At 39.7% G+C, this 143590-nt stretch overlaps 6 protein-coding genes, 1 long non-coding RNA gene and 1 pseudogene across 21 annotated transcripts; 4 read left to right on the top strand and 4 right to left on the bottom strand.

Moving 5' to 3' along the window:
• Positions 1-12269: 12269 nt before the first annotated feature.
• LOC105875373 (prostate and testis expressed protein 2) lies at positions 12270-14280 on the bottom strand. Its single transcript, XM_012772384.2, has 4 exons — positions 14164-14280; positions 13996-14019; positions 13402-13530; positions 12270-13047 (listed from the first exon to the last, which is right to left on the bottom strand). Exons 1-4 carry the CDS (start codon positions 14213-14215, stop codon positions 12911-12913), a joined length of 342 nt encoding a protein of 113 aa, XP_012627838.1. The 5' UTR covers positions 14216-14280; the 3' UTR covers positions 12270-12910.
• An 11139-nt stretch (positions 14281-25419) lies between these two features.
• Positions 25420-27818, top strand: PATE3 (prostate and testis expressed 3). The gene is made up of 3 exons (XM_012772383.2): positions 25420-25468; positions 26695-26817; positions 27694-27818. The coding sequence occupies exons 1-3, from the start codon at positions 25420-25422 to the stop codon at positions 27816-27818; spliced, it is 297 nt and encodes a 98-aa protein (XP_012627837.1).
• Positions 27819-42248: 14430 nt separating this feature from the next.
• Positions 42249-45465, bottom strand: LOC142870513 (prostate and testis expressed protein 13-like). The gene is made up of 4 exons (XM_076001344.1): positions 45414-45465; positions 45261-45284; positions 44758-44898; positions 42249-44439 (listed from the first exon to the last, which is right to left on the bottom strand). The coding sequence occupies exons 1-4, from the start codon at positions 45463-45465 to the stop codon at positions 44228-44230; spliced, it is 429 nt and encodes a 142-aa protein (XP_075857459.1). The 3' UTR covers positions 42249-44227.
• A 5685-nt stretch (positions 45466-51150) lies between these two features.
• On the bottom strand, positions 51151-97056 carry LOC142870651 (uncharacterized). Of its 2 annotated transcripts, XR_012919025.1 has the most exons (4): positions 96351-97056; positions 90118-90157; positions 89558-89652; positions 51151-51367 (listed from the first exon to the last, which is right to left on the bottom strand). It is a non-coding gene; the product is annotated as an uncharacterized LOC142870651 (long non-coding RNA). The 2 variants fall into 2 exon arrangements; XR_012919024.1 differs by lacking the exon at positions 51151-51367 and having other exon boundaries at positions 88499-89652.
• Positions 92815-95238, top strand: LOC105875376 (zinc finger CCHC domain-containing protein 9 pseudogene; annotated as a pseudogene).
• A 113-nt stretch (positions 97057-97169) lies between the features above and the next one.
• On the top strand, positions 97170-108579 carry HYLS1 (HYLS1 centriolar and ciliogenesis associated). 4 transcript variants are annotated; one of them, XM_076002709.1, is made up of 5 exons: positions 97170-97300; positions 99834-99885; positions 104754-104858; positions 105927-106021; positions 107283-108579. In XM_076002709.1, exon 5 carries the CDS (start codon positions 107302-107304, stop codon positions 108202-108204), a length of 903 nt encoding a protein of 300 aa, XP_075858824.1. In that variant the 5' UTR covers positions 97170-97300; positions 99834-99885; positions 104754-104858; positions 105927-106021; positions 107283-107301; the 3' UTR covers positions 108205-108579. The 4 variants fall into 4 exon arrangements, with proteins under 4 accessions (XP_075858824.1, XP_075858823.1, XP_075858822.1 ...); XM_076002708.1 differs by having other exon boundaries at positions 104741-104858; XM_076002707.1 differs by lacking the exon at positions 105927-106021.
• On the bottom strand, positions 101380-111451 carry PUS3 (pseudouridine synthase 3). 3 transcript variants are annotated; one of them, XM_012772370.3, is made up of 4 exons: positions 111137-111451; positions 103944-104364; positions 103256-103821; positions 101380-102480 (listed from the first exon to the last, which is right to left on the bottom strand). In XM_012772370.3, exons 2-4 carry the CDS (start codon positions 104316-104318, stop codon positions 101979-101981), a joined length of 1443 nt encoding a protein of 480 aa, XP_012627824.2. In that variant the 5' UTR covers positions 104319-104364; positions 111137-111451; the 3' UTR covers positions 101380-101978. The 3 variants fall into 3 exon arrangements, with proteins under 3 accessions (XP_012627824.2, XP_012627823.2, XP_075858821.1); XM_012772369.3 differs by lacking the exon at positions 111137-111451 and adding an exon at positions 110316-110452; XM_076002706.1 differs by lacking the exons at positions 103944-104364; positions 111137-111451 and adding an exon at positions 110316-110410.
• On the top strand, positions 110420-140589 carry DDX25 (DEAD-box helicase 25). 9 transcript variants are annotated; one of them, XM_012772355.3, is made up of 12 exons: positions 111452-111655; positions 112279-112345; positions 112600-112641; positions 113159-113294; positions 117163-117255; positions 117369-117471; positions 118979-119156; positions 120186-120303; positions 135569-135806; positions 136884-137046; positions 139043-139231; positions 140289-140589. In XM_012772355.3, the coding sequence occupies exons 1-12, from the start codon at positions 111593-111595 to the stop codon at positions 140348-140350; spliced, it is 1452 nt and encodes a 483-aa protein (XP_012627809.1). In that variant the 5' UTR covers positions 111452-111592; the 3' UTR covers positions 140351-140589. The 9 variants fall into 9 exon arrangements, with proteins under 9 accessions (XP_012627814.1, XP_012627820.1, XP_012627809.1 ...); XM_012772354.3 differs by having other exon boundaries at positions 120126-120303; XM_012772356.3 differs by having other exon boundaries at positions 111454-111655; positions 119042-119156; positions 120126-120303.
• The last annotated feature ends 3001 nt before the right edge of the window (positions 140590-143590 follow it).

Below are 143590 nucleotides of genomic sequence, written 5' to 3'. Positions count from 1 at the left end.
TGATTTCAATCTTTCCCCATTCAGTATGATGTTGGCTATGGGTCTGTCATATATGGCTTGTATCATTTTTAGGTATGTCCCTTCTATGCCTATTTTCTTAAGTGTTCGTATCATGAAAGGGTGTTGAATTTTGTCAAAAGCTTTTTCTGCATGTATTGAAAGAATCATGTGGTCTTTGTTTTTGCTTCTGTTTATGTGGTGAATTGCATTTATAGATTTACGTATGTTGAACCATCCCTGCATCCCTGGGATGAAGCCCACTTGGTCGTGGTGGATTATTTTTTTGATAAGTGTCTGGATTCGGTTAGCTAAGATTTTGTTGAAAATTTTTGCATCTATATTCATTAGGGATATTGGTCTGTAGTTTTCTTTTTTTGTTGCATCCTTTCCTGGTTTTGGTATCACAGTAATATTCGCTTCATAAAAGGTGTCGGGGAGGTTTCCGTTCTTCTCGATGTTGTGGAATAGTTTCTGCAAGATAGGTACTAGTTCTTCTTTGTAAGTATGGTAAAATTCAGGTGTGAAGACATCTGGACCGGGATTTTTCTTTTTAGGGAGATTTTTAATTGCTGTTTCTATTTCAGCTGTTGAGATTGGTCTGTTCAGGGAATCTATTTCTTCCTGGTTGAGCCTAGGGAGGCTGTGTGTTTCTAGAAATTTGTCCATTTCCTCCACATTTTCCAGTTTGTGTGCATAAAGATTTTTGTAGTATTCATAAATTGTATCTTGTATCTCTTTGGGATCAGTTCTGATATCTCCTTTTTTATTCCTGATGGAGCTTATTAGAGATTTCTCTTTTCTGCTTTTCGTTAGCTTAGCCAATGGTGTGTCAATTTTGTTTATTTTTTCAAAGAACCAACTTTTTGTTTTATTAATCTCCTGAATAGCTTTCCTGTTTTCAATTTCATTTAGTTCTGATTTGATCTTCTTGATTTCACTTCTTCTGCTGGGTTTGGGGTTGGTCTGTTCTTCTTTTTCCAGCTCTTTGAGTCGTTTCATTAGATTGTCTATTTGTGATCTTCTTGTCTTTTGGTTATAGGCATTTATGGAGATAAACTATCCTCTCAGAACTGCTTTAGCTGTGTCCCAGAGGAGTTGATAACTTGTCTCTCCATTGTCGTTTTCTTTTTTTTTTTTTTTTTTTTTTTTTTATTTTGGCATATTATGGGGGTACAGATTTTAAGGTTTCAATAAATGCCCATTCCCCCCCTCCCCCCAGAAGTCTGAGTCTCCATCATGACCATCCCCCAGATGGTGCACATCTCACTCACTATGTATGTATATACCCGCCCCCCTCCCCCCTCCCACCTGCCCAATACCCTATTACTGTAGCACCTATGTGTCTACTTAGGTGCTACTCAGTTAATACCAGTTTGCTGGAGAATATATCTGGTGCTTGTTTTTCCATTCTTGGGATACTTAACTTAGTAGTATGGGTTCCAGCTCTAACCAGGAAAATATAAGGTGTGCTATATCACCATTGTTTCTTAGAGCTGAATAGTACTCCATGGTGTACATATACCACATTTTATTAATCCATTCTTTGATTGATGGGCACTTGGGCTGTTTCCACAGCCTTGCAATTATGAATTGTGCTGCTATAAACATTCGAGTGCAGGTGTCTTTTTTGTAGAGTGTCACTGGATCATTTGGGTAGATGCCCAGCAATGGGATTGCTGGATCAAATGGTAGATTCACTTGGATCGCTTTAAGGTATCTCCATATTGCTTTCCACAGAGGTTGAACTAGTGTGCAGTCCCACCAGCAGTGTAGGAGTGTTCCTCTCTCTCCGCAACCACGCCAGCATTTATTGTTTGGAGATTTTTTGATAAAGGCCATTCTCACTGGGGTTAAGTGATATAGAAGTTTTTTATTTCTGTCTTGATTTCTTCATTTACGAAGTAATCATTTAGTAGGAGGTTGTTTAATTTCCACGTTTCTGTGTAGAAATGTGAGTTTCTGTTAGGGTTGATTTCTAGTTTTATTCCACTGTGATCTGAGAAGGTACATGGTATGATTTCTTTTTTTTTTTTTTTTTTTTATTTCTATTTTTTTAAATTTCTTGAGATTTTCTTTGTGTCCTAGGATATGGTCAATCTTAGAGAATGTCCCGTGAGCTGATGAGAAGAACGTATATTCAGTGGATTTGGGATAGAATGTTCTGTAGATGTCTGTCAGACCCAATTGTTCTAGAGTTTTGTTTAAGTCCATTATTTCTTTATTAATTTTCTGTTTGGAGGATCTGTCTCGTGCCAACAGTGGGGTGTTGAAATCTCTGGCGATTATGGAGTTGCTATTAATCCATTTGCTTAGCTCCAGTAAGGTTTGCTTTATGAATCTGGGTGCACCTAAGCTGGGTGCATATATATTTAAAATTGTTATCTCTTCTTGTTGGACTGTGCCCTTCACCATTATATAATGACCCTCTTTGTCTTTTACTACTTTTGTTGGTTTAAAAACTAAATCGTCTGAAATTAGAACTGCCACACCAGCCTTCTTTTGGCTTCTATTTGCTTGGAATATTGATCTCTACCCTTTGATTTTTAGTCTATATGCATCCTTGCACGTTAGATGTGTTTCCTGAAGACAGCATATACTTGGCCTGTATTTTCTTATCCATTCAGCCAGCCTATGTCTCTTGAGTGGAGAGTTTAAGCCATTCACATTTATTGAGAGAACTGATAGGTAAGGTAGATTACTGATCATTCTGTTGGGTTGGATGTTGTTGCTATGATTTCTGTCTTGAGCCATTGTAATATCTGGCCTTTAATATCTTTGGGTTTTGGTTGTTTTTATATTCGTGGGTTATTTTTATGATGTTCCGTGCAAGACGCTGTTTTAAGTACTTCTTGTAGAGCTGGTCTTGTCTTGGTGAATTCTCTGAGCCTCTGCTTGTCTGAGAATGTTTTTATTTCTCCTTCATATACGAAGCTTAGTTTTGCAGGGAATAATATTCTAGGCTGGGCATTGTTTTGTTTCAAAAGAGTGAGAATCGGGCCCCAGTCTCTCCTTGCTTGTAAAGTCTCATTAGAGAAGTCTGATGTTATTCGAATTGGCTTTCCCTTGTATGTTACTTGCTTCTTTTGTCTTACAGCTCTTAGAAGGGCCTCTTTAGTTGATACTTTGGTCAGTCTGATGACTGCACGTCATGACGTCTTCCTGTTTGCCTTGAATCTCCCAGGGGTCCTCTGAGCTTCTTGAACTTGTATATCAAGATTTTGAGCAAGGCCTGGGAAATTTTCCTCTATTATATCTTCAAACAGCTTGTCCAACCCTAGAGTGTTGTCTTCTTCCCCTTCCTGTAACCCTATGACCCTCACATTAGGTTTCTTCACATAATCCCACAGCTCTTGTAGACTTTGCTCTTTTCTCTTGTTTCTCTGCTCTATTTCTGTGACTGATTTATTTAATTGGAGGGTGTTATCTTCAAGCTCTGAGATTCTTTCTTCTGCTTCATCTACCCTGTTCTTGAGACTTTCCACTGTATTTTGTAGTTCCTTGAATTGATTCTTCATTTCCAGGAGTTCGGTTACACTTTTCTTCAATGTGTCTATTTCTTTTCTCATATCCTGGAGACTTTTTGTGGTTTCTTGGTGTTGGTTGTTGAGTTGTTGTTGCAGCTGGGTGAGTGTTCTTATGTTCCACATACGAAATTCCTCTTCTGTCATATTGGTTGCCTGATTTTGGTCGGTGTCCGTTTCTAGGGGGCTGGTGTTCCTCTTTGGGGGTGAGTTTTCCGTTTGGTTCTTCATATTTCCTGAGTTCTTTCGCTGATTTCTTCCCATGTCAATCAGTTGTTGTTTCTTTCCTTAGGTTATTGTTTGGGTATTCACACACCTTGTTTAGTTTCTGAGGCGTTAGGTGGTGCCTGTGGGTGAAATTGGACCACTCCCTGTATATTGAGTCAGTGAGTGCCGTGGAAAGGCTGTGCAAGATGCCGTCCCTGTCAGTAGGTGGTTTTGCTTGGAGGAACAGGCTATGGTGTTGATTTTGAGTCCTGTTATCAGCTCTCGTTCTGGGCGGAGCTGGGTTGGGTAAGCCTGCCCTCAGGCCGTTAGCAGGGGTCAAAGTTCTGTTCTCTGCTGTCAGGGCGGGGCTGGAATGGTCCCGCTCAGCCAGAAAGTCTGGGTGTGGGTGTGGGGCTGTCTGAGACCCACAGTCTGCAGCAGGCCTCGCTTCTTTCCACCCTCCCCAACTCTGCAGCTACTCCTGGGCCTCTGCCAGCAGGCCAGACCACAAGCCACCAGGCCTCCCCGGACTGTGATGCTGGTGGGGAGGTTCCCTGCACAGGAACGCCACCTGGGTTGGGCGCACGGCCTCCTCCTGGGAGGAGGGTTGCCCTCTAGGACGCCGATCCGCCCCTGGAGGCACACAGACCTCAGTAGGCTGTTCACGTATAACCCTTCTGTGCCCCGGGCAATGCTAGCCCTCGGTGCAGGGGATCTGGTCTGCAGGTCCGACCTCTGGGTCCCAGAGTTCAAACTGTATTCCCACCAGGGAGAGGATTTCCGGTCCTAATTCACCCACAGGGAGCCCAAGCTGGGTCTATGTCTCTCAGCTTCTGAGTCGGCACTGTTTTCCTGGGAACACGGTGCCAGCAGCACCTGGGAGGGCGGGCGGGGTCCCAAACGGGAAGGTCCGGTTCCCTGGAGGTGCCTCCGGCTGGTGGCTGTATTGTCTCTCTGGGCAGCCGCGGGTAGGGTCGGCGGAGGGAGGGAGGAGGCAATATGGCGCCTGCCGCGCTGCTCGGGTCTGTGCACACGGAGGTGCCCGGAGGAAGTTGGGAACCTGGTGCCACGTCTGCTACAGGCTCACCGTTGGCAGGCAGCGGCACTCTCTGGGCTGGTGTCCGCAGGTCTCTCCACCCGCTGGGGAGCCCACCAGCAGTCCCGAATGCAGGGGAGGGGAAACAGCAGATCCACCTACCCTTGCCGCTGGTCTCAGAGCTGCTCCGGTGGTCTCAGCCTCCAGTTCTCCTCCGCAGCCTCCTCCCGTGGAGTCCTCCGGGGTCTCAGGTACCCCTCCTTCCGGCCCTTGTCCGCTGTATGCTCGTCTTCTTGCTTCTTTCCTCTAGTTTCTGCTAGAATCTGTCTTTTCTGCAGAGACCCTCTGTCTGGTGGTGTTATTCGTCCGCCATCTTCAATATTGACATTTTAATGATATTGATTCTATCAATCCATGAACAAGGTAGATTTTTCCATCTGTTTACATATTCTATAATTTCTTTTTTTAGCATTGAAATTCTCCTTGTATAAGTCTTTGGTGTCTTTTGTTAAATATACTCCTAGATATTTAATTTTATTTGGGGCTATAGTAAATTGTATTTCGTTTTTGGTTTGAGTTTCAGTTTGACTGTTATTTGTGTATATTAATGCCTCTGATTTATGTGTATTGATTTTGTAACCTGAGACTTTACTGAATTAATTTATCAAATCTAGGAGTCTCTTGGATAAATCCATGAGGTTTTCTAGATATAATATCATATCATCAGCAATCAGTGAGAGTCTGATCTCATCTGCTCCAATTTGGATGCTCTTAATACCCTTCTCTTGCCTGATTGCTATAGCTAGGACTTCAAGCACTATGTTGAATAGAAGTAGAGATAGTGGACATCCTTGTCTAGTTCCAGTTTGAAGTGGGAATGGTTTCAATTTTTCCCCATTCAGTATGATATTGGCTTTGTATTTGTCTTAAATGGACTTGATAATTTTAAGGTATGAGCCATCTATGCCTATTTTGTTAAGAGTTTTTATCATAAAGTGTGTTGGACTTTGTCAAATGCTTTTCCTGCATCTATTATGAGAATAATATGGTCTTTGTTCTTGCTTTTATTTATGAGGCAAATTGCATTTATAGATTTGCATATGTTGAACCAGGCTTGCATCCCTGGAATAAAGCCCACCTGGTCATGGTGAATTGTTGTTTATTTGTTGTTGTTGTTGTTGTTGTTGTGTTTGATGTGCTGATGAATTCTATTTGCTAAAAATTTTGTTGAAGGTTTTTGCATCTATATTCATGAGGGATATTGGTCTGCAACTTTCTTTTTTTGTTGTGTCCTTTTCTGGCTTTGGTTTCAAAGTGATAAGTGGCTTCATAGAATGAGTTAGGAAGGATACCATCCTTCTCAATGTTGTGGAATAATTTCTGCAGTATAGCTATGAGTTCTTCTTTGTATGTTTGGTAAAACTCTGAAGTGAAGCCATCTGGTCCAGGACTTTTCCGTTTTGGGAGTTTTTTAATTGCTGCTCCAATTTCTGAACTTGAGATTGGTCTATTAAGAAATTCTGTTACCTCCTGCGTGAACTTATGGAGGTTGTATGTTTCCAGGAATTTGTCCATTTACTACTCGTTATGTAGTTTTTGGGCATATAATTTTTTATAGTAATCAAAAATTTTTGTATTTCTGTGGTGTGTGTTGTGACCTCTATTTTTCATTTATAATTGAGTTTATGAAAGTCCTTTCCCTTTGAGTTCTTGTCAATCTAGCAAGAGGGCTATCAATTTTGTTTATCTTTTCAAAAAAACCAGCTTCTGGTTTTGTTGATCTTCTGTATAATTCTCTTGTTCTCAATTTCATTTTCTGCTTTGATATTAGTTATTTCTTTTCTACTACTAGGATTGAAATTGATTTGCTCTTTTTCAATTCCTTGAGTCTATTCATTAGGTTGTCAGTATCTAAGCTTTCTTTTTTTTGGATGTGAGCATTTAATTGCTACTAATTTTTCTCTCATGTGTGCTTTTGTTCTATCCCACAGGTTTTGATAACTTGTGTCTCTGTTATCATTTAGTTCGAAGAAACTCTTAATTTCTCTCTGAATTTCTTCCTTGACCCAATACATATTCAATAATAGATTGTTTAGTTTCCATGACTTTGTGAAACAGTGAGTGTTTCTGTAGGAATTGAACTCAATTTTATGCTACTACGGTCAGGAAGACACATGGCATAATTTCTATTTTTTTTTTTTTTAATTTGTTGAGATCTTATTTGTGGCCTAGTATGTGATCAGTTTTGGAGAAGGTTCCAGGGCTGTTGAGAAGAATATAAATTCAACTTTATTTGGGTGGAATGTTGTGTAGAGATCTATCAGAACTTTTTGTTCAAGAGCTCTGTTTAAGTCCATTATTTCTTTGCTTATTTTCTGTTTGGAGGATCTATCCAATTCATTCAGTGGAGTGTTGAAATCCCCTGCTACTATGACATTATTGTTTAAAATGCTATTTAGATCAGACAAGGTTTGCTTTATGTAATTGGGTTCTCCTACATTGAGTGCATAAATGTTAAGAATTGTTAAATCTTCTTATTGGATCTCCACTTTCACCATTATAGTGGCCATCTTTATCCTTTTTTACTTTTGTTATTTTAAAGTTTATGTTATCTGCATAGCTACCCTTGCTTTTATTTGACTTCCCTTTGCCTAGAGGATCGTTTTCCACCCATTGACCTTGAGCTGGAAGGTATCTTTGTGGTCAGATGTGATTCCTGTAGACAGCAGATACTAGGCTTGTGGATTTTTATCCACTCTGCCAGTCTGTGTCTCCTCAGAAGACAGTTTAAGCCATTCACATTTATTGAGAGGATTGACATTTGAGGAAGATTTCCATTTGTATTGTTGGGTGAAGTCCTGTAGTTTTGTTTTACTCCTTGAGCCATTTTGCAGTTCAAGTCCTAGCCTTTAACTCTTTAATGATTTTACTTTGAGGAGTGCCTATTGCCCTGTTCAGTGTATAAGGCAGGTCTGAGTACTTCCTGTACGTCTGGTCTGGTCTTTGCAAATTCCTTCAGTGATTGCTTGTCTAAGAAGGACTTTATTTCTCCCTCATAGATGAAACTTAATTTTGCCACATAAATAATTCTAGGTTTGGCTTTATTCTGTTTTAGAAGATTAAGGAAAGGCACCCATTTCCTTCTGGCTTACAAGGTTTCAATTGAGAAGTCTGCAGTTAGTCTGATAGGCTTTCCTTTGTAGTTTATTTGTTGCTTTCATCTCGCTGCATGGAGTATTGCTTCTTTCATGTTTACATTGGTCAGCTTAACATCCATGTGATGAGGTGATTGCCTTTTCACATGGAGTCTCCTAGGATTTATGTGTGTTTCTTGTATCTAGATATCAAGATTTCTAGCCAGGCCCGGCATATTTTCCTCCAGTATTCCATGAAATAAGTTTTCCAGCCCTTGTGAATATTCTTCCTCCCCCCCCCTTTTGGGATTCCAATCAATCTGATATTTGGCTTTTTTACATAATCCCACACTTCCTGTAAACTTTGGTCTTGTCTCTTGTTTCTGTGTTCCCTTTCTTCCTCTGATTTGTTTAGCATATAGGCATAATCTTCAAGCTCTGAGATTGTTGCCTTTGCATGATCCACTCTGTTCTTGAGGATTTCCACTGTATTTTGGAGTTACTTGAATGTTTACTTCATTGCCAGGATTTCTGTTTGGTTTTTCTATATTATTTCCATTTCTTTGGAGAATTTTTCATTCCTTTCCTGAATTGTTCTTGTGGTTTCTCTATGTTGGGATTCTATTTTGTCTTCAATTCCATTGAGTTTTCTAACAACCCTTATTCAGAATTCTTCCTCTGTCAGTTTAATCATATCATGTAAGTTGATGTCAGTTGGAAGAGATCACGTATTTACTTTTGGAGGTGACTTTTCTCTCTGATCCTTCATGTTTCCTATGATCTTTCACTGGTTCTTTCTCATCTGACTACTTTGTCAAGGACCAGAAGTGCTGGGACTGGTTTATGGACTAAATTCTGGAGTCCAAAGGGATGATCCTTGGCAGAGCTTCGGAGATGTGCTCTGGTCCTGTTTTCTCTTAGAGGAGTTTGAGCTTGTTGGGTTATCTTTGACCTGATGTCTTCACCTTCTGCTTTCAGAGTTTAGTGAGTTTGAACCCCTTGCTTAGACACCCAGGAGTTAAATCACTCCTGTGAGCATGAGTCCTCTATCAACCACTAGATTGAGTTGGGAGGAACTGTGTTAGGGTATGAGTTTACTCTCTCTTTTGTTGCTTGTGGTTTGTGTGGAGGAGTCAATTATCAAGGTATTCCAAAACCTTTGTACTGTGCTCTAAGCCTCCAAATACTATATACAGGTATCTCAATTTGGGGGGAATGTCCTGTCACTCTCAAGTGTTCCCAGAGCCCTGATACTACTTTAGGCAGGGTGAGAAGAGCAACAGGTATCAGTAAGCCTAAGAGAGAATACTTCAGAGGTTGCTTGATCTGTAGCTAGGGGGAGCTGCTAATATGTTATTCAGAGTTCTTTCATTACTCTTGCAGAGCAGTTCCTGGTGGGGGGAGTCAATTGGTGCAATTGCTAAGGACTGTGATCTAGAATTACCTTCCCGAACCACAAGCCCCTAAGCTGGCAACAGTCTGGGTGCCAAGAGCAAGCCCTTGTGTTCGGATCTTATTAGACAATCAAAACCAACCCATGTATGTAGACATCACTCTGCCCCCTTTTGCTTAGTTCCAAGGTCCCACTTATTCAAGCTAGTCATACAGGGAAAGTGACTTTTCTCCTTTCTCCCTTCCTTCTTGAGCTGAGTCTGTCTTGGTGGGCTGGGTGGAAGGTGATGGATGAGACTGCCACAAGTCTCAGTCTGGGAAAGATCTTTTCTCATTTTCCCCCCTCCTGCAAGGGTGGAGTCTGCCCTGCCACAGGGAAAGATAACCCACCAGACTGGGGGAAAGGCACTTCCTAGGGCTACCTGGCATCTCAGCCCAGGAAGAACTCTTGTTCTTCCACCCCTCCAAGGGTGGGGATTTATCTAGTTTGTATGTAGCCTAAACCTCAGGGCTGTTGGAGAAGCCCTGCCCGAGGCCACTGAGGATCCCAGACCAGAGAATTACCTGCTGCGCCACTCCGCCCCTGCAGAGGTGTGGTCAGTTCCTTCCGCATGAAACCCCAGTGATCTAGTCGCAGCCAAGGGCCATCTGAAACCCCAACAGATCTCAGCCCAGAAAGCAGACTCTCTCACCCCTTTGCAATTCCCAGGAATGAGACTATCCCTTTGGCTGCAGGCACCAGCTATCAAGCCACAGTAAAGAGGTGGATATGGGTCTCAGCTTGAAAGGCTGTCCTGATGAGCACTAGTACTGCCTTTCAGCCACCAGTGGGGAAGATGAAGCAAAGTTGAGGTAGCAGACTCATGCCACGAGTTGAAGAACAGCCTCCTTCTCAACTCCACCCAGAGGTGGAGTCTGTCCCTTTGGCATGAAGCACCCAGCTCGAGTAGCAGGAGAGTGCAGGTAGCAATGTCTCCCCAAGTAGCATCTGGAAAAGCAGACTCCTTCTCAACTCTACTAGGTCAAGGCAGGCTCTGTTCTCTTGGTATGAAATGCAGGCAGCTGGGTGGGGCAGGTGGCTGGGTGGGGCAGGAGACCACCCAAGTCCAATCTGGCAAGTTAGCCACGCAAGCAACCACTCTCCCATTTCTGCCCTTTCAAACGTAGAGCCTGAGCCACCAGAATGGGAAGACCCTGGGCAGGGTTGGAGGAGTAGAAGCTTCTCTTGTTATTTCCCTCTTCCAAATGCCAGACCTGCTCAGCCAGGGTACGGCAAGGGGGAGGTCTGAGACCACTTCCACAGAAACCTGCAACAGTGTTTCCAGGCTACAGGACTCTCAGAGTGGCAGCTGCCTGCCCATGTAGAACCAGTGCAGAAGGCACCTGCAGGGTGGAAAGCTGGGCTGAATTTGGAGGTCTGTCTCCAATCCACCTGCTGAGCCCATTGCTCATTGCAGCCCATTGCAGGGGGAGCCCATTGCTTCCCCAACACGCTGAGTCACAACCATTTAGGTGCAGAAATCTGCACTCTGATCACCCTGCGCCAGCCAACTCCTTAGCAATTTCCAAAGGCAGATCCTCCTTTAAGGTATACACCCCCACCCCCCGGCCTGGTCCTGGAAGCCTCCTGAAGTGAGATGCCTGTCACCAAGCTCTCTCCTGCGGTACTGGGAAGTGTCCACTGGGTCCAGACCCTCCCACACCCAAAGCTGCCTTGGCAGAGCATACAGGAGAGTTCAAATTGTTCCCCACTCCAGTCTCTACTCCACACAGCCTATCCATGTGTGCCACCACTTCCCACCGACTTCAGGCACTTCTCTGCCTGTGTAGAAGTGGAGGTCGGTGGGGGAAGAAACTCCCCCCCCCCCTACAGCTTGCACTTCCTCAGCCCGCCAGCCAATTGGCAGGGCGGTCCCACACTCCCTCCCTATTGTATATTTCAGACTTTCTGGGCTTTGCTGTAGATTCTCCGATTCACCTTAGTTTTTCCCCAGTGTTGTCCCCAGTGTGTTCTTCTCTGCAGCTTTACAAAGCTGATCCTGTAGTAGTGCAATTAACTCACATGTAGTTATCCACTTTCTTCACTTCTCACTCTGAGAGCAGAGAGCCAGGAGATCACCCCTAATCCACCATTTTTTCTCCCTCCTGAGTCAAATATATTTTTAAGGTCTATTTTGAAACCCAAAGTTATACAATGTTCTCTTTTTCTTTTCCTAGACTGACTTTGACCATCCACATGATTCAAAGGAGGAGACAATCCATATAAAACTAGAGCTCATAACTCAAACTGAAAATACCCACGTTGCATTGGCTTTTTCAATCTGCTTATCTGTTTTGAAAAAGTTGTCTTCAAATCTGTCTCCATTCTTACTCTGTAAAACATAAATTGAGAATGCCTCAGAAGGGATTGCATTATTAGACACAAAGACAGAGTTCACCAAACTACCCAAGTAAAGGGTTGGTTGGTTCATTGTAAAAATTTTATATGTCATAATGTAAGAGGAAAAAAGTTCGTGGAAGTCCAGGACCAAGAACTGCAGTAGGCCTCACAAGGAGAAAAATGCTAGGACTAGTCTGTATCCAAGGAAGCTTCGCTATCTTGGCTGCCATGTGCCACTCCCACATTGATGCTACTCAGTCTCTCTCTGCTTATTTGTCTCATTCAGTATCTGCCAGCTTCTCTTCCCACCACTATCACCATTCTATTATCTCAGAACTACTTCTGAGGTAGTTCTATCTTAGAACCCTATCTCACACAAGGCACCCTGTTACTTGAACACTACCTCACAGTATTCCTGCACATTCTATCATCTTCAATTACTGGGCCTCATCAGCATCTTTTTCTCATTCCCATGAGAAGGAACAGAGTAGCCATCCTCCAACAACACCCCCATTCCCAGTCCAATAACCTAGTTCAATCATGTGCCCAAGGTTACCTGGCCAGCCAAAGCCATGACAATTCAAACCAACTCTGCCCACAACAAATTGCCTCTCAAATCTTGGTTTTTACAAACTGAAATGCCCCTAAAATTTTTTCAATGCTTCATCCTGATCGCTGTCATTTTTTGTTTTTTGTGTGTTTTTGTGGGTTTTTTTGGCCCAAGATTCCTCTGAGAGCTCTACCAGAGAAAGATTTGGTTCTTGTTTCCAGAAAATTGAAAAGGCAGGGTCAGCCCTCTCCAGAACCCAAAGGCAAAAGGACAGTGCCAGAAAGTATTAGGGCCCACCCTAGGAAAACCCCAGCCCAGAGGAGTATGTGCAAATGAGGATAGTAGGGTCACAGAATTCTTAGGACAAGTTTGGGATTATTTTGGCCCAAGTCTTCACATTTTTCATATAGCAGATAATAAATGACCAAGTCTGAGCTTATTCATAGCAGCATCACCATGAGGAAATTAAACTAAGTCTTGCAAAGATTCAGTCCAGTGCTTCACCATTCATAAGACGCAGCTGCCCTCCCTGCTTCTCTTTTCACTGCCAGCCACCTTCTTCCTCTCTACTATTGGTTAGAAGAGAAGAGTAAAATTTCTTTCATTTCTTCATTTAATTCCTTTCTCCTGATGAGTATTATTCCATTACATGGGTTAAAAAATGATCCAAAATCCAGGAAAGTTCTAGAACTAGAGTCCCTCAGGGAGGTTGCAATAGTTACTATGATTGCAACAGATAAGCTCAGTCCTCTTTTCAAAACCCAAGAAGTTGATGTCTTCACAGTTGGTCATACATGACAGTTTTGAATAATGATACATACTCTTCCCTGAGGAGTGAAAAGAGAGGGAATACAACTATAATGACTTCACTTCTTCCTACCATATTCTGAAGAATAACCTGTCTTCAGATGCTTACTAACTTTGCTCTAGCCACAAATGAACTTCTAGGCTGAGTCTAGTAATTGCTGACCCAGAGAGTAGATTTTGTTCCCTAACAGGTAAGAGACATCAGCCTCCCCTTCACCCCACGTTGTCTTAAAGAAAAGTCCATCTTTGCCATCCCTTCTACCTAACTACTCCATCCTCACCTATCTGTTCACCCACTCACTCTGAGGACAAAAGGACACCACTGTTCTCCAAGAAGGAGGTTTGTTTCTCAGTCACTCTATACCCCACATTACCTTTTCTTGTAAGTATATAGATGTTCTCAACAGCACAGGACTGCTTGTGCTTCAGAGTGCAGGATTTCATGACATCATAGCACAACCCAAGATGATATTTTCTACATTTATAACACATTATTTCAGTCTCTGCCAGACACAAAAAGAAGTGCTTAGGGGATGCAGTCTGGAGAAGGTTCTCTGGGCCTGGAGGCTCTGCTATAGGAACTCACTCCTGCCTAGTGGTCCCTAACCTTTCTCAGGCCATGGAATCCTTTGATAACCTTGTGATGATAAGGTGTACAAAAACAAATCAAATGCTGTGTATGATTTCAGGAGGTCAGTGTTCTTGTGAAATTTATCCATCGACTCCAGTAAAGAATTCCTTATCTAGCCTGATGATTTTCTCCAATAATGGGTAAAAGGCAGCAAAGAAGGGAATCTTAGTCTCCCTGCTCCGAGAAATGGACTAAACAGGTTTTCAAAAGATGAAACTTCTTGGATTCTATAGTAAGAATAGATTACAGTCCTCTCTGAAGATGGAGGGGAGATTTACTCCTAAACATGTCACAAATAATGTTTTTACCCAGGACTTCAGATAAGCCATGGTTATACCTTTTAGAGTGTCTTGAAGATTACCTGTGAGGAGAAGAAAAATCTTCCTTGTTATAATCTCACATACATCTGTACCAGTCCTAAGAGCCTATTTTGAAACTTCTCCTTCCCCAGCATCTGCCTATCTCTTAACCAACCACCAGCTGCCCTTCTATCTCCAGGACTTACCCCAATATGGGCAGAGCAGAAAGACTGTGCCCAGCAGAAACAGAACAAACATCTTAGATCTTTTGTCATGTGCAGCTTTCTGTGGAAGGTGCTGGTTGTTCTCCTACTGTGATCTGTCCTTGGGCTAGTCATCTAAATCATATAATCATAAAAGTTCCGGGACACACAGTACCTCCATGTTCCCAGAGCCAAGCCACCATATCCAATTTCCTCATGGCATTCCAAAGAGGGTGCTCACTCTGATTTTGCACAAATCCTCTAATGAAAATAAAATTGTGACCTTCCTGATTCACCAAACCTGCTCCTACTTCAGTGCTGTAGGTCTTAACAAATCTGGAAGGTATTTCTTATAGCTACCCATGTCCCATTCTCAAGTAAGACTCTAACAGCAAGTCTTATCCATTCTACCTACTAATTTCTCCCCACATAGGTTTATTAGTCTCTGAATCCACTGCTATTACCATAATTCAATACATCATCACCTCTTGCCTAGACCAACATTCGTTGGCCTCCCTGCTTCTACTCTGCTCCTTTACAATAGTTTCTCCATAAAGCAGTCAGAGAACCCTTTTATAGATCAGAGACATCACACTCCTGCTCAAAACCTTCCAACTACTTCTCATTACCTTTAAAAGAAAATCCAAAGTTCTTATCATAGCCTGCAAAGTCTTCCTCAATCTGAGCAATGACCCACTTTCCCACCAAATTCCCCCTTTTCACTCAGGTCTTTGCTCAAATATCACCCCCTCAGACAGAGCAGCATTTCCTGATCAATCTCTAGAAATGGCAACCTTTGTTCCCCACCCTGTCTCCTGCTTTGCTTTTATATGTTGTAGTAATTCTGACTACCTGAACTTATGTATTTATTTGTTCACTTTTTGATTCCTCCGCTAGAACAAAGGGCTTTATTTTATTTACCACAGTATACTCAATATCTGGAGGCTTATAACATAGGAAACACCCAATAAATATCTGTGGGATGAATTAATGGTCTTCCCACACCCAATCTCGCATCTCTGCAATCCATTCTCCAGAGCAACCAGACTGATCATATTGGTTTTTAGAACTATAATAAGAATGTGAAAATGAGACTCTCTACACTCCAGCAAGACAGTAGGTGGCAAGTATTTTTACATTTCAAAGGGAAATGTAAATTCCATTTTGTTATACTACTTAGGCAGATTTACAAAAAAAAATAAATAATGACCTGTTTTAGTACCCTGGACCTTTTGCCTATCTGGATGGTATAAATAAACAGTAAAGTGTCAGAAAATAAAATGGAAAGAGTTTTTAGTCTAGGCTGAAATATTCTGTTCTATAATGTATATGCTTCAAAATACAGAACCTTTTAAAAACAAAAAAAGATATGTTTGGCTATATTAAAAAAAATTCTACATGAGGGAAAAGCAAATCACTAATCTATAAGCAAAGTCCAAATAACAAATAAACAACCAGTAAATATATATATATATATATTTGCAACTCATATGACAGACTAAGGGCTATTCTCCCTATTATAAAAAGAAATTCCAGATACTGATTTTTAAAAGGCTAACAATTCAAAAGGAAGGTAGACAGTCAATAATAACATACAGTTCACAGAAAAAAGAAACAAGCATGATTCTTAAACATGTGAAATATGCTGAGCCTTACTTCTATTTGAGTAATGCAAATTGAAACTAAATTCAGGTGCTTATTTTACTTAAGAGATTCACAATAATCTGAATTTGATAACACATCTGTGTTAGCAAGATTTGAGTGAAAGAAGCACTGTCATACAGTGATGATAGGAGTGTAAGGAGGAAAATTAGACAACAGCTCTCAAAATTATAAAGATATTGCAATCTTAACCCAGTAATTCTCTGGGATGATCTTTTCACATCGTTTCTAAGATTCTTAAGGGAATAAATAGATAGGTAAATAGATAAAAAAAAACAAACCTTGAGAGTTCTTATTGATATTTCCAATTGAAATATAGGACTACAAAGCTTTTACTTAACTTTATACTATAAATCTTTTATATTACAACTCTTTTGTTCTACACTGAGAATTCTAGTTCTCAAAGACACAGAATTAGAATAGAATAAAATTAGAATGATGTATAGTACATAATATGTATAACAGAATATCATATGCATGTGAATTATAATACAACATGTAAAGGATAGAATAAAATTAGAATTGAATAGTGTTAAAATATCCTATAATCAATCATTTACATTATCCCACATTAAACACTTAATAGTTTCAGTATAACAGTACAATTGCTACCAATTATGATTACTAAAATAGTTTTAAATTTTTGTTTATGCCCTTTGCTTTCTCAGCCACTAGCACCTGCACTTTTTATGGTTTTACTACATCTACACTGTCCAATAATAGAGTCATTGCACAGTTTACTCTCTGTCTTTTAATCTCCACTTAGTCTTTGTTCTTCTGGTAAATTCGTGTATAAGCTTTGCCACCACCCCAGAGAGAATTGGGGGCTTTCTAGCTGTTTTGTTTATCTGAAGCACATTTTCAACTCATTCTTTGGAAGAGCTTATGGAAACAATAATTCTGAAATTCTGAGATGTTGAAACACTGTATGTTCTTTTTTCTCCCCCAAATTCTGTGGGTACAAATATTGTTAGGGTTACATATCTTGCCCCTGCTCCCTCCCCACCCCGCTCTGCCAGAGCTTCAAGCACTGTATGTTCTTTACATTCAAAAGTGGCTTCTGCTGAATACAAAGTCCTTTCTTTCTTTATGTATCATAAATATATTACTCCATTTACAAGAGTCTGATAAATAACCAGTTTTCTGTCCCTTATAAATTGTATGGCCTTTAGGCTTAAAAACTTTAGGCTTAAAAACTCAAGATTTTTTTTTTTTGAAGCTCAGTAACAGTACAAAATTATGTCTTGGTTTTGATCATCCTAAGTTGATATCCTCAGGTACATAATGTGCTGTTTCAATTCTTTTAAAATCATTTCAGAAAAATTTTTATTATGACTTTCAATCTTTACTATTTGGTCTGTTCTTTTTCTTTGTTTTCTAAGAGCTTCCAATATCTGTATATTGAATCTTTTTTATCAAAAGTTATTTTTTAAGTCTTTAAATCTCATTCTTCATTTATTTTGAATTTTAAATGTTTCTTCTTTTTCACTTTCTATTTCTCTTAAGTCAGTATTTTAGTATTTACTCTATGTTCCTTCTATTTTTGTTGGGAGGGGCAGCCCACCATAGACCCTAGCATCATTCACATTCTTGCTGGGGATGCCAAGAACACAAAGCCCTGGCTAGTCTTTGCTCAGGCTGTCTCCTGGGATTGTGTTTTCAGTGAGAAACCTCTAAGAATGAGGTAACATCACCCCAAGGACAAAGAGCAGGCTTGCTTCCACTTAGTATACAAGTGGTACATTCCTCAATCACAATGTTCCCCTGCTTCAACACAAACCTACAGTGTGATAGCATCAACCTGTCCTCACCTGTCTCCCATAATGGCACTCAGGGAACCTGAGGCATTGACATGAAGCTCCGGCTTCTGCTTTTGCTATGAGTAATGAAGACTTTTGTTTTTGACTCAGGAATTTTGTTTCTTCCACCAGCATCCATAAAATAATAATAAGCTAGCTTGGTAGCTTGTAAGTAGGGTAAAATCACAGACCCCTTGTAGTTCTTGATAGCTTGGGAGATGAGGATGAGATGGTAACAGAGACTATCTCTCTGGAAGATAAAGGACAAAGGCTCCCACAAGGTAGGAATAAGAGAAGACTTCCTGGGATCCAGTAGCAAATGCTCTCACCCAAATTGAGGGAAGGTAAGGAAACCCCCACCATCCTATCCATTTGCGTTAGTTTTCTACTGCTGCATAACAAATTACCATAAACTTTGTGGCTTAAAACAACAAAAATTTATTATCTCACAGTTTCTATAAGTCAGAAGTTTGGACATGGTGTAACTGGATTCTTTGCTCAGGGTCTCACCAGGCTTAGATCAAGGTATCACCTAAGACTATGGTTCTCATCTGGAGCCCAGGATCTAATAATCCCTGAGGAGCTGAATCCTGCCAACCACCATATGAATGAGCTTGGAAGCAGATTCTTCCCCAATCAAGCCATAGGAGGACCACATCCTGGCCAACACCTTTATTACAGTCTGTGAGAGACTCGGAACCAAAGGACCCAGCTAAACCACACCCAGATTCCTGACCAACAGAAAATAATAGATTTTATTGTTTCAAGCCATTAAGTTCTGGAAAATTAGTTACACAATTCATGCCTAAAAATGGGTTGAAATCACCAAAGACTACAGGGAAAACTATACTAGCTCATGTGGGAACAAAAAAAAATGAAAAAAAGAGCCCCAGATGATGGGAGGTGCGTGGGGGTGAAAAGGATGATACCAATGGAAAGGCAATGTATAAAGGTGGAAAAGTCTCGTGTGTTTCCAGCTGTCCCTTGAGTGTTCACCTCCCCTGCACAGTCCAATTCCTGACCTGAGAGTAATGAACTCCTAGCAGCTATTGTAACCAAGAAGTGTGTGCATTAAACAACTTGGTCTTTTCCCTACAGAAAAAATAAATAAATTCAAATGGTGGAATTTGGGGAAAACTTGTAGTGGAACCCAAACAACAGGCTGTGTTGGAAGCCGTGGCCCACTCTCTGCTCATAGAGCCCCACAACTCTAATGACCTTTTTGAATAGCAAACCTCTGTTACTGCTGATTTTGTCATTTGGAACCTCTCACAACAAAGAAGTAACCCCCACCTGGAGACATCCATTGGGTATTTAGAGTTGTCACCTACTGGATATAACTACACCTCTTTTGAAAAGCATCCATTGATATGCTACTAAGATCTCATGAAAATTGAATGCCTCACCTAATAAAGGTTTGTGATATTCTGACCTGATATTCCCATTTTAGGGTGGGAATTCAGTTTCCTGATAATCAATCCCCCTTTGATACTATTTTATAGTATCAGATTTTCCATACAATTTGCATTGCAGTGTTAATTTCTCTTGAAGCCATTCTTTTTCTGTATATCCAACGTATTCAAAATAATATAGATAATGAAAAATTGATTGATAATATAATATAATGAATTTAAAATTGTTTTAACCATATTAGCTTTGGGTAAATGGCATTGGAAAATATTATACCAGTTTGTAGGGTGCAAACAGAGTACCGACTAGCTAGCTACATGTAAGAATTCATCATGTAATATAAAATATATCCTTAATCACATAACAGCTTTACAAACTGTTGATTAATTTTTTTTAGTGTAGCCAGAAATTGATTTTTTTCCATTTATTTCATCATATTATAGGGGTACAAATATTGTTAGAGTTACATGTATTGCCCTGCCATTCCTCCCCCCGCCCCCCACGTCCTCCCCCTTACCAAAACATCAAGTGTGTCCAACCCCCAGGTGGTGCTCACCTCACCCATTATGTAAGTATGTATCCTTTTCCTCCTTCGCCCTCCCATCTGTCCACCACCCAATAAAAGGTTTTTGTTTTCTTTTTTTACATTTTGGTTACATTGTATATCTTTGCCTCTCCCTAAGAAGGGTTAGAGGTATTCCCTCCCCCCCACAATGCTCACCACAACCCTAAGATGTGTATCTCCCCCTCCCCCCAGAATCCCTGGCGAACACTATCACCATTTAAGCACCATAGTTTTAATCGGTCAGTACCAATTTGATGGCAAGTAGATGTGGAGCCCATTTTCTTGATTTTCTTGTGTTGCCTCACTTTGGATAATGGGCTTAAGCTTAATCCAGGATAGCATGAACAGTGCTAGCTCACTGTCATTTCTTAGAATTGAGTAATATTTCATTGTGAGCCAGATTTTAATTATCTGCTCATGAATTGATGGGCACTTGGGTTGTTGACATGATCTTGCAACAGTGAATTGTGCTGCCATAAACATTCAGGTGCAGATGTCTTTATAATAGAATGTCTTATGCTCTTTTGGGTAGATGCCCAACAATGCTACTGCTGGGTCTAATGGTATTTCTATTTCTAGCTGTTTGAGGTATCTCCAAATTCTTTTCCACAGAGGTTGCACTAATTTTTAGTCCCACAGCAGTGTAAGAGTGTTCCTGTCTCTCCACATCCTCACCATCATTTGTTGTTTTGGGACTTCTTGAAATAAGCGATTCTCACTGAGGTTAGATGGTATCTCATTGTGGTTTTAATTTGCATTTCTCTGATGATTAGTGATGTTGAGCATTTTTTCATTTGTTTGTTGGCCATTTGACTACCTTATTTTGAGAAGATGATTCATATCTTCTGCCCTTTTTCTAATGGGTTATTTGGGTTGGGTTTTTTTTCTTTTTTTTTTTTTTTTTTTTGTTTTTTACTGATTTCTTTGAGTTCTTTGTAGATTCTGGATATTAGTCGTTTGTCAGATAGTTTGTGAATATTTTCTCCCATTTTATATGTTGTCTATTTACCATATTGATTATTTCCCTTGCTGTGCAGAAACTTTTTAATTTAATTAAGTCCCATTTATTTATTTTGGTTGTTGCTGTATTTGCCTTTTTAGTCTTAGTCATAAATTGGTTGCCTAGGCCAATGTCTAGAAGAGTTCTTCCTACATTTTATTCTATAATTTTTATGCTTTCAGGTCTTACATTTCAGTCTTTAATCTATCTTGAGATAATTTTGCATACTGAGTTAATTTTTATGTGGTTTCACTCTTTTGCATATGGCTGTCCAATTTTCTCAGCACCATTTACTGAATAGTGTGTCCTTTCCCCAGTGTGTGTTCTGGTCTGCTTTGTTGAAAATCAGTTGATTGTAGCTAATATGGTTTTATTTCTGGATTCTTTATTCTGTTTCATTGGCTTGTGACTCTACCTTTATGCCAGTACCATGATGTTTTAGTTACTACAGACTTGTATAATTTGAAGTCAGGTAATGTGATGCCTCCAGATTTGTTCCTTTTGTATAATATTGCTTTGGCTATTGAGGCATTTTGGGGGGGAGTCCATAGGAAATTTATGATTAATTTACATAGATATGTGAAAAGTGATGTTGGTATTATGATGGGAATTGCAGTGAATCTGTCAATCATTTTGGGTAGTATGGACATTTTAACAATGTTAATCCTTCCAGTCCAGAAATGGGATGTTTTCCCATATGCTTGTGTCATCTATGATTTCTTTCATCAGTGCTTTGTAGTTCTCCTTGTAGAGATCTTTCACTTTCTTGGTTAAGTATTAATATATTCTTAGGTATTTAACTTTTATAGTGCTCAAATCTGTACCATTGGTTTTAACTTTTTTGGGTTTATAATAAGCCATGATATCTGATCATGTCTTTCAGCTTTGTTCACCTTCTTCAAGTTTCCTTTACCATTCTTGGCACTAGCATTTCTAAATGATTTTTAGAATAAATTTCACAATTTTTACTTGTAGTTAACCTACAGCTGAATTGAGTAAAAACAGATTTCTTTAAAATATTGAGTCTTCCAATGCATGGACATAGTTTATTGTTTGTTTAAGTCAGTCTTTTTAAGTACAAAATAATTAAAATTAGAAATTTAATAAGTAGATTATACATAAGTTTTGAGACAGTAGAAAAGAGAGTAATTTCTAGATACATTTCTTTTCTTAATTTTTTAAGAAGGTTTGTAAAAGCAGAACATATGCCTATACTGCAGAAATTATTCCACAACATTGAGAAGGGTGGTTAGAGATATTGAGTATTTTTTCATATGTTTCTTGGCCATTAGTCTATCTTCTCTTGGAAAGTTTCAGTTCATATCCTTTGCCCACTTTTTGATAGGGTTGTTTGATTTTTTTCTTGCTCATTTTCCTGAGTTCTATACAGATTCTAGTTATCATCCCTTTATTGGATGTGTAACATGTGAATATTTTCCCCATTCTGTCAGTTGTCTGTTTGCTCTCATGATAGTTTCCTTGGCTGTGCAGAAACTTTTTAATTTGACCATGTCCCATTTATGTATTTTTGTTATTGCTGTGATTGCTTTTGGAGTCTTCTTCATAAATTCTTTGCCTTGTCCAATGTCTATAAGAGTTTTTACGACATTTTCTTCTAGAATTCTAAGAGTTCCATGCCTTAAGTTTAAATCTGTTATCCACCATGAGTTTATTTTTGTGAGAGGTGAGAGGTGAGAGGTGTGGATCCTGTTTCAGTCTTCTATGTGTGGTTATTTTCCCAGCACCATTTACTGAATAAGGATTCTTTTCCCCAGTGTGTGTTTTTGTTTGCTTTTTCAAAGATTAGATGTCTATATGAGGATGGTTTTATAGCTGGGTTCTCAGTTCTGTTCCATTGGTATATGTCTCTGTTCTTGTGCAAACCATGCTGTTTTAGTGACTATTGCCTTGTAGTATATAGTTTAAATTCTGGCAAACTGATGTCTCCCAATTTGTTCTTTTTGCTTAAGATTGCTTTTGCTATACAAGGTCTTCTCTGGTTCCATACAAAGTGATTAGGAATGCAAATCAAAATGAGATATCACTTATCTCCAGTGAGAATGGTTTTTATCAAAAAGTCTCAAAACAATAAATGTTGGCATGGATGTGTAGATATAGGAACACTCATACATTGCTGGTGTGTCTGCAAACTAGTACAATCTCTATGGAAAGTAATATGGAGATACCTAAAAGAACTACAAGTAGAACTACCCATTGATCCAGCAATCCCATTACTGGGCAACTATCCAAAGGAACAAAAGACAGTCTCTTAAAAAATCATCTGTACTTGAATGTTTATAGTAGCACAATTCACAATTGCAAAGATGTGGAAACAACCTAAGTGCCTATCAATACATGAGTGCATTAATAAAATGTGGTATATGTATACCATGGAGTTCTTTTTTTTTTTTTTTTTTTTTTTGAGTCAGAGTCTCACTCTGTTGCCCAGGCTAGAGTGCTGTGGTGTTAGCCTAGCTCACAGCAACCTCAAACTCCTGGGCTCAAGCAATCCTAATGCCTCAGCCTCCCAAGTAGTTGGGACTACAGGCATGTGCCACCATGCCCAGCTAATTTTTTCTATATATTCCTAGTTGGACGATTAATTTCTTTATATTTTTAGTAGAGACAGAGTCTCACTCTTGCTCAGGCTGGTTTTGAACTCCTGACCTTGAGCAATCCGCCTGCCTCAGCCTGTCTCGGCCTCCTAGAGTGCTAGAATTACAGGCGTTAGCCACTGTGCCCAGCCCATGGAGTTCTATTCAACCACAAAAAGACAATAGTGATATAGCACTTCTTGTATTATCCTGGATAGAGCTGGAACCCATTCTACTATGTGAAGTATCCCAAGAATGGAAAAATAAGCACCACATGTATTCACCATCAAATTGGTATTAACTAATCAACACTTAAGTGCATATATAGTAATAACATTCATTGGGGGTCAGACAGATGAGAAGGGGGTGAGGATGGGTATATACACACCTAATGGGTGCAGTGTGCACTGTCTAGGGGATGGACACACTTGAAGCTCTGACTCGGGTTGGGCAAGGACAATATACATAACCGAAACACTTGTACCCCCTTAATATACTGAAATAAAACATTTTTAAAATCTCAAAAATATTATCTAGATGATAGATTTTGTAGAAAATATGTAAGTATCATAATGTAAAGCCCCTAATAAAAAGAAACTTAAGGGAGAAAAATATTAGTGGATTATATACAGTAAAAAAAAGAGAAAGAAAATGTGATGAATGAGGTACTGTGGGAGAATGAGGATTAGATCAGAGGATCCCAATTTGGGTGGAGTTACAAAATTCTACAATAACTAGAAATAATCTGGTAAACTAGAGATTCAAAACTCAACTGGCCTTTCAGGAAGCATCTGCCAAGGAGAATCTTGAAGAAGGAAGACTACACACTGTGCAAATCCACTGCAGTTTAACTCAGAATGTTTGCTTCATTTGCTTTAATACTATTATTGTTCTCTACCTTTAAACAGAGGATAAAGCAAAGAAAATAAGTGATAAATGAAATGCCCTGACAGCCTGGTAAACCCAAGCTCCAAAGGGTCAGGGTTTTGCCTTCTTGATAAACCTGGGAATGTTCTGAAAAATGTCATCAGTTTCTAATATGCTATCCAGAAATATAGCAGATTTTAAAACTAGATTCAAAGCCTTCACAACCTTACACTCCATTCTAGAATCAGTTCTTTTCAAAGAAATCAATTCCCTCACATCTAAGTCTCTAAGACTTCTGGCTCTCTTCTTAGGCAGAGAAGGGCTCCACATTCTGACTGGTTGTAGAAAAGTAACATTGTAAAAAAGTAACATTTGACCTACGATCATATTTCACCCAATCTTCATCTGATGTCTAAAAATATCAGACTCAGTATGTTTTAATAATCGTATTGCTCCTACAGCTAAAGAACAAGGGATTAAGTCAGTTCCATGGGTAATATTTCTATTATCTCCAGCCAAAGTACTGTCAGCTGTTGGACTGATGATCTAGGAGACTTAGAATGCCAGGACTGTTCTCCGGCACTTTACGTATGATAAACTTTAACTTAGATAGCTTTCATAGAGATAGACACATAAATCATGAACAAAACTGTGAGACTCAAAATATAAATCTAAGGAGATAATTCTAGAGAAGATTTCAGGATCCCACAAGTAAGCAGTCTCTAGCCTTGAGGGGCAGATTTCTTGTAAAGTGAAAGAGTAGGCTAAAGGTCCGGCTTGGTCACAGACTATATATCTGTTCTTCCTTTTCACTCTCCTGTTCTCACCTATAAAGTGAGTAGTGAAGTGAGCTTGTCTGCTTCATCCACTGCTCTGTCCTCACTCATGAAACTTTCTGGCATATAAAAGATCTCAATAGATGTTTGTTGAATGTACAAATAAATCTCAAAAAGGCATTGAATCATGGTGGTGAACTCTGGAATCGGAAAGGCTTACTTTGAGTAACAGTCACTAGATACGCAGCCATGGATAAGCTTCGAGACCTCACCTGTTCCATTTTCCTCCTCTGAAATTGGGGTAAGAATAATAATGTCATACTGTAATAATAATAATTACTAAGATGAAGATTATATGTTTAAAAAGAGTTAGTGTAATGCAAACCCAAACATGTTAATTATTGTTTTTCCCTGGTGTGGGGAAGACAGCCAATGAACTTGAACTTCAAGAGAAAACTCCATGTGACTGGCTCCCCTTAGGCTTAAAGTATCACTAGCCTATGATGAGAGAGCAAGTTTCTGCCCTGGAGCCTGAAGACCTGTGCTTGCAGCTGCCTTCTCTTGCACAGGAGACTCCTGGGCTGGGATGAATAAACACTTCCTGTTGCTCTTCCCCCTGTGCTGCTTCATTGTGGGTGAGTCTCAGACCTGAAGAGGGGGCTCCTGTACAGGATCTGAGGAACTGGGGAAACTCTACATGTGTAGTGTGTGTCCATGAAGGGCTGAGCTTTGACCACATTTATAATGGAGGGAAATCAGTGGCCTATAGAAGCTTCCTCTGCCTTTTCTGCCAGCTCTCATGTCCTTCCAACATTCTGCTATTCCCTTTCAGGAGTGTAAGCCTGTACTGCTGCCCTTTTGTCCTGCTCCCCCTGACTCTGTCCCTACTAGTCCCCATGATTCAAAATCCTGGAAAGATTTTTCTTCAGACATCCTTTTCATTTGTAAGTCTATATCCCATTTACTGAGGGAACTGGCCAGTCTGGAATGAATAATTTTGTAGTTTGTTTTAGTGCCTGACAGGCTTTTGATACCCTTGTCAGAGACTTTACAACAAGTAATTCTTGGAGAAGTAATACTGAGTGCCCTGGAATAAAAGATATTTTTTAAAAATGTTTTTCAATCACTGTTTTAAATTGTACCGTTGGTTGCTAATTTGAGAAATGGGATCAATAATGCCCTCTTGCAAGGCTTTTGTGAAGATTAAATCAGATACAATTTGAGAGAGCATGGACCAAATGAGATTCTCAATAATTGCTAATTTCTTTTCTAATTTAGATACACCAGGTAGGATTTTTTTAAAAAAAGAATTAAACCTGTATTTTGAATAGCTACTCCACAGAACCTCATAAAGGTGTCACTGACTGTACTGTGTGATTCATGAGGCTTAACATAGATTTAATTTAGTCTGAAGCTCAAAATAACAGAATGTATCACCTAATAATATCCAAGCAGCAATATTCAACACAAGACAAAGCCAAATGTCAGAAGTCCCATAATAGTAACACTAGCTTGGGTAAAATATTTTAAAGTACTCACCCACTCTTCTTATCACATTCATGTCTCTCTACAACCCTGCCAGGTAGGTCAGGCCAGCAGCATTCACAGCACCATTTTTAAGCTAGAGAAACCAACAATATGGAGGCAAAGTTTTTGCTCAAAGTTATCCATGTTAAAAAGGCTGAAGTTGAGAACAGAATCCTTTCATTTACAAGGTGGCATTTTATTCTCATTGCTCTGGAATTGAGAGCTCCATCACAAGCTCTCCATGCACCCCACCACCACCCCAGTCTGGATATTTCCAGCTCTACCCCAACTTTCTGCCTCTGTCTAGCCTGACACTGCCTTGTTCTCTCTCTAGCAGTGACATCACTTAGGTGCATAACATGTCACCTTCGCACACGGACAGACCACTGCAGAAGAGGCTTTGGTGTCTGTATTGCTCAGAAGCACGAGACATGCATGGTATTAAAAATCTTTCAGGGTAAGTTAGAGGGTCAGGGGAGATAGTGTGAAATTTTAAGAATTCTTAGGAGCATGTTTCAATAAACTTACATCTCAGGAGAAAAAGTGGAGAACGCCCCTCAGCACAGGTAGTACAGGTCCCTGAACATGCAGACAGAAGAGGATCTGGGACAATGAGACAGAAGGAAAAAGGTGTGAATTCTATATTTCCAAGAAAACTAACCAAATACATTTTTATCGACACATAATAATTATATGTATTTATGGGATATGTATATTTTAATACATGCATACAATGTGTAATGATCAAATCAGGTAATTAGAATATCCATCACTTCAAAATCATTTATCATTTCTTTGTGTTTAGAACATTTTATATCTTCTAGCTATTTTGAAATATACAATAAAGAAAATGTGATATATATATACACAATGGAATATTATTCAGCCATAAAAAGAAGGAAATCCTGTCATTTGCAAAAATATGGATGGACATCATGTTAAATAAAATAAGCCAGGCACAGAAAGATAAATGTCACATGCTCCCACAGTTATGTGGGAGTTAAAATAACAGTTGAAGTAGATAGTAGAATGGCTATTACCAAAGGCTAGAGGAGGGGAGGATGAAGAGAGGTTGGTTAATGACCAGACTTTGCTTTGACTTTGAAGACATGCATGCAAGCAGTAGTTTCCAATCTTCTGCACAAAGAGTTAAGGGTTGTTGGGGACCTCAGGCCAACAACCCCTACACCTGGCCAGCAAGTTCTGCATTTCCCTGCCTAGGTATACCTATCCTGATGCCTGATTACATTTTCATTGACAGAATTAGTGCCAGGTTTGATTCATCTTGGAGAACTTAGATAATGGCTTATTTTCTATGGTTCTTTTATTTCAGATGATGCTCTCCAGATATCATATATGGTGTGTCAGAAATTCTGCAGAGACTTGACATTAGATCTCAATAATCGAATTTATGTTCATCAATGCTGCAACTACGATTATTGTAACTTCAAACTCTAAGCTATTTGCCCTCCTGAGGTCTCACTTGGAAATGTCACTGATGTTTCTCACCCTTCACACTCTGCCTACCCTTGCTTTCTTCCTCTGTCTGTCCTGACAATATCCCTGCTCTCTCCTTAATTGTCATCCTTCCTTCTGCCTTCAGCTTGGCTCCTCCCTTGGTCAGGGAATAATGGTTCTGAACAGTGAATTTCTTCTATTACAGGGATTATTAGCATTTCCATACTTCAAGAAGCCTGGCTGAAGAGGCTTTATATAGTAAAATTTAAAACAGGGCCATGCTAGAACCTTATAGTTAGAAGATTAAGGTGGACTAGAAAGACTTCAGCTAAAAGTTCACAAATATTTTTATCTAAAATCCCCATGTATCACTACAATGACTTAGCAGAAATAACAACAAAGTGAATGGTGAATACTGAAGATTTTCCTCTATAGACACAAAGTTATTTATACCAGCAGACAGTGCCCACTTAAGACTCAGTCATTGTGATTTTCTGGACACTTACATAGTACTTCCTTACACATGCTAGGAGATAGGCCCCTGTGACATTCTTAGCTCACACACAGCCACTGCTATTCCTGTCAAGACACATTCAAGGTGCATCACAGCTCTCCTTTCTTCCCCTTCCTTTCCTAAGGCTTCTATCTTGCTTTAATCCTTTGCCATTCATCCCCTCTATTTCCTCCTCACCTCCACTGTCACCTCCCCATTGCCACACAGACTCTCCTCTAGAAGCAGGATGCCCTTCAATGCCCTGCCCCATATATCACAGGGCCCCCGAGGTATATTACCCAGGCCAGACAGCCTTTCAGGATCCCTCAGCTGTAGTGAAAAGTGGGACATGCACAGTCAACATTTCATCTGCCGTGGGCAGCTTTTTTGGGTCTTGGGGAACCACCTTACAATAGATCCAAGACTCCTCCTATTCTTTGCTGCCCATCTGCAAATAATAAAGCCATGTTCCATAACTTGTGTGTGTGTACTCTGCCTCACTGGACTCAGACAGCTAGGTAACCAGTGCATAGCAGACCTAAACAGGAGCCCAGGATACTATGGGCAGAAGTATGTGAACTCCTGTTCCTGGTGGTGGCAGGTGATGATCTTTGCTGTTTTCCATGCAGAAGACGTTCTCACTTGGGATTGGTGATTAGCATCACACTCTATCTCCATAGACTAACTTTGCCTGTTCTTCAACTAATTATAAATGAAACCGCACAGAAGGTATTCTCTTGAATCCAGCTTCTTTCACTCGCCATAATATTTTTAAGAGTTATGCATGTTGTCGCTAATATCAAAGTTTATTCTTTTTTATTTCATTGTATGCATATACTACAATTTATTAAACCCCGTCTCTTAGTCTGGTATTATTGTATTTCTCCTTTCACTTCAGTTGATATTTTTAAAATATATTTATGTACTCCATTGTTGAGTACATATATATTTACAACTGTTATATTTACAATTATTATATCCTCTTGATGAATTTGCCCCTTTATTATTATATAGTGAACTTTTTTGTCTCTTATGATAGTCTTTGATTTAAAGTCTACTTTTTCTGATGTATGCACCATGTTCTCTTTTAGTTACCATTTGCATAGTATATCTTTTTCCATCCCTTCACTACCAGGCTATGTGCGTCCTTAAAACTAAAGTGAATCTCTTATAGGCAGCATACAGTTGTATCTTAGTGGTTTTAAATCCCTTCAGGTACTGTCTTTTGATTAAATCAGAAGATTTAGTCAATTTACACTTAAAGTGATAACAGGCAAAGAGTTACTTCTGTCATTTTCTTCATTGTTTTCTAACTGTTTTTAGATCCATTGTTCCTTTCTTACTCTTTTGTTTTCTTCCTTCATGATGTGATGATTTTTTTGTAGTGTTATGCCTTGATCCCCTTCTCTTTATATTTTGTGTTTCTATATAGGTTTTTTTCTTTCTGGTTACCGTGAGACTTATATAAAACATCTTATAGTTATAACAGTATATTTTAAGCAGATAAGTTAAATTGCATACCATAGCTCTACATTTTAACTTTTTCTTTCTCCACATTGTACTTTATTGATGTCACAATTTACATCTTTTATATATTGTTTATTCCTTACAAATTCTTGTAGCTATCATTATTTTTAATATTTTTGTCTTTTAACTTTTTATAAGAATTAAAACTGATTTACACACCACCAATACAGTGTTAAGGTATTCTGATTTTACTATATTCCTGCCTTTACAGTGAGTTTTTTTTATCATTTTTTTTTATTTTTTTTTTATTTTGGCATATTATGGGGGTACAGATTTTAAGGTTTCAATAAATGCCCATTTCCCCCCCTCCCCCCAAAAGTCTGAGTCTGCAGCACAATCCACCCCCAGATGGTGCACATATCACTCATTATATGTGTATACACCCACCCACCTCCCCCCACCCACCTGCCCAATAACCTATTACTGTAGTCCCTATGTGTCCACTTAGGTGCTGCTCAGTTAAAACCAATTTGCTGGTGAGTATATGTGGTGCTTGTTTTTCCATTCTTGGGAAACTTCACTTAATAGTATGGGTTCCAGCTCTAACCAGGAAAATATAAGATGTGCTATATCACTATTGTTTCTTAGAGCTGAATAGTACTCCACGGTATACATATACCACATTTAATTAATCCATTCTTGGATTGATGAGAACTTGGGCTGTGTCCACAGCCTTGCAATTATGAATTGTGCTGCTATAAACATTCGACAGCAGGTGTCTTTTTTGTAGAGTGTCATTGGATCTTTTGGGTAGATGCCCAGCATAGGGATTGCTGGATCATATGGTAGATTCACTTCTATCTCTTTAAGGTATCTACATATTACTTTCCACAGAGATTGAATTAATTTGCAGTCCCACCAGCAGTGTAGGAGTGTTCCTCTCTCTCCGCATTCATGCCAGCATTTATTGTTTTGAGACATTTTTATAAATGCCATTCTCACTGGAGTTAAGTGATATTTCATTGTGGTTTTGATTGACATTTCCCTGATGATTAGAGATGTTGAGCAGTTTTTCATGTTTGTTGGCCATTCTTGTGTCTTCTTTAGAAATGTTTCTGTTCAAATCCTTTGCCCACTTTTTAATACGGTTATTTGATTTTTTTCTTGCTGATTTTTGTGAGTTCTAAGTATATTCTAGTTATCAGTTCCTTATAGGATGCGAAGGACGCAAATATGTTCTCCCATTCTATAGGTTGTCTATTTACTTTCATGACTATTTCTTTGGTTGTGCAGAAGCTTTGTAGTTTGATCATGTCCCATATATTTATTTTTGTTGCTGCTGTGATTGCCTTTGGGGACTTCTTCATAAACTCTTTGCCTAGGCCAATGTCTAGGAGAGTGTTTCCAACTTTTTCCTCTAGAATTCTAATAGTTTTATACCTTAGGTGTAAGTTTGTTCTCCAGCATGAGTTGATTTTTGTGAGAGATGAAAGGTGTGGGTCCTGCTTTAGCCTTCTACAGGTGGCTATCCAGTTTTCTCAGCACGATTTATTAAAAAGGGATTCTTTTCCCGAGCATATGTTTCTGTCTGCTTTGTCAAACATTAGATGGCTATATGAGGATGGTTTTATATCAGGATTCTCACATCTGTTCCACTGGTCAATATTCCTCTTTTTGTGCCAATACCATATTGATTTAATTACTACAGCTTTGTAGTATAGTTTGATATCTGGCAAATTAATGCCTCCCATTTTGTTTTTGTTGCCTAGAATTGCTCTTGATATCCGGGGTCTTCTTTGGTTCCATACGAAGCATAAAATTATTTTTTCTATATCTGTGAAGAATGCTGATGGGATTTTAATAGGTATTGCATTGAATCTGTAGATCAGTTTGGGTAGTATAGACATTTTGATGATATTGAGTCTGCCGATCCACGAACATGGTATGGATTTCCATCTGTTTACATCCTCTGCTATTTCCTTCCTCAGTGTTTCATAGTTCTCCCTGTAGAGGTCTTTTACGTCCTTGGTTAAGTATATTCCTAGGTACTTTAATTTCTTTGTTGCTATTGAGAAGGGAATTGAGTCTTTAATTTGGTTCTCAATTATATTGTTGTTGGCATATATGAATGCCTCTGATTTCTGTGTATTGATTTTGTATCCTGAGACTTTACTAAATTCATTGATCAGTTCCAGGAGTTTCTTGGTTGAATCTTTGGTGTTTTCTAGATACAATATCATATCATCAGCAAACAGTGAAAGTTTGATCTCTTCTGCCCCTATTTGGATACCTTTGATTCCATTTTCCTGTTTGATTGCTGTAGCCAAGACTTCCAGCACTATGTTGAACAGAAGTGGAGATAGTGGGCAGCCTTGTCTGGTTCCAGTTCTAAGTGGGAATGATTTCAATTTTTCCCCATTCAGTATGATGTTAGCTATGGGTCTGTCATATATGTCTTGTATCATTTATAGGTATGTCCCTTCTATGCCTGTTTTCTTAAGTGTTCGTATCATGAAAGGGTGTTGAATTTTGTCAAAAGCTTTTTCTGCATGTATTGAAAGAATCATGTGGTCTTTGTTTTTGCTTCTGTTTATGTGGTGAATTGCATTTATAGATTTACGTATGTGGAACCATCCCTGCATCCCTGGGATGAAGCCCACTTGGTCGTGGTGGATTATTTTTTTGATAAGTGTCTGGATTCGGATAGCTAAGATTTTGTTGAAAATTTTTGCATCTATATTCATTAGGGATATTGGTCTGTAGTTTTCTTTTTTTGTTGCATCCTTTCCTGGTTTTGGTATCACAGTAATATTCGCTTCATAAAAGGTGTCGGGGAGGTTTCCGTTCTTCTCGATGTTGTGGAATAGTTTCTGCAAGATAGGTACTAGTTCTTCTTTGTAAGTGTGGTAAAATTCAGGTGTGAAGCCATCTGGACCGGGGCTTTTCTTTTTAGGGAGATTTTTAATTGCTGTTTCTATTTCAGCTGTTGAGATTGGTCTGTTCAGGGAATCTATTTCTTCCTGGTTGAGCCTAGGGAGGCTGTGTGTTTCTAGAAATTTGTCCATTTCCTCCACATTTTCCAGTTTGTGTGCATAAAGATTTTTGTATTATTCATAAATCGTATCTTGGCTCTCTTTGGGATCAGTTGTGATATCTCCTTTTTTGTTCCTGATGGAGCTTATTAGAGATTTCTCTTTTCTGCTTTTCGTTAGCTTAGCCAATGGTGTGTCAATTTTGTTTATTTTTTCAAAGAACCAACTTTTTGTTTTATTAATCTCCTGAATAGCTTCCCTGTTTTCAATTTCGTTTAGTTCTAATTTGATCTTGTTGATTTCACTTCTTCTGCTGGGTTTGGGGTTGGTCTGTTCTTCTTTTTCCAGCTCTTTGAGTCGTTTCATTAGATTGTCTATTTGTGATCTTTCTGTCTTTTGGTTGTAGGCAGTTATGGAGATAAACTTTCCTCTCAGAACTGCTTTATATGTGTCCCATAGGATTTGATAACTTGTCTCTCCATTGTCGTTTTCTTCATAGAATTTTTTATTTCCATCTTGATTTCTTCATTGATGAAGTAATCATTTACTAGGAGGTTGTTTAATTTCCACGTTTCTGTGTAGAAATTTGAGTTTCTGTTAGGATTGATTTCTACTTTTATTCCACTATGATAAAAGAAGGTACATGATGTGATTTCTACTTTTTTAAATTTCTTTAGATTTACTTTGTGTCCTAGGATATGGTCAATCTTAGAGAATGTCCCGTGAGCTGATGAGAAGAACATATATTCAGTGGATTTGGGGTAGAATGTCCTGTAAATGTCAGTCAGACCCAATTGTTCTAGAGTTTTGTTTAAGTTCAGTATTTCTTTATTAATTTTCTGTTTGGTGGATCTGTCTCGTGCCGACAGTGGGGTGTTGAAATCTCTGGTGATTATGGAGTTGCTACTAATCCATTTGCTTAGCTCCACTAAGATTTGCTTTATGAATCTGTGTGCACCTAGGTTAGGTGCATATATATTTAAAATTGTTATCTCTGCTTGTTGAACTGTGCCCTTCATCATTATATAATGACCCTCTTTGTCTTTCACTACTTTTGTTGCTTTGACAACTAAATCATCAGAAATTAGAACTGCCACGCCAGCCTTCTTTTGGCTTCCACTTGCCTGGAATACTGATCTTCACCCGTTTACTTTTAGTCTATATGCATCCTTGCAGGTTAGATGTGTTTCCTGAAGACAGCATATACTTGGCCTGTATTTTCTTATCCAATCAGCCAGCCTATGTCTCTTGAGTAGAGAGTTTAAGCCATTCACATTTATTGAGAGAACCTACAGGTAAGGTAGATTGTTGTTCATTCAGTTCGGTTGGATGTTATTGCTTTGATTTCTCTCTTGAGCCATTGTATTATCTGGCCTTTAATCTTTGGGTTTTGGTTATTTTTATATTCGTGAGTTTTTATTATGGTGTTCCATGCATAACACTGTTTTGAGTCCTTCTTGTAGGGCTGGTGTTGTCGTGGTGAATTCTCTGAGACTTTGCTTGTCTGAGAATGTCTTACTCTCCTTCATATATGAAGCTTAATTTACAGGGAATAAGATTCTAGGCTGGGGGGAGGATCAAGATCGCGGACGAGAAACACTGCCAGACAGAGTGTCTCTGCAGAAAAGACAGATTCTAGCAGAAATTAGAAAAGAAGATGAGCATACAGCAGACGAGGGCCAGATGGAGGGTTACCTGAGACCCTGGGAGAATCCACAGGAGGAGGCTGCGGAGGAGAACTGGAAGCTGAGACCGCCAGAGCAGCCCGGAGACCAGCGGCAAGGGTAGGTGGATAAGTCACCTTTCCCCTCACCTGCATCTCAGACTGCTGGTGGGCTCCTCAGCGGGTGGAGAGACCTGCGGACACCAGCCCAGAGACAGCCACCACCAGCTAGTGGTGAGCCTGTAGTGGACGCGGCACCAGGCTCCCAACTCCCTTCCGGCACCTCCGTGTGCACAGACCCAAGCGGCGCAACAGGCGCCATATAGCCTCCTCCTCCCCTCCGCCGACCCTACCTGTGGCTACCCAGAGAGACAATATAGCCACCAGCGGGAGGCACCTCCAGGGAACAGGACCTTCCCTTTTGGGACCCTACAGCTGACTAATGGGAACTCAGACTGTGAGCTCCCTACCGACCAGCCCTCCCAGGTACTGCTGGCATGGTGTTCCCAGGAGTACGGTGCCGACTCAGAAGCTCAGAGACACAGAAACAGCTTGGGCTCCCTGTGGGTGAATTGGGACCAGAACTCCTCTCCCTGGTGGGGATACAGTTTGAACTCTGGGACCCTGATGTCCGACCTACAGACCAGTCCCTTGCACCGAGGTCTAGCATTGCCCCGGGCACAGAAGGGAAATTTGTGAACAGCCTGCTGAGGTATGTGTGCCTCCAGGGGCAGATTGGCGTCCTAGAGGGCAACTCTCCCCCAAAAGGGAGGCCGTGCACCCAGCCGAGGTGGCTTTCCTGCACAGGGAACCTCCCTGCCGGCATCACAGTCCAGGGAGGCCTGGTGGCTTGTGGTCTGGCCTGCTGACAGCGACCGAGGAGTAGCTGCGGAGTTGGGGAGGGTGGAAAGAAGCGAGGCCCGCTCTAGACTGCGGGTCTCAGACAGCCCCACCCCCACACACAGACTTTCTGGCTGAGCAGGACCATTCCAGCCCCGCCCTGACAACTTTTCCTGGAAGCAGAGAAGAGAACTTTGACCCCTGCTAACAGCATTGGTGGTGTCCGACGGCAGGCTTTCCCAACCCAGCTCCGCCCAGAATAAGAGCTGATAACAGGACACAAAATCAACAGCATAGCCTGTTCCTCCAGGCAAGCGCCACCTACTGACAGGGAGGGCATCCTGCACAGCCTTTTCATGGCACCCACTCACTCATTATACAGGGAGTGGTTGAATCTCACCCACAGACACCACCTGACGCCTCAGAATCTAAACAAAGTGTGTGAATTCACAAACAAAAACCTAAAGGAAAGAAACAACAACTGATCAACATGGGAAGAAATCAGCAAAGGAACTCAGGAAATATGAAGAACCAAACGGAAAACACACCCCCAAAGAGGAGCACCAGCCCCATAGAAATGAACACCAACCCAAATCAGGCAACCAAAATGACAGAAGTGGAATTTCGTATGTGGATCATAAGAACACTCACCGACCTGCAACAACAACTCAATAACCAACACGAAGAAACCACAACAACTCAAAACCAGCCTCCACGACCTGGAAGAAAAGTTCACTAACGAAATAGACACAATGAAGAAAAGTTTAACCAAACTCCTGGAAATAAAGAATCAATTCAGCAACTACAAAATTAAGTGGAAAGTCTCAAGAATAGGGTAGATCAAACAGAAGAAAGAATCTCAGAGCTTAAAGATAACATCCTCCAACTAAATAAAACCATCACAGAGATACACCAGAGAAACAAGAGAAAAGAGCAAAGCCTACAAGAGATGTGGGATTATGTGAAGAAACCTAATGTGAGGGTCATAGGGTTACTAGACAATACCCAAGGGTTGGAAAAGCTATTTGAAGATATAATAGAGGAAAATTAACCAGGCCTTGCTCAAAATCTCGATATACAAGTTCAAGAAGCTCAGAGGACCCCTGAGAGATTCAATGCAAACAGGAAGACGTCACGATATGCAGTCATCAGACTGACCAAATTATCAACTAAAGAGGCCCTTCTAAGAGCTGTAAGACCAAAGAGGCAAGTGACATACAAGGGAAAGCCAATTCGCGTAACATGCAGACTTTATGAAGAAGTCCCCAAAGGCAATAACAGCAGCAACAAAAATAAATAAATGGGATTTGGAGCATGATGGCAGACGAATAACACCGCCGGACAGAGTATCTCTGCAGAAAAGCCAGATTCTAGCAGAAATTAGAGGAAAGAAGCAAGAAGACGAGCATACAGCGGACAAGGGCCGGAAGGAGGGGTACCTGAGACCCCAAGAGACTCCACGGGAGGAGGCTGCAGAGGAGAACTGGAGGCTGAGACCACCGGAGCAGCCTGGAGACCAGAGGCAAGGGTAGGTGGATTTGCTGTTTCCCCTCCCCTGCATTCGGGACTGCTGGTGGGCTCCCCAGCGGGTGGAGAGACCTGCAGACACCAGCCCAGAGACCGCCGCCGCCACCACCCAGCGGTGAGCCTGTAGCAGACGTGGCACCAGGTTCCCAACTTCCTCCGGGCACCTCCATGTGCACAGACCCCAGCCACGTGGCAGGCGCCATATCGCCTCCTCCCCCCCCTCCACCGACCCTACCCGCGGCTGCCCAGAGAGACAATACAGTCACCAGCCGGAGGCACCTCCAGGGAATGGGACCTTCCCATTTGGGACCCTACACCTGACTCAGGGAAACTCAGACGGTGAGCTCCCTACCAGCCCACCCTCCCAGGTGCTGCTGGCACCATGTTCCCAGGAGAGACGTAGACCCAGCTTGGGCTCCCTGTGGGTGAATTGGGACCAGAAATCCTCTCCCTGGTGGGGATACAGTTTGAACTCTGGGACCCAGAGGTAGGACCTACAGACCAGATCCCCTGCACCGAGGGCTAGCATTGCCCGGGGCACAGAAGGGTTATACGTGAACAGCCTACTGAGGTGTGTGTGCCTCCAGGGGTGGATCGGCGTCCTAGAGGGCAACCCTCCTCCCAGGAGGAGGCCATGCGCCCAACCCAGGTGGCATTCCTGTGCAGGGAACCTCCCCGTCGGCATCACAGTCCAGGGAGGCCTGGTGGCTTGTGGTCTGGCCTGCTGGCAGAGGCCCAGGAGTAGCTGCGGACTTGGGGAGGGTGGAAAGAAGCGAGGTCGGCTCCAGACTGCGGGTCTCAGACAGCCCCACCCCACACACAGACTTTCTGGCTGAGCGGGACCATTCCAGCCCCGCTCTGACAGCTTTCCCTGGAAGCAGAGGACAGAACTTTGACCCTTGCTAACGGCCTGAGGGCAGGCTTACCCAACCCAGCTCCGCCCAGAACAAGAGCTGTTAACAGATCACAAAATCAACAGTATAGCCTGTTCCTCCAAGCAAACGCCACCTACTGACAGGGACGGCATCTTGCACAGCCTTACCACGGCACCCACTGACTCAATATACAGGGAGTGGTCCAATTTCACCCACAGACACCACCTAACGCCTCAGAAACTAAACAAGGTGTGTGAATACCCAAACAATAACTTAAGGAAAGAAACAACAACTGATCTACATGAGAAGAAATCAGCGAAAGAACTCAGGAAATATGAAGAACCAAACGGAAAACTCACCCCCAAAGAGGAACACCAGCCCCCTAGAAACGGACACCAACCAAAATCAGGCAACCAATATGACAGAAGAGGAATTTCGTATGTGGATCATAAGAACACTCACCCAGCTACAACAACAACTCAATAACCAACACAAAGAAACCACAAAAAGCCTCCAGGATATGGGAAAAGAAATAGACACAATGAAGAAAAGTGTAACCGAACTCCTGGAAATGAAGAATCAATTCAAGGAACTACAAAATACAGTGCAAAGTCTCAAGAACAGGGTAGATCAAACAGAAGAAAGAATCTCAGAGCTTGAAGATAACACCCTCCAATTAAATAAATCAGTCACAGAAATAGAGCAGAGAAACAAGACAAAAGAGCAAAGCCTACAAGAGATGTGGGATTATGTGAAGAAACCTAATGTGAGGGTCATAGGGTTACAAGAAGGGGAAGAAGACAACACTCTAGGGTTGGACAAGCTGTTTGAAGATATAATAGAGGAAAATTTCCCAGGCCTTGCTCAAAATCTTGATATACAAGTTCAAGAAGCTCAGAGGACCCCTGGGAGATTCAACGCAAACAGGAAGACGTCACGACATGCAGTCATCAGACTGACCAAAGTATCAACTAAAGAGGCCCTTCTAAGAGCTGTAAGACAAAAGAAGCAAGTAACATACAAGGGAAAGCCAATTTGAATAACATCAGACTTCTCTAATGAGACTTTACAAGCAAGGAGAGACTGGGGCCCCATTCTTACTCTTTTGAAACAAAACAATGCCCAGCCTAGAATATTATTCCCTGCAAAACTAAGCTTCGTATATGAAGGAGAAATAAAAACATTCTCAGACAAGCAGAGGCTCAGAGAATTCACCAAGACAAGACCAGCCCTACAAGAAGTACTTAAAACAGCGTTACGCACGGAACATCATAATAATAACCCACGAATATAAAAACAACCAAAACCCAAAGATATTAAAGGCCAGATATTACAATGGCTCAAGACAGAAATCATAGCAACAACATCCAACCCAACAGAATGATCAGTAATCTACCTTACCTATCAGTTCTCTCAATAAATGTGAATGGCTTAAACTCTCCACTCAAGAGACATAGGCTGGCTGAATGGATAAGAAAATACAGGCCAAGTATATGCTGTCTTCAGGAAACACATCTAACCTGCAAGGATGCATATAGACTAAAAATAAAAGGGTGGAGATCAATATTCCAAGCAAATAGAAGCCAAAAGAAGGCTGGTGTGGCAGTTCTAATTTCAGACGATTTAGTTTTTAAACCAACAAAAGTAGTAAAAGATAAAAAGGGTCATTGTATAATGGTTAAGGGCACAGTCCAACAAGAAGAGATAACAATTTTAAATATATATTCTCCCAACTTAGGTGCACACAGATTCATAAAGCAAACCTTACTGGAGCTAAGCAAATGGATTAATAGCAACTCCATAATCGTCGGAGATTTCAACAGCCCACTGATGGCACGAGACAGATCCTCCAAACAGAAAATTAATAAAGAAATAATGGACTTTAACAAAACTCTAGAACAATTGGGTCTGACAAACATCTACAGAATATTCTACCCAAAATCCACTGAATATACGTTCTTCTCATCAGCTCACGGGACATTCTCTAAGATTGACCATATCCTAGGACACAAAGTAAACCTCAAGAAATTTAAAAAAATAGAAATCATACCATGTACCTTCTCAGATCACAGTGGAATAAAACTAGAAATCAACCCTAACAGAAACTCACATTTCTATACAAAAACGTAGAAATTAAACAACCTCCTACTAAATGATTACTTCGTAAATGAAGAAATCAAGACGGAAATAAAAAACTTCTATGAAGAAAACGACAATGGAGAGACAAGTTATCAACTCCTCTGGGACATAGATAAAGCAGTTCTGAGAGGAAAGTTTATCTCCGTAAATGCCTATAACCAAAAGACAGAAAGATCACAAATAGACAATCTAATGAAACGACTCAAAGAGCTGGAAAAAGAAGAACAGACCAACCCCAAACCCAGCAGAAGAAGTGAAATCAACAAGATCAAATCAGAACTAAATGAAATTGAAAACAGGGAAGCTATTCAGGAGATTAATAAAACAAAAAGTTGGTTCTTTGAAAAAATAAACAAAATTGACACACCATTGGCTAAGCTAACGAAAAGCAGAAAAGAGAAATCTCTAATAAACTCCATCAGGTATAAAAAAGGAGATATCACAACTGACCCCAAAGAGATCCAAGATACAATTTATGAATAATACAAAAATCTTTATGCACACAAACTAGAAAATTGGAGGAAATGGATTGCTCGAGGTCATGAGTTCGAAACCAGCCTGAGCAAGAACAAGACCCTGTCTCTACTATAAATAGAAAGAAATTAATTGACCAACTAATGTACATAGAAAAAAAAATTAGCCGGGCATGGTGGCAAATGCCTGTAGTCTCAGCTACTCGGGAGGCTGAGGCAGTAGGATTGCTTGAGCCCAGGAGATTGAGGTTGCTGTGAGCTAGGCTGACACCACGGCACTCACTCTAGCCTGGGCAACAAAGTGAGACTCTGTCTCAGATAAATAAATAAATAAATAGCTGTAATTTTGCCAAAGGAATTTTAGTGCTATATTTCTATATTTCTGAGATCTAGAAGGCTTAGGCCTAGGGGACTCTGATTTTGTCCATGGCACTTTTCTATCCTAGTTGTTCTGTCTTCTTATAAAAGGATTTATGGGGGTTCATAAACTACACTGCTGCCTCTAATGTGTCCCAACAGAAAGTCCACAGTACTGCCTTGATAGTGCCAGGCAAAACCTTAAAACCAAACCAAGAAGTCTAAGGCAGGCATCTTTTACCATCCTGGCTCAGTCTCTTTGCAGTTGCTGCTCACAATGCCCTTCCTGGGTATTGTTTCCCATGACTGAGGGCTAGTGGGTTTGTTACCCTGCCCCAGTAAATCTGTATTAAAACCACAATTAAATATATACCCAAATAGCTGAAAATAGTATAAGTAATTTTTTTTCTAGTTTTTCTTTGTCACCATCAGCAGCACTCTACCGGCTTAAAATCAGGCAATCCACAGATACATGTTTAACACTCTCAGAGAGCATTTTGAAACCTTCAGCAATTACTTTAGGGCTCAGTCTATAGAAAAAAATCAGGTCAAATTTTAAGCCCCAGATCATAGAATGCCTCTAGATAAATTCTACTGAGATTACAGAGCCTGACTCCTGATATTCCAATCCAACCACACTGTTTTTAAATTTAAAAACAGAACAAAACTTTTGAGATGTGGTTTTCAGATAATTTATCTATAAATGAACATTTTAATATTGGATTTCTATGATTTTACACATATTTATACAAATGAAACCCTATTCTTCCCAATGTTACAAACTCCCAGGTTGTTAGTTCCATATAGTAAGTTTGTCTTCCCTTGACAATGATCACTTTTGCCACTGTAGGTATACCACAAAGCAAGGGAAATTTATTGGTGGTGGACTCACAAGGGGCCTTCTAGTATTCTGGACCTGAATACAGAACTAATATACTTGTTCAGCTTCTAGTCTCCTTCCACCATCACCTTTACTTTGCATTTGTTTTTGTTTTTTAATATAAAAAACAGAGATTTACTCCAATTTAACCAAGAAAATGGGATGGGGATAAATGTAACATGGGGCAATATGGGAGTCAGAATCTCATGGAAATCCAAGACAGGAAACATAATATGTCCAGGTTCAGGAAAATTGGACCATTCTGGCTGAGGTGCAACTCTGGGGACTTTACTACAGTGGTTTATAAATCTGCACTTCAAATTTAGCTGTTAATGTGTGTCAATCAGTCTCCATCTATCTGTATTACTCAGTGTCTTAGTCTTCCTACTACCAGGTACCTTCTTCACCATCCACTTTGTATCTCTTCCCTAATTTGAACCTTCTTAGTTTCTGTTTCAACATAATTTTGACTGGCTTGGGACCATTCTAGATACTAACCACACATCACAGTGATTTCCCCATGAATCACTTCATTCTTAGAACCTGCTGCCAGTGTCTCCATTCTGTCCATTCAAACTAATTAACCAACCCCAAATGAAAGAATCTACCATATTTTCTACTTCTCAAGATGTTAAAATATAGTATTCTATCCTAACATTACACAATTTGGGAGAAATCCTATCATATATATTGAAAGTATTTTTAAATTAATTTGTAGATATATTTTATTCTACTTATGTAAATACAATATTGTAGAAACTAATACGCAGTTGTAATCATGCTATCAAGAGGGATATTACTAACCCTGGGATAATACTATATATGTGTGTGTAATTTTATAGCTAAAAATAAATATAATAGTGCTTGTAGATTCTAATACACAGGATGATTAACATGGTTATAAAAAATATATAAATCTAATGTCAGTCAATAATAATTCAGGGCTTAACTTTTGTCATTTCATGGCATTTTTTAACCACTTCAGTACAGCGCTCACCGACCGGGAAACCTTGCCCACAGCCGGTACTCATAGTCCACATGATAGTTTGTGCTGTGCATTGACAATGAATCCATTTTGCTCTTGTGTGATGAGGAAAGCTTTCAAGCACTGAAAGCTTGTTTTACTTTACAGGCAGCTTTACTTGTAATGTAAATCAGAATAGGTAACATATACATATATGTTTTTATTATGTTATTTTTAAATGTTCACAATTTTATTTTGATAAATGAAAAATTAGAAAAGTCATATCACAGCTGTCAGCTAAAGTTGACGCTCAGCTGTGCGCATTCATCTGTGGCTATCAATTATAGTTGACGCTTGGGTGTGCACGTTCATCTGTGGTTATTGACTATAGTCAACGCTCGTACCAAAGTGGTTAAAGAAAACCATAGTGATAATCTGAATCTTTTATCTCTCCTTAACATTTTCTGTTGCAGGGCTATGCCAATACATTAAAAAAAAAAAAACCTCAGCTTTTATCAATGAGTACACTGAATGAAAGGCAATATTTAAATGTTTTTGAGGACTGTGTATCTTGTGGTGTATTAGTCCATTTTCTATTGCTATAACAGAATACCTGAAACTGCATAATTGATAATACACAGAAATTTATTTAGTTTGTGGTTCTGGAGGCTGAAAAGTCCAAGAGCATGACGCCAGAGTCTGGCAAGGGCCTTCTTGCTGCATGATAACATGTGGAAGGACAAGCAAGTATGAAAGACAGAGCAAGAAGAAATTGGGCAGAACTCATCCTTTTTATGAGGAGCCCACTCCCAGCATGGCAACCTATGCCATTGATAATGGCATTAATCCATTCACCAACTAAGCAACTCTTAAATGCCTCACCTCCCAATACCATTATATTGGCAATTAAATTTCAACATGAGTTGTTTTTTTGGTGGGGGATACATTCAAATGATAGCATATGCTGAGAGAGAATAATTGGCCAACACTCAGCCAAGTGCCCATCCTGATATACTTGGCTTTAGCCATGAGATCAAGGTAAGATAATTAGAAACCTGGTGGCCTAGGGCTGTGTGGCCAGAAGTAGCTATGGTCAATATAGTTTCCCCAGAATGTTCGCAGGCACTACAATTCTCATGTCTAGTACATTGACTATTCCTTTCATGCAGGTTAGAGGATGCTTTCTAATTTCACATTGACTTTCCCAAACTCCTGCTTAATATAAGCCCTCCCCATATCCCCCTCCAAATACCTCTTCTACTCACCTTCCAAATATTTCTCCCACAATTTCCTATAATATATGGTCCCTATTTCTATCTAATCTGCTTTCTCCTGATCTTCCCCCAGAAACTCTACAGAAATACTTTTCTCCCTTTGCAAGAGACTTTAGAATTCTAACTTTAGCCCAGGTTTAGCATCAGAACTCAAGGACAAGTAGAGACTGCCAGGGAGTATCAGGTGCAAAGACTAAGGAATCCAACCAGAAGGCAGAGTTGGGGTTTTTATGGGCTATAGTTTCCCCTTCCCTGTTAATGGAAGCATGGGCATTGGAAAGACAGAGCTTCCATAGGTTAGATGTACTGGAATAGAGAAGAAAATAGGGTCTAGGTTTGGGGAAAATGTAATATGTTTGTTTTCATTGGGTGAAAACAAAAAGGCCAAGACTACTGCAAGAAGATATGGTTCAAAAATCTTATCCTTATTTTTCGTCCTTATTTTTTGCAAAATACTCTACTTCATCTTTATGGCTAATTCCAAGCATCCTTGTAATATCCAAATTATGGTAGCCGGTATTACACTTGTTTTTATCAGTGCAGCAAAATGTTTCTCTCAGGAGGTCATGGAATAACTGGAACATTCCCTCCTCACAGGGCTTACAAGTCAGTGTTGTGTAACGAAACAGGTATCTCCCTAAAGAGAAGGAAAGCACATGTGATCAGTTTGCCTCATTTCATCATCTTCCTAACAATGGCTTTTCTCCAGACCCTCATCAATTTTCTGTAGACTGGAATGAACCCCCAAACTGTGCCTGCATCTTGTCTCTGTCTCTCTAGCCATGACCAAGCAAAAGACACATGCCTCCCATACCACCTCCACACCCAGGTCTGTGTATGGGGAATCCCACTTTCCCACCCTCTCCTGTGATCCCCAGATACTTCCTGAACCTTGACTCTAGGGATTGTGGGCACCACGGGTGATATTTTGTGTCTCTCTGTAACCCCCACTTACCTGTAAGGCGATCACTAAAGTAATAGTTATTTGTGGTACAACTCCTGTTTTGCCTATATATATTAAACTTCCAGCAATGTTTCATGCCATTCCTGCATTTGATCCCATCAAAATGTTTACATTCATTGCAAAGTCGAATCCCTAACAAAAGAGAGGGGAGCTTTAAAAAACAGCTCTAGGGAAAATGATTCTGCTTTAAAAAGCCTATTTCTACCCATAAACATTTATATTGGGGCAGTGCAAACCTCACAAGAAGAAAGTTGATACTACTCCAAGCCTCAGTAAGGGGTCCTCACTCCCTCAATTGGATGACAGCTATGACCCCCAAAGAAGTCAAGGACCCCTCTCTCAAGTCTGAGGAAAGAAAGAAGACCCTAGAGTAGTGAGGGAGGAGAATAGAGTCGAGTCAGGGAAGGTAGAAAAGCAATGTGTTAAGAAATCAAGTATGTCCCCTCTCATTGTGGCATTATTCATTCAAGAACTACAAACCAACTACACCATACCTTTCGTTGTCAGGACTCTTTCTCCTGTGTAGACAAGAAGAAAAATTATCCTAAATTATTTTACGGCAGCCCCAAAAGCTAAGTGTAGAAACCTCTTTCTCCCTCCCTACACATTCTCTCAACAGAGAGAATGCCTCTCCCACCAGGCCTTACCCTCATCCATGAAGAGCACTAGGAACATGCCCAGCAGGAGCAACCGGAACATCCTGAGGCCTCGTCCTGAGAAGGTCCCAGTGGAAGGCTCCAGTTTTATTTATTCCCATCACTTGCCCTCAGGCATACCACTAGAATCACAGAATCATAAATTCCAGCTCAAACCACCTGAATCCTCTCTACAGCGTTCCCAGAAGAGGGTACATCCTGTCTGTGTTTCATTCCTACAGCTACTTGGAACTCAGCACACCCAGACACACCAGTTCATTTTAGTAGATCTGTAATAAGACATTCATGCTGGCATAGAATCTCTGTCCTCTTCACTTTGGTTGTTTCTATTTGTTGGTCTTCACAGAACATGTCTAACTCCACAGCTATATAACATCCTTTCAGAATGATTAGGGAGGGAGAAAGCTGGGATCACCAAGCCTCTATGACAGTTAAGTCCTTTTCAGGTACCATAACTATCCTGGACACTTGCCTCAGCATCACCTCCAGTGAGGCTGCATCCCTCACAGGGTGAAGCACCTGGAACAGAGCCCAATACTTTAGATATAGTCTGACTGCTCATTGTAGCACACATCTTGGATGGATGGATAGGACAACCCAGGAAAAACAGTTGAGGAGGTGAAGACCATCTTGGCTTCCCCTGAGATTTATTCATTCATTTTTTGCAAGGAAAACAAAGGCTACAAATGATTACAGTGGGAGATATTTGCACTGGTCTTATGAGAAGATAACAGGGGAGATCTAGGTGGATTGGTCAAATGGGTGCATGGAGGGGAAGTCAGGGAGGGTAGGAAATGAGTTTTCCCACTGGTCCTTGTCTTCCCCTTAATTCCTTAAGAAGATGTCACACGTTCCTGTCATCCCTTTCTGCCATCAGCTGCCACCTTCTCAGGGAGGTGTTTCCTGGCCACTGTATATCTAAGAGGTCAAGACTCCCTTACCACACTTCGTTGTCCCTTCCCTGCTGGATTTTGCTCCAAAGTACTTAACCCAATTTGTGATGCTGTAGCTGTTCTTTCTTAGTGTGCGTTTTGTTTCTGTCTTTCTACAAGATGAAAGGTCCATGAACACCAGAGTTCTAAGCATTGCACTTACTGCTTTCTCCTCTGGAATCATGCCCTGTACACGTCAGATCATCAGAAATATTTTCTGAGAACATAAATGGCATGATTGGATATGGGTAAGCCAGAAGCCACCAGGGAATGGTGTGAAAGTCTTTGTACTGACAGTCCCAAATGCTAAGCTGACCAGATGAAATTCCTGGCCTTAATCTTGTAGTTAGTAGTCACTATAGAGAAATCAGGCCATGGTAATGGCATATCCCTTGTGGTGAACACAGTGTGAGTGTGGGGCCTTCATTCTCAGAGCCTGGCACATGCTACAACCAAGTATGATCCCTCACACAATCTTGACTATAGAGGTCCTCACCACACAGCTCAGCAGAAGCACAATTATGCTACCCTACCCACCTGCTGTGTGACACTAAATAAGTTACTGAGCTCTTTTTGCTTCTGTGACCTAATTGGTAAAAACAAAGATGATCACAGGTGTATCAGAAGTAGTTGTTAGCACTTAATAAATTCACCCATGGGTAATGGGGAAAGGGAGGGAACAGACATGTATTCAGGCTCTACTTGGTGTCAGACATTCTTCTGGGCACGTTAGTCACTTGACATCTTTGAATTCTCTGAACAAGCTTGTGGGTTAGAGATAAATGACCTCATCTTACAGATGAAGATCAGGAGTTCTTAGAGTTGAAGTGTTTTTCCTAGAGCAACAAAGATATATCTATCTTATTCTGTGGTACATTGTCTTTCCACTGCACCAGGAGTTTTATAGTCTGGACAGGAGTTCCCAGGGCCGCTTCTCCAGGTAGGTCTACCCTGACATGACACTGGGGAGAGATGGAGAATGGGTAAGAAAAGGCTCTCTCAATCAAAGAAAAATGGGTCTCTCTCTGCCTGGCAGAGACAACATTCACCAGAAAAATCCCACTGTGGCTAGAAGGTCCCAAAAGCCTAGCTAGGACCATTGTCATGGAATGGTCCATAGGGACAATCTACATGAGCATTTGAAATACGTGAGACATAGGCAGCAATCCATGGACAAAACATCCAGAGAGTCTGAGCTAGAAGCATCATGCTTAGCCTCCAAGTTTCTTGTCCTGGCCTAGGAAGACACGCCTGCACACTGACTTAGATACTCAATGATTAAACATATGGGTGTAAATCCCAAACTCTACCCAACCCAAGTCTTTCTCTTGTAGTTTGTCCAAGCTACTTTGAACATTTTTCCAAGAATAAAAGTGACAGAAATTTTGGAAATATACCAAACTTATTAATACATAAATGAAAATACGTATTTCCCCCCAATTCTGAGAAAAACAATGTAACTATATCACCACATCTTCATCCAATATTATTTCTGGATGTATATCACAACTTCATGTTAATAAGCACCATCATAGTTCACATAATATATGTGATATTTTGATTTTTGTACCTAATATTTTACTGTGGAATTGGGCCCTTTAAATAACTGTCCCTCCTAGAATGTGAAGCAAGACACTCAGGAGCCAGTTACCTGGTAAACCCCTGTGAAAAAGCTGATGCCTTAGGCCTGCCTTCCAGACTCAACCACAGCTTTCAGCTAGCTGCTTCACCTAGCAACACCTCTCACTCTCATAGTAGCTTAGTGTGGGACACAGACAGGCTCTGGACACCTTGGGCCATCTCTTCCTCCCAGGGGGTTGGGGAGGATGTGCTGTCCAACCTGCCTTTTGTTCCCACCATATGCTCTGTCATCTGTTCTCTCCGAGGCCAAAGCATAAAGACAGGGCAGAGTTAATGTAATGCAAGACTTGGTATTTGGGATTCTCAGGAACCAAACACCCCCTCTAGCCAGAGAGTAGGTCTCAGATGCTTTAGTCAGCAGAGGCCACATTCAGAGGTGATCTGTCCAGGTAGGGCAGTGGGCCAGAGTCTGCAGGTGATGCTGTGGCGTGGGAAGGGAAAGAACTTGGCCATGGGGTTGGCTGCAGGATTAGCCTGAGAAAAGTCTACTGCCACCAAGGCTTAGATGTGGCTTGCATATTGCAGTGGGCAGGAGATCAAGAACAGTTCATTCTAGATGGCCTTTGAAGTCAGAGGCTCCGGTTCAGAACAGATTGGTTTCTCTCAGACGAGTGAGCAGCTAAGAAATTAGCTGAGCTCTGATGCACTCAGAGAGGGTGAGAGCTAGTCCTCTACAATTCAGAGTAGCCAAAGACATATTCAGAGGATCATGCAGCTCCCTAGAAGGAGCTCCGTTAAAGAGTCTGGGAATGCTCTCCTTCCATCTTCCTCCATCTGTAAACTTTCCTTCTCTTAGGGATTTTCTGGGAGTTTCCAAAACCCTTTGTATATGCCAAGTTCCTAGGCACAAGGAGTTTCTCTGGGAGAGTGCCTGTAGGGGATGGTACAGGAATATTAGAAGAGAACACATTCTCAGACAAAGCCAAGAGTCAGGCACAGTTTCCAAGATTTAGAATGCTGAGTCAGTTCTGCCAATCCCCCTTTGTTTTCACAAAGGACTTATCCTGAGCACTCTCATTTGTTGAACTCTTGAACCCTTGAACTCTTCCCGCAGCAAGTGATAGAAAGAAGGAATCAAAGCCAGAGAATGACCTTGATCACAAAGTGGCACAATTCTTAAGTGCTGTGATTATGACATCTGTCACCACATTCCCTATGCTGCTCACCCTCCTGGGCCTCAGTTAGTGATACTATTGCAACCTCTGGTTTTTCTCCCTGCCTCTACTTTCCTGATCTTTCTTTCTCAACAAGAGTTTTTTCTCTAATTAATATTGTACTACCTCCCACTGAAACCAGGGTGTAGCAAGTGTGGGGTTAAAAACAGTTCTCCTCTGCTCAACTATAGCCAGAGGGGAAGACTTCTAGATCACAAATTGTTCTTATTGTTACAAACAACATGTTCAACCTTAGGTCAAAGAGGCCATTTAAGTTTCAAAACCATTTACTATTTTGACATCCAAGTTTCGCAAATGTAAAGCAGCTGTATTGGAAATTTTTGGTTGGATAAGAAAGGTGGGATGATCTGATAATCATTATGTTGTGAGTCACAAATTTTTATGCACCTGAAACAGCAGTTCCTTGCACCTACCTTTCTGATTTGTGATGTGAAAATAAGTAACCATCTTGTTGCCTCCCTTCTCTCAAATAAAATGTTTAAGAATATTCAGTTTTAAAACAGGGTTTGAAAAACAGCAGTTTCAGAATTTCTGCCAGATCTTTGTGCACCCATTGATTGGCAATCAAGCAGCAGAGATTCTGTTGCTTGAAAAAATAGTGTTGGTGAGCCCATTTTTCTATGTATCTGAGACCAGGGGACAGTTTTAGAGAGAGGAGAATGAACAAAGTAGGGCCTACTATTACTCTGCAAGATAAGGTGAAATATTGTTCTTATGGTTGGCTTAAGTTTTTATAGATGATATTGTTATTTAAAGAAATGTGTCCCTTCTTAATTTTGATATAAACTAATTATACTGTCTCTGAGAATCAATTTTTTGGACAGTAGTAAGGTCATGTGTGTGTCACATGTTCATGCATATGTGTGTGGCTATGTATGCACAAGTGTGCACACCATCATTGCCCTACTGAATGACCAGGAAGACCAAGGAGGGACATCTATATCTCATGTTGATGGGTGGTCTTAAAGGGGAGGGGACTTGACACAGCAACACCATCCTGGACTGTGTCAGTGAGTGCAAAGACCCAAACCCCTTTTGAATGGCATGGTGGAGAGGAAACCTCTAGACCACAGATTGTTCCTATTGTTCTCCCTTAGGTCATAGAGGATCTTCTCCTTAATACAAGCCCTATGCGTGGCTGGAAAATTCACTTTGGGGGCAATAGTCTATGGATTATTATATTTCAGAACATAAAGTGGTGGGGAGAAAGTAGCTCTGTTCCTGACAGCAAGAAGTAGCCAACTGAGGGCACATTTTCTAAAGGATAGTTGGGATTTATATTACGGAGGATTTGAGAAAAAGGCATAAACTTGAATACAAGCAACTATGGCTAGGAACTGAAGTGTGCAAGGGCACCACCTGTTGTAGGGCTTTTTTTGTTTCTGTGTTTGTTTTTATGTTTTTGTCCCTTGAACCATGGGATAGGCATATTTAGTGTCTAGTTTAAAATTCTTATTTATCTTGTTAAACCAATCATTCTCAAACTTTGTAACATTGTAAAGTCTCAAACATCCATATAATACCATTTATTGTGATATTACTAGAAATAAATTAATGAGGCAGTAGAAGCATGGCCCTCCCCATGTCTATTTCTCCACTGAGTCCCATACCGTGACAGCAGCGTCTCATCAGGAGACCTGCTGCTTCAGACCATCCAGTTTCCAATCCCAGCTCTGCCTCTTACTGATGATGTGATCATGCTCAAGTTAGTTAACTTCTCTGTGCCTTCCTTTCCTTATTAATAAAAATAATTAACTAAACTTACATAATTATAGTAATTTTTTAAACAATTATACTAATGCATAATGGGATTTTCTAATGATGAAATGGGATAATATATGAAAATGTTTTAGAACAGTATCTACTACAGGAAAGTGTTCATTAGATGTTTATAATTAGGATTACTATATTGAGAGTCACAAGCTAAAGAATTCCAGGACGTGTCTAGGATCAAACTGAACAGAGATTGTATCAAATCAGTTTGCTAGGGCTGCCATAACAAAATACCAAAGACTGGGTGGTTTAAAAAACGGGAATTTTATTTTCTCATAGTCTGGCTAGAAGTTCAAGATAAGGGTGCTGGCAGGTTGGTTTCTCCTGAGGCCTCTCTCCTTTGCTTGTGGACGACTGTCATCTCTCTATGTCCTCACAGGGTCTTTCCTCTGTGCACCCATATTCCTGGTATATCTCCTTCTTCCTACAAGGACACCAGTCATGTTGAATTAGGTCCCACTCTTGTGCCCTTAAATAGCCTTAATAATCTCTTTAAGGCCCTATCTCCAAATATAGTCACATTCTGATGTCCTGGGGCTTAGAGCTTCAATCATGAATTTGGGGGAGACACAATTCAATAACAGGAATACTGGTGGAACTAAGACTAGCATGGAACATCAACTAGAATGCTTAACTGACATAAAAGTGAATATAATAATGCAAATCCTCTTTACTCTCAAATATACTTGCAAGAAAACCCCTTGAAGGGGCATTTACAAGAAGCACAGAGAGCCTGGAAGTAGTAGCTCGGTTGCTCCTGCATCAAGCACTAAAGTGTGGGAGGCGGTTGGCCCTGAGGCAGAGGGACAGCCAAGCACAGAAGAAAACTTCTGGTTCTCCATTAGACACTGTCTGCAGTTTCACAGCAGCCTTACAGATAGTAGCAGAAATTAACATGTTCATTTTCTAAAAATCCTCTGCCTAGGTATTGAGGTTCGAGAAATGGTTACAGAGGCAGCAAAAAGCAGGCAATAAAACACAGTTTGGGAATTCAGTACACACTGGAAAAAGTAATGGCTGATGATTTTTACACTGAAATATCATTACAGAAATTTAGATTTCTAAAGAGAAATGCTAAAAAATTGTCACTGATAAGTTCAGAGGAGGAAGAAAGAACAGACATTACATTGGCATGAAGAATATATAAAGATCAGAGTTGACTTCCTAAGCCTAACCTTAGCCTTCTTGACAGGTGCTAAGATAAATGTGGCTGAACAGCCAAGATCCTATGTGCAGGGATTAAGGCTTCTGAGACCATGCAAAGGTGTAGGAAAAAAGTATAGAAATTGTAAAAAATATTTTTTTCCTTTTGGTTCCCGCAGCAGCCAACTTTATTGTGTAGGAGTAAACTAGAATTTATTTCAGAAGAAAAGTAAAATAAAGTCAGGAGATAATATTTAGAGATTGACATTAAAAATCACATTATGCAAAAGACAATAGCCTTAGAAGCCAGATAATTGTTCTGGGAAAAAATAAAGGACTTGCCAGATCTCTTTAGCTACTCCTTTAACAAGTCAACAACTAAAACCGGGGAACTTAGAAATTCATTTATGGTATAGAGTGATGCTCCATAAGACTATGATGTCCAGGTCTATTCTACTTTAGAAGAGGATGTATACAATTTAGAGAAACGAAAAATAAATATTCTCTGCTTTTCCAGCCTGGCAGAAAGGGCTGGGGTGGGGCTAGGGAGCAGTATGGAAAAGAAGCAAAAGAAGAAATATGTAATTTGCCCCTGTTGAGCTCTTGGGTGGAGAGTGACAGTTCAACAGAGTGAAATCTTGCCCTATTACCTGACTGGGACTTTAGGAAGAGATCCCTTCACAGACTGTCCTGTGCCAATCTTGGACAGAGGCTTCTCATAGTGGCTACAGTGGCAAGCATAGGCTGTAGCATAAAACCCCAAGGATAGATTTCCTGAGCCATTCTTGCTCATGAATGAAGTGGACACTGAATTGAAAGCCAGCAGGCCTGCCTTGTGTCTTGCTACAGTACATTAAGGGAACCCCAAGTCACACATTGCAGTAGGATGTGCAGGAGGAGTAGAGGGAGAAACCGCTGAGCCAACAGGCTGAATGAAGTTCCCAGCCAGCAAGAGCTAAGAGCGGGTCCATTCAGCAAGGGAAAATGGCCCATGCTTCCTGAGAGTATTGTCTAAGGCAAAAATAGAGAGAACCAGACTACAAGCTCACCAGGCAGAGAGTGAGAGCACCATCCTGTGGTCTGGATGCAAGGAGTTAGCATCAGACAAATTTATCTGATCTTGGACTGCTAAAGGTGAAGTCCCAAGTACTGATTTTTCTGAGTTTAGTGATTGAAGACAGACAGAGGTCAATACTGGTCACACATTTATATTAACAGATGTGCTTTGTTAAGTCTGCATGACATGATTTTTTTTAATTGTGAACCATTAAATATGAGAAGAATTCTCATAAATATCCAGTTTTGGAGCATTTTTAATAGTGAAAATATTTGCTAATCCTGAGCCTGAAATCCCACATGGCTACAATCAGCCGGAGAGCTTAAGAGCTGCTGCCCTTGCAGACAGAATCATCCAGTTTCTTACAGCCTTACTGCTCCATGTTTTCTCCCAGATACAACAAATTTAGCTAATTCACATTATTTCTTAAGCAACTGAGTTTTGAGATCTGGATCTAGGAGATAATATTAAACAGCATAACAGAAAGGAGCACAGTGAGTGTAGAGGATATCAAGAGTAAGTTTTTAAAGTAAACTTCCTGGCTTCAATCTCTATCTCCTAGACCACAGCTGTATGTTTTTTGTGCCCTAATTTCCTCATCTAAAAAATAGAAAAAATAATAGTGTTTTAGGACTGTAAGAAGGATCAAAGAAGATAATATATCTTGAAAGCTTGGCACAGAGCCTAGAACATCAGAAACCTCATAGATGTTAGCTGAACTTATTAATGACATCATTTCTATACTTACATCTACATGCACACAATCTGTATGCATTTAGTTTCTCGCCTTTTCCCTGCTGAAAGGATCTGACACCACACCTTGGTGATGTTCTCAAGCCACAGTTTAAATCTTCCTTCTCAGCCATTGGCCCTATACCCCCTGAAAACACTAAATTTTCAGCATTTTGTAGCAAGAACCAAAGGTCAAAATCCTGCCTCATAGCTTGCCTCAGGATTTTAGCTGAGACCTAAAGAAACTGCTGAAACAACCAGTGTTTCAGACCCAAGTCTCAACCCAACCCTTAATGCCATAGACCTTCCTTCTATTCCTAGGAGAGAACATACCTTCTTCAACAAAACACTGCATGTCTGAAGTTGTCAGTTTATAAGCTATCTTCCAGATCCCTCTTCCTCAACCCTCATACTCAAGTGCATACAAGAGGTGACTCTGATTACACCCAGGTCATACAGTAAGTTACATCTAGGATGTCAGCAATTTTCCTCCTACAAGGCATCAGACTGCAGTCCATCACACCATTTGGCTGGCAGTTTTTAATCGATTTGAGAATGTTAGTTAGAATTCTGTTGTTTGCAAGTATTAGAAATAGCAATCAAACTAGCATAAACAAAAGGGGGAATTTATTCTTAGTGTCTCATGGTTTTTCACAGTATACAAAAAGAAGAGTATAACAATAAACTTCAACACACTCAAACATCCCTTTCTTCTCTCTTTTCATGAATATATATATTTCCTTTCTCTAACATTAGATGAGCTTTTTCTGCCTGTCCATCTGCTTTTGGGAAAATAGCCATCATCAAGAGCTCTTGCTTGTATCTCTCTTTAGTTCACAAAAGCAGCCAGCCCACTCTGGGATCCAGTCCCTTCACAAATTTCTTGGCAACTCAGCCAAGCCAGGTGCCCACTCTGTGCAGCTTGCCAGGTCCCAGAGTCTCTCTACCCTCCTTTTCTCCACCCCACAGGAGAGTCCTGTCCACAGGCGGTACTGTTTAGACAGGCACCTCAGGTGTTATTTCTGGCCATAGGACACATCACTAGAAGCTGAGGTTTCTCTTGAAGTTCTGCCCAATATAATAGTGCTCTCACAGTGTTCTCTCTGAGGCCTCAGACTGCCAGACCTTATCTCGAGTCTATGGTGGAGACCCCTTTGTGCAAACTTCTGTAGGATTTGTATCTTTTTGCCCAAGTATCTGTTCCTAGGACATTGTAAGATCATACTAGCCCAGCAGTATGGAAACTTTACCTGCTCTCCCACCCTGGAAGACAGGATATGGAAAGCTTTTGAAAAATCACTACTCATAGGAAGCTGTTGGTGACTCATCTGCATTGTCATTTGATATTGGATAGTCCAGACTTTGGTAAAATTTTGTCAGACATCATAGCCTGGTCTTAGCTATGAAGGGAAATCCAAAGAACAGTGTTTCTCAAAGTATCTCCAACCACATAGGTTGTTTTAAAAATGAAAATTCTTGGACCTGAAGTATTATTTCCAGGATATGTGAGATGATGCTTGAGGTCACTGCAATTTGGACACTTTTATTAATGTTAGCAGTGACTTCTGCAGCCATAACAATCACATCTATAAAAATAGCACTCCCTCATAAATAGTTGGCATGCATTCATAAAGGGGACAAAAAGGGGGAAACTTATATCTTACAGCTGTGTGTGACCCTGATACACTCATGGAATGTGATCTGATATGAATGCCACTCATTAAGCATTTTACAGTGGATAAAAGGATTGAAGACTGCTGATTTAAAACTTCCCACATTGAACCTTAAGCATCATGGTTGCTTGCGTTGTGTTTTATCTTTTTATTCCCAACACCAAGCAGGGCACCTGACACAGAGTTGAACAATTTGTTGAATAAAAGAATAAACTTTACTGAGGTTCACCTATAGCAAGAAGCAAGATGCACTCCAATGTTATTATTGTATAATATTCTATTCCATAAAATCTACCATTCATTTGCTCAAATTGGGATTTCTGGCATTGTTCTCAATAGCTGTGTGTAAGAGTACAAAAGATTTAGTGTTAGTAGTTGACTGTTTAACAATAGTTGAAAAAAGTTTCAATAATGTGGATTTGGGAAGTACATTTTTTAATGGTTTTGAACTGAAAAAGAAAAGGCCTTCATGTATGAAAAAACATTCATATAAAATATCTAAGTTAAAACTGTGGTGGTGAAGACAACAAGGGAAAAAGCCATAGAATAGGATCTGGCAACAAAGTGGCACTCATTATTTCTGGGTCTTCTAAGCCTTCTTCTAAGGACATCTGTGCTATGCACAGTCCATGTTATCTAACAGCCATGTCCCACACGAGCCCATGACCCCTGGCTGATGAGATCAGAGTGGGTCCTTGACCCAAGTGCAGGCAAATCCAACAACCATAGATCTATAGATTTGGTAGGAAATTATAAGCTTCGCTTTTTCCATGTACTGGGAATTTAAATTAGAAGGATTAAGCCAGCTATTAGTAGCGATAAATGTCACAAGTCACAATAAGGCAAATCAAAGGCAGAAGCAAATGAAGGCATAAAGGTATCTTTATACCTTCATAGAATGGAATATTAGGGGAAAAAAAACAAAGAAAAGAACAGACCAAGTTTAAAAAGTAGTCTGAATCTACTGAAGGAAATATTTTATGCTTGAAGCAAAATCTCTTGGTATAATTGAAAACCACGTCCAGAAATTAGTCATGCAGCATCATTTCCCAACCAAATCATATTTCCTATTTTTAAATATGCTCATAAGCTTCTGTTTAATTTTTAATTATAAAATAAAATATAGATATTATAAACTTTAAATAATGCAGAAACATAAATGGAGTTGATGTTCTTGCCCACCCTCCGTCAAATCACACACTTTTGAGATAACTGGTGTGTACCGTAATGGTGTCACACTGCAATGGCTGGAGTTAAGGTCTTAAACCAACAGTAATGGGAATCCTCCTCCAGCAGAGGAGTAGGGACTCAACCGCAGGTCTGGCCTTTGAAACACTTTCTCTCGCACCCTCTGCTGGACAATGTTTTGATTGCCACAGATTGATGCTCATCTTCGTTTTTTTTTTTTATTTCAGGATATTATGGGGGTGCAAACATTTTGGTTACATGTTATGACTTTGCCACGCCCAATCTATGATTTGAGGTGGCCCTTTTTCCCCCTACAATGCTCATCACATCCATTAGTTGTGAGTTTACCCTCCCCCAGCCTCCCAAAGATATTACTACCGTGTGAGCACCTTAGTGTTGATCAGTCACTGGCAATTTGATGACGAACACATGTGGTGCTTATCCTTCAATTTTCGTGATACCTCACTTCAGAGAATGGGTTCAAACTCTACCCAGGAAAATATAAGAGGTCCTAGATCACCATCATTTTCAAAAAGCTGGCAAAAAATGGCAAAATAAAACCAAAGAAAGAAGGATTGTAAATAAATTTAAAATAAATTTAAAAACAAAAGTTAATGAAATTAAAAACAAACAAAATAACAAAAGATGGTTAAAAGAGTAATAAAATTGATAAAATTATAGCAAGAATGATCAAGGGAAAATGAAAAAGGCCAAATTACCAATATCAAGTAGAAAAGAGTAGATATTACAGGACATATAGACATTTAAAAGACCCTAAAATGATATTATAAAAATTATTATGCCAATAATTTTAAAATTTAGATTGGCAAATCATAGAAAAAATCATAAGTATAAGTTGAATGGACTATAACAAAATTAACATACCTATGTAAATATCATACAGTTCAAGAAATGAAGCATTACCAACACTCGGAATCAATGCACTTGACACACATCATCTTCCCTTTATTAAACTTAACTTCTCCCCAAATATAACTACTATACAAACTGCTAAGATAATACCCGTATAGACTGAAAGTAAAGGGAGATATTCCACACAAAGGGAAACCAAAAGTTTGCAGGAATGACTTAGACAAAAGAGATGTTAAGTCAAAAACAGTAAAAAAAAAAATTAAAAACTAAAACTAAATAAATAAAAATAAATAATGTATTTATATAATGGTAAATCAATCCAGCAAGAGGATATAACAATTCTAAATATATATGCAACACTGGAGCATCCAGATTCATGAAGCAAATGTTACTAGATCTAAAGAGAGAGATAAACTGCAATGCAATGTAGTACAGGACCTAACACTCCACTCTCAGCATCAAACAGATCATCTAGAGAGAAAAATCATTGAAGAAACATTGGATTTATTTGTTTTATTTTTATTTATTATTCAGGATATCATGGGGGTACAAACATCTTCATTATATGTAATGCATTTGCCCTGCCCAAGCCAGGGCTACAAGTGTGTCCCTCCCCCATACAGTGCATCTGGCTTGCATTAGTTGTAGGTTTAACCCCCTCTCCCCCCTACAATCTGGCCAGCACCCAATGAGTATTACTACTATGTGAACACCTTAGTGTTGGTCAGTTAATAGTAATTTGATGGCGAGTACACTGGATTTAAACTAGACTTCAGACCAAATGAACCTAACAGACATATAAAGAACATTCTATCCAATAACTGCAGAATACACAATTTTTTTCATCAGCACATGCCAGGATAGACCATATGTTGGGCCACAAAACAAGTCTCAACAATTTTAAGACATCAAAATTATATCGGCCGGGCGTGGTGGCTCACACCTGTAATCCTAGCACTCTGGGAGGCCGAGGCGGGCGGATTGCTCAAGGTCAGGAGTTCGAAACCAGCCTGAGCGAGACCCCGTCTCTACCAAAAATAGAAATAAATTAATTGACCAACTAAAAAAATATATATATACAAAAAATTAGCCGGGCATGGTGGCGCATGCCTGTAGTCCCAGCTACTCGTGAGGCTGAGGCAGTAGGATCGCTGAGCCCAGGAGATTGAGGTTGCTGTGAGCCAGGCTGACGCCACGGCACTCACTCTAGCCTGGGCAACAAAGTGAGACTCTGTCTCAAAAAAAAAAAAAAATTATATCAAGTATCTTCTGAGAACAAAATATAATAAAACTAGAAATCAATACCAAAAGTAACTCTAGAAACTATACAAATACATGGATATTAAACATGTTCCTGAATGACCAATGGTCAATTAAGAAATTATGATAGAAATCAAAAAATTTCTTGAAACAAATGAAAATGGAAGTACAACATACCCAAACCTGCAAGAAACAAAAAGCAGCACTAAGAGGGATATTTAGAGCAATAAATGCCTACATCAAAAAAGTAGAAAGATTACAAATTAACAAGCTAACAATCCACCTCAAGGAACTAGAAAAACAAGAACAAACTAAACTGAAAATTAGTATAAGAATAGAAATAAAGATCGGAGAAGAACTAAACAAAATCAGATATGAACAAGGAGACATTAAACTGATACCACAGAAATACAAAAGGTCATCAGAAACTATTATGAACTATTATATGAACTATTATACACTAACAAACTTGAAACCTAGAAGAAATGGATAAATTCCTAGAAATATACAATCTACCAAGACTAAATCATGAAGAAATAGAAAGCCTGAACAGACAAATAACACAGAGCAAATCAGTAATAAAAAGTCTCCAAACAAAGAAAAGACCAGGACTAAACGAATTCACCAAATGTAGAATTTTCATACAAAGAAAAATTAATACTAATCCTCCTTTTTTGGTATAGAAAAAGATTAGAGAAGGGAATTCTTCCTAACTCATTCTACAAGGCCAGCATAACCCTGACACCAAAGTCAGACAAGGACACAACAACAAAAAAAACCTATCTACAAGACAATATCCCAGATGAGGACAGACACAAAAATCCTCAACAAAATACTAGCAAGCTGAATCCAGCAACACATAAAAAATATAATACACTATGATCAAGTCAGATTCATTACATGGCTGCAAGGATGGTTCAACATATGCAAATCAATAGTCATGATACATCAACATGTATCATGTATTAAGTACAAAAACCATACAATCATCTCAATAGACAGAGAAAAAACATTTGATAAAATTCAGCATCCCTTCATGATAAAAAAAAAAAACCTCTCAACAAACTAGGCATAGAAGGAACATACCTCAAAATAATAAAGGCTATATACTACAAATCCACAGCTATCATCACACTGAATGGGGAAAAGTTGAAAGCAATTCTCCTAAGAACATAGTATTGGAAGTTCTAACCAGAGAAATTATGTAAGAAAAAGAATTAAAAGGCATCCTCATAGGAAAGGAAGAAGTGAGATTATCTGTATTTGCTGATGCTTCCAGGAATTTATCCATTACCTCTAAGTTTTCTAGTTTGTGAGCATAGTTCACAGTAGTCTCTGATGATCTTCTGTATTTCTGTGGCATCAGTTGTAATGTCACCTTTTTCATTTCTGATTATTTTTAGTTGCATCTTCTCCCTTCTTTGTTAGTTCAGCTGGTGGTGTATCAACTTTGTTTATCTATTCAAAGAACCACCTTTCACTTCACTGATACTTTGTATTTTTCATCTTCATTTCATTTAGTTCTGCTCTGATATTTGTTCTTTCTTTTCTTCTGCTAGCATCAAATTTGGTTTGTTCTTGTTTTTCTGGCTCCTTGAGGTGCAACATTAGTTTGATTAAGATAACAAGATTTTTTTTTTTTGAGACAGAGTCTCACTCTCTTGCCCAGGCTAGAGTGCCATGGTGTCAGCCTATCTCACAGCAACCTCAAACTCCTGGGCTCAAGCAGTCCTTCTGCCTCAGCCTCCCAAGTAGCTGGGACTACAGGCATGTGCTACCATGCCTTGCTAATTTTTTCTATATATTTTTAGTTGCCCAATTAATTTCTTTCTGTTTTTAGTAGAGAAGGGGTCTCACTCTTGCTCAGGCTGGTTTTGAACTCCTGACCTTGAGTGACCCTCCAGCCTAGGCCTCCCAGAGTGCTAGGATTACAGGCGTGAGCCACCACGCCTGGCCTGATAACATGATTTTGTATATAGAAAACCATAAAGACTCTACAAAAATCTGTCAAAACTGATAAATATATTTAGTAAAGTTGGAAGATACAAAATCAACATACAAAAATCAGTAGCATTTCTACATACTAAAAACAAACTATCCAAAAAGGAAATTGAGAAAACAGTCACATTTAAAATAGCACAAAAAATTAAATACTAAGGTATAAATTTAGCCAAGGAGGCAAAAAACCTCTATTCTGAAAACCATAAATTACTGATGATAGAAATTGAAGAAAATACAAATAAATGGAAATATATCCCATGTTCATGGATTAAAAGAATTAATATGTCCATACTATCCAAAGCAATCTACAGATTCAATGCAATCCCTATCAAAATTCCAACATCATTTTTCATAGACATAGAAAAAAGCAATCCTTAAATTTGTATGGAACCACAAAAGACCCTGAATATTCAAAATAAGCTTGAGCAAAAACAACAGATCTGTAAGCATCACACTTTCTGCTTTCAAAAAATATTATAAAGTGACTGTAATCAAAGCATGGTACTAGCATAAAAATAGACATGTCAACCAATGGAACAGAAAATAAACCCCAGAAATAAACCCACACATTTATAGTCAATTGGTTTTTCACAAAGTCACCAAGAACACACAGTAGGAAAAATACAGTCTCTTCAACAAACAGTGTTAGTGTTCTGGCAAGTGTAACAGCATGTGTTAATAGCGACTGACCAGGGAAAGAACCAAGTGGCACACAGAGGGTCAGAGAATCAGCCTTTATTCTGCTCAGAGGGGCATGCCACCAAATTCTGAGCACCACTTCCTTGTTCTCCTTCAGTTTTATACACTTCTTGGGGTTACACACAACCAATCAACTATGAGCATGAGGAATTACCCAATCAGTGGTGGGATTCAAAAAGTGTCCAATCAGCAATAAGCTTTACATGCAATCAGCAACAAGCTTTACATCCAATCGGCAATAAGATTTAATATCCAATCAGCAGTGGGATTCAAAAAGTATCCAATCAGTAGTGAGTTCAGCCATGGGGCCCCCGGGGTGGGGGTATTTTCCCTGTCTAGGAAAACTGGATATCCACAAGCACAGGAATGAAATTGGATCTTTGTTTTACATCATATATAACACCTGAAACTGTAAAACTACTAGAAGATAACACAGGGAGAAAGTTTCAGGACATTGGTCCGGGCATTAACTTTTTTATATGTGATTTTGAAAGCACAGGAAACAAAGGCAAACATAGACAAATAAGATTACACCAAACTATAAAGCTTCTTCACAGCAAAGGAAACAATTAACAAAGTGAGGAGACAAATCCATAGCATGGGAAAATACATTTGTGAGCCATACTTATGATAAGGAGTTAATAATCAAAATATATAAAAAATACAAACAATAGCAAGAAAAAAATCTGATTTAAAAATGGGCAAAGGACTTGAACAGATATTTCCATAAAGAAGATATACAAATAATCAATAGGTACATGAAAAAGTGTTCAGTATCACTAATCAATGGAAATGCAAATTAAAACTGCAATGAGATATAACACACCTGTTAGGATGGCTTTTATCAAAAATATGAAGGATAACAAGTGCTAGTAAGGATGTGGAAAAAAGCAACCTCTTGTACATTATTGGTAAGAATGTAAATTAGTATAGTAATTATAGAAAATAGTTTCCTCAAAAACAAAATAGACATACCATATGATCCAGTAATCCCATTTCTGAGTATATATCCAAAGAAACTGAAATCAATATGTTGAAGGAACATCCGCACTCCCATGTTCATTGCATTATTATTCACAATAGCCAAGCTATGAAATCAACCTAAGTGTCCATCAATGGATGAATGGATTAAAAAATGTGATAGATATATATGTAGCTGAAACTATTCAACCTTTACAAATGGGGAAATCCTGTCATTTGCAACAACATGGATGAACCTGGAGGACATTATGCTAAGTAAATAAGCCATACACACAAAGACAAATACCACATTATCTTACTTATATGTGGAATCTTTAAAAGTTGAACTCACAGAAGTAGACAGCAGAATGATGGTTGCCAGAGGCTGGGGGTAGGAAGTCAGGAAGGAGAGAATGAGGAGTTGTTGGTCAAAGGGTACAAAGATTCAGATAAACAGGAAGGATAGGTTTTGAGATCTATTGAAGAGCAAGATAAGTTAAGCAATAATAATGTATTTTATATTTCAAAATAACTAAGAGAGTAAATTTCAAATGTCTCATTATAAAAATAAGAATAGGTAAATAAGATGATGGATAGGTTAATTAGCTTGATTTTATTATTTCACATTGTATCCATATATCAGACAACAACAAAAGCCTACTTTCTCTAGCCAAAGGACCAAAAAGGGGGCAATCTAGCCAGACAAAACTTTAAGACAATAAGTGGTCTACTCTAGCTCAACATCAGAGTGGTATCATGGCCATTCCCCACTGTTATGTCAGTAGAGGCCACATGGCAGCTAAAACTTTCTACACACTAGGCATTAATGATAGACTACACACACCCACAACTAGGATATCAGCTGAGGTTGAGTAGGGAACATGTACTTCTAACTTCATCTGAAAGTTTTGTTGGCAGTGTTCCTCCCTCCCTATCCCTTGCTGAAGCAGTGTCAGAAAAGGTCAGCTAAAATAGAAGGTTTAAGTAAGATCCAGAATCTCATAACATAGTACCTAAAATGTCTAGATTTTAATCACTCATCATACCAAGAAACAGGAAGATCTCAAAAGGAATGAAAAAGACAATCACTAGGTGCTATATCAGTCAGCTAGAGCTACCATAAGAAAATACTATAGACTGGGTGGCTAAAACAACAGAAATTTATTTTCTCATAGTTCTGGAAGCTGGAAGTCAGAGAGATGTGCATAGTCAGTTTCTGGTGAGAGCTCTCTTCCTGGTGTGCAGGTGTCTACCTTCTTGCTGTGTCTTCGCACATTGGAAAGAGAGCAACCAACTTATCTCATATCTATAAAAGGACTAATCTCATTATTAGGATCCCACATTCATGTCTGCATTATAGGAGATAATCCTATTTCCTCCCAAAGACCCCCATCTCCAAATACTGGGGAAAAGAGCTTTGACATATGGAGGAGACATAGTTCATAACAGATGCCAAAATCAAGAAAACAGAGATGTTAGAAATATGCAATAGACTTTAAAGCTAACATGATAAAAATGTTTCAATGACCAATTAGAAACATACTTAAAACAAATGGAAAATAGAAAAAATTCCCTCTAGCCTGGGCAACAAAGTGAGACTCTGTTTCAAAAAAAAAAGAAAAGAAAAGAAAAATAGAAAAAATTCCATCAAAGAAACAGAAGATATAAAGAACTAAATGAAAATTTTAGAACTGAAAAAATACAGTAAGCAAAGGTTTAAAACTCAATAGATGAAGTCAATAGCAAAATAGAGGAGACAGAGGAAAGAATCAGTAAACTGGAAGATAGAACAATAGACATTACATTACCCAATCTGAATAAGAGATAAAAAATAGACTTAAAAAAAATAGAGCCTTAGAGACCTGTGAAACTACAAAAAAAGATCTAATATTCATGTTCTCAAAGTCCTAAGAAGGAGAAGAGAAAGTGGGCAGGACTAGAAGAGTACTTGAAGAAAATAGCAGCAAACTCCCCAAATTTGACAAAACACATAGATTCAAGAAGCTCAGTGAATACCAAACAGGATAAACCTAAGAAACCCACACCAAGACACATCACAGTCAACCTTTTGAAAACTAAATACAAAATAAAAAATCTTGAAAATGGCATTAAAGAAATGATACCTTATCTGTAGGCGGAAAAAAATTGAATGCTAGCAGATTTCTTATCAAAAACTATGGAGGCCAAAAGGAAGTAGCACAGCATTTTTCAACTAGTAAAAGAAAAGAAGTTTTAGAATCTCAAATTCAACAAAAGTATCCTTCAAGAATAAAGCAGAAAACCAGGTATTCTCAGATGAAGAAAACTAAGAATATATTTCCAGCAGATTTACCCTAAAATAATAGCCAAAGGAGATTCTGTAAAATCTCTGATGAAATACAGAATCTAGGAATATCAGGAAGGAAGAAACAACATGGTGGGCAAATATGTAGATAAATGCAATAGACTTTCATTACACTTTTGAGTTTTCAAAATTATGTTGACAGTAGAAGCAAAAATTATAACACTGTGATGTGGTTCTAAATGTATAAAAAGGAAACATTTACGATAATTATACTACAAATAGGGTTATAACTTATATTTAACCACTATAAGAGCTATACAAAGAGATACACTCAAAAACACTATAGATAAATCAAAATGGAATTCTAAAAATTATTCATGTAACCTATAGGAAGGCAGGAAAAATTAAAAGAGAAATGAAAATAAAAATATAAAATAAAATAAATAAAATAGCAGACTTAAGGCTGAAAATAACGGCAATTGTCTGAAATGTAAATCTTTTAAATATATCAATTAAAAGATAGAGATTAGCAGATTGGATGAACAAACATCATGCAACTATACACTATCTACAAGAAACTCACTTCAAATATAACAATATAGGCATACTGAAAATAAAAGGATAGAAAAAGATAAATCATGCAAATAATCAAAGGAAACCAGGAGTTATTAACATCAGATAAAGTGAACTTCAGACCAAAGAAAATTACCAGAGAGGAAGAGTATATAATGATAAAAGGGCCAATCCTTCAAGAAGACATAACAATTCTAAATATATATGCATCCAACAACAGAGCTACAAAATACTGTGAAGCAAAAATTGATAGAACTAAAAAAGGAAATAGACAAATCTGAAATTATAACTAAAGATTTCAACACCCTTCTCTCAAAAATTGATAGAACAACCAGACATAAAATCAGCAAATATATAGGAAAACTCAAAACCACCATCAACCAAAAGGATCTAATAGACATAGAACTCTCCACCCAATAACAGAAGAATACACATTTTTTCAGGTGCCTACAGAACATACACTGAGGTAGACCACATCTGGATCATAAACAAACTTCAACAAATTTAAAAGAATTGAAATCATACAAAGTATGTTCTCCAATAAAATCACAATGGACTCAAACTAAAGATCAATAACAGAAAAATAAGAAATTATATAAACACTTAAAAACTAAACAGCATACTCCTAAAAATTCTGTGTGTCAAAGTGGAAATTTCAGGGGAATTTATTTAAATGCATTGAACTGAACGTAAAGAAAACTACAACATATCAAAATGTAGGATGAAGCTAATACAGGGGTATGGGGGAAATTTATAACACAAAATCCGTTTATTAGAAAAGAGAAAAAGTCACCTGTCAAGATGTTAAGCTCAACTTCAAGAACCTAAAAAACCTAGAGCAAACTAATCCCAAGGCAAGCAGAAGAAAGGAAATAATAGAAAGGGTAAACCAATAAAACTAAAAGTAGAAAAACAATTGAGAATATAAATGAAACAAAGAGCTGGTTTTCTGAAAATATCTATAAAATTAATCAGTCTCTAAAAAGACTAACAAAAACAGAAAAAACAAATTTCCAATATCAGGAATGAAGCATAGAATATTGTAATACAACAGACTTTGCAGATATCAAAAGGATAATAAAAGAATACTATGAAATATTCTTTACATATAAATTTGGCAACCTAGACAAATGGACCAATTCCTCAAAAATCACTATCTCACCTCACCTGATATGAAATAATATAAAATATAAATGGCCTAATAACTATTAAGAAAATTGAATTAGCTGAATTAGCAATCAAAACTTCCCACAAAGTATCGTAGAGGGGAAGGGCATGCCTCCAACCCTCGCTTGGGTGAGGTAAAGACATAAAATGTAACCAAAATGTTTGCACCCTCAAATATCCTGAAATAAAAAAATAAAATAAAATAAAAACTTCCCACAAAGTAATCCCAGGCCCAAATGACTTCACTGGTGAATTCCATCAAACATTTAAAGAAAAATTATCAACAACCCTTTCCAAACTCTTCCAAAAATTAAAGAAATGGGAATTCTTTCTTCATAACGCATTTTATGAGAGCAGTATTACCCTGATATAAAAACCAAAGACGGTACAAAAAGGAAAACTATAGGCTAACATTGTACATGAATATAGATATAAAAATTATTAACAAATTTTAGTAAATAAAATCTAGCAATGTATAAAATGAATTATCCACCATGAACAAGGGGGTTTATTCTGGAATACAAGGCTGGCTCAACATTCAAAAATCAATTAACATGTCAAAGAAGAAAAATCATATGATCATATCAGTCAATGCAGGAAAGCATTTGACAAAATTCAAAACCCACTCATGATTAAAAAAAAAAACAAAACTCAAAAAATAAGAGTAGAGAGGATTTCCACAACTTGATAAAGAGCATCTACAAAAACCAAAAAACTACATCTCACATCACGCTTAATTGTTAAAGACTACATGCTCTTATCCTAAGATCAGAAACAAGGGAAGGATACCCTTTTTTACCACTCTTATCCAATATAATGCAATAGGTGCCAGCCAGTGCAATAAGGCAAGAAAAGAAAATAAAGTTAATAGAAATTTCAAGGTAGAAATAAAATTGTTCCTATTCACAGATGACATGATTGTTGATATAGGAATTCCCAAGGAATATACCAAAAAAAAAAGTTAGAACTAATAAGGGAATTCAGCACACTATAAGATAAATACATAAAAATTTGTTATATTTCTATATACTAGCAATGAACATGTGGACAACAAAATTTAAAACACTATATCATTTATAATTGCTCAAGAAAATGAAATTCTTAAGTGTAAATCTAACAAAACACATAAAGAACTTGTTTGCTGTGACACCATGGTTTATAATAAAGTCTATATATTTGGTCTTCAACCCTGTTTCCTGGCACACAACTCCTAAAACCCTAGGAATCTCAAATGTGGTAAGTGTATTTTGTAAGCTAATGAGCTGACTGAAGGCTTGGGCCTCCTGGATAGTCTCAAGATGAAGGCTGGTTATCAGGGGAACCAACAATGTGATTGGAGGATTGGGACTAAAAATCAAACCCCCTAAACTCTGGGGAAGGGACAGGGGCTGAAGGTTGAGTTGATCACCAATAGCCAATGATTTAATCAATCCGGCCTATATAATGAAGCCTCCATAAAAAAGAAAAAAGAAAAAAAGAAAAAAAAAACTGTGTTCAGGGAGCTTTGGGACAGCTGAACACATGGAGGTTCCTGGAGGCTGGTACACCCAGGGAGGACATGGAAACTCCACATTCCTTCCTACATACCTTGTCCTATGCATCTCTTTTATCTGATGTTCATCTGTACCCTTTGTAATATTCTTTATGATAAACAGGTACACGTAAGTAAAGCATTTCCCTGAATTTTGTGAGATACTCTAGAGAGTATCATGGGATCATGGGATCCACAAGTGGTAAATGGGCAGTCAGAAGCACAGGTAAAACAACCTATTACTAGTGACTGGTATCTAAAGTGGGGGACAATATTGTGGGATCTAGCACTCAACCTGTGGGATCTGATGTTATCTCCAGGTAGATAATGTCAGAATTAAGTTGAATTGAATTAGAGGACACTCAGCTGGTCTGCTGGATAACCTACTGGAGAATTGCTTGGTATGTGGGAAAAAACACCCACACATCTGGTGTCAGAAGTGTTGAGTAAATGACTGAGAGTAGAAAAAACATTTTGTTTTTTCTATATCTTATAATATATGCTGAAAACAACAAAACATTGATAAATCAAAGAAGATCTAAATAAATTAAGAAGCATACTATGTTCATGGGTTGGATGATTCAAAATAGTAAAGATATCAAGTCTACCCAAATTGATACACAGGTTTAGGATATTTCCTATCAAAATCTCAGCAAGTTTTTTTATAAATATAGATAAGATTATTATAAAATTTATATAGAAAAGCAAAAGAATTAAAATAGCTAAAACAATTTTGAAAAAGAATAAAGTGAGAGGAATAAAAGTCTATGCAATTTCAAACCTTTTCTTGTAGCTGTAGTAATCAGAACTGAGTTATGGGCTGAAATAAAGACATAGATCAATAGAACAGAACAGATGCCAGAAATAGACCCTTAGCAATACAAACAACTGATTTTTGACAAAGAGGCAAAAGTACTTCGAAGAAGGAAAAATAGCCTTTTCAACAAATGATGCTGTAGTAATTGGACATCCATAGTGAAAAAAATTCAAACTAAGTTTGACACTGTCTTAGTACATTTTGTGTTGTTATAACAGAATACCTGAGACTAGGTAATTTATAAAGAAAAGACATTTATTTAGCTCAGGTTTCTGCAGGCTTGGAAATTCAAGGACACGACCATGGTTTCTGTTGAGGGTGCCATAACACAGTGGAGAAAATCAAAGAGAGAAAACCTGAGTGGTTGTCCTGGCTCTATAACAACCCACTCTCACAGGAACTAATCTATTCCTGTGAGAACTAAGCCAGTCTTCCCAGAGCAAGAACTCTTTTATTACTGAGAGAATGAGAGAAGGGCACCCAGCCAAGCATGAGGGATCCACCCCCAAGACCCAAACACCTCCCACTAGGCTCCACCACCCAACACCACCACATTGGAGGTCAAATTTCAACATGAGTTTTGGTTAGGACAAACAATATCCAAACTATAGCGTACACCTCATACAAAAATTAACTCATAATGGATCACAGACTTAAATATAAGACACAAAACTATAAAACTTTTAGAAAAAAGACAAGAGAAAATCTTTGGGATTTAGAGCTAAGCAAAGAGTCCTTAGACTTGCCACTAAATATATGATCCACAAAATAAAAAATTAATAAACTGGACTTAATAAAAATTTAAAACTTTTCCTTGGTAAAAGACCCTATCCAGAGGGTAAAAATAAAAGCTGTAGACCGGGACAAAATATGTGTAAACCACACATTTGGCAAAGGACTAATATCTAAATATATAAAGAACTTTCTGAATTCAACAGTAAAATAAAATCCAATTACAAAATGGGCAAAAATAGATGAGAGTTTTCACTGAAAAGGACATGCAAATGACAAATAAGTACATGAACAGATGTTCACCATTATTAGCAACTAGAGCACAATATCACACAAAGATATTAATATTGATACAGTCAAGATACAGAATATTTCTGTCACTATAAGGATCCCTCATGTTGCCCTTTTATAGCCAGACAAAATGTCTTTCCACCTTGATGCCCTATTTAGCCCCTAAAACCCACTAATCTATTCTCCACATCTATTACTTTATCATTTGACTATAACCCACTAATCTATTCTCCATGTCTATTACTTTATCATTTGACTAATTTTATGTAAATGGGATCATACAGCATACAACATTTTGAATTTTAATTTCACTCAGAAAATTATCTGGAGATTCATTAAGGTGGTTGTTGTTCTTTTCTATTCCTGAGTAGTGTTCTAGGGCATGGATGTACCAGTTTGTTTAAACATTTGTCCATTGAAGGACATCTAGGTTGTTTCCAATTGTTTGCTACTGTGAACAAGCCCATTATAAACATTTGAGTACAGTTTTTTGTGTGAATATAAATTTTCATTTCTCTGGAATAAATGCCCAAGAATGCAATTGCTAGGTTGTATGGCAGTTGCATGTTTAGTTTTTTTAAGAAACTGCCAAACTACTTTCCATAGTAGCTGTACCATTTTTCATTCCCACCAGTAGTGTATGACTGACTGGTCCAGTTTCTCTGCATCCTCACCAGCATTGGGGATTGTCACCATGTTTTCTTTCAGCCATTCTAATAGATATGTAGTGCCATTTCATTATGATTTTAATTTACCAGTTACCCAGTTACCATTAGGGGTAACTGGGTAGTGTACAGGAAATCCTTCTGTACTATTTCTTAAAACTGCAAGTGAATCTACAATTATACCAAATTGAAAGATTAATTTTTTTAAATGGGAAAAAGATGTGAACAGACTACATTCTTTCCTGAACAGATACTTCATATAAGTATGACAAATAACCATTTTCCAAGATGTTCCATTAGAAATTAGGAAAATGAAATAAAAACCACAAGAACTGCAAGTGGATCTCTCTGTAGAGTTGCTTGAATATCCTCAAAGTATAGCAACTGGCCTCTCCCAGAATCAGGGGTCCAAGAGTGAAGGGATCAAGGAAGAAGCTGCAATGCTTCGGTGCCCCAGTATCAGAAGCTGTACCTTGTTACTTCTGTCATTTTCCATTGCCTAGATACAAGTCCCAGCTCATATAGTCAAGGGAAAATGAATTAATTTCCACTTCCAGAAGGGAAGAATATCAAAGAACTTGTATAGATAGACATTTCAAAACAACTACAGAGGGATGGAGCAAGATGGCGGACAAATAACACCACCAGACAGAGTGTCTCTGCAGAAAAGACAGATTCTAGCAGAGATTAGAGGAAAGAAGCAAGAAGACGAGCATACAGTGGACAAGGGCCGGAAGGAGGGGTACCTGAGACTCCGGGAGACTCCAAGGGAGGAGGCTGCAGAGGAGAACTGGAGGCTGAGACCACTGGAGCAGCCCGGAGACCAGCGGCAAGGGTAGGTGGATTTGTTGTTTCCCCTCCCCTGCATTTGGGACTGCTGGTGGGCTCCCCAGCGGGTGGAGAGAACTGTGGACACCAGCCCAGAGACCGCCGCTGCCTGCCAACCGTGAGCCTGTAGCAGACGTGGCACCAGGTTCCCAACTTCCTCTGGGCACCTCCGTGTGCACAGACCCGAGCCGCGCGGCAGGCGCCATATTGCCTCCTCCTCCCCTCCGCCTACCCGACCCGTGACTGCCCAGAGAGACAATACAGCCACCAGCCGGAGGCACCTCCAGGGAACGGGACCTTCCCGTTTGGGACCCCGCCCGCCCTCCCAGGTGCTGCTGGCACCGTGTTTCCAGGAAAACGGTGCCAACTCAGAAGCTGAGAGACATAGACCCAGCTTGGGCTCCCTGTGGGTGAATTAGGACCGGAAATCCTCTCCCTGGTGGGAATACAGTTTGAACTCTGGGACCCAGAGGTAGGACCTGCAGACCAGATCCCCTGCACCGAGGGCTACCATTGCCCGGGGCACAGAAGGGTTATACGTGAACAGCCTACTGAGGTGTGTGTGCCTCCAGGGGCGGATCGGCATCCTAGAGGGCAACCCTCCTCCCAGGAGGAGGCCGTGCACCCAACCCAGGTGGCGTTCCTGTGCAGGGAACCTCCCCGCCGGCATCACAGTCTGGGGAGGCCTGGTGGCTTGTGGTCTGGCATGCTGGCAGAGGCCCAGGAGTAGCTGGGGAGTTGGGGAGGGTGGAAAGAAGCAAGGCCCGCTCCAGACTGCGGGTCTCAGACAGCCCCACCCCACATACAGACTTTCTGGCTGAGCAGGACCATTCCAGCCCCGCCCTAACAGCTTTCCCTGGAAGCAGAGGCCAGAACTTTGACCCCTGCTAACGGCCTGAGGGCAGGCTTACCCAACCCAGCTCCGCCCAGAACGAGAGCTCATAACAGGGCTCAAAAACAACACCATGGCCTGTTCCTCCAAGCAAACGCCACCTACTGACAGGGACGGCATCTTGCACAGCCTTTCCACGGCACCCACTGAATCAATATAAAGGGAGTGGTCCAATTTCACCCACAGGCACGACCTAACGCCTCAGAAACTAAACAAGGGGTGTGAATACCCAAACAATAACCTAAGGAAAGAAACAACAACAGATCGACATGGGAAGAAATCAGCGAAAGAACTCAGGAAATATGAAGAACCAAACGGAAAACACACCCCCAAAGAGGAGCAAGAGCCCCCTAGAAATGGACACCGACCAAAATCAGGCAACCAATATGACAGAAGAGGAATTTCGTATGTGGATCATAAGAACACTCACCCAGCTACAACAACAACTCAATAACCAACACCAAGAAACCACAAAAAGCCTCCAGGAAATGGAACAAAGGTTCAACAAAGAGATTGACACAGTGAAGAAAACTTTAACCGAAGTCCTGGAGATGAAGAATCAACTCAGGGAACTACAAAATACTGTGGAAAGTCTCAAGAACAGGGTAGATCAAGCAGAAGAAAGAATCTCAGAGCTTGAAGATAACACCCTCCAATTAAATAAATCAGTCACAGAAATACAGCAGAGAAACAAAGAAAAGACCAAAGCCTACAACAGCTGTGGGATTATGTGAAAAAAACCAACGTGAGGGTCATAGGGTTAGCCGAAGGGGAGGAAGACAACACTCAAGGGCTGGACAAGCTTTTTGAAGATATAATAGAGGAAAATTTCCCAGGCCTTGCTCAAAACCTCGATATACAAGTTCAAGAAGCCCAGAGGACCCCTGGGAGATTCAATGCAAACAGGAAGACGTCACATCATGCAATCATCAGACTGACCAAAGTATCAACTAAAGAGGCCCTTCTAAGAGCTGTAAGACAAAAGAAGCAAGTAACATACAAGGGAAAGCCAATTCGAATAACATCAGACTTCTCTAATGAGACTTTACAAGCAAGGAGAGACTGGGGCCCCATTCTCACTCTTTTGAAACAAAACAATGCCCAGCCTAGAATATTATTCCCTGCAAAACTAAGTTTCATATATGAAGGAGAAATAAAAACATTTTCAGACAAGCAAAGGCTCAGAGAATTCACCAAGACAAGACCAGCCCAACAGGAAGTACTTAAAACAGCGTTATGCACGGAACATCATAATAATAATCCACGGATATAAAAACAACCAAAACCCAAAGATATTAAAGGCCAGATATTACAATGGCTCAAGACAGAAATCATAGCAACAACATCCAACCCAACAGAATGATCAGTAATCTACCTTACCTATCAGTTCTCTCAATAAATGTGAATGGCTTAAACTCTCCACTCAAGAGACATAGGCTGGCTGAATGGATAAGAAAATACAGGCCAAATATATGCTGTCTTCAGGAAACACATGTAACCTGCAAGGATGCATATAGACTAAAAATAAAACGGTGGAGATCAATATTCCAAGCAAATAGAAGCCAAAAGAAGGCTGATGTGGCAGTTCTAATTTCAGACGATTTAGTTTTTAAACCAACAAAAGTAGTAAAAGACAAAGAGGGTCATTATATAATGGTGAAAGGCACAGTCCAACAAGAAGAGATAACAATTTTAAATATATATGCACCCAACTTAGGTGCACCCAGATTCATAAAGCAAACCTTACTGGAGCTAAGCAAATGGATTAATAGCAACTCCATAATCGCCGGAGATTTCAACACCCCATTGACGGCACGAGACAGATCCTCCAAACAGAAAATTAATAAAGAAATAATAGGCCGGGCGCTGTGGCTCACGCCTGTAAACCTAGCTCTTGGGAGGCCGAGGCGGGCGGATTGCTCAAGGTCAGGAGTTCAAAACCAGCCTGAGCAAGAGCAAGACCCTGTCTCTACTATAAATAGAAAGAAATTAATTGGCCAACTGATATATATATATAAAAAAAATTAGCCGGGCATGGTGGCGCATGCATGTAGTACCAGCTACCCGGGAGGCTGAGGCAGAAGGATCACTCGAGCCCAGGAGTTTGAGGTTGCTGTGAGCTAGGCTGACGCCACGGCACTCACTCTAGCCTGGGCAACAAAGCGAGACTCTGTCTCAAAAAAAAAAAAAAAAAAAAGAAATAATGGACTTAAACAAACCTCTAGAACAATTGGGTCTGACAGACATCTACAGAACATTCTACCCAAAATCCACTGAATATACGTTCTTCTCATCAGCTCACGGGACATTCTCTAAGATTGACCATATCCTAGGACACAAAGAAAATCTCAAGAAATTTAAAAAAATAGAAATCATACCATGTACCTTCTCAGATCACAGTGGAATAAAACTAGAAATCAACCCTAACAGAAACACACATTCCTACACAAAAACGTGGAAATTAAACAACCTCCTACTAAATGATTACTTCGTAAATGACGAAATCAAGACGGAAATAAAAAACTTCTATGAAGACAACGACAATGGAGAGACAAGTTATCAACTCCTCTGGGACACAGCTAAAGCAGTTCTGAGAGGAAAGTTTATCTCCATAAATGCCTATAACTAAAAGACAAGAAGATCACAAATAGACAATCTAATGAAACAACTCAAAGAGTTGGAAAAAGAAGAACAGACCAACCCCAAACCCAGCAGAAGAAGTGAAATCAACAAGATCAAATCAGAACTAAACAAAATTGAAAACAGGAAAGCTATTCAGGAGATTAATAAAACAAAAAGTTGGTTCTTTGAAAAAATAAACAAAATTGACACACCATTGGCTAAGCTAACGAAAAGCAGAAAAGAGAAATCTCTAATAAGCTTCATCAGGAACAAAAAAGGAGATATCACAACTGATCCCAAAGAGATACAAGATACAATTTATGAATACTACAAAAATCTTTATGCACACAAACTGGAAAATGTGGAGGAAATGGACAAATTTCTAGAAACACACAGCCTCCCTAGGCTCAACCAGGAAGAAATAGATTCCCTGAACAGACCAATCTCAACAGCTGAAATAGAAACAGCAATTAAAAATCTCCCTAAAAAGAAAAGCCCCGGTCCAGATGGCTTCACACCTGAATTTTACCATACTTACAAAGAAGAACTAGTACCTGTCTTGCAGAAACTATTCCACAACATCGAGAAGAACGGAAACCTCCCCGACACCTTTTATGAAGCGAATATTACTGTGATACCAAAACCAGGAAAGGATGCAACAAAAAAAGAAAACTACAGACCAATATCCCTAATGAATATAGATGCAAAAATTTTCAACAAAATCTTAGCTAACCGAATCCAGACGCTTATCAAAAAAATAATCCACCACGACCAAGTGGGCTTCATCCCAGGGATGCAGGGACGGTTCAACATACGTAAATCTATCAATGCAATTCACCACATAAACAGAAGCAAAAACAGAGACCACATGATTCTTTCAATACATGCAGAAAAAGCTTTTGACAAAATTCAACACCCTTTCATGATACGAACACTTCAGAAAATAGGCATAGAAGGGACATACCTAAAAATGATACAAGCCATATATGACAGACCTATAGCCAACATCATACTGAATGGGGAAAAATTGAAAGCAATCCCACTTAGAACTGGAACCAGACAAGGCTGCCCACCATCTCCACTTCTGTTCAACATAGTGCTGGAAGTCTTGGGTACAGCAATCAGACAGGAAAATGGAATCAAAGGTATCCAAATAGGGGCAGAAGAGATCAAACTTTCACTGTTTGCTGATGATATGATATTGTATCTAGAAAACCCCAAGGATTCAACCAAGAAACTCCTAGAACTGATCAATGAATTTAGTAAAGTCTCAGGATACAAAATCAATACACAGAAATCAGAGGCATTCATATACGCCAACAGCAATCTAATTGAGAACCAAATCAAAGACTCAATTCCCTTCAAAATAGCAACAAAGAAATTAAAGTACCTAGGAATTTACTTAACCAAGGACATAAAAGACCTCTACAGGGAGAACTATGAAACACTGAGGAAGGAAATAGCAGAGGATGTAAACAGATGGAAATCCATACCATGCTCGTGGATCGGCAGACTCAATATCATCAAAATGTCTATACTACCCAAACTGATCTACAGATTCAATGCAATACCTATTAAAATCCCATCAGCATTCTTCACAGATATAGAAAAAATAATTTTACGCTTCGTATGGAACCAAAGAAGACCCCGAATATCAAGAGCAAATCTAGGCAACAAAAACAAAATGGGAGGTGTTAATATGCCAGATATCAAACTATACTACAAAGCTGTAGTCATTAAAACAATATGGTATTGGCACAAAAACAGGAATATTGACCAGTGGAACAGATGTGAGAATCCTGATATAAAGCCATCCTCATATAGCCATCTAATCTTTGACAAAGCTGACAAAAACATACGCTGGGGAAAAGAATCCCTCTTCAATAAATGGTGCTGGGAAAACTGGATAGCCACCTGTAGAAGGCTAAAACAGGACCCACACCTTTCAACTCTCACAAAAACCAACTCACACTGGATAACAGACTTAAACCTAAGGTATGAAACTATTAGAACTCTAGAGGAAAAAGTTGGAAACACTCTCCTAGACATCGGCCTGGGCAAAGAGTTTATGAAGAAGTCCCCAAAGGCAATCACAGCAGCAACAAAAATAAATAAATGGGACATGATCAAACTACAAAGCTTCTGCACAGCCAAAGAAATAGTCATGAAAGTGAACAGACAACCTACAGAATGGGAGAAAATTTTTGCATCCTATGCATCCAATAAGGGACTGATAACTAGAATATACTTAGAACTCACGAAAATTAGGAAGAAAAAATCAAATAACCCCATTAAAAAGTGGGCAAAGGACTTGAACAGAAATTTTTCTAAAGAAGACAGAAGAATGGCCAACAAACATATGAAACAATGCTCAACATCTCTAATCATCAGGGAAATGCAAATCAAAACCACAATGAGATATCACTTAACCCCAGTGAGAATGGCCTTTATCAAATAATCTCCAAACAATAAATGCTGGCGTGGTTGTGGAGAGAAAGGAACACTCCTACACTGCTGGTGGGACTGCAAACTAGTTCAACCTCTGTGGAAAGCAATATGGAGATACCTTAAAGCGATACAAGTGAATCTACCATTTGATCCAGCAATCCCATTGCTGGGCATCTACCCAAATGATCCAGTGACACTCTACAAAAAAGACACCTGCACTCGAATGTTTATAGCAGCACAATTCATAATTGCAAGGCTGTGGAAGCAGCCCAAGTGTCCATCAATCCAAGAATGGATTAACAAAATGTGGTATATGTATACCATGGAGTACTATTCAGCTCTAAGAAACAATGGTGATATAGTACATCTTATATTTTCCTGGTTAGAGCTGGAACCCATACTACTAAGTGAAGTATCCCAAGAATGGAAAAACAAGCACCAGATATATTCTCCAGCAAACTGGTATTAACTGAGTAGCACCTAAGTGGACACATAGGTGCTACAGTAATAGGGTATTGAGCAGGTGGGAGGGGGGAGGGGGCGGGTATATACATACATAATGAGTGAGATGTGTACCATCTGGGGGATAGTCATGATGGAGACTCAGACTTTTGGGGGGAGGGGGGAAATGGGCATTTATTGAAACCTTAAAATCTGTACCCCCATAATATGCCAAAATAAAAATAAATAAATAAATAAATAAATAAAACAACTACATATTCATACCTTAAACTAGAAATTTCTCTCCCAATTATAGCCCTGAGAAATTCTTATTGGAATGCACAAGATTATACAAGAGTTTATCACCACATTGTAAATTGCAAAAATGAAAGAGAGCTTAAATGTCCAACCACAAGATAATGAATAAATAATTTAAGATACAATCAAACAATATAGCAGTTTTTAAATGAATTAGCTAGAACTACATTTATCAGCTTAGCTAAATCTCAAAAACCAGTGGGAAAAAGGCAGATTATGGAAGAAAACACAGAGCATCCTTTTTTATATTACAGTGAAAGAACCACACAATACTACAGTAATATCATTTAGGAATAGAAACAGCAAAAGTACAAAGATATACACAAGAATCATAAAGAACAAATTAAGGGTATGAGTGGAAGGAAAATAATTTAATTGAGGATTGGCTATAATTTTATTTACAATGTTTTATTGTTTGTGCTAGGTGGTATTTGAGTGTTCATTATTTTATTCTTTATAACTTTTTGTATGATTGATATATTCCACAGTTTTAAAAAGATATTTATGAGAATAATCTTTATTATTCTGGATGAACAGATAAGTGTTGGAATCAGTTAATATTTTGGTATGTCTTCATATCTTACTTTTTGTGGAACCACCCTTCCCCCACTCTCAGAGCATGTAGCTTGGGCAGGACTGATCAAATTCTCCAACTTCAAGGGTGGGAACACAATTCAGACCTCACCAGAGAATACTTTGTCCCCTAGCAGAATAAAACATATGACCCAAGTAGAGCCTAGAAGAAATATTTCTGTGCCATTTATTGGCCCCTCAGGAAAGAGGAGCTCTCTTTTTCTTTGAAATACCTATAAGCAAATATGACGTAGACACAGAGCTGTAGATAGTCACCTTTGCCTCCAATGGAGGAGTGTCTACCCAAAATTGAAGGTAACCCAGAGGAAAAGAATCAAGGAAAGGAGAGTGAGATCAGTTATGATGACATCATTTGAGGCTCAGGATCCATTTCCTTGAAATTTACAGGTAAAGAACCAATAAATTTTGTGTATATGTGCATATACCTCCATCTATGTACACATGTGTGCACAGGAAGCATGCTTAAGCTAGTTTGGGTCAAATCTCTATCACTTAAAACCAAAAGAGTTTTAATTAAACCAATTACCCTGGTTCCTGTGATAGCTCCTTGATCATTCCTGCCCAGTATCCACTATGTTCTCTTCTGATAGTGTTCTCTTCTTAAATATTTGTGTTCCTTACAGTTCCATACTTGTCTCACTGCTTTTCTCTCTTAATATGCTTTAATTGCATCTTTTATCATACTTTAAATAGCTATCTATGAGATTATGATTACAAAATCCTAGTCTCCAGGTTAGACCTCCTGCGTTGTCTCTCCCTAGCTCTGTATGAGTCTGACACACTGCAAATCATCTACAAATCATCGGCCACAGGGATAGGCACAAGACTGAAGCTGGCTAAAAGACTTCCTTTTCTAGTGATTACTATGTATATTGGGAAGAAATGGTTTCTCTTGTTCTTGCATAATTATCACTCTGCACTGTATAAATCTGGAGCTGCCATCTTCATAGTCATATAAGAGCCTGCCTGAGAATGAATTCAATCCAGAGAAAACTAAGCTAAGGCACAGAGATGACGGTGAGGTGAAGCAAGAAAAGGACCTGTTGAAATCATTGTAACCTCCTGCTCCAGCTGGCTGTAAAGCTAACATCATCCCTTAGATTTATCAGTTATAATATATAGGTCAATAATTTCTCCTTACTTAAGGTAGTTTGAATTGGGGTTTGTCACATACAAAGTAATAATAATAAAAAAATAATATAACCTCCCTTTTATTTCATCTATGGCACTATTCCCTTACCTTGTTCTATGGTTATCTGCTGTACTACAAAACTATTTTATAAGCATCCTGGGTAATCTTGGGGATACAAAGAGAATCAGAGTCAGAAAGTCCTTAGAAAGCATTGACCTCACCTAAGTATAAGTGTGCTATTTATAAAGTTTTCCAGTACTCTATTTGGCAAAATTTTAAGGTATTTCAACATTTAAAATTGAGCATTAGAGTTTGAGGTTTGGACAAAAGGTTCACCACAGAACTCACCAATGGAGCTTTATCAAATTGGTTTGCTGAAGCAACAAAGAAACAAGTTTCTCCCCCACCAGAATGTCACAGTACCATGAGGGTAGGCTACAGTTGCCCTCAGTTCTCAGATTTCCAACACTCTTTAGGCTAACAGCAAGAAGGGGAAGCTCAAGGTACTGGGCAGCTATATTATACCTTCTCATCAAGGGTTACAACCTGCGGGCTGGCTATCCCACAGTCTGGGAAGCATAGCCTCTGGCAGAGCCCAGGAACAGGCACTTCCAAGAAGGGGAGGATGGAACAGGGATTTATGCTGAAGAGGTGAGGTTGGCCAAGTATACATATTCAGCAGGCTATAGGAGATATGAATATTCATGAAAGTGAGCCATGCATGTGTAATAAGCAAACATGCATGTTATATGAACCCCATGTTCACTTTGGGGTGAATACTTAACCTTTAAATGTATTATAATTAGGTTCTATACACAAGAAGATCTTTTCCGGACACAGAGCCACTCCGCAGTCTCTCTAAACCAGCCAGAACCATGGTCGGTGGTCTCTTATCAGGAGAAAGTGACTGAAATCAGTCTCTTGTCCAATCAAAGCTGTGGTTAAACCTTGTGAAACAGGGAGTCAGCATCTGGCAATGGATGAGCTGCAATTGTGTTAACATAGCTTATCTTGAGGCTAATGCTTGTTTGGCTGCTGGAGAAGGACCTAGTGGCAGTTAGAACATAGTTCATTCTTTAAGTGGGGGAGGTGGATGACTTAACCTTTGCCTGGCACAGCCTTAGGTCTTGTTTATAATTTGGTACCATATTGCCACAAAGTCAGTTCCATCTTATGATCTCTCTTATAATGTTTATCTGACACATAGAAGTCCTACAGGTATTAGATCACACATCTGGATGTGTCAGAAATTGGGAATTCCGAAAACCCTATCTATTCCCAAAGTTCCCAAATACATTGCCTCCAACTGATTGAGACTTACTAATAAAAATACATTATTGTCCAAAGGAATCATTTTTTTAAATTTTTTTATTTCAGTGTATTACATGGGTACAAATGTTTGGGTTACATATATTGCCTTTGCCCCACCCAAGTCAGAACTTCCATCCCCCAGACGATGTGCACTGCACTCATTAGGTGTGTATATACTGTGTTTCCCCGAAAATAAGACCTACCCATAAAATAAGCCCTAGCAGGATTTCTAAGCATTTGTGCAATATAAGCCCTATCCCGAAAATAAGACCTAGTGATGGGCGTGGCTATACAGCATATCTGCACAACCCATGCATTTCATCTCGGAGTGGTAAAGAAGAGGAGCAGCCCTTCTCATCTGCCCCATGAGAGCTCTAGTGCTCGCCATGAAAGATTGGGGCCAATGGTTCTAAAGGAATAAGAGTCGCATGAAATTCAGGATGGAATCTGGAGTTTGGAGAGTTATGATGATGTTCCAGAAGATGACTTAACTATATTTGAATAAATGTATATTATTGTACCGTACTTAAAAATAATAACACATCCCCTGACAATAAACCCTAGGGTGTCTTCTTGAGGAAAAATAAATATAAGATCCTATCTTATTTTCGGGGAAACACAGTACCTATCCCCTACTACCCCCTCCTGTCTGCTTAACATCCTGTGAATGTTATTACTATATGTGCACTTAAGTGTTGATCAGTAAATACCAATTTGATGGTGAGTACATGCAGTGCTTGTTTTCCCATTCTTGTGATGCTTCACTTAGTACAATGGGCTCCAGCTCTATTCAAGATAATACAAGAGGTGCTAGATCACCATTGTCTTTTATGGCTGAATAGAACTCTATAGTATAAATACTTAATTCACTCAAGTATTGATGGGCACTTGGGTTCTTTTCACATCTCTGCAATTGTTAATCATGTTGCTATGAACAATAAATCATTTTTAAATGGTCACATCACTTCCTAGAAAAGCCCAGTATGGGTCTAAGGTCAAGTTCAGGAATCACCTATCACACAAGGCATCAAAGGGTTTCCTGCAAGGGTTTTCTGTCTCTTTCCCTTTCAGTCCTTCTCTAGCTCAACTCCTAGACTAATTATTGTACCTGTTATCTTACTTTCATTCTTTTTTTTTTTATTTCGGCATAATATGGGGGTACAGATTTTAAGGTTTCAATAAATGCCCATTTGCCCCCCTCCCCCCAAAAGTCGGAGTCTCCATCATGACCATCCCCCAGTTGATGCACATCTCACTCATTATGTATGTATACACCCACCACCCCCTCCCACCGGCCTAATACCCTATTACTGTAGTACCTATGTGTCCACTTAGGTGCTACTGAGTTAATACCAGTTTGCTGGAGAATATATCTGGTGCTTGTTTTTCCATTCTTGGGATACTTCACTTAGTAGTATGGGTTCCAGCTCTAACCAGGAAAATATAAGATGTGCTATATCACCGTTGTTTCTTAGAGCTGAATAGTACTCCATGGTATACATATACCACATTTTGTTAATCCATTCTTGGATTGATGGGCACTTGGGCTGCTTCCACAGCCTTGCAATTATGAATTGTGCTGCTATAAACATTCGAGTGCAGGTGTCTTTTTTGTAGAGTGTCACTGGATCATTTGGGTAGATGCCCAGCAATGGGATTGCTGGATCAAATGGTAGATTCACTTGTATCGCTTTAAGGTATCTCCATATTGCTTTCCACAGAGGTTGAACTAGTTTGCAGTCCCACCAGCAGTGTAGGAGTGTTCCTTTCTCTCCGCAACCACGCCAGCATTTATTGTTTGGAGATTATTTGATAAAGGCCATTCTCACTGGGGTTAAGTGATATCTCATTGTGGTTTTGATTTGCATTTCCCTGATGATTAGAGATGTTGAGCATTGTTTCATGTTTGTTGGCCATTCTTCTGTCTTCTTTAGAAAAATTTCTGTTCAAGTCCTTTGCCCACTTTTTAATGGGGTTATTTGATTTTTTCTTCCTGATATTCATGAGTTCTAAGTATATACTAGTTATCAGTCCCTTATCGGATGCATAGGATGCAAAAATTTTCTCCCATTCTGTAGGTTGTCTGTTTACTTTCATGACTATTTATTTCTTTGGCTGTGCAGAAGCTTTGTAGTTTGATCATGTCCCATTTATTTATTTTTGTTGCTGCTGTGATTGCCTTTGGGGACTTCTTCATAAACTCTTTGCACAGGCCAATGTCTAGGAGAGTGTTTCCAACTTTTTCCTCTAGAGTTCTAATAGTTTCATACCTTAGGTTTAAGTCTGTTATCCAGCGTGAGTTGGTTTTTGTGAGAGTTGAAAGGTGTGGGTCCTGTTTTAGCCTTCTACAGGTGGCTATCCAGTTTTCCCAGCACCATTTATTGAAGGGGGATTCTTTTCCCCAGCGTATGTTTTTGTCTGCTTTGCCAAAGATTAGATGGCTATATGAGGATGGTTTTATATAAGGATTCTCATATCTGTTCCACTGGTCAATATTCCTCTTTTTGTGCCAATACCATAGTGTTTTAATTACTACAGCTTTGTAGTATAGTTTGATATCGGAAATATTAATGCCTCCCATTTTGTTTTTGTTGCATAGAATTGCTTTTGCTATTCGGGGTCTTCTTTGGTTCCATACGAAGCGTAAAATTATTTTTTCTATATCTGTGAAGAATGCTGATGGGATTTTAATAGGTATTGCATTGAATCTGTAGATCAGTTTGGGTAGTATAGACATTTTGATGATATTGAGTCTGCCGATCCACGAGCATGGTATGGATTTCCATCTGTTTACATCCTCTGCTATTTCCTTCCTCAGCATTTAATAGTTCTCCCTGTAGAGGTCTTTTACGTCCTTAGTTAAGTAAATTCCTAGGTACTTTAATTTCTTTGTTGCTATTGTGAAGGGAATTGAGTCTTTGATTTGGTTCTCAATTAGACTGTTGTTGGCGTATATGAATGCCTCTGATTTCTGTGTATTGATTTTGTATCCTGAGACTTTACTAAATTCATTGATCAGTTCCAGGAGTTTCTTGGTTCAATCTTTGGGGTTTTCTAGATACAATATCATATCATCAGCAAACAGTGAAAGTTTGATCTCTTCTGCCCCTATTTGGATACCTTTGATTCCATTTTCCTGTCTGATTGCTGTACCCAAGACTTCCAGTACTATGTTGAACAGAAGTGGAGATAGTGGGCAGCCTTGTCTGGTTCCAGTTCTAAGTGGGAATGCTTTCAATTTTTCCCCATTCAGTATGATGTTGGCTATAGGTCTGTCATATATGGCTTGTATCATTTTTAGATATGTCCCTTCTATGTCTATTTTCTTAAGTGTTCGGATCATGAAAGGGTGTTGAATTTTGTCAAAAGCGTTTTCTGCATCTATTGAAAGAATCATGTGGTCTTTGTTTTTGCTTCTGTTTATGTGGTGAATTGCATTGATAGATTTACGTATGGTGAACCATCCCTGCATCCCTGGGATGAAGCCCACTTGGTCGTGGTGGCTTATTTTTTGATAAGCGTCTGGATTCGGTTAGCTAAGATTTTGTTGAAAATTTTTGCATCTATATTCATTAGGGATATTGGTCTGTAGTTTTCTTTTTTTGTTGCATCCTTTCCTGGTTTTGGTATCACAGTAATATTCGCTTCATAAAAGGTGTCGGGGAGGTTTCCGTTCTTCTCGATGTTGTGGAATAGTTTCTGCAAGACAGGTACTAGTTCTTCTTTGTAAGTATAGTAAAATTCAGGTGTGAAGCCATCTGGACCAGGGCTTTTCTTTTTAGGGAGATTTTTAATTGCTGTTTCTATTTCAGCTGTTGAGATTGGTCTGTTCAGGGAATCTATTTCTTCCTGGTTGAGCCTAGGGAGGCTGTGTGTTTCTAGAAATTTGTCCATTTCCTCCACATTTTCTAGTTTGTGTGCATAAAGATTTTTGTATTATTCATAAATTGTATCTTGTATCTCTTTGGGATCAGTTGTGATATCTCCTTTTTTATTCCTGATGAAGCTTATTAGAGATTTCTCTTTTCTGCTTTTCGTTAGCTTAGCCAATGGTGTGTCAATTTTGTTTATTTTTTCAAAGAACCAAATTTTGTTTTATTAATCTCCTGAATAGCTTCCCTGTTTTCAATTTTGTTTAGTTCTGATTTGATATTGTTGATTTCACTTCTTCTGCTGGGTTTGGGGTTGGTCTGTTCTTCTTTTTCCAGCTCTTTGAGTCGTTTCGTTAGATTGTCTATTTGTGATCCTTTTGTCTTTTGGTTATAGGCATTTATGGAGATAAACTTTCCTCTCAGAACTGCTTTAGCTGTATCCCAGAAGAGTTGATAACTTGTCTATCCATTGTCGTTTTCTTCATAGAATTTTTTTTATTTCCGTCTTGATTTCTTCATTTATGAATTAATCATTTAGTAGGAGGTTGTTTAATTTCCACGTTTTTATGTAGAAAAGTGAGTTTCTGTTAGGGTTGATTTCTACTTTTATTCCACTGTGATCTGAGAAGGTACATGGTATGATTTCTATTTTTTTAAATTTCTTGAGATTTTCTTTGTGTCCTAGGATATGGTCAATCTTAGAGAATGTCCCGTGAGCTGATGAGAAGAACGTATATTCAGTGGATTTGGGGTAGAATGTTCTGTAAATGTCTGTCAGACCCAATTGTTCTAGAGTTTTGTTTAAGTCCATTATTTCTTTATTAATTTTCTGTTTGGAGGATCTGTCTCGTGCCATCAGTGGGGTGTTGAAATCTCCGGCGATTATGGAGTTGCTATTAATCCATTTGCTTAGCTCCAGTAAGGTTTGCTTTATGAATCTGGGTGCACCTAAGTTGGGTGCATATATATTTAAAATTGTTATCTCTTCTTGTTGGACTGTGCCCTTCACCATTATATAATGACCCTCTTTGTCTTTTACTACTATTTTTGGTTTAAAAACTAAATCGTCTGAAATTAGAACTGCCACACCAGCCTTCTTTTGGCTTCTATTTGCTTGGAATATTGATCTCCACTCTTTTATTTTTAGTCTATATGCATCCTTGCAGGTTAGATGTGTTTCCTGAAGACAGCATATACTTGGCCTGTATTTTCTTATCCATTCAGCCAGCCTATGTCTCTTGAGTGGAGAGTTTAAGCCATTCACATTTATTGAGAGAATTGATAGGTAAGGTAGATTACTGATCATTCTGTTGGGTTGGATGTTGTTGCTATGATTTCTGTCTTGAGCCATTGTAATATCTGGCCTTTAATATCTTTGGGTTTTGGTTGTTTTTATATTCGTGGGTTATTATTATGATATTCCGTGGGTAACGCTGTTTTAAGTACTTCTTGTAGGGCTGGTCTTGTCTTGGTGAATTCTCTGAGACTTTGCTTGTCTGAGAATGTTTTTATTTCTCCTTCATATACGAAGCGTAGTTTTGCAGGGAATAATATTCTAGGCTGGGCATTGTTTTGTTTCAAAAGAGTGAGAATGGGGCCCCAGTCTCTCCTTGCTTGTAAAGTCTCATTAGAGAAGTCTGATGTTATTCGAATTGGCTTTCCCTTGTATGTTACTTGCTTCTTTTGTCTTACAGCTCTTAGAAGGGCCTCTTTAGTTGATACTTTGGTCAGTCTGATGACTGCATGTCGTGACGTCTTCCTGTTTGCATTGAATCTCCCAGGGATCCTCTGAGCTTGCTGAACTTGTATATCAAGATTTTGAGGAAGGCCTGGGAAATTTTCCTCTATTATATCTTCAAACAGCTTGTCCAGCCCTTGAGTGTTGTCTTCTTCCCCTTCTGGTAACCCTATGACCCTCACATTAGGTTTCTTCGCATAATCCCACAGCTCTTGTAGGCTTTGCTCTTTTCTCTTGTTTCTCTGCTGTATTTCTGTGACTGATTTATTTTATTGGAGGGTGTTATCTTCAAGCTCTGAGATTCTTTCTTCTGTTTGGTCTACCCTGTTCTTGAGACTTTCCACTGTATTTTGTAGTTCCTTGAATTGATTCTTCATTTCCAGGAGTTCGGTTACACTTTTCTTCTTTGTGTCTATTTCTTTTTCCATATCCTGGAGGCTTTTTGTTGTTTCTTTGTGTTGGTTATTGAGTTGTTGTTTCAGCTTGGTGAGTGTTCTTATGATCCCCATACGAAATTCCTCTTCTGTCATATTGGTTGCCTGATTTTGGTTGGTGTCCGTTCCTAGGGGGCTGGTGTTCCTCTTTGGGGGTGTGTTTTCCGTTTGGTTCTTCATATTTCATGAGTTCTTTCGCTGATTTCTTCCCATGTCGATCATTTGTTGTTTCTTTCCTTAAGTTATTGTTTGGGTATTCACACACCTTGTTTAGTTTCTGAGGCGTTAGGTGGTGTCTGTGGGTGTGTGAAATTGGACCACTCCCTGTATATTGAGTCAGTGGGTGCCGTGGAAAGGCTGTGCAAGATGCCGTCCCTGTCAGTAGGTGGCGTTTGCTTGGAGGGACAGGCTATGCTGTTGATTTTGTGTCCTGTTATCAGCACTTGTTCTGGGTGTAGCTGGGTTGGGTAAGCCTGCCCTCAGGCCGTTAGCAGGGGTCAAAGTTCTGTCCTCTGCTTCCAGGGAAAGCTGTCAGGGCGGGGCTGGAATTGTCCTGCTCAGCCAGAAAGTTTCGGTGTGGGGGTGGGACTGTCTGAGACCCGCAGTCTGGAGCAGGCCTCGCTTCTATCCACCCTCCCCAAGTCCGCAGCTACTCCTGGGCCTCTGCCAGCTGCCAGACCACAAGCCACCAGGCCTCCCGGGACTGTGATGTTGGCGGGGAGGTTCCCTGCACAGGAACGCCACCTGGGTTCGGCGCACGGCCTCCTCCTGGGAGGAGGGTTGCCCTCTAGGACGCCAATCTGCCCCTGGAGGCACACACACCTCAGTAGGCTGTTCACGTATAACCCTTCTGTGCCCCGGGCAATGCTAGCCCTCGGTGCAGGGGATCTGGTCTGCAGGTCCTACCTCTGGGTCCCAGAGTTCAAACTGTATCCCCACCAGGGAGAGGATTTCCGGTCCCAATTCACTTACAGGGAGCCCAAGCTGGGTCTATGTCTCTCAGCCTCTGAGTCGGCACCGTTCTCCTGGGAACACCGTGCCAGCAGCACCTGGGAGGGTGGGCTGGTAGGGAGGTCACAGTCTGAGTTCCCCTGAATCAGGTGTAGGGTCCCAAAGGGGACGGTCCCGTTCCCTGGAGGTGCCTCCGGCTGGTGGCTATATTGTCTCTCTGGGCAGCCTCGGGTAGGGTCAGTGGAGGGGAGGAGGAGGCGATATGGCGCCTGCCGCACGGCTCGGGTCTGAGCACACGGAGGTGCCCGGAGGAAGTTGGGAACCTGGTGCCACATCTGCTACAGGCTCACCGCTGGCTGGCGGTGGCGGTCTCTGGGCTGGTGTCTGCAGGTCTCTCCACCCGCTGGGGAGCCCACCTGCAGTCCCAAATGCAGGGGAGTGGAAACAGCAAATCCACGTACCCTTGTCGCTGGACTCCGGGCTGCTCCAGTAGTCTCAGCCTCCAGTTCTCCTCCGCAGCCTCCTCCCGTGGAGTCTCCCGGGGTCTCAGGTACCCCTCCTTCTGGCCCTTGTCCGCTGTATGCTCGTCTTCTTGCTTCTTTCCTCTAATTTCTGCTAGCATCTGTCTTTTCTGCAGAGACACTCTGTCTGGCGGTGTTATTTATCTGCCATCTTGCTCCGCCCCCTCATTCTTTTTTTTTTTAAGTGGAAATTACTTCTCACAACTTCCCAAGGCTCTGGGAAATCAGAGTTCTTTTCTATCTGAGCCTCAGGTTGAAACTACTTTCTATAAAGCCACTTAATTTCTAGCAGAAAAGGTTCTGCGTATCTTGTTCCGTGGGCACAGAATTGTTCTGATATTTTCCCTTCTGTACACTCAACACCCTACTTGACTCTTAATTCTCTTATTTTCAAAAATTTAAAAAGTCCGCAGATGCAAGGAAATAGGATGTAAAGAAAACCTCATTCACAATCTAGTGTGTCTAGTCCTTTTATTTACTACAGTTGATTCACAATTGAGGACAATTTTGACCCCACAGTGGACATTTGGTGATGTATGGAGACATTTTTGATTGTCATGATTGGGAGAAGACTGCTATTTCTAGTGGATAGAGGCCAGAATGCTGCTAAACATCTTAAAATGCACAAGACAGCCCCCACAACAAAGAATTATCCAGGCCAAATGTCAATAGTGCTGAAGTTAAGAAACCCTGATTTAGAACATCAACATATTTAATTCTACACCAACACTTACAACTGCCCTTCCCAACTAGGACATCTCATTGATTACTAGTAATTTCAGTCCAGGGGCTTTGCTACCAAGTAAAAGGAAGTAATTAACTATTCTAATTTAAAGACAGAAAGCTGGCTGGGTGCAGCGACTCACGCCTGTAATCCCAATACTTCAGTAGGCTGAGAAGGGAGGATTGCATGAGGCCACGGGTTCGAGACAAGCTGAAGCAGCATAGTGGAACTCCATCACTACAAGAAAAACCCAAAAAGACAGATTTATAAATCCTTTCAGCTCCTGAAGATGAAAGGCTAAGATTACAGAAGATGAAAATAAAACAAAATTAATTCAACCATAATTGATTCCCACATACACGTGGACATGTGACAATACTTGATGTTGTGAATAACAACAAATGTAAGTACATATGCTGTCCTCAAAGAGCTTAATATTCTTGAGAAGACAAGACACACATACTTGGAAAAGTTATAGCAAAAAAAGGCAAGATATGAGTACGAATGATTAATATGATTGAGAATAATGTACTTGAGTTGGCCCTTAAATAAAAGAATGAATTTTAGAGCTGAAATCAATTAACAATATCTAATTTAAATCTTCATTTTACAAGTGAGATAACTGTAACACAGAAAGACTAATTTATTCAAATTATGACAGCAAATTACTGAGACTAGAACTCTAGTCTCCTGATTCCTTACCCTTTGCTGCTTCCTTTACAACATACTGCTTTTGTGATTGCTGGAAAGAGAAAAGTAAGCACAGAAGGCCTTGCATGACTGTCAGTGAAAATGTACATCATATCATCATCATTGTGAACTAAAATAAAATCTTTTCATTGTACAATACAAGTAAAATACATATATACATACATAAAATCTTAAGCCCCCAGCCGACTGAATGGACCCCTTCTTGGCCAAGGAGATCCCAGAAATCCCCTAATGCTGAGTTGGCCATGAGAAAGGAGGTCAGACATGACTCATCATGTCCCCCTCCCTTCTTAGAGATCCTTTGTAGCTCATTAACAGGCCTAAGGATAGACAAAACAAAGCTTAACCCAACCTGCAGGTATACATTTGGTGGCTAATCTCTGATTAACAGACTTCCTTATCTTAATATAAAACATTCCAAGTCTTTAGACAAAGCTTTATTTCTTTAATCACTTTTGCAAACCAAAGAATCTTTAAACCCACCTATAAACTGTAATTCTCCACTCTGAGATGTGCCACCTTTTCAGGCCAAACCAATGTATGCCTTCAATGTATCGATTTATTACTTTATGTGTAATTCCTGTCTCCCTGAATGTATAAAACCAGACTGTAACCCAACCATGGTGAATCCACTTGCTCAAGGCTTCTTGGGCGCAGCTCTGGGTCATGGTCACACATATTCAGCTAGAATAAAACTCTTTAAATTATTTTACAGAGTTTGTGATGTCATCATCGTCATAGCTGACATTTGAGTGTTTAGTGAATATACCAGGGAGGTCTCACATTAGGAAGTATCAAAAAGTATCCTCACATTAGCAAGTATCAAAAAGTAACACTGAAAAGGAAGGAACACCTTGGGATGAAAAAGTAAGACAATCCTATAATAACAATTTCAGTCTAAGTGTTCTAGAAGTTAAATGAGAAATAAAGCTAAGTGCTAGTGGAATTTCAAAGAGGGTCAGATTGCAATGGCTTGACGGTAGAAGGATGCCTTGAAGCTGAGCATTCTAGAGCCATAGGATTTAGAAGATGATGAGAGAATAACCTAGATAAGGCAGGCAGTATGGGACCCAGAGTTAAATAAACCAAGTAGATTTGGGGACAGTGAAGAAACAAAACTAACTAGAGTAGAAAATTTAAGTAGCAAGGAACTGGGAAATACAGCTAAAAAGGCAGGATAGGTCCAGATTGTTCAGGGCCCCAGGAGACTGAGTTTACCCTGGCAAAGAGAAATCACTGCAGGTGCTTAAGAGAATAACTTGATCAAAGTTTTAGTAAGACTCTCTGGCAATGATGTAGAGAATGAATTGAGCCAGGAGAGATATATGGAAAGGCAGGGGCTGATTCATCTAATAAGAATAAATAACAATCCTTTACAATATCTATAGAGTAATATTATTACTTGGTAGACACCATAACATGCATTTTCTCATTTAACTCACACCACAACCCTATAAAAGAAGTTGTATTCATTTGTAAAAGAAAAAAGCAAACTTTTTCTTTACACTCTACTGTCACACACCACTCAAGACACTTCTGACACCAGACATGTGGGAGATTTTCCCCAACACACCAAACAAGTCTGCAGTGGACACGAGCTGGGTGTCCTCTAGTTTAATTCAATTCTTATTCTAACTACCTAGGGATAGGGTCAGATCTCACAGAATGAGGGCTTAGTCCCAAAAGAATGTCCCCCTCTTCAAATGCCAGTTCCAAGTATTAGGTTGTCACCTATCCTGGTGATCATCCAGCTATAAAAATGGGGGCTCCCAAGACCTCCTCCTTGGGTTCAATTAATTTCCTAGAGCAGCTCATAGAACCCAGGGAAACACTTTACTTGTATTACCACTTATTGTAAAGGCTTTTACAAAGGATATAAACAGACAGATGGAGGAAATGCATAAAGCAAGACATGTGGGAAAGGGCATGAAGCTTCCATGCTCTCTGGGTGTTCTACCCTTGAGGAGCCTCCACGTGTTCAGCTGTCAGGGGCTCCCTGAACTCTGTCCTTTTGATTTTTTTATGGAAGTATCATTGTGTAGGCACAATTGATCACATCATTGGTCATTTGCAATCAATTCAACTTGCAGCCCCTGTCTCCTCCTTGGAGGTCAGAGGGTGGAACTGAACGTTCCAAACCTCTATTCATGCCTTGGTCTTTCTGGTAACCAGCCCAAATCCTGCAGCCAGTCATCTCACTGGCATTCAAAAAACATTTTTATCATTCCAGAGATTCCAAAGGTTTTAGGAGCTCTGTGCCAGGAAACCACGACAAAGATTAAATATTAATATAGTTTATTATAAAACTACAATAACTCAATTACCATCCCCATTTTATAAGTGAGAAAGTTGAGTCAAAGAGAGGCTAAGTAACTTGCCCTTATCACAAACTAGGGAGTAGGAGCCAGAATTTGAGCTCAGATAATAAGCCCATAATATAAACCTATACTTTTACCTACTACCATGTTAAACAAAGTTTACTGGAGGCCATTGTTTGGACTAGCCTCCTGCACTAGGCCCCAAGAGACCAGACCAAACCAAAATGGAGTCACTCGTGTTAAGTGCCACATAATCAAACTAAACTCTGAAATGGGCCGGTTTTCCAAAAACAGGAGATTCACATCAACCAATAAAAAGGGGTCTAGTTTACCTAAGCACATAAGGAAATTCCCTCTGTTTTAACGCTACATGGAAAGTACCTTTGAAACCCATCTTTTTAGTGTTCCATTTCTGCTTTCTTCAGCCCTTTCTGTCCATAAAGCCAAGGTCTATGCTCAGCTCATCTGAACACTCATTCTATTGTATAGAATGAGGCGTTGCCTGATTTTAGAATCACAAATAAAAGCCAATTAGATCTCTAAACTAAATTTGCTGTAATTTTGTCTTTTGATAGCCATATCTTCCCATATTATGAAATGTGATACTGAAAGATTCCAAGAATGAAATAATTAGGGCTGAACTAGTAATTAGTAATAAAAAGCAAATGTGAGAGAAATGAAGCTTTTACTAGGAAACAGCTGACAGAATTTAATGATTATTAGATATATAGGAATGAGAAAGTAAAAAATCATTTCTTGGCCAGGCGCGGTGGCTCACGCCTGTAATCCTAGCTCTCTGGGAGGCCGAGGCGGGAGGATTGCTCAAGGTCAGGAGTTCAAAACCAGCCTGAGCAAGAGCGAGACCCCGTCTCTACTATAAATAGAAAGAAATTAATTGGCCAACTGATATATATATAAAAAATTAGCCGGGCATGGTGGCGCATGCCTGTAGTCCCAGCTACTCGGGAGGCTGAGACAGAAGGATCGCTCGAGCCCAGGAGTTTGAGGTTGCTGTGAGCTAGGCTGACGCCACGGCACTCACTCTAGCCTGGGCAACAAATCGAGACTCTGTCTCAAAAAAAAAAAAAAAAAAAAAATCATTTCTTAAGTGTCAAGAACTTAGGGAAATGATAATACCACAGAAATAGGGGAATCACCAGGGTGAAAAGATTGGTAATAAATATTTCAGATTTTTGTATTTGTTAAGATGAAATGATATCCATGTTCAAATTCTAGTATGCAACTAAACTAGATTTTAGAAACTCAGGAGAGAGGTAAGGAATTAGGTAAGAGGTAAGGAATTTTGCAATTACCCTACATCAGGGGTCCTCAAACTTTTTAAACAGGGGGCCAGTTTACTGTCCCTCAGACCATTGGAGGGCTGTTGGAGGGCCGCTGGAGAGTGCAGCGCACATTCCACACATGCGCACTGTGGGCCCAGGACGAGTCGGCTGCTAAGCAGGACAGGCAGCTGCTAAGCAGGACAGGCAGTGGTGGCAAAAACACCTGGCGGGCCGGATAAATGTCCTCAGCGGGCCACATGTGGCCCACAGGCCATGGTTTGAGGACCCCTGCCACACATAAAATGGATAGTGGAAGCAATAAAACTCTTAAGTTCTCCAAGGTTAAAAAAAGAAAAGTATCAATCCTTGGGCTATAGTGACAGCTGAGAAGCAGGAGAGAGGTAGGAGGAGAGCCAGGGCAAGGTAGTCTCAGAGTTCAGCAGATGAGAATTTCAAAGAGAGGGTAGTGAACAGGCTTAGTACCACACAGGCTGCCTTTTCTTTTCACTCTATACTCTCTACTTGGAAGACTTCATTCTCGCCCATATGCAAATGAATCACATGTCCACATCACCAGGCCATACATTTGATCTAAGCTCCATACTCAGATTTCCAACTGCCTGCTTTTATCTCCATCTGGATGTCTCAAGGGCATCTCAAATTCAAGATGCCCAAAATCTAATTCTGCCTCACAAAACATGGTTTTCTTCCAGCATTCCTTATCTCAGAAAATAGAATCTAGTTGCACAAACAAGAAACCTACAAATAACCCACCTGCTTATCTCTTATCTCTCAACCCCAGCCAATCTATGCTCAAGTCGTCATGGGTTTTAGCCACTAAATATCACTGTCCCCTTCTTGCCATCTGGCTACTACCATTCTAGCCTAAGCTACCACCATCTTCTACCTAGAACGCTGTAACTGACTCCCATTTGGACTTCCTATGTAATCTTGCCCTCATCAAATCCATTCTCTTCAGTGCAGCTGAGAGCATAATTTCAAATGCAGTTGCTTTAAAGAAAGACTGTTGACAGGAAGGAAGATGATTAAAAAGACAGGCAGCAAAGAAAAATGCAATGGTATGTTTCCATTGTAGAAAACCTGGTCATGGAATTGTTGATTGCCCAGCCACCCTTGAAAATCAGGATATAGACGCTGGAATATGTTACCGGTGTGAGTCCATGAAGCATGAAATAAATAAGTATAAGGCCAAAGTAGACCCAGCTGTTGGTGAATTTCCTTTCGCAAAATGTTTTCTTTGTGGGGAAACTGAACACCTCTCTAGCTCTTGTCCTGATAATCCCAAAGGACTCTATGCTGATGGTGGTGGTTGCTAACTTTGTGGCTCTGTGGAACATTTTAAGAAAGATTGCCCTGAAAGTCAAAAATCAGCTGGAATGGTCACAGTTGGTCACGGGGCAAGGGGAATGAGTACAGACTATGAAGAAGTTTTGGATGCACCTAAACCACAGAAACTGAAAACAAAGATACCTCAAACTGTTAATTTTTGATAATGACTGGCACTATTGTTAGTTAGCACTGCATTGTTACTTTCTAAACTAGGCCTATTGCACTCATAAGAGCTAGTTTCCTTGGAGCCAAGCCTGTATTATAGATTTCAGTATGATCTGGGTGGTGGTCAAAAACAATTTTCTGCATTCTGTCCATCAAGAGTACTTCTGCCACTGAGAACTGAACTTTTCTGTCCGGAGAAAATCACTAAAGAAAAAAGAATGAGATGATTAAATTGGATTTTCTAAAAGAACATATTTTTAACAGAACTTAGACATATCTTATACCTGATTGTAACAATCACCTTTTTTAAAAGCAAAAGTATACATACATGTAAACCACCCCTAACAAAGGGTACTGATTATTTGGGGGAGTGAATTTTTGGTTATATTGTTTTCTTGGTTAAAAGCATTAATTTATTACAGTAGAAATGTATAAGTTGCCACAAAGTCTGTATTCTTTAAATACTGAATAAAAACACACTTGCTATTTTAAAAAAGATAACACTTGAAATGCAAAATATGACAGGAGTAGACTTTCAAGGTGCTACCTATTAAAGGTTTTGAAAGATCAAAATTTAACATAAATGACAAGAAACGAATTGGAGTGGGCGTAAGAAGTATGCTGATATGTCCAAAGCCCTGGGTAAGAAAAATTACTCCATCTACTCTTCTGCCCCTAAGACAGACTGGAAATTCGATTCCAAAGAAAAAAGTCATGCAGGTATAAAATGACCAACTGGAATGTGGAATTTTTGTTCTCAACGAAAGAAAAGAATAAGTGCACTAAAACAGTGTTATGATATTGCAGATCTAGAGCTAGTCATTCAAATCTCCACAACCCACTTCTGTCATCTTCTCTTCTCCTTTGTTCAATTCCATTTCCTTTCTCCCACAAATCTGAAGTGTCTTAAAGACTGGAAAGACCCTGAGACAACGGGTGAAGAGGAAAAGAGGTAGATAAAGTGTTTGGAGGGAAAGGATTAAATATTATTTTCCTCACCCAATAAATCCTGAATTTAAGAAATAGTGTAAACTGGACTTGATAACTAGCACCTGCTTATTTGTGTAAGGTAAACAACACTCAGAACTTGCAGAACAAGTTTACATACCTTGGCATGGCAATGACTAGGCTACTGAACTGCAGGGCCTCTACTTTCTTTTGCGGATCTCATTCTCAGCAATCCCCAAAGCACTATATGTTTTTAAAAAAAACAGGTACATAACACACACAAAAAAATTAAAACGAACATTTAAAAATTGTTTAAGAGTAAGACCATGTAAAGGGATTGGAGGGCTCAGTCCAGAGGAAAACAGCAAGTAGCTGCAGCACAGTTAAGCCAAGAAACGTGCCGCGAACTGTGGTCGGGGACACGGCAATGGCTTAAACCACAGGGCCTCGGAAGCCGTGGAAAAGAAACCAAAGGACACGATGCGCGGTTATCCGGACCCAGGTGCCAGTCCACCGTGAAGAGCCGGACCGCCGAGGACCGGAGGAGCCCCGCTTGGCGAGCCCGGACGGACGCCACCCAGCCCAGCAGCAGGAGTTGGGTGGGCGGTGACCGATTCCGCTGAGGCGGACAGAACGTTAAGACAGCCTCTACAAAAACGCCGCTACCTCACCGTTAGCTGAAAGTTTAGAGGCCTCTGCTCCCCCTCAGGGACCGAACCTCACCGCCACACTTAAGACGTAGAAGGCCGCGCAGCACCGGCGACCGACTACGCGCTCAGCAAGGCATGTTGAGACACTTGTAACTCCACGCCCTACAACTCCCGGGCTTTCTCCCGCCTGTGGGGGGCGGAGCAAGAGAAAATTTTCACCAATCAGAATGCACACATGGAGGACGTTACCTTCAGGGCCAATAAGAGAGTGGGTGGGCGGGAGCCAAGGGCGCCCGTTAGCTCTTGGGATTTAAACCTCGGAGGGCAGACGGTTAACGGCGAGGTGGGCGTGTTGGCAGCCTGTGCGCCTGCGCAAACTGCGGGACCTCAACCGACGCTGCTGGTGCTCTGCTAGCAGCCGGGTGGGACTCGGGGCGGCGAGTGGACCTCGGCTCGGCTGGTGAGCTGGGTGAAGGGTGGGGCGGCGGGGCGGACGCCTGGGGCTGCCCGTCCACTACTGCGGGAGCCAGTGGTCCCGTCCCCGCTGGAATAGCGCGGCGCGGGGGCTCTCCTGGGTTTGGGGCGGGCCGTGTGAGCTGCAGGGTGCCGTGCGCGGGCCGCCCGCGGAGGCCGGGCAGGTGCCCAGGGAGGCAGCCGAGGCCCCGCTTGGGCGGTGAGACTGTGCTCTGTTGTTCCCGGGAAAGGAAAGTTACACCTTTTGTGGGTATAACCATGCAGGGTGTTTGCCTACCCCAAATAAAAATAAGCCTTATTTTTGTTATTAAGATTATACCATCTTATTAATAATGCAAATGAAAACATTAAAATGGCCTTTTAGAATGTTAAGATTTTTCAGTATCCAGTACTGATGAAAGCGTGAAGAAATAAACACCCTTGCACACTCTTTGTTGGCGGTAATCAGTTTTTCTAGAGGGCAAAAAGACAAATTGGACAAGAATGCAAACGTAATTCTACCCACAGTACTATCAAAAGTACTATCACTCACAGTACTATCAAAACACTGTTCACATTTGGGTTTACTTAAGGTATATTCATCAGGAATATGTACATTATTTTTACATGATTATAAAGTATGTTTAATATAGTTGTATATTGGGAATATAATAAAGCATGTTAAATATATCAGTTAAAAAGCAGATTATGCCTTATGCAGTCGGTAATATATTGGGAACACATTTTTATGCCAAATATAGATATGCATTACCATTTTTAATGGATGCATGATTTTTTTTTGCTATGGCTGTATTGTACCACATTATTTAACCATTCCCTACTGATGTATATGTTTGCAATTTAATGGTCAAAATAGTGTGGTAGTGGTCACTTGTACATACACATGCCTGCATTCTTGTCCAATGTTATCTCCTTAGAATAAATTCCTAGGAGTGGATTATGACTTGGAAAGTATGGCACAATTTAAATTTTGATTCATAATGCCAAATTGCCCTCTGGAAAAATTGATTACCGCCAACTCAGTGTAAGGATGCTTATCTCTTCCCACCCTCACCACCACTGGCTATTGAAAAATCTTACCAATCTAAAAGGATATCTTAATGTTATTTGCATTATTAATGAGATTAAATGTTTTCTGTTTATTATTATTTCTTTGGTAAATCATCTGTCATTTCACTATTTACTGATGTGTGTATTTTTTAATAGCTTTCTAAGAGGAATTAGAATTAGTCATTTTAAAACTTGTTACAAGTATTTCTCCCAGTTGTCTCTTTAACCTTGGTTTTAGTGTTATTTGCCTTTATGATAGGCTGCTCTGTTTTAACACTGCAATTCTTTAAGAAGCTGCAAGCTTACCTCAAAAGAGGTAGAGAAATTTGTTGTAACTCTGCAATAGCCTCTCTATAATGGTTGGAATCTAACTACTGACCAAGCCCCCTATGCAAATTTAAAATCCACCCCCTTCTACCCTCAATTTTAATCCTTTCAATTTTAACAAGCTAAACCTAGGACACTGAGTCACTTAAGATTTTTGAAGAGAAGATATTGTTGCGTATCTTGTCCAATATTATCTGTATTTATCTACAAAAAGACAAGTTGTTTAGCTGCTATGTGAAAGTTTCCCTCTAAGTAAAGAGAATGGACAGTTCTTTGTATTAGAAAAAGAAGACAGTTGCCTTTTTATTTTACTGTTTGCAAACATCATCTTTACATGTTCAAGGAAAGAAAGAAATGGGAGTGTGACATAATTTAAATGCAAAGGAAATAATATATTAATCACTGTATAGGATAGCACAGATACCATTAAAAAAACTTGTTTGGCTTTAGTGTCAAAAATCTTCCAAGCCCAGATAGAGTTCCACAAAGCAGTATTATTTTTTTATACATATGCATAATCTCATTTAAATTCACAATTGAAATAATTCCATCTTTAAAATGGAAAAAGTAAGATCCAAGCCCTATTTTACTTTCTTCTAACATTTATTTCCTCCCATGGGACTTTTGAATTTGTACAAACACTACCTCAGCAAATAATTTTACAAAGTTACATTTGGGCTTTTTTTGCTCCACCTATGATGACTGTCTTGACTTTTTCTATGGTAACTACCAAAAATGAAGTCACTAAATTCTTACTCTCCTAGATCTGATAGTATAAATCAATCCTGAATGGATTTACTTAAGATCTGAAACCATGATCCTTTAACTTAGGCATCCTCAACTACAGCTCGCGGGCCACATGCAGGTGTTTTTGCCTGTTTGTTTTTTTAATTCAAAATAAGATATGTGCAGTGTGCATAGGAATTTGTTCATAGTTTTTTTTAAACTATAGTCCAGCCCTCCAACTGTCTGAGGGACAGTGAACTGGCCCCGTTTAAAAAGTTTGAGGACCGACCCCTGCTTTAACTCCTTCGCTTCTCCAGAATCTCCTATGCCTTTTAGTTCTTTTTCCACATATTGCTTTAGAGTTGATTTTTTAAAAAAGAAGGAATGATTTCTCAAACTCTGTTCTTATTTTCTAGGTTTTTTTTTAAACTCTTAATGCTAACGCCACTCAAGGCACATTGAAATAAGGTAAGAAATTGAAAAAAAATAACTTTGGTTTGTACTTACATATTTAAGTAGAGGATCGTTACATCACAATTAAAGGACAGAGTAATCACATTTTAAGAAAACTCAGGGCATTATGAAGTGTTTGTTGGATAGATTCCAAAAAGCAGTAACAGTGATTCAAAATCCAGAAGACCCGGATCATAGACAGTTGGCTATTTTGAATAAATTTTAATTTTGTACCACTATTTACCCATATCTAAAATGGGGATATTTTCTGGTTTCCTCTCTTCTGGGATGCAAAAGCTATTATTATTTGCTTCCTTACTCTTCAATATACCACAAGGTCACCACTGTTTTTGAATGCTATTTTACTTTCTAAACCTGGAACTCTCAGCAAAGTCTTGTTTCTGTGGTCTACCGCCTACAGAGCTTCTATAGCACTTTTACAGCATCAGCTTATATTTATATATTAGTAATGTTTCTAATTGTCCTATGTGTTAGTTGTATTTAAACTATGAGCTTGAGGATAGAAACCGTATTTGTGTATCTGGAATCTTGAACATAGGTAGGAACAAACTAATTACTGGTTGGTAGGTAGAACTTTGATCTCTTAAACATGGCAGAATTATAAATGTGGGATAACACTGCAGTAATGAAAATTATTATTGAGGCAGAATGTCTGACTTCATTTGCTTTGGGTTTATTTTTACTGTTACAAAAGATAATGTGTTATTTGCTTTCTTGAATAAATATAAGTAATATTTTAAGGGTTACTTATTAACTTTGCCTGGAGAACAAGCAAAACCCCTCATTTTCCTATCCCAGTGTGTAGTACTACCAGCCACTCATTTGCTCTGATCTGAAATCTAGGAGTTATCCTGAAAGCCTCCCTACTTATGAATGGCACACTTACCCACAGTCCTGTTGTTTGTGCTTCCTTAATTTGAAATTCGTCTACTTCTCTCCATTTCCCTTACTACAAAATCTGTTCTAGGCCATTATCATCAATTGCCTTGATTATTGCTACAGCCTCCTAATTGGTCCCACTGCCTTCATTCTTTCCCTCTTCCAAGCCACAGTATACCCAGAGCAATAATTTTGCTACACAATTGTACCTAGCACTTAAGTTTCTTTCAGTGGCCCCTCAAATTAAAATCTAAGCTTTTAAGGAAGGCCTACAAGGCTCTACAGACATGACCAACCCTTGCTTACCTTTTTAAACTATGCTCTCATCCCTCTGAAACCATACTGAAGTTGCCTGAATGAATGCATATGCTATAATTTCTAACCCTGTACACAAACTGCATCTTCTGTCTTAGACACACAGCTGTAATTCTTAATCCTCACTTTAACTGGCTCCCATTTGTTCTGCAAGATTTAGCTTGAATATCTCCTCTTTATAAGCACTTTCCTTAAACTACTAGACCAGGGGTAGGCAAACACCATGGCCTAACAAGCTAAGAATGTTCTTTTACATTTGTAAAGGGTTTTAAAAACAATATGCAACAGAGACCATTTGTGATTCACAGAGCCTAAAATATTTACTCTTTATTCCTTCACAGAAAACATTTACCAACCTCTGCACTAGGTTTATATGCTTCATAAGGAAACGTTCTGTGTCTTATTTGGTTAGGTAACTTCAAGCTAGCATCATGCCTGCCACTTAAATCAATTTTTCCAATCCTTAAATGATTGAAATTAATATTTTTAAATCTTTAGAAAATAAGACACTTAGTGTGAAGCTCTTTATGAGAATTCAGATAAGTACTGAATAACTCATTTGCTTTGAAAAAGAACGGCACAATGAATTAGACACTTGCAGTATTAGACTTTGATGAATTTGAACACAAGGCACAGATTTCCAGGTGTACATAAATAAGTACATCTCCATTTTACAATTGCTTTTTGCTTCCTTCATCCCTTAATCCTTTTAGACAAGGATGAGATAACGTTTGAACTCTTTCTTGTTAAAGCAAAATCTTCCTTAATAGGACCTTAAAGTCTTAGCTGATCATCTGAATTTCTAGTACTTCTTACAGTATTTTTTTTTTTCTTTTCTACCTACCTACCACTAGTTGGTTGTTGGTTCTTAGATCCTAGTAAGTTGTTTATGGTTAAGTGATGTTTTTTATTTTTGTATCAACACAGACCCTTTTTGTTGGTGTCTCCAAAATAGTATTCTCTTCCTCCATTGTGTCATTACAGTCCCTTTTGGCTTTTATTTCTTCTTCATGGAATAAAGGTGGGTGCTCGATGCGTCCCCTATGTACAAAATGCTGGATCCGGGATTCCAATCCTTGGCATTTAGGACGATCCATCAGGGGCTTATATGTGCGCATTTTCACTCCTTCTACAAAGGCACTGGTCTGCTTTATGACAGAGGGCTTAACATTTCTCCATTCTATCATTCCATCCATCTTTGGTCCTGTTCCACAAGGTATTGCAACAGAGTCCAGTCCTTGTAGCATACTATACAACATGTGAGTTTTGATAGCATAGTTAGCCCATAGCTGTTGTAGGTGGGTAACATTGAACTCCTGAACCTCCCGGTCATAGATCCACTCGATATTTTCAAACTTACAGTCATACAAGACTAGAGGAAATTCTACAGCCATACTGGAGAAAGAGGGAGAAGAAACAGAGTATAAGAATATATAGCAGCCATCCAACAATTCCTAAACTGAGGGTTAGTTGGGTTAAGGGGAAATGGGCAGGGGGAAGGCCCAATATAGAATATCCTTGACAACAGCTAAGAAAATATACCACCATCCCTAACCTTTAACAACTTTGTCATAATTGCTAAAAATGCAATATAGATTGACTTGATCCATTGACATGAGTGAGTTGACTTGGCTTCATCATACCACTTGAAGCTATTTTCCAAATTTGTTAGTGGCATTTCAATTTTATATACTATGAGGAAAAACTGTATTTCATACGTTAGGAATTAATTACTGGTATCTATCTGACCTGAGCCTGTTCTCAAAAGACAAATCTTGACTATTCTGCCTTTCCTACCATTTCAAAAACTGGAAATTATGAAAGATTCAGAGTGCAACGGTATGACTACTCAGTAATACAAAATAAGCAAGATTTAATAATGAATATGGCCCTTTTTAATTTTACCAGAACCTAACAATAATTTTGCTTAACATGAATTCAGAAACAAACATGTGGAAAATAAATGTCCTTTTACTTAAGAAGCCTGGTCCAAACACCTGTTTCCTTACTAATGGGATAGAACAAAAAATTAAAAGGTATTGCTCACTCCTACATGTACATGTTCTTAACATTCCACATGTTAGATTAAGCTTTATGAAGGCAGAATGAGTGACAGTTATTTATATAATCATGGGAGAGAGGAAGGTTGCTATCTTGTTTCTTAACTTACCTATATTGAGGTTTCTGGGGATTTTTCTGTATGTTCAACAGCTCATCAATAATCTCTGGCTTCTCCATTCTTTGGCCAATCAGAAAGAGGATAGCCATCATACAGCGGACTTGATGATAAAGGAAGGCCTGGCCAGTCACTTCAAATTGACATAACTGAAAAGGTTCTTGCCATCTTTCCTCACCCAGGCTCTGGCCCACTAGCTTTACTTGAGCAGACAGAATAGTCCTCTGAAAGTTAATCACTCCGTTGGCTACATCCATTTTACACAAGTTCCTGAAATCATGGGTGCCAACATACTTTTGAGCTGCATAATTCATGGTTTCAATATCTAAATCAGCAAGAGGGAAAAAATAGCGGTAAGTCCGCTCAAGACAGCTGAACCTAGCACTGAAGCTAGGTTCTACAGGGGCCCAGGCCAGTATACGGATGTCTGTAGGGAGTACCCGATTGAGAATGTGGGTATATCGGATCTCTTTTGCAGCATCACTAGCTTCATCTTTTAAATAAAAATCCTCTGAATCCCTGCCCCTTGGAAACTGAGAACGAAGGTCAAGAGAAATCACCTGTGGAATTAGAGAAAGATATTGTATTTTAGAAATACAAATAATCCTAGTATGCCGTATGTTATACCTAAGATATCCTGGTATTGCTTGCTCTGAGAAACAGTATACTTACTGGGCCTTACCTGTCCAAAGGCACTAACACCTTTGTCTGTTCGCCCACATCGGTGATAGTTGGATGTCTGTCTGCTTTCTACCAGTCGAGTCTTGGTTAGAGCCTCAAACAGTTTCTCTTCAATGGTATTATTTGTGTTTTCCTGACTAGCAAAGCCCTGGTATCCCCAGCCAAGATAGGCTATTTTTAGGGCTATATGTCTTTGGCCATGAGCTCTGAAATCAAATGCACGCTTAGCTTTTCCACCTCCTGATGAATTTTCTCTAACATTTGAGTCCTTGGTGTTGGCCTGTTCCTTTTTAAGTCTCTGTACCTCCTTTTCCAGTTCTTGTACTCTTTTTAGGAGTCTCTTGGTTTGGTTTCCATCTCTGTAATTTTCAGCCATGATATGACAACCCCAGGAATAAAGGAATCATATAGGTCCACCCTAACTGAAAAGAGCAAAAGGATACAACAGTTTTAGTGCAAGATTTAATTTAATTCCCAAAGAATTACTTTTGTTTGTCCCAGAGTACAAGCATTAGCTTAATTATCATGGATTGATCATCCACAGATATTATTCTTTTCCATCCTATGTGGTCAATTCACAGGGGAAAAGAAAAAAAAATTCAGCTATTATACTTAAAGTTTCTTTAAAGTAGTCAAAATTGGGGGAACGTATCTATAGATTTCATTTCTCTACTCTTCATTAACCAAGATGATTAAGGTTTTTCTAATCATAAGATTATGGTCTACTCTGAGTTTTCATTGCTTTCCATTATTTCAGATAAAATAAATAGCTTGTATGTTCTATCATCTATTATTTAGTTCTGTCTTAAAGGTGGTGCAATAGAAGCTAGCCGAATTGAAGAAAGCATTTCACATTGGAAGTAGAACCTGGAGACAATATTTTCTCACTTTAAGCAGTTTTAATGGCAGAAAAAAGGTAATTAAACACCACTGACTTTTTAAAGCCAACTTTAATGCATGGTCTGATAAAAGATTTCTGTACATCTAACAATTACAAGAGTCAGTCTGATGTAATTTAGATATCATTGTTGAAATTCCTAGTGAATTTCAGTAATCTGAAGACAACTATACGACTACATCCTTAAAATCGGGGCAGTCCTAGATAATCTATAGCTGATGGTTACTTTAGTTATAGAAGATCGTCTCCCCATCTATTTTATAACTAAATTCTAAGTCTAGGTAGTCCATTCAGTTTTTGCCCTTTGGGTTTCTGTGTCTATGATATGTAGATTAAAAGTTTAAATGTAAAAAATGAAAGTATAAAAATACTAGAAAAAAACATGGAATAACTTTTAAATCTTGGAGTATGAATGGCATTTCTAATTAAAACACTCTAGAAACTCAGAAACAACAGAAAACCAAAAAAATGTAACTACCTAAAAATCAAAATTTCTACCAGCAAAAAAAAAAAAAAAAAGTAAACTGGGAAGAAAAATGAATGATGGTAAAAGGCTAACTTCCTTAACATATAAGTATTTCAAGAATATATATCAGTTTTGTTTTTTTTTTTGAGACACAGTGTCACTTCGTTGCCCAGGCTAGGGTGAGTGCCGTGACATCAGCCTAGCTCACAGCAACCTCAAACTCCTGGGCTCAAGTAATCCTGCTGCCTCAGTCTTCTGAGTAGCTGGGACTACAGGCATGCGCCACCATGCCTGGCTAATTTTTTCTATATATATTAGTTGGCCAATTAATTTCTTTCTATTTATAGTAGAGATGGGGTCTTGCTCTTGCTCAGGCTGGTTTCGAACTCCTGACCTCAAGCAATCCGCCCGCCTCGGCCTCCCAGAGTGCTAGGATTACAGGCATGAGCCACCGTGCCCAGCCTATATATCAGTTTTAACGAAAAGATCAATAAGAAAAAGGCCAATAACTGAGCGGTAAATGGGCAAGGACCAAGCATTTCAAATAAAAAGTAAAAAGCTTATAAATATTTTACTCAATTTAAATAAGTGCAAATATGTATTAGAACTATTTTTCACAGAACTGTCTGCAAAGACTAGGAAGTTTGACAGTACACCACTCTGGAGAAGAAGTAGAGAAACAAGCTCTATTAACACACTATTGGTACAACTGTAGGTAAGCATTTTCCCAGCAGCTGTCAAAATTGAATACACACATACCTTTTGACCCAACCATTCCATGTCTAGAAATTTAACCTAGAAAAATGCTTGCATGGATATTTAAAATTTACATGATATTCATTGCAACATTAATTTTTAACAAATAGTACTAAACCTAAATCACATCAATAAAGGAATAGTTGAATAAATTGTGGTACATTCATACATTGGAATTTTATGCAACTTTAAAGAAAATGAAATAAGTCTACATGTGCTGATATAGCTGGATCAGCAAGGTGTTATCTTTAAGGTTCAGAAGAGTTTGTGTTCTATGCTCCTTTATGCATGTGAATGTGAAAAACTTCTAGAGAAATCATAAGAAACTGCCTTTGAGAATGAAACCTGTGGGGAGGGAAAATCCTTGCTTAAAATTATTAAATGCAAGTATTAGCTTTTTAGTTTAAAAAGAAAAATAGCGACACAAGAAATAGTGGGCAATAGATCCTACCTTAGATCAAGTCAGGAAACTAGCACTGGGTATTGGGCTGGTTGACTTGGGTACTTAGTTATTTCAATGACAAGGGTACTAGAATGAACAGATTTATCTTGTAACAGAAGATGTGTTAAAATTACTTAAGCATAGGGAGTATATATATATATATATGTATACATGTAATGTGTGTGTGTATGGGAGCACAATACCACCTTTGTAGTAGTTTTTTATATTAAATCATTCTTGATTAAAAGCAAGGACTCATTCTGAAGCCAGACTGCCTGAGTTAGAATTCCAGTTCCACCACTTAATAGCTGAGTAACCTTTGGCAAATTATTTAACTTCTCTGTGCCTCATGTTATTCATCTGTGAAAAGGAGGTAATCCCACACCTGTGAGGATTACATGAATAAATGTAAAGTACACAGAACAATGGCACCCTCTATGTACCTGCTACATAATGTACATTAAGCAGTATGCCTCATATAATCCCATATAATGTAGTCTCATATGCCTACCAGAACTTGCCTGTCCTATCCTAGGAGCTACTAAAGGTGGCAAGGCAGTAGAAACTGTAAGAGAGTGGAAATGAAAACAGGTTAAGAATTAAGTTATTGCCCCTCCAAACTGTTCTGATACTGCATTATACTGATCTCTCCTATTATAATTATTGAATTTATGATTGACTTAGCCATTCTTTCTCCATTTGAATGCTATAAAATGGAGACAAGGAAATGAGCAATTCATGACCTGGGAATAAAACTGACCAATGTTATCTCTTGCAGAAGGTCCTATGGGGAAGCAATGGAAGAACTCATGGGACCTGATGGGCAAAAATGGGCCAATATGGATCCAGAAGACCGAATGTTGGCAGCTGCTACAGCCTTTACCCATATCTGTGCAGGGGAAGGTGAGGGAGATGTCAGGAGAGAAGCCCAATCTATCCAGTATGATCCCTACAGTAAAGCTTCGGTAACCCCAGGGAAGCAATCTGCTCTTCCTGTGCAACTGCAATATCCACATGTAAAAAGTAATGTCACTTCAGAAATAGTCTCAGAGGTCTCCCAAAGATTCCAAAAGCCAGTGATGAAGAGAAAGGTGCTGCGTAGAAAGCCAGGCGGGGAAGTATTAGTGACAGATGAGTCCATTGTCAGTGAATCAGAATCTGGTACAGAAAGTGATCCAGATCTCTGGGACCTAAGACAAAGGCTGATGAATATGCAGTTCCAAGAAGACAAGGAATCCCCAGTTGATAGTTCACAAAGTTTTAATCTACCACATGAATACCAAGGAATTTCTCAAGATCAGCTTATTCACTATTTACGAAGAGAAGGAATGGGCCCTCCAGCTTATGAACAAGACCTGATGGTTGCCAGCAGACCCAAGTCCTTTATTCTCCCAAGGCTGGACCAGTTAAGCCGAAACCGGGGCAAGGTAGACCGGGTAGCCCGATATTTTCAGTATAAACGGGATTGGGACTTAATGCGGTTACCTGGTGAAGATCATAGGAAGGAATTACGCTGGGGTGTCCGAGAGCAGATGCTTTGTCAACCAGAACCGCAATCCAAACCTCAGCATGTGTATGTTCCAAACAATTACCTAGTACCAACTGAAAAGAAAAGATCTGCACTCCGTTGGGATGTTCGTTGTGACCTTGCAAATGGTGTCATGCCCAGCAAACTTCCCTTCCCTCTTTCACCTTCTTAAATCTTTTTCTACCCCTCTTTCCAGGACTGTTTGGGATAACTTCATTCTTTTTATCTCTTCTTCTGAATAGAAAAAACTGACTTGACAAGCCCATGGAACATTATAGAATAAGGACTTCACTCACCCATTATTGGTCTTTCCTAGCTATATATCACATTGGCATCAGATACCACTTTACTCCCAAATTACCACTCAAATCGAGCAATCGTGAGAGAAATCATGGCAGAGAAAAAGAGACCAGACTGGTCTTTCTGTTTTGTCCAATTAGTAAGTTCCATTTCTATTCTATAACCTGTTTATCTTTGACCAAAATATGAGTTGCTGTGTTTTTAAAGTTGCTGGGCATTAAGCTTATCAATTAAAGAATTTTCGGAATTTGTGAGTTTGAATCTTATTTTATTAAATACTACCATCGGTAAGATGAACTCAAACCTGGGCTATGATTCTACTTCCAATCACACTGCCTATTGTACTCTCACTACCTAAATAATGAGCCACAAGGAACAAAAGCCTACCCTTTACACACAGTCCTAAAGAATGGGGGAGAGGTAACAGCATAGTTATCCCTCACTACTAAAAGAATATAGCAAATCCAGTGGTTGCGTAAAATGCTTTTTTAATAGATGCTCCCAAACTACTATGCAACACAGGTTTCTAACCCAAGTTTTGTTTCAAAATTTTAATATTTTGCCTTCCAGTTTTTACTTTGGGAGTATTATGTTTTTTATAATTTGCTACTGAGATTTTCTTAGGAATTACGTCTATCACTTGGCTATTCCTACTCTGCAACAGAATTTCAAACTACTAACATCTGAAATCAGATGGATGCAAACAAATACCAGAATGAATCTGGCCTGTTTGGGTACAGATCTGAATACTAATTCTGCTCACCTTACAGTGGAATGTATCTGTTCTTGATAGTTCTAATCCAATGAGTTACATCTGAAGTCTGGAAGTTGACAGTTTTATCTGCTAAAATATATTTTCTCTATAGTATTTAAAGCTGTGTAATTAATTCACTCAGTTCTGCTAGGCATTTATCAGGAAAAGAAGTAATGACTCAAAGATAAATGTAGGATATATTCACTGCAAATAAGTAGAAACTGCAAACTGTCCACTATTTAAAGAGATATTTGGGAATCTTGAGAAACAAGGAAAAATGCAAATTAAGTGAAATATCTTGTGAACTACACAGCCTGATCTCAGCCATACACTCCTGTACACACAGCACAGGGGAAGATCAAACTCCAACTCTGGGTAGTGGGATTAAAGTTAATTTTTATTTATACCTCAGTTTTTTAAGTTAAAAATTACATTATTTTTACAAGCAAACCACTCCAATAATTTACCTTTATCTGGATCTCAAAGTCCAATATTACCAAAATCAAAGGTTTCCAAGTGATTACCTAACCTTATTAACTAAAGAACTAGGCTGGGGGTGAGTCTGGTCATAAGGCAGATTTATGGCAAAAGGAGTACTTGAGCCCAACATTCAGTACAGTGTTTTCTCCAACACACCATAACCTCAGTGTGAAGTGCAATAGTTCCCAAACAACACCTCAGAGGGGACCGCCAAATGACCACAAAGATGGAATTCGTGTGTGCCTTAAACTTCTACTATAAAGTATAAAACGGCCATCGCCAGTCGTTCAGTATATTTTTGAAGTTAAAAAATAAAGATCAGGAATCAGTGGACTAGCAGAAACAGTATTCGTGGCCTGTAAAGCAATCCCCAAGATGATTTGAAAATCGCCGCCACTGCCTGCCTCCCATCGCACGCACGACTTCCACTACCGTTTAGATTTATGAGCAATAAATTCTAACAGGGTCAGGGCAGATTTTCCCGCCACAGTCCAAGGGCCCTCTAAACTACAGAATCGAACTAAAGAAGCCCCGTACTGCTGGGAGTCTCTGCCAGGAGCTCCAGGAAGTACCGGCATAAAAGAAAAAGACATGGTCTTAAAGCGAGGTCTCACTTCCATACATCAGCGCTTTCCTGGAAAGATTAAAGTAAGGAAAAGAGGGCAAAAAGAAGACAGCCGTTCAGCTCTGTGTCCATTTGTCCGTTCTTCTGCAGAACCCAAAACAACAACCCAAAAGCCCACCCTTACCTTCCGGCGGCCGACCCCGCGCCCTGCGAGACAGGAAGCCGTCGCTCCGCACAGCCTCCACGCGCGCTAGGCCTCACGGGATGAGGCCGTGCTGTGGCAAACGCAGTTCCGGAAACTCAGCGCGCAGGCGCGGCGCGGCGCTCTCCCGGGCGTTTCCTGGTCCCGCCGCCGCGAACTTGGGGCCCGAGGTACGATGAGAATAAAAGGAGAAATTCTGGTGCTGTACTAAAATAATAGAAGCAATTTTTCAAATGTCTGCTATTCTTATCGGAAAACTAACAGATTGACGATCCTGGCCCGATTTTGTACCTAGATTAGAAGTTATCATTGAGAGACAAAAATGGTTCTTGTTAGACTCCAAATGTGAAAGCTAAAAAGGAATATGATAATATTCCTCAAAACAAACGACTGAGGCGCCTTGAGAGTGGCTGAACAATCCTGGGAGTGTTGCTTCAGCACCACGGAGAGATCATAACAGCAGTTTCGTTTGCGGATTTTTGTAATTTTACCCCCAATTCCAGAGATGCTGACCCAAATCTCAAAGTTCCAGTTAGAAAATTGAAAAAAAAAAGTGCGATTCTTTCGTCCAAGTTTAGCAGTCATTGTGCAAATGCAAGTATGAGGTAGAGGTCGTACCGCGAGGAAAACCGTTTTCTCAGGATGGCTTTAACAAGGGGCCACACCTCAGAATAAAAATTAAAATAAGCAGGCATGTGGACACATCACAGGCATCTCGGGCAGGAGCAGAAGTTTGAACTTGAACAACTCTGCTTCCTTGCCACAACCTTTGCGTTTGAGCTCATTCGTCAGATCAAACTCACCCATTTTGTCTCTCCACTTTTCATAAGCGACTCGCTAACCTCGCTTACATCTTATAATGCGGAGGCGGAAATTTCCAGGGTGGGGAGTGCAGCCTCCCCTCCCAGCGGATCGGGGCGGGCCGGGGGCTGGGCTCCGGCCTCAGTACGCAGATCGCTGCTGCTCACAGTCCCCGCTGTGGTGGCCTCGTAGAGCGCGGCGGCAGCAAACGCTGACGGCGAGAGCTCTGCGTCCCCAGTTTCCAACGCCTGGCGCGAAGCCTGCGCTGCCGGACCGAAACCTCGCGGCCCAGTGCGACGCCGCCCCGCCGGCCCGCCCCCGCCGGCCCGCCCCCGCCTCGCCCTGGTGCCTCTGAGGGCGGAGCCCGCGGCCGCGAGAGCCCTTTGGCCACTGGGCGGGGCCGGACTGCCACGCGCCGGGAGGGAAACACGTGCGGTGTCGGGACCGCGAGCGCAGCTATGGCGTCGTTACTTTGGGGAGGCGACGCCGGGGCGGCGAGGAGCGAGCGGCTGAGCAGCCACGTAACCGCCACCGAGCCGGGGAGGGCGAAGGAGCGGGGCTTGAGCACCGAGTTCCAGAGGGCACTGTGCTGGGGAGGAGAGGGAGGGAGAGCCAAGCTAGCGTTTGGAGGGGGGTGTCAGTGTTGGAGAGGTGGGAAGAGTTCGGAAGAGGGCCACGGAAAAGGAGATCCCCAGAGGGACAAGACCTTTGGTTTAAAAGGGCGAAATGAAGACACCTGGAAATCCAGGGTGGGAAACCAGCTGGTAGTCCCAGCTAGACTCAGTTTTCTGCTCTCCCAGATTGACCCTTAAGCCTTTCCTCGCTTGAATCTTATATCTACTGTCAACACTTTCGTAGCCGCCATCCCCTTGTTGGTGCTGTGACCCCTAAGTACTGCCCACATTTAAACTAGCGGCCTAATAAAGAGGAACTTCATGTACAGGGACTACAGAAAGTCTCCAATTTTAGGGTAATTCCTACAGGAGCCCTATTCCTGAAAGGACTCCATTAATACCTGATACTACAAAGGAAACAGTACTCAGGTGGTCTTCCCTGAATCCCTTCCAGCTTCTGTGGTAGGGGAGCACTGGGCTGCTTGATGGCTTGCTTCCTAATATTGGTTGAAATTTGTGTCTTTCAATAGTTTTCAAACCCCATCCACCCCCGGAAGAACCTTCGGGGTATTAAGAGTACTACAGTCCCAAACGTAGGTGAGTGCTGTTAGGGTAAAGCAGATCGGCCTCAATTAAAAAGCATTGCTTTTATCTTGTCCTTGCGAAGTGAAATACCTTGGACTCCCTTAATTTAACCTTCGAGACCCTCAGCTACCTTGCCAGTCATTTATCCACTCCTCTGCAGATGACTCTTCCTGTCCTTACACAGTGAAGAGTCAGGAAGGAAAAATGGAATAGTATTTTATTTCTGCTCAGCATTTAAATTAATTGTTTCTCTTCCATCCTTTTAGATGGTTCTGTTAACACCGAAGAAGAGGATGAAGAAGATGTAGGTAGGAGATAAATTCATTTGCATGTACCAAACAGGGTACGTTCTGTTTCAGTTTATCATCATTTTTACAGTGTGAGTGAATCATATCTCATTTAGAAAAGGACTGTCTTTGCTTCTGTTTTCTTTATGAATAGCAAATATAAGAATAAATATTAATTATATTTATTCTGAATTTATATTAATATAAATATACCCACTAAGGAGTGGGTATATTTCTTTAGAGGAAGTTGGAATATGCAGGGAGTGGGTTAAGAATTTCCAGCTGTCAGGGAGGAATTATGTCTCAGGGAGATGGGCTTAGGCTGATTGAAGTTAGAGGTTTTTGTAGCAACCCAGCATAAGAAACTAGATCCTCATGATGAAGGAATTCTCAGTGCTATGTTGTTATTTCTAGAACCTTTTAGAAGAAAGATGAGCATAGGTGTAGTTGCTTGATATGCAACCACTGAATGGGTGAGCATCTTATTTGATGTCATACAGGAAGCTTGATGTACCCTTTTTTATTTTTGCTTTCCTAGTGGATTTGGCAGCTAATTCGCTCTTAAACAAGTTAATCCGTCAGTCATTGGTAGAATCCAGTCACCGAGTGGAAGTTTTACAGAAGGATCCCAGCTCCCCACTTTACTCAGTGAAAACGTTTGAAGAACTGCGGCTGTAAGTATTTTCAGTATGTATGGGACATGGCACAGAACACACTCATCTGCTAGTAATGAAAACCATCTCCTTTGTTTTCTAAAATTCAATATTAAAATAAGGTGTGTATGCCAACTGGATAAAAATTTAAAAAAGAAAATGAGGTGTGTACATTTTGCATGCAATCAAAATATAGCTGGAAGAACAGTACCAGAATACCCAACTTGCTCAGAGAACTGAGAACATTTTTGATAGTAAAATATTTAATCTTGCAGTGGTAAGGGGGATACTTAAGCCAGGCACAGCCAGATTGCCACTGTCCATACCAGAACCAGTTACAGGGGCACTGATGACCCAAACATCCTCCCCCAACTCCTTTAGATAAGTTACAAGCAGTTACTTTCCTAATTATATTTTGTTTCATATGGTATTAAAGTGAATAACTTTCCCTGAAGGATTTGTATTCCCTATTTATCAATTGCCATTAAGGAAATGTATTATACAGAAAGAAAAGATACTTACACTGACTTATGAAAAGGGTAAAAATCCAAAATACTGGTGCTCAGACATTTTGGGGGGTTTTTGTCATTATTTTAGTCTTTTCTTCCTCTGCCACAGATATTTTCTAAATGGTAGAAGCCTGCCTATGATTAAAAACAGTCTGCCAGTCATCTACCAATTAATCCCAATTAAGCACATCCAAATGTGCATGTCATTAAAGGTGGAAGTGTTCAGCTCACTTGCTTTATCCCTATTCTAACGTTTTTCTTCAGACCTCCCAGGAAAGATGGATTTAAAAATACTGCCCTAGAAGGACAAAGTAATCATGTATCTTCTGCTCCTAGGGAGAACTGATAAAAGAATCACCTAAATAAAATTTTGTTTTCTCTTAAAATTACTGTTAAAAACATCAGTGTCATTCATGAAAAAGAACTAAACAATAAGTATCACTTTGTTTTTTGCTTTTGTGGAAAATATAACTCTCCTGGAAAACTGATATATTCCTTTTTCAAATGAGTTTTCATTTTTTTTTTTTTTTTTTTTGCTTTGTTCAACAGAAAGTTCAACTTTAGGCCTTTACCACTGTCTTTAGCCTAGGCTTATAGCATAGCTTATTGTGTATGTTTGAGAGTTAAGGTACAAATGATATGTTTTTCTTTTTTTAATTTTTTTATTAATTATGGGTACATAATAGTTGTATATATTTATAGGGTACGTGTGATGTTTTGATACAGGCATACAATGCGTAATAATCAAATCAGGGTAATTCAGGTATCTATCACCCCAAGCGTTTATCATTTCTTTGTGTTCGGAACATTCCAATTCTACTCTTAGTTATTTTAAAGTATACCATAACTTACTGTTGACTATCGTCACTTTGTTGTGCTATCAAATATTGTTAATTCTATCTATCTATATTTTTGTACCTATTAACTATTCCCACTTTATCCCCCATTCCCATCTACCCTTCCCAGCCTCTGGTAACCATCATTCTACTCTTTGTGTCCATGAAATCAATTGTTTTAGTATTTACCTCCCACATAAGTGAGAACATGTGAAATTTGTCTTTCTGTGCTTGGCCTATTTCATTTAAAAAAATGTTCTCCAGTTCCATCCATGTTGTTGTAAATGGAAGAATTTCATTCTTTCTATGGCTATATACTATTCCATTGTGTATGTGCACCACAATTTCTTTATCCATTCATCCGTTGATGGACACTTAGATCTATTCCAAATCTTGACTATTGTGAATAGTGCTACAATAAACATGGGAGTGCAGATATCTTTCCAATATACTGATTTCCTTTCTTTTGGATATATACCCAGCAGTGGGATTGCTGGGTTATATGGTAGTTCTATTTTTAGTTTTTTGAGGAACCTACATACAGTTCTCCATAATGGTTACACTAATTTACATTCTCACCAACAATGTACGAGGGTCCCCCTTCTCCACATTCTCACCAGCATTCGTTGTTGCCTGTCTTTTTGATAAAAGCCCTTTTAACTGGGGTGAGATGGTATCTCCTTGTAGTTTTGATTTGCATTTCTCTGATGACTAATGATGTTGAGCATTTGTATGTTGACAATTTGTACGTCTTCTTTTGAGAAATGTCTATTCAGATCTTTTGCTCATTTTTTAATCAGATTATTGGATTTTTTTCCTATTGAGTTGTTGGAACTCCTTATATATTCTAATTATTAATCCCTTGTCAGATAGGTAGTTTGCAAATATTTTCTCCCATTCTATGTGTTGTCTCTTCACTTTGTTGATTGTTTCCTTTGGCATGCAGAAGCTTTTTACCTTGATGTGATCCATTTGTCCAACTTTACTTTGGTTGATTGTGCTTTGGGGGTATTACCCAAGAACCCTTGCCCCAACCAATGTCCTGAAGCATTTCTGCAATGTTTTCTTCTAGTAGTTTCATAGTTTCAGGTCTTAGTTTTAAATCTTTAATCATTTTGATTTGATTTTTGTATATGGCAAGAGATAAGGGCCTAGTTTCATTCTTTGCATATACATATCCAGTTTTCCCAGTAACATTTATTGAATAGACTGTCTTTTCCCCAATGTATGTTCTTGGTGACTGTTGAAGATAAGCTCACTATGTATGTGTGAACTTATTTCTGGGTTCCTATTCTGTTTTATTGGTCTATGTGTCTGTTTTTATATCAGTACCATGCTGTTTTGGTTACTACAGCTCTGTAGTATAATTTGAAGTCAGGTAATGTAATTCCTTCAGTTTTGTTCTTTTTGATCAGGATGGCTTTGCTATTTTGGGTCTTTTGTAGTTCCATATAAATTTTAGGATTATTTTTTCTGTTTCTATGAAGAAGTCATTGGTATTTTGATGAGTATTGCATTGAATCTGTACATTGCTTTGGGTAGTATGGACATTTTAACAATATTGATTCTTCCAATCGATGAACATGGAGTATCTTTCCTTTATTGGTGTTCCCTTTAATTTCTTTCATCAATGTTTTATAATTTTCATTGTAGAAATCTTTCACTTCCTTGGTTAAGTTTATTCTTAGGCATTTTATTTTGTAGCTATTATAAGTGGGATAACTTTCTTAGTTTCTTCTTCAGATTGTTTGCTGTTGACATATAGAAATGCTACTGATTTTTGTATATTTATTTTGTATCCTGCAATTTTGCTGAATTTGTTTATCAGTTCTAGGTTTTTTTGTGGTGTCTTTAGGTTTCTCTGGATAAAAAATCGTATCACCTGCAAACAAGGATAATTTGACTTCTTCCTTTCCAGTTTGGCTTCCCTTTATTTTTCTCTTGTCTGATTGCTCTTGCTAAAACTTCTAGTACTACGTTGTGTAACAGTGGTGAAATTAGACATTCTTGTATTATTCCAGATCTTAGAGGAAAGGCTTTCAGTTTGTCCCCATTCAGGATGATAGTAGCTATGGGTTGGTCATATATGGCTTTTATCATGTTGAAGTATGTTCCTTCTATATCCTATCTTTTAAGAGTTTTTGTCCTGAAGAAATGTTAAATTTTATCAAATGCTTTTTCAGCACCAATTGAAATGATCATATGGTTTTTGTCCCTTTGTTCTGTTGATATCACATTGATGGATTTATGTGTGTTGAACCATCCTTGATTCCCTGGGATGAATCCCACTTGATCATGATAAATAATCTTTTTAATGTGTTGTTGAATTTGATTTGCTAGTATTTTGTTGAGGATTTTTGCATCTATATTCATCAAATATATTGGCCTATAGTTTTTTGTTGTTGTGTCTGATATAATTTTCAATATTACTTTTAAAGCTCAGTTGCAAAATGGCTTAATTTAGAAATGCAGCTCTTAAGTATGTATTTCCAAGGCTACTGACCAACCATAGGCTTTGTTTGGTTTGTTTTCTTTTATTGACAGAAAGGAAGAGTTACTAAAAGGAATCTATGCAATGGGATTTAATAGGCCATCCAAAATCCAAGAGATGGCTCTCCCTATGATGCTGGCACATCCGTGAGTTTCCAGGGTAGTGGTATTCTAACTTGGTTATTTTTAGTCTCTCATTTTCAATTTATGTCCAGGTTCTTGTATTCATTTTATGCCCAGTGGTCTCCTCTTTTCTGCAGACCCCAGAACCTCATAGCACAGAGCCAGTCTGGAACAGGAAAAACAGCTGCCTTTGTCTTGGCAATGTTAAGCAGAGTTAATGTCTTGGAATTGTTCCCACAGGTAAGGAAAGCTGTAAGGAAAAGTGGGAATGCTTGCAATGCCAATGTTGTTATAGTAATAGGTGATATTGCTGCATTGATGTGATTGCTACAGTGATACAACAATATTTAGAATAGACATTCTTTCATGAAATCATAGAGCATTGAGCAGTATAGGACAGTTATAGCCCAGGCTTTTAGCCTGACTGGTTTTAATGCCAACCTCTCTGCTTACTAACTGAATGTCCTAGGCAAGTTAATAAATCTCTCTCTGAGTCTGTTAATTTTTTGTCTGTAAAGTAAAGAACATCTGTAAAGGCGTGGGTCATAGTCGATCTGTTCAACTTCGAATCCTAACAGCACAGTGCCTGGCTTGTAGAAACCACTCATTAAACACTGAACAAACACAATGAATGAATGAAAGCCTCATAGGGTCATCATGTGGATTTAATGAAACAATGTACATTTTTAGCACTATGCTTGGCATAAAATAAGCATGTAATAATGAGAGCCATATAACTGTAGGACCAGAATATCATCCAATCTTCCTCACTGATTTAGCAGAAGAAGGAAGCTAACTCTTGGAGGGGGAAGTATCTTTCCTGAAGTCGCACACTCAGAGAAGGGCTGAACAAGGAATGGCCCTGGCACCCATCTCACCATTCTCCTACTGTAGTTTTTACTCATGAAAAGTATGGTCATCTCTCCCGACTCACTGGAAAGGCTGAGGATCCATCTGCACTAAATGATGTGGGGAGCACAAGGGCCCCTCAGCAAGGTTATACTCTGACCAGCCAGATAAGCCACAGATGTGGGTGACTAAAGCCAGGCATAGGAAATCCTGTGCATTTTAGACACGTTCAGTACAATTTGTATTTGGGGTTTGGCATTTTCAATAACAATTCTTCAGGATAAGCTGTGCTTGACCATATGTTGAGAAATGTATGTGGAAACTATTTTTAGCACATTGGCTATGTTTCCTTCTCTATCACAGACCCCTAATTGAAATATATAAATGTATTAGATCTCACCAGTTTCTTCCATCAACATTTTTATTCATCAGCAACCACCATTTGTAGGGAGTGTGGATCTAACAAATGAGAGAGTTTGGGGGGACTATTACCCTGGCAGGATCTATATATCTATAAAATATAGGTAGTATAGATGGATTGGATCAAGCAGGGAATGTTCTAGAAATAAGCAGACTTTTAATGGCAAACAGGAGGTGACAGGGATCATGCTAGAGCTGTAATTTGTCTTGCATTCTCTCTATCACTGTTAATAATCCTCAGCCCCCTACATCCTACCACCAAAAAAGAGGATAACCAGTAAGTTGTGTTTCTAAATAACCCTTGAGAGAGGAATATATAAAAGAGAGCTATTTCTGCATCCCTCAAACCCTCCCCCTAATACTCAGCATTCACCTCAAATCTATCAACTGTTAAATCGTGTTCAGTTTAAAATATTTTATTCAACCAAAACCTCCAATTTCACTTATGTGCCTCTCCCTGTACAAATTTTTATTGTAGTTAAAATTGAAAGATGGCTCGTCTGAACCTTTCTTCTCCCCTCTAATTCTCTATCTGTGGCAGTGCCTCTGCCTGGCTCCTACTTATGAATTGGCTCTGCAAACTGGCCGTGTGGTTGAGCAGATGGGAAAATTCTGTGTGGACGTTCAAGTTATGTATGCCATTCGAGGGAATCGAAGTATGTACCAGTAAGCCAGTCCTCATTGATTTTTTAAATCCTGGTTTCACCACTAACAGGCATGTTATATAACTTCTCTGCTTTCTCTTCTCTAGAATGGGGGAAATAATAGCACCTGTATCATAGGGTTTTTATGAGGATTAAATGAGATGATATAGATAAAACATTGTGCACACCTGGCACATAATGAGGGCCCAGTAAACATTAGCTACATCATTTCCACATCTTGCAAGATGATGCCTTTGTATATCATTTACCTTAAGATTTAGTGGTTTTTTGCAGAACAGCTTTTATTTTTGTTATTTTTTTCATTAAAGTATTACATGCTCATAGTGAAAAGAAAGTTTAAAAGACAGATGATTAGAAGGTAAAAGTGAAAGTTATTCTTCCTTGCCTTCCAAAAACCTATTCCCAAAGATCATTACAGTATTGTTACATGCAAGCCTTTGTTTTTTGCTTCCCTTTTTTTTGTTAGCTTATGCAAGCACAACTAATGTACATACATGTATTTGTTTTAATTGAGCGTTCACAAAAATGGGACTACTTTTTTCATATTGTTCATTCTTTTGACTAGCTGCACAACATTCTGTAATTTGCTTAATGTAGCCTATTGATAGATATTTTGGTGGTTTTCTATTTGGGGAAGGTTTGTAGTTTGTTGTGGTAATGCCAGTATTTGCATAGGATAGTTGGAATTGCTGCAGTATGACTTTTTAAATGACTGTGAGGTAGAATCAAATATGTGGGACTATTATTAGCATAAACCTAGAAACTCGAAAATTTATCCTAAAAATCTTGCAAAATCAAAAACCACAATGACCCTCCGGGTGTGCAGTTGGAAAATCACTACAATTATACTTTTGCTTACAAGTTTTATAAGTTGTAAGTTTTATAGTTGCTTTGCCCTGAATTGTGGCCTGTTGGAGGCTTTTGCATCTGAAGGAGCACTTAAAACCCTTTTCTCCCTAGTTCCTAGAGGCACTGACATCACCAAACAGATTATAATTGGCACTCCTGGAACTGTCCTAGATTGGTGTTTCAAACGAAAATTGATTGATCTGACTAAGATTCATGTGTTTGTCCTGGATGAAGCAGATGTGATGATTGACACCCAAGGATTCTCAGATCAGAGCATTCGCATTCAAAGGTAATCCTCAGATTCATCCTTTCTTCCTCAGTCTTCTGTACAGATGAGGAATTCCATTTGTCTGCTGCTCTAAATTATCTTTATTGCTTAATTCCTCACCACCTTCACCTCTAAAACAAATCTGGGTTTTCATTATTTTCACCAGCTCAAGGGGCCTTCAGACTGTTAACAGTTTTCCAATTTGAATCTTCAACTTGTAACCTTGCCCAACTGCTTTACTTTTGCAACATACGCTTACAGATAGAATCTATATAGTGGATCTGCGTCAAGTTTGCCAATAATGTTTTATATTTTGAGCAAAATTCTAAAGAGGAACTACCGTGTTTCCCTGAAAATAAGATAGTGTCTTATATTTAGTTTTCCTCAAGGAGACACCTTAGGGCTTATTTTCAGAGGATGTGTTATTTTTTTTTAAGTACGGTACAACAATCTACATTTATTCAAATATAGTTAAGTCATCTTCTTCTGGAACATCATCATAGTAAAATGGCAGCCACAGCTTTCCTTCTTCCTCCTGGGGACACAAAATACCTAAAGCAGAGTGTCCAGCTCCTCACTTCACTGAGGAGACTTTCCCCTCAAAGCCTCAGCTTGCAGCACGCACAGGATGGCCGGGACCTGACAGGGGGAACTGACCTTGTTGGTGGAGCTGCCCGCACCTTTCCGGTCACCTCTGGCATAGTAGCTCTCACGATGGGGCAGATGAGAAGGGCTGTTCTTCTTCTTTACCACTCCTGGACGAAATGCATGGGTTGTGCAGATACACTGTGTATCCACGCCCATCACTAGGTCTTATTTTCGGGGTAGGGCTTATATTGCACAATTGCAATATAGACATCCTGCTAGGGCTTATTTTATGGGTAGGTCTTATTTTCGGGGAAACACGGTATTAAAACCTGACAAGTTTATTGTTAAAAAATATGATGGATAATTGGAATAGAGTATCGAACACAGAACCCTGGGATCAGGAGACTGGTAACCTCATCCTGACTAAATCATATAGTTTTCCTAGGCCTCTCTACCAGGATCACTGCAGGGGCTTCAAACAGATTACCAGGCCCAGTCTCAGACTTACTGAATCAGAATTTCTGGGAATAGGGTTTAGGAATCTGTATCACTTATTTTTAAATAAAGTATTATACACTCAGTGGTAAATTCAAATAGTGTTGAAAGACTTGTAGTGAAAACCAGTCACCCCTATTCTAACCCCAAGAGGATACCTCTCTTTTCTGATACTAACCTTTAAACTTTTAAATAAAAACATTCTCATACTGCTATTTCATTGTCTACTGACTTCCCATCATAGGATGTGTGAATTGAGTTCTTTTGAACCACTACCATGCTCTTATCACCACTCTAATTATGAGTTTGGTTACATTAACAGTCAGCATTGATATCACAGGACAGCATAAGTATAGTTCACTGCTGAGCCATGCAGTGTATTATTGTAATTACAGTCATCCCTAAGTATCTATGGAGATTCAAGGACCTCTGTGGGTATCAAAATTAATATATGCACAAGTCTCTTATATAACATGGTGCAGTATTTTTGCATATATCCTATGCACATCCTCCTATATACTTTAAATCATCTCTAGATTACTTGTAATACCTAATACAATATAAATGATATGTAGATGGTACTTACTGTATTGTTTAGGCAATAATGACAAGAAAACTGTACATGTTCAGTACAGATGCAATTTTTTCCCAAATATTTTCAATCTGCAATTGGTTTAATCCACAGATACGGAATCCACAGAAACAGAAACCACAGATATGAGGGGCAGCCTGTGTGTTTTCATTGTACAACTTTTTCCCCTGGAATTAACAATTGCCTTTTTTTTTTTCATTTAGTTACTATCAATGTTCAGGAGTCTTTAATTTTTTCCTAGCTATTCCATCAAATGTGTAATATGTCACTGATACCTCTAAATAGTTAAATAAATTTTTAAAAATCCATTTATTTTTTCCTGGCAATATCCCAGGCTCCCTCTTTCCAACTTCAGTCTGGACTGATTGCCATCTAGACCTGTGTGCAGCTGTCATGATAGGCCTTCCCTTTGGTCGTACACAGTTTTGCTTTTTATTTTTATTTATAATTTCAGGATATTATGGGGGTGTAGACATTTTGATTATATGTTAGGACTTTGCCACACCCAAGCCATGATTTGAGGTGCACCCTCTCCCACCTACAGTGCTCACCACATCCATTAGTTGTGAGTTTACCCACTCCTAACCCCTAACCCCGAAGGAATATTACTACCGTGTGAGCACCTTAGTGTCGATCAGTTAGTGCCAATTTGATGGTGAGTACATGTGGTGCTTATTCTAGCACCTCTTATATTTTCCTGGATAGAGCTTGAGCCCATCCTCCGAAGTGAGGTATCACAAGAATGGAAGCATATACAGTTTTAAATCTTTTATTTCCTGGGTCCTTTTCCTTGGGTGGCTTCCTCAATATGCTGGAGCATATTTTCTAATATCATTTTAAAAAATAATATATAGAAAATTATTTTCTCAGCCTCTACATGTTGGAAATGTTTTTTATTCTACCTGTAAATTTGATCTTTTGATTTATAGTTTGCCTTAGTAGGGATCCTATGTTGAAAATCATTCTCCATCTAAATTTAGAGAAATGTTGAAAACAGAAAAGTTTTTAAAAATAACTTTAATAAATGCAAGAAATTAAAGATAGGAGGAACTGGAGGAGGCATTAAGAGGTACATGAGAGCTGTCTGTACTTTCTGTGCAATTTTTCTATACTAAAAGTGCTCAAAAATAAAATATATTTTAAAAAATAATTTTAATATTTAATCAATATCCTCAACTTCCAGTGTTGTTGCTGAAAAGCTTAATGTCATCTGATCTCCAAGTTTTTGTATGTGACCCTTTTTTTTTTTCTCTAGAAGCTTTTACAGAGTCTTCTTTCTTTATAGTATTCTAAAACTTTTTAGTGACATGCTTTGGTTCAGGTCTTTTTTTCATTCATTGTACTGAATACATATTATGCCCTTTTATTCACAAAACCTGTGCCTACCAGGAGTTCTGGGAAAATTTCTTAAGTTTCTCTTTTCCTAGAGTGACCTACTTTTTAGAGAGCCAATCTGGGATGCAGTCATAGCAGGCAAAAAAAAAAATAATGATATAAAATAGAAATAATCATACATGTGTGTTATTACTTTAAGATAAAAATATGAAAACATGTTGCTTTGAATTATATATTCTGTACTTTTCTGTGACATAAATGTTACTATTTAAACAAAAAAACATTGGAACTGGTTAACAGTGGCAATTATTAGTAATAATAGTAGAACTAATTAAAAATACATGAGAATCTATAACAATATTTTATAATGTTCAGTCTCTGATATAGCAGCTTATTTTAACTCTTTTTTAACTCATCGTTGGATGTTTATATTTTGTAGGTAATACTATTGCATTGTCTTAAGATACATAAATGTAAGTCTTTTTACAAGGAGAACATAAATACAATAGTACTAATTAAATGGATATTACCTATATTTAATGGAAAAAAAGACATGTTTCTTTCTGTCTCGTGGTACAGTAGGATGTTTTTACTTGTTCTCTGTCTTTTCCAATAATACTTCTCTGAACCAACTGTAGCCTTCTTTTATCTGGTGGCAAAGCTGCATATAGTCAAATGTAAAGTTCATTTTGACTTACAGCTCTGCTCTTATCAAGCCCACACTGATTGGTATCAGTTCATGGTGATGAGGTCAAGCTAAATATCCTCTTCACAAAAGTATTTAAGTGTTTAATACTTAGGATTTGACTTTCTAGCAACAGTAGGTTTTAATTTATTTTCTATTTGTTTCTTTTTTGCAATTTAAACCTATGGTTATTTTTCAGTTTTATTGAGGTATAATTGACAAAATTGATGTATATTCAAGGTATATAATATGATGTTTTGATATTTGTATACATTGTGAAATAATTATCATAATCAAGCTAATTAACATTTATTACATCACATAGGTACCTTTTTTGTGTGTGTGGTAAGAATATTTAAGATCTTTTAGGCTTGTAAGAATTAGTTTCTATCTCCCTAGAAATATACATCCACTGTATCTACAGGCTTGTTTTGGTAGACCAGCTGTCTATCATTCACATCTCTTGCAAATTCTTCATATAGGCTATGTCTAAAATATCTAGCATTTTTAAACTCTCGAAAGTACATTAGACGTCATCCTCTCTTGCAAGGAAAATGGTTATAAAGCACAGAGGTGAATTAAACTTGTGAAATTAAAGATGAATTCCAAGTAAGTTATAGATTCAGCAAACAAATGAGAAAGTCCTGTTCAACTTGGCTTCCCTTTTTTGGTGACGGTTTTTGAGTTCTGCAGCAATCTTCTTTCTTTTTTTTTATTATTTATTTTATTTATTGATTTATTTATTTTTGAAACAGAGTCTCGCTCTGTTGCCCAAGCTAGAGTGCCATGGTGTCAGCCTAGCTCACAGCAACCTCAAACTCCTGGGCTCAAGCAATCCTTCTGCCTCAGCCTCGCAAGTAGCTGGGACTACAGATGTGCAGCACCATGCCTGGCTAATTTTTTCTCTGTCTTTTTAGTTGTCCAGCTAATTTCTTTCTATTTTTGGTCTCGAACTCCTGAACTCAAAGGATCTGCCCGCCTCAGCCTCGCAGAGTGCTAGGATTACAGGTGTGAGCCTCCGGGCCCAGCCTTTATTATTTATTTGTTTATTATTTATTTTTACACCTGTAGCTAAGGCCAAGATAATAAATCTTTAGACATTATTTTCATAGAGACAAAAACCCTCCTGCATTTTAACAAAAGCATAATCCAGGTCATCTGGATGACTCTTTATAAACTGAGCTCTGCTGTCTAACTTCCAGGGCTGCTTTTTCTATGATGTTTATTTTTTATTTAAGCATATTATGGGGGTATAGATTTTAAGGTTTCAATTAATGCCCTTTCCCCCCTCCCCCCACAAGTCTGAGTTTCCAGCATGACCATCCCCCAGATGGTGCACATCTCACTCACTATGTATGTATATACCCACCACCCTCATACCAGTTTGCTGGTGAGTATATGTGGTGCTTGTTTTTCCATTCTTGGGATACTTCACTTAGTAGTATGGGTTCCAGCTCTAACCAGGAAAATATAAGATGTGCTATATCACCATTGTTTCTTAGAGCTGAATAGTACTCCATGGTATACATATACCACATTTTAATCCATTCATGGATTAATGGGCACTTGGGCTGTTTCCACAGCCCTGCAATTATGAATTGTGCTGCTATAAACATTCAAGTGCAGGTGTCTTTTTTGTAGAATGTCATTGGATCATTTGGGGAGATGCCCAGCAATGGGATTGCTGGATCAAATGGTAGATTCACTTGTATCGCTTTAAGGAATCTCCATATTACTTTCCACAGAGGTGGAAATAGTTTGCAGTCCCACCAGCAGTGTAGGAGTGTTCCTCTCACTCCGTATCCACGCCAGCATTTATTGCTTGGAGACTTTTTGATAAAGGCCATTCTCACTGGAGTTAAGTGATATCTCATTGTGGTTTTGATTTGCATTTCCCTGATGATTAGAGATGTTGAGCATTCTTTCATATGTTGGTTGGTCATTCTTCTGCCTTCTTTAGAAAAGTTTCTGTTCAAGTCCTTTGCCCACTTTTTAATAGGGTTATTTGATTTTTTTCTTGCTGATTTTCGTGAGTTGTAAGTATGTTCTAGTTATCAGCCCCTTATCAGTTGTGTAGGATGCAAAAATTTTCTGTAGGTTGTCTGGTTACTTTCATGACTGTTTCTTTGGCTGTGCAGAAGCTTTGTAGTTTGATCATGTCCCATTTATTTATTTTTGTTGCTGCTGTGATTGCCTTTGGGGACTTCTTCATAAACTTTTTGCCTAGGCCGATGTCTAGGAGAGTGTTTCCAACATTTTCCTCTAGAATTCTAATAGTTTCATACCTTAGGTTTAAGTCTGTTATCCAGCGTGAGTTGATTTCTGTGAGAGGTGAAAGGTATGGGTCCTGCTTTAGCCTTCTACTAGTGGCTATCCAGTTTTCCCGGCACCATTTATTGAATAGGGATTCTTTTCCCCAGCGTGTGTTTTTGTCTGCTTTGTCAAAGATTAGATGGCTAAATGAGGATGATTTTATATCAGGATTCTCAGATCTGTTCCACTGGTCAATATTTCTATTTGTGCCAATATCAGATTGATTTAATTACTACAGCTTTGTAGTATAGTTTGATATCTGGCATATTAATACATCTCATTTTGATTTTGTTGCCTAGAATTGCTTTTGATATTCGGGGTCGTCTTTGGTTCCATACGAAGCGTAAAATTATTTTTTCTATATCTGTGAAGAATGCTGATGGGATTTTAATAGGTATTGCATTGAATCTGTAGATCAGTTTGGGTAGTATAGACATTTTAATGATGTTGAGTCTGCAAATCCACGAGCATGGTATGGATTTCCATCTGTTTACATCCTCTGCTATTTCCTTCCTCAGTGTTTCATAGTTCTCCCTGCAGAGGTCTTTTACCTCCTTGGTTAAGTATATTCCTAGGTACTTTAATTTCTTTGTTGCTGTTGTGAAGGGAATTGAGTCTTTGATTTGGTTCTCAATTAGATTGTTGTTGGCGTATATGAATGCCTCTGATTTCTGTGTATTGATTTTGTATCCTGAGACTTTACTCAATTCATTTATCAGTTCCAGGCGTTTTTTGGTTGAATCTTTAGGATTTTCTAAATATAATATCATATCATCAGCAAACAGTGAAAGTTTGATCTCTTCTGCCCCTATTTGAATACCTTTAATTCCACTTTCCTGTCTGATTGCTGTAGCCAGGACTGCCAGCACTATGTTGAATAGAAGTAGAGATAATGGGTAGCCTTGTCTGGTTCCAGGTCTAAGTGGGAATGCTTTCAATTTTTCCCCATTCAGTATGATATTGGCTATGGGTCTGTCATATATGTCATATATGGCTTGTATCATTTTTAGGTATGTTCCTTCTGTGCCTATTTTCTTAAGTGTTCGTATGATGAAAGGGTGTTGAATTTTGTCAAAAGCGTTTTCTGCATCTATTGAAAGAACCATGTGGTCTTTGTTTTTGCTTCTGTTTATGTAGTGAATTGCATTTATAGATTTACGTATGTTGAACCATCCCTGCATCCCTGGGATGAAGCCCACTTGATCGTGATGGATTATTTTTTTGATAAGCGTCTGGATTCGGTTAGGTAAGAGTTTGTTGAAAATGTTTGCATCTATATTCATTAGGGATATTGGTCTGTAGTTTTCTTTTTTTGTTGCATCCTTTCCTGGTTTTGGTATCAGAGGAATATTCACTTCATAAAAGGTGTCGGGAGGTTTCCCTTCTTCTCGATGTTGTGGAATAGTTTCTGCAAGATAGGTACTAGTTCTTCTTTGTAAGTGTGGTAAAATTCGGGTGTGAAGCCATCTGGACCGGGACTTTTCTTTTTAGGGAGATTTTTAATTGCTGTTTCTATTTCAGCTGTTGAGATTGGTCTGTTCAGGGAATCTATTTCTTCCTGGTTGAGCCTAGGGAGGCTGTGTGTTTCTAGAAATTTGTCCATTTCCTCCACATTTTCCAGTTTGTGTGCATAAAGATTTTTGTAGTATTCATAGATTATATCTTGTATCTCTTTGGGATCAGTTGTGATATCTCCTTTTTTGTTCCTGATGGAGCTTATTAGAGATTTCTCTTTTCTGCTTTTCGTTAGCTTAGCCAATGGCGTGTCAATTTTGTTTATTTTTTCAAAGAACCAACTTTTTGTTTTATTAATCTCCTGAATAGCTTCCCTGTTTTCAATTTTGTTTGGTTGTGATTTGATCTTGTTGATTTTACTTCTGCTGGGTTTGGGGTTGGTCTGTTCTTCTTTTTCCAGCTCTTTTGAGTCGTTTCGTTAGATTGTCTATTTGTGATCCTTTTGTCTTTTGGTTATAGGCATTTATGGAGATGAACTTTCCTCTCAGAACTGCTTTATCTGTGTCCCAGAGGATTTGATAACTTGTGTCTCCATTTTCATTTTGTTCATAGAATTTTTTTATTTCTATCTTGATTTCATCATTTATGAAGTAATCATTTAGTAGGAGGTTGTTTAATTTCCACGTTTTTGTGTAGAAATGTGAGTTTCTGTTAGGATTGATTTCTAGTTTTATTCCACTGTGATCTGAGAAGATACATGGCAGGATTTCTATTTTTTTTAATTTCTTGAGGTTTACTTTGTGTCCTAGGATATGGTCAATCTTAGAGAATGTCCCGTGAGCTGATGAGAAGAACGTATATTCCGTGGATTTGGGGTAGAATGTCCTGTAAATGTCAGTCAGACCCAATTGTTCCAGAGTTTTGTTTAAGTCCATTATTTCTGTATTAATTTTTTGTTTGGAGGATCTGTCTTGTGCTGTCAGTGGGGTGTTGAAATCTCCGGTGATTATGGAGTTGCTATTAATCCATTTGCTTAGATCCAATAAGGTTTGCTTTATGAATCTGGGTGCACCTAAGTTGGGTGCATATATATTTTAAATTGTTATCTCTTCTTATTGAACTGTGCCCTTCACCATTATATAATAACCTTCTTTGTCTTTCACTACTTTTGTTGGTTTAAAAACTAAATCGTCTGAAATTAGAACTGCCACGCCAGCCTTCTTTTGGCTTCCACTTGCTTGGAATACTGATCTCTCCACCCTTTTACTTTTAGTCTATATGCATCCTTGCAGGTTAGATGTGTTTCGTGAAGACAGCATATACTTGGCCTGTATTTTCTTATCCATTCAGCCAGCCTATGTCTCTTGAGTGGAGAGTTTAAGCCATTCACATTTATTGAGAGAACTGATAGGTAAGGTAGATTACTGTTCATTTTGTTGGGTTGGATGTTATTGCTTTGATTTCTCTCTTGAGCCATTGTAATATCTGGCCATTAATCCTGGGTTTTGGTTGTTTTTATATTCATGAGTTTTTATTATGGTGTTCCATGCGTAACACTGTTTTGAGTACTTCTTATAGGGCTGGTCTTGTCTTGGTGATTTCTCTGAGACTTTGCTTGTCTGAGAATGTCTTTATTTCTCTTTCATATACGAAGCTTAGTTTTGCAGGGAATAAGATTTTGGGCTGGGCATTGTTTTGTTTCAGAAGAGTACAAATGAGGCCCCAGTCTCTCCTTGCTTGTAAAGTCTCATTAGAGAAGTCTGGTGTTATTCGAATTGGCTTTCCCTTGTATGTTACTTGCTTCTTTTATCTTACAGCTCCTACAAGGGCCTCTTTAATTGATATTTTGGTCAATCTGATGACTACATGTCGTGACGTCTTCCTGTTTGCATTGAATCTCCCAGGGGTCCTTTGAGCTTGTTGAACTTGTATATCGAGATTTTGAGCAAGGCCTGGGAAATTTTCCTCTATTATATCTTCAAATTGCTTGTCTAACCCTTGAGTGTTGTCTTCTCCCCCTTCTGGTAACCCTATGACCCTCACATTAGGTTTCTTCAGATAATCCCACATCTCTTGTAGGCTTTCGTCTTTTCTCTTGTTTCTCTGCTCTATCTCTGTGACAGATTTATGTAATTGGAAGATGTTACCTTCAATCTCTGAGATTCTTCTGTTTGATCTACCCTGTTCTTGAGACTTTCAACTGTGTTTTGTAGTTCCCTGAATTGATTCTTCATTTCCAGGAGTTCGGTTAAACTTTTCTTCATTGTGTCTATTTCTTTATTGAACTTTTTTTCCAGATCCCAGAGGCTTTTTGTGGTTTCTTTGTGTTGGTTATTGAGTTGTTCTTTCAGGTCGTTGAAATTTCTTATGATCCACATTCGAAATTCCTCTTCTGTCAATTTTGTTGCCTGATTTTGGTTGGTGTCTATTTCTAGGGAGCTGGTACTCCTCTTTGGGGAGTGTTTTCCGTTTGGTTTATCATATTTCCGGAGTTCCTTCACTGATTTCTTCTCATGTCAATCAGTTGTTATTTCTTTCCTTTAGGTTTTCGTTTGGGTATTCACATGCCTTGTAATTTCTGAGCCGGTAGGTGGTGTCTTTGGGTGAAACTCAACCACTCCCTGTATGAGGATTCGGTGGGTGCCGTGAAAAGGGTGTGCAGGATGTCCTCCCTGTCAGTAGGTGGTGCTTGCTTGGAGGAACAGGCTACGCTGTTGATTTTGTGTCCTGTTATCAGCTCTTGTTCCTGTGGAGGGGCACTGTAGTGCCTCAGGTGGTCAGTGGGGCCCTGGGACTTCCAGGTGTGTCCTTTTCTCCCCCTCAGTGAGGGCTGGTCTAGGAGAGAGTCTGGGCGGAGCTGGGTTGGGTAAGCCTGCCCTCAGGCACCACCAATATTGTTAGCAGGGGTCAAAGTTTTGTTCTCTGCTTCCAGGAAAAGCTGTCAGGGAGGGGCTGGAATGGCCCCGCTCAGTCAGAAAGTGTACGTGTGGGGTGGGGCTGTCTGAGACCCGCAGTCTGGAGCGGGCCTCGCGTCTTTCCATCCTTCCCAACTCTGCAGCTACTCCTGGGCCTCTGTTAGCAGGCCAGACCACACGCCACCAGGCCTCCCCTGACTGTGATTCTAGCAGGGAGGTTCCCTAGGCAGGAATGCCACCTGGGCTGGGCTCACGGCCTCCCTTTGGGAGGAGGGTTGCTCTCTAGGACGCTGATCTGCCCCTGAAGGTACACACGCCTCAGTAGGCTGTTCACATATATCCCTTCTGTGCCCCGGGCAATGGGAAACCTGGGTGCACGGGATCTGGTCTGCAGGTCTGACCTCTGGGCCCCAGAGTTCAACCTATATCCCCAGCAGGGAGAGGAGTGCCAGTCCCAGTTCACCCACAGGGAGCTCAAGTTGGGTGTATGCCTCTCAGCCTCAGGGTCTACCCCGTTTTCCTGGGATCACTGTGCCAGCAGCACCTGGGAGGGCTGGCGGGTAGGGAGCTCACAATATTAGTTCCCCTTAGTGAGCTGTAGGGCCCCAAAGGGAAGGTCCTGTTCCATGGAGGTGCCTCCGGGTGGTGGCTATATTGTCTCTCTGGGCAGCCGCGGGTAGGGTCGGAAGAGGGGAGAAGGAGGCAATATGGTGCCTGCCGCGCAGCTCGGGTCTGTGCACACAGAGGTGCCCAAGGGATTTGGGAGCCTGGTGCCGCGTGCGCTACTGGCTTACCATTCAGTGGCATCAGCCGTCACTGGGCTGGTGTCCGCAGGTCTCTCCACCCGCTGGGGAGCCCACAAGCAGTCCGAGATGCAGGATAGGGGAAACTTGGCCCATCCACCTACCCTTCCCGCTGGTCTCCGGGCTGCTCCGGCGGTCTCAGCTTCCAGTTCCTCTCCGCAACCTCCTCCCATGGAATTTCCCATGGTCTCAGGTACCCTTCCTTTCAACCCTCGTTCGATGTATGCTCAACTTCTTGCTTCTTTCTTCTAATTTCTGCTAGAATCTGTCCTTTCTGCAGAGATACTCTGTCTTGGGGTGTTTCTTGTCCGCCATCTTGATTCACTCTTTTTTTTTTTTTTAAGGGGAAAAAAAAGTCATTTTCTTGCTATGTGAGTTTTTGTCATGCCCTATACATACATAGCACCAAACAACTTGGATGCAGCCTGTCCATTCTTTCTTTTTTTCTTGATTCTTTATGGCCTCTTCAGAGGTCATCATTCAGTTTTGGAGAAACAGCATGTCATTTATGCTTTTTTATAGTCGTTTCTCCATTCTCATCACAGTGTATTTCCAATTTGGAGAAGGACATTCTTTTTTTTCTCACATTTTGAAAATATGATTTTATGGTAGGCCAACATTTTAAATCTTTTTAATGACCAGCAACAATGATGGCCACACTATAGGCATATGTCTAAGGAAGCCATCTCCTTCCATTTCTATAATATATAGCTAAAAATATTTTTGAGTGCTTCTGTAAGTTTTAAGGAAACTGAAAAATAGACAAAAACTTTGATATTGAAAGGCTGAATATCTCTTGCATCTATAAATTCATCATATAGACTATGTCTAAAACATCTAGCATTTTTAAACTTCTAGCATTTTTAAAAGGGGTAAGCAGATCCTACCCCTTTTTAGAAGTGTTGTTTACAAAGTGTACAGGACATTTAGCTGAAAGATCTCTTCGTTTTCTTTAATAAGAAGAGTGTGGACAGTGGAATTTGCCAGAATTTGTATTTGGACTGTCTGCTGCATATGCAGAGAGTTGAGTAAAGACTAGTTTGTATTTGGATAAGACATGAACAATCTTGTATATTTTCTGTGTTTTATTTTAACTTCATAAAAGTCAAAAGATATTTTGAAGCTTCATTTTATAAATCAAAATATCTAAGAGCTAGGGGGAATTTTTTGGTTGTTGCTGTGATTTGACATATTGCTTAACAGACTGTTGACAGCACGGTCATTGGTAAGATTCAGTAGAATCAGCTATACACTAAAAAGGTGAGATATCTGTTATCAAAATTTCCCTATTTATTCACCCACAGGGCATTTTACTTGCAACCTCTGAACCAGGAAATGTAACTATATTCAGTTTCTTAGAGATATCAAGGGACAATACCAGTGCATATCCATTTGTGTGGTATGGCCAAGCTAATTATCCAAGTTTCCTGTTCTATTTGTTTGCTACATGTCTTTCACAGCAGACCTTTCCCCTTCATATCTGGTGATACTTGGCTAGCTTTTCATAATCTAGGATGAGAAGCTAAAATTCTAACTGATAGCTCTGTGTGCATGGCTGGGGCTTGTAACTTGGGAAACTTCACTTTAGGATGTTTTTATCTGGAGGACTATGTAATGTCTCTGATCTCCTTCCTGGGAGAGAGAGAGACCCTTGGTTGCTGACATTCTGGGAGGATGATGAGGGAGTGGGCTGAAAGGGTTCTGCCATTCAGTATGCATGTTCACTCAAATCCCCTCTTTTCATCTATATGCTTTGCCCCTACCTTCTTTTGAGGCTGGTATCCCCAAGTCTGGAATTTCTGCACAGAATAAACCTCTAGTCTTCTGCTTGTACATGCTTAACTGCCTAATGTAGAAGGATCCAACTGTTCCTTATACATATTTTTCATTGGTCTTCCTATTTAAAATAATTTGGAACAGAGTTCAAGGGAGATTCCCTTCTTGTCATCTCCTACCAATAAGTTGCTATGTTTATGTATAACAGCAAATGAAAGATTCAGAACTCCAGGAAAGATGTAGTCAAAAAGAGCTTTGTGGCTGGGCGCAGTGGCTCACACCTGTAATCCTAGCACTCTGGGAGGCTGAGGTGGGTGGATCGTTTGAGCTCAGGAGTTCAAGACCAGCCTGAGCAAGAGGGAGACTCAGTCTGTACTAAAAATAGAAAGAAATTAGCTGGACAACTAAAAATATATAGAAAAAATTAGGCAGGCATTGGTGGTGCATGCCTGTAGTCCCAGCTACTCGAGAGGATGAGGCAGAAGGATCACTGGAGCCCAGGAGTTTGAGGTTGCTGTGAGCTAGGCTGACGCCACAACACTGTAACCCAGCGACAGAGTGAGAATCTGTCTCAAAAACAAAAGAGCTTTGTAATAAAGTTCCTTTTATTTTCTTTTTTTTAATACTATAGGCATCAAAAGATCTTTCATTTTCTACTCAAGAATATTAAGTAATAATTATATAGAATGTTTATGTTGTCTGTTCAGTCCTCCATTGTTCAGTTTTCCTTCCTTTTGCTTAAAAATGGTTAAACCAGTGATGTCCAATAGAAATATAATGCAAGCCACATGTATAATTTTCAATTTTCTGATACTTTTTAAAAAAACAGATTAAATTAATATTCATTGTATTAAAATATTTCAACAAATGATATAACAATAATTATGAGATATTTTACATTTTTTAATACTAAGTCTTCAAAATCCAGTGTGTACTACAGAACAGCCCATAGTTTCTTCTGCTTGTGTAATTTATATAAACTTTCTGTATAGAAAGAGATGGCCCAGGCCTTAGGATACCAGTCCTCATGCCAGCTTTCTCCAGATGCAGGATCGTAACACAGCAGATGGCCAAGAGACCCCAGCATACAAATGCAGAATTTTCCTAGTGTCTTCTAACATGTGCCCCATTTTCAGTTCTTTCCCCCTAGTTCTCTGGTCCCTGGAGCTTGCAGGTCCTAGACCTCTTAGTGGTTCTCATGTTGTAGCTGCATCTACCTTCTCCCTTACCACCCCTTTTCATCTTGTAAAGGTGTATTAAAAATATCTTGTTTACCAGTTTCTCCTCACCTATTATCCATGTTTTTGTGGATTGATATCTCTTTTGATCGTATTAGTGGGATGTGGGCAGTTGAAGTGGTAGCACATGTAGACAGGCTGCCATAGTTGACCGGAAGTCTGTCAGATTATTGTTTTTAAAAGCTCCCAGGATGATTGAGGCCCCTGGCTTAAAATAATGTTTGGGAATCACTGCACTCTGTGATCTCTCTCACTCCCTTTTAGTACTAACAGTTTATTCTTCAAAGTGCTCTGTCTTCTTCTCAAAAGAGCTGATTTCTCTCTGGTCTCTGTTTATTTTGTTTTAAAAATTTATCTTTTATTGATGTATGAAATATATACAGAGAAATACATGAATAATATAAATATGCACTGAGTGAATTATATCACAAAAGGCCATGCTTATGTAACAACAGCCCAGACAGAGTAATAGAACTTTACTTACCCACACCCAGCATTCCCTTATAGCCCCCTTCCTATCACTAGCCTCTCTCTTTTCTCCAGGATTAACCTCTGGACTACTTCCACTTACTGATTTCACCTGATTTTGAACTAGATGTACATTAGCCTTGTATTCATTATGGGTTCAGTGTACATTGTGGTTAATACACTTTCCCATTTTGCTCCCCTTTTATTTATATCTTGGTTCTTCCCATTCTAAATAAAGTTAGTTGTGGCTGTTGTTCTCCTCCCAAGATATATAACATCTGCCATGGAACAACTGTTTCCTTCATCCCCATTTACCTGTGCGTGGGATTGTAACCATGAAGAGCACCTAGATTCCCCCATGGCTGCATAGTCTGCCTCCCCTAAGGAGGAAACTGGCACGAGAAACCTCAGACCCTCCAGAATATGTCCCAAACTTTCCTCTGAGCTCCACGTTCCGGTTTTGTATGTTTCCAAATTCTTGATGGCAAGGAGGGGCAGGACACTCAGCTCCCCTAGTGGAGGTGTAGCAGGTGACCATGGAGCAGCTGATGGCAGTGGCATAAAGTGCTTAAAGGAGAGTGACAAGATGGCAGCCAGTGATGGCCTTCCCTCCTCTCTTACAGAGCTTTACCCACCGAATGCCAGATGCTCCTCTTTTCAGCAACCTTTGAGGACTCTGTATGGCAATTTGCCGAGCGAATCATTCCCGACCCTAATGTCATCAAGTTACGCAAAGAGGAGCTAACCCTGAACAACATCCGGCAGTATTACGTGTTGTGCGAGAACAGGAAAGACAAATACCAAGCTCTGTGCAACATTTATGGTGGCATCACCATTGGTCAGGCCATCATCTTCTGTCAGGTAAACTGTGGATTTGTCTTCGTCATGCCCACATTTCCCTAGAGGTGGAGTTGAGGGGCAATAACATCAGTAAGTGCCACGTAGCTAGGTACCATGTTCAGCACTTTTTGTGTATTACCTAGTTTAATCTTCAGAGCTACTCAGAATAGAAATTATCTGTATTTTATGTGTAAAACTTAGAAATATTCGGTAATGAAGTAGGATCTTCACTATGATATTAAACAGCAGGCCTTCTCATTTTGGAGAGACTGCTTCTAACACTTCTGCATTTAGATTAATGTTTATTGTAGTTTTTACTGGTACCCTTTACCAGGTTAAAGGTGTTACTTGCTATTAATAGCGCTCTATTTTAATTTTCATATTTGTTTTTTTGCTATCTGACATGTTTCATGTTCGTGTATTGTTTTATTTTCTCATTACCATGTGAACATTCTAAGCTTCACGAGAGCAGGGTCTCATCCATCTCCCTCACTCCCATATCCACTGCTCCAGACCAGCACCTGTCTGGCACATAAATAGCACTGAAAACATAGCTGTAGAATAAAAGAAAGCACAGCTCTGCAACTGGCTAACCATGTAACTTTGGGCAAGTTACTTAACATTTTTAAGCTTTTAGGGGAGGGTTGTCTGTCTTTAAATTTTTTAAATGAAATTAGGTAGCTACTTCGTTAAATTGTTGTGAAAGCACATGACCATAGTGCATGTAAAGATTCCAGCCAGATGCCTGGCACATAGGAGGCACTCTGGTGTGTCTGTTGCTGTCATTTTTGCATTATATCATTTTGTCACTATAGCACCATGTGAGGTAGGTGGAGCATGTTTGTCTCCATTGCATGGTGAGAAAGCCAAGGCTCTGGCTGGCTGAGAGGATATGGCCTTAGAAGCACAGCAGGGGGAAAATTCCATGCCACATTCTGAGGCCCTTGAAGACTGAAGGGGAGGTGAACAAGACTCCTCTGCAGCCCTCTCCCTCTTCCCCTTACCCTGCATGTGTGAGCATCTTAAATATAGCACGAGCACAGCAGGCAGGCAGCTTTAACCTGGGGTGCTGTGGGTGGCTTTTGCTTTTTCATGCAGACTCGTCGAAATGCCAAGTGGTTGACTGTGGAGATGATGCAAGATGGCCACCAGGTGTCTTTATTGAGCGGGGAGCTGACCGTGGAGCAGCGAGCTTCCATCATTCAGAGGTTTCGAGATGGAAAAGAGAAGGTTCTTATCACAACCAATGTTTGTGCTCGAGGTATGTGTATTTAAAGTCAGGTGTTTAGGTATAATTTACATCTGACCAAATTCACTCTTTTTTAAGTATACAGTTGGTGAGTTTTGACAAACATATATAGTTATATAACCATCACCGTCACCAGAACACAGCACATCTCCATCTCCCTTGTTTTCCTTTGAAGTTAGTCTCCCCTGCACACATCACATGGCCTCTGGCAACTACTGTTTGTATATTTTTGTGTCCTCCGGAATGCCACATAACTTCCACAGTAGACAGCCATCATGTCTGTACCACAGTCTTTTGAGTTTCATCAGTGCTACTACATGTGTCAGTAGTTCGTTCCTTTTTATTGCTAATAATATTCCGTTGATAGCTCATCCATTCCCCAGTTGATGGGCATTTGGATTGCTTTCAATTTGGAACTGTTCTAAATAAAGCTGTAATAAAAATTCATGTGTAGGCCTTTATGTAGATATATGATTTTATTTTTCTTGGGTAAATACCTAGGAGTGGAATTGTTGGATCATATTGTAAGTGTATATTTAGCATTATAAGAAGCTACAAAACTTTTTCCATAGTGGCTGTACCATTTTGCATTCCCACCAGCAGTGTAGGAGAAATCTAGCTGCTCTGCGTTCTTGCTAGCAGTTGTTATTGTCACTCTTTCTAATTTTAATTGTTCTAGTAGATACGCAGTAGTATCTCATTGTAGTTTTAATTTGCATTTCCCTACTAATGTTGAGCATCTCTAAGGTCTAGGGAGAAAAAAAAACCTTTATTTTTTTCAAGACAAAGGCCTTCCTACTTTCTTTGTCCCTCCTCTTATCCTTGCTTATATGCTTAGACCCCTATACTCAAAAAATGTTTCCTAGTTCATTCTTAGTTCGGCAAATAGAGCTGAGAGGCTGTGGTATTTGAAGTGAGTGCTGAGTACTACACTTGAGAAGGGCATCCTGAGAAAGAATGAGGTCCCTGCCCTCCAGAGCTCACCACCTAGACCCTTGCCCCACTGGATTGGCAGGACCCAACAGAACTTTCTGCAGTGAGCGAAATGTTCTATTCTCTGCTATCTCGTTGGTAGCCACTAGCCATGGATAGCTTGCAGAACACTTCAAGTGTGGCTAGTGTGATTGAGGAACAGAATCTTTAATTTTAACTAAATTTAAATAGCCACATGTGGCTAATGGTTACCATACTGGGTAGCACAGCTCTAGACCCTACAGGAAAGAGGACACAAAGAGGTCCAGAGTCAAGGCACAGTGCAGAGAGGACAAGGACCGGGTCCCAGACAGCTTGTTCATGTTGGGTAAGGAGAGGCACTAAGGTTCCAGAGGTCTTCCTGAGCAATATTAGATTTGAAGGGAGAGTGGCAATTCTGTTGAACAGTAATTATATTTTGTTTGGGAAATGGCCAGACTGTAGGATTGAAGTGCTGTATTTGTGAGTCAGGAGAGAAAGAGATGAGACTTTATGTGACATAAGGTATTGCATTGCTTGTGCTTCATGCATTGGGCAATGGGTTCTGAACACAAGTATCCTGGGCATGGCTGTGCTGACCACTGTGGAGAGATGTGAGGAAGGGGAGAAGAGGTAGAGGGAAAGCCAGTCTGGAAATTGTTACAACCACTGAAGCAAGGGAAAGAATAAAAAGACCTGACTAGAACAGTAGGCTTGGAATGGCACAGAGCCAGGGCCCTGTGATGGCTGGGGGGACACACAACTAAGGGCCTGTGGGGACCTAGCTCTGTGGGCTTGGTGTGAACACCTCTTCACCACACACACACACATGCACATTCTGTGTACATATTTAGACCTCTGTAGAATTAGCCTGTATTGACACTTTTCTCTAGCACCATAGACATCACAGTATGCTGGTAAACTGCCTGACCAACATACCTGTTTCGATTACATAAACCCAGGTTTGATTTATAAATTGTCTGTATTAATGACAGTTCCCTCAGCAGATGTCTTAAGGAAAATGTTGTGGGACCCTACAATGTTTTTCCTCTTCTAGGGATTGATGTGAAGCAGGTGACAATTGTTGTGAACTTTGATCTCCCTGTAAACCAAGCACAGGAGCCAGACTATGAGACCTACCTCCACCGCATAGGGCGGACAGGACGCTTTGGGAAAAAAGGCCTTGCCTTCAACATGATTGAAGTGGATAAGCTGCCCCTGCTCATGAAGATCCAGGACCACTTTAGTAAGTAGCACCGCTCTGGCAGTATGAACTGTAGACCTGCTGATGCTGACAGCGATGATGTGTGTATGGGAGCTTGAGTCCAGAGGCTCGTGAGAGTGTGGAGGCAGAAGCCAGGGTGTGGACAGCGTCTAACTTACAGGACCAGGGTTATAATATGAGACAGGTGATTATATAGCAGTTAAAGAAAAATTTAAAAATCAAGTGGAATTAATATGAGCTCAGATTTATATGTTATAGCTTATTCTGGAATCTGGAGCAGATTTTCACATCCTATAAGGAAGTACCCTAAGCAGAGTAATTAAGTCCTATAAGATTAGCTTCTGTCCCCAGCTTCCTCTTTTATTTATGCTTTTCCCAACTCTTATTCTACCCTCCCAGATAGAATAGTCCTAAATTCTGAGGTCTGCTGCCTTTCTTCCAGCCACCTCTAAACAAGCTGGTCTCTGATGTTGGCCTGTTGCAACTCTGGACTGGCAGATTGAACTGCCAGAAACACGAAGGGTCCTGTGACTGGGATATCCACTCCTCAAATTACCCCATACTCCAAAGCCCATGGATGTGGCTGGGGAGCAGGGGAGGAGGAAGTGTTTTACCTTCTAGGACGGTGGTCTTTAGCCTCTGTGGGAAGCAGTGGGCACTCTCCCCAGGGAAATGCCCATAGGCACATATATGGAATATAAGATTTAAAAGTTTGAGACTTCAGACTGATCTAGCACATCCACCTACACTTAGGGAAGTAGGTTAAGTGCCCCTGCATCAGGCTAACTGAGGAGGTAGCATTACAGCCGCTGTTGCTGTGGTGACTGCATGGAGGAGTGTCTTCCCTAGGCCCTTTTCTGCCCCAGGGTGTCTGGATATGTATGTTCTTCAGTCTGGTACCCTTGCCACTGCTTTAGTTAGTATTAGTTGGATATTTTGGTACCATCCTTTCTGTGTGTTCCTGTCTCAAGGCTTTCCATACAAGGTGTCAGTGTCTTCAGAAATTCAGAGTTGGATGGAATGAAGTTGCATTTAGGCCCTGGAGTAAGACTGGTTCCATTCTCTTTTGTTCTTTTAGACAGCAGTATTAAGCAGCTTGACCCTGAAGACATGGATGAAATTGAAAAGATTGAATATTGAAGAAAGGACTTTATTGTTTGTGAAATATCCTAGTTTATGTGAGAATGTTCCAATGGGTTTTGAAGGTAATTTTTTATGTTGAGGCTTTTTTGATGTGAAACTGTCACACAGATGGCAAAATAAATGTCATGGTACCCTTAGTTTTAAGACCTGAGGTCTTTTTGAAAGTAAATTGATGTGAAACATGTGATCCTTTTGAATAAAAAAAAAAGCAAGAATTTTTTTTCTAATCTTTTTCCAGGTAAGCAATCTCTGTGTGGATTTTGTTTGTTTATATAATCCGAGCAGATCATGGCTCTTGTGAGCATCTTACAATGCCACGAGATGGCAGTAGACCTTCACTGGTTTTAGAATTTGAATCCAGAGGAAAAAGCCACAGGTATTCAGGCCTCATTCACAGGCTGCTGTTTCCAGCCGGCAGTGTATTCCCTCCCTCACCCCATGCAATTCCTAACAGAAGCACATGTATGTTCTTAAAATTACAGGGTGTAAAAGCTTTAAATGGTGAAACCATTAGGAAGAGAGAGTATTTTGTTGCTTTAATGTTTCAAGTGATATACAGAATTTCACAATATATATTTTTTTTGCTTGTAACTACTGTCTTCAAATTAGGGTTATTTCATAGTCTCTGAAAATGTGGCTTTATTATAGACATTTCTTAAAAATAGGCAGTGGGACAGATTAAAAAACACAAAAACAGTAGCCCTATTAAAGAAGTAACATTTCAGGGAGCACAAAGGTTTTGCTTTTAAGAGCATAAAGGCATGTCTGAGAATCCTGGATATCTTCCTGCAAGTCCCACAGAGATGCTTTTTATCCCTCACATTTGCTACTTATAAGTGAGACAGTGAACTTAAGAAAATGGGACAAATGGATGCTCCCCCCAAAAGCTAGAGCAGGTCTCACGCTGGATCCCAGACACCAGCTCTGTCACAGCACCAGACTATATCAGTGGCTTCAGTGAATGCTCTTGTCACCCCAGCGGGATGGTGGTTTCTGCCATCTCTGCTTTGATAATCTGCTTCTCGTAACCCTACCCCTATTTTATCCCTAAGAGCAGTGTTCAGAAATACGTGAGAATCATTGAGTTCCCTCATCCAACAACAGATACTTGTTGTGCACCCTTTCTGCTAACACCAAGGAAAGGGAGATGAATAAGATATAGTCATTTCAGAATTCAGTCACTAAGCCAGCGTAAAAACAGACTGTGCCTTCTCAGAGTGGATGTGGTACCACCTGGCAGTTTTCTAACCTAGGTCCACCGAGGCAGTGTTCCAGACCCAACTCATCACTAGAACTACCGAGAGAACCTAGGAAAAAATACAGATTTCTTCTCCATTCAGACAAAATCACTCTCCAAGGGTAGAGTCCAGTAATACACACACAAACAGGAGCTGAGAGCATAGGTAAAGCAGTAGGTGATAAAGACCACTGTCTTCAGGAGGAGACGCCAAGGAAAGGTCCACAGAGACAGAATCTGCAAACAGTGGAGCTCCCACTTCCGAATGCCCCAGTTCTCCTGGTGCTGTGCCTGCCTTCATCTCTGGACCAGCTGCCAGGAGCCAGCCTGTTGTCCACTCAGTACTCAGCCCCAACGCAGTGCCCAGCACATCATAGGTGCTCAATGAATATTTGTTCTTGTTGAGAAAATATTTTTCTTTCTTTTGCCATTTCCTCATTCATTAACATTTTTCTTTGAGGTTTTCCATACTAGTTTTGAACCCCAGTTATATAACACAGGATGAATAAGCATGGGAAGTGTATCAAGACATTTTGCTCTCTCTTACTAGTTGAGAATTGAGTTGGACTTTCCACCATACTCAGCTCATTCTTGGAGTGTCCTAAATAAAACTTTACCATTTCCCTTTCTAGTTCAGATCTCTGGTAAGATCTATACTAGTTACTATGAGTGTCTCTAGTAATTTTCATTTAGCAGCTGTTACCATAGGCCTGCAAACACTGGCCATTCTCCTGCCTGCCCCTGTGCCCCTCTCCTCACATCCCTCTGTCTCACCACTTAGGGGCAGCAAAGCCACCCTGTTTTCTGCATCCATCACAGCTGTGTTAACACTAACTGTCCAGTTTGGTGAGTCAACAAACCCAAGGCTGTTCTGCAGGGTGCAGCTCCCTGGTCAGAACTGTAAGTAATTTCCCCATCTCCCCACATGGCCTGGCCAACATCATCAATCTCTGTGCCTGCCTGAGGAAGAAGTAAATGGAGAGGCAAGAAATAACCAGGTGATTCCAGTGTTGTCTGTGAGCTCAGTCAATCAGCTGTGTATTGCTTGGCACCAAATGCTAAACCAAATCCATTTATTTTTTCTTGGCCAGCTTAATGCTGTTAGCATATTAAAATTCATGACTACATAGAGCAGGACTGTGATTTCCAGTGGTGAGTGAACACCTCGCCTGGGGCATGGCTGCTGTGATGTTCCTTGCTGGATCTAAGGCAACTGTCAATAATAGGAAAGGCACATGATGAGTTGGTCATAGTCTGAGAGAATGTCTGACAGCTGTTTCTCAAGAGACATTGTTTTTGGTCATGAGAAAGTGTTGATCCTCCTCAGCAAAGCTTGGTCACCATGAAAGCCACTGGCATTGTCTGCACACATGATCAACAGTGGAAAATCTTAGAGCACTGCTGAGGTTGGGGGACAGGGGTGGGGCAGTGAGCAGTACCTTTCCAGACAGCAGGGGAAGAGAGGCTGGCTTTGTCAAGCCTTGGTTTGGCTGTCAGTCCTCTGAGAGACTCAGTATCCTTCCCTGTGATTCAAGTAGGGGCTTAGATCAGAAAGGGGACCCAAGCATAGACAATCCAGTGGTTGGGATGGGCCTGTACTTTGCTCTCTGAGCTGGGGGCCCAACTCTGCTCTCACCCACAGACAGTCCATTCAGGAACCCAGCAACTGAGCATGTACTGGTTTTACTAAGGGAGTAGCAGAAGGATCAGATCTTCTTAAATCTTAACCCCTCACTCCAGCCACTTTGGGTGACTAATCATGTATATCAAAGACCCTCATATCATTTTTAACCCATAAACTATGAACTATCATAGTCTTGTTATATGCTGCAGGGAATTCCAACTTTCTGCTCTAGAACAAATCCAAAAAGTACTCACCCCAATATTTTTTATACTTTTTTCAAACCATGACTAAGAGAAGAGTGAGGCACTTCCACTTCCCACCCAGCTGCTTTGCCTGGGTTGGCGGTGTCGTCTTGGGAGTCTGCCTTCTCACTCGC

This window comes from Microcebus murinus, chromosome 4, assembly GCF_040939455.1.
Source record: "Microcebus murinus isolate Inina chromosome 4, M.murinus_Inina_mat1.0, whole genome shotgun sequence".
In the NCBI taxonomy this organism is placed as follows: domain Eukaryota; kingdom Metazoa; phylum Chordata; class Mammalia; order Primates; family Cheirogaleidae; genus Microcebus; species Microcebus murinus.
This window is presented reverse-complemented; position numbering and strand designations above follow the sequence as displayed.

What these genes read in the sequence shown, in the direction of transcription:
- LOC105875373 (XM_012772384.2), bottom strand. Translation starts at nt 14,215, where the DNA reads ATGTTTGTTCTGTTTCTGCTGGGCACAGTCTTTCTGCTCTGCCCATAT. An exon ending in TCTGCTCTGCCCATATTGGG is followed by an intron (nt 14,020 to 14,163) that starts GTAAGTCCTGGA and finishes TTCTCCTCACAG; the next exon opens with GTAATCTTCAAGACACTCTA. An exon ending in TCTTCAAGACACTCTAAAAG is followed by an intron (nt 13,531 to 13,995) that starts GTATAACCATGG and finishes TGTGTCTGGCAG; the next exon opens with AGACTGAAATAATGTGTTAT.
- PATE3 (XM_012772383.2), top strand. Translation starts at nt 25,420, where the DNA reads ATGAATAAACACTTCCTGTTGCTCTTCCCCCTGTGCTGCTTCATTGTG. An exon ending in CCTGTGCTGCTTCATTGTGG is followed by an intron (nt 25,469 to 26,694) that starts GTGAGTCTCAGA and finishes TTCTCTCTCTAG; the next exon opens with CAGTGACATCACTTAGGTGC. An exon ending in GGTATTAAAAATCTTTCAGG is followed by an intron (nt 26,818 to 27,693) that starts GTAAGTTAGAGG and finishes CTTTTATTTCAG; the next exon opens with ATGATGCTCTCCAGATATCA.
- LOC142870513 (XM_076001344.1), bottom strand. Translation starts at nt 45,465, where the DNA reads ATGTTCCGGTTGCTCCTGCTGGGCATGTTCCTAGTGCTCTTCATGGAT. An exon ending in AGTGCTCTTCATGGATGAGG is followed by an intron (nt 45,285 to 45,413) that starts GTAAGGCCTGGT and finishes TTGTCTACACAG; the next exon opens with GAGAAAGAGTCCTGACAACG. An exon ending in CTTTAGTGATCGCCTTACAG is followed by an intron (nt 44,440 to 44,757) that starts GTAAGTGGGGGT and finishes CCTTCTCTTTAG; the next exon opens with GGAGATACCTGTTTCGTTAC.
- PUS3 (XM_012772370.3), bottom strand. Translation starts at nt 104,318, where the DNA reads ATGGCTGAAAATTACAGAGATGGAAACCAAACCAAGAGACTCCTAAAA. An exon ending in GTGTTAGTGCCTTTGGACAG is followed by an intron (nt 103,822 to 103,943) that starts GTAAGGCCCAGT and finishes CTAATTCCACAG; the next exon opens with GTGATTTCTCTTGACCTTCG. An exon ending in CCCCAGAAACCTCAATATAG is followed by an intron (nt 102,481 to 103,255) that starts GTAAGTTAAGAA and finishes CTCTTTCTCCAG; the next exon opens with TATGGCTGTAGAATTTCCTC.
- DDX25 (XM_012772354.3), top strand. Translation starts at nt 111,593, where the DNA reads ATGGCGTCGTTACTTTGGGGAGGCGACGCCGGGGCGGCGAGGAGCGAG. An exon ending in AGAGGATGAAGAAGATGTAG is followed by an intron (nt 112,642 to 113,158) that starts GTAGGAGATAAA and finishes TTGCTTTCCTAG; the next exon opens with TGGATTTGGCAGCTAATTCG. An exon ending in GAAGATCCAGGACCACTTTA is followed by an intron (nt 139,232 to 140,288) that starts GTAAGTAGCACC and finishes TTGTTCTTTTAG; the next exon opens with ACAGCAGTATTAAGCAGCTT.